The sequence below is a fragment of the Microtus pennsylvanicus genome, chromosome 1 (genome assembly GCF_037038515.1).
Source record: "Microtus pennsylvanicus isolate mMicPen1 chromosome 1, mMicPen1.hap1, whole genome shotgun sequence".
NCBI lineage: Eukaryota > Metazoa > Chordata > Mammalia > Rodentia > Cricetidae > Microtus > Microtus pennsylvanicus.
The window spans coordinates 18,059,034-18,203,212 of NC_134579.1; the positions used below are offsets into that span (position 1 = coordinate 18,059,034).

General features: G+C 37.4%; 1 protein-coding gene across 1 annotated transcript; it reads right to left on the bottom strand.

Moving 5' to 3' along the window:
- Positions 1 to 104,704: 104,704 nt before the first annotated feature.
- On the bottom strand, positions 104,705 to 106,392 carry LOC142841598 (perilipin-2). The gene has a single exon (XM_075958539.1). The coding sequence runs from the start codon at positions 106,345 to 106,347 to the stop codon at positions 105,070 to 105,072; it is 1,278 nt and encodes a 425-aa protein (XP_075814654.1). The 5' UTR covers positions 106,348 to 106,392; the 3' UTR covers positions 104,705 to 105,069.
- Between the last annotated feature and the right edge of the window lie 37,787 nt (positions 106,393 to 144,179).

A 144,179-nucleotide genomic window follows, 5' to 3' on the forward strand; every position in this document is an offset into this window, starting at 1 on the left:
GAAAATATAGCCGCAAACAAGGTGAATCAATTCCCAATAAACTAACATTGTAGAGGTGAGCTACTAATAGACCTGTAAATACATCACAGACCAAACTCAAATGATTGCTATGCAGAAACCTAAATGAGGGAAAGAATAAGGGAGTCTAGAAGACGGGGCACTGCTATGTAATGGTAGGGATTAGAAAAGGCTGGAATGAGGATGTATGTCAGTGGGGACGTGATAAAGCTTGAGGGAGAACCAAGCAGAAAGATTGTGAAGAAGAAAGCCCCACATACAGGAAACACAAAGCACATGAACTGTAAGGCATTGACCTACATTAGAAGTGAGGGAAGTGGGGATGAGGCAACAGTAGCAGATGGTGTAGGGTTCACTTACAGAGAGTTTGGAAGCAGCTGTGTGATTCTGTGCAGGAGTGTGATAGGCCCTTTTATTTTAAAAGGATCACCATTACTGAGAGACTATGGATATACCACATAGAAAAACAGATGGATAGAGTTGGTGGTTAAGAAGAGGGATGGCAAAGTGATGGAGTAGATTGGTAGCAACAGGAGGAAGTAAGAAGCAGTCACTATTTGCATGCATTAGAAAAGTAAAGCCTGAAAGAATTTGATAACATTGTTTTATTGTGTAAGATGGAGAGAAAAACGAATGCTTTTGACTTTGTATTAAATACAGAAAAACATGGGCACCTTTCTTCGGACTGGAGAAATTATAAAAGGAAGTAGATTTTCAACATGAAAAGAAAAATAGTTTCCCAAACAGGAGCTTCCCCATGGATGTACAGAGGCAGTCTAGCCAAAGGCAAGGCAATGAGGAGAATCATAACTGATGATACCCATGAGAAAGAATGGGTCTTCTTTTCTCCCACCCTCCACTCTTAATACAAGTAGATATACTGGCTGAAATGAGGTAAAAGGCAGAATGAAGGAAGAGGGAAGGAAGGAGGGAAGGAAGGAGGGAAGGAAGGAGGGAAGGAAGGAGGGAATCTCTTCTTTCAGCCTTCTCTTAGCTGTGCTAGTGACTGATAGTCCTTCCAATTGGACCTTGTTGCCTTATTAACAAGCTGATTTATTTTCTTTTCACATAGGATCCTGCACTGACCCATCCATACTCTGAAGGAAAGACAATAAATCATATTACCAAGGATTTATAAACTGAAAGTCAGAACTAATCTAGTCTAAAATAGGGCTGTTTGGAATGAGTTCAGATGTCGGTCGGTAAGCCTTGTTAAACATATTCCACTTATGGGAAACTAGACCATAAAAATAAAATCACACTAAGAGCATGTATATTTGATTTTGACTACATGGTTAATCACAAAACTAGAAGAGGGTCCTGATACATGTGAAGAACCACGTGCTAACTACCTACACTGAGACGCTGTATGCAGCCAGTGGGAGAAGTGACTTATTTAAACTGTTTATCTTTAATAAGTTCCATGAAATATATGTTCATGGAGATTTGAAAAGTTTATGTAAATTGTTGTTTTGTAAATATGTCACTATATAAGATATACATTTTAGCAGAAAATATTATATATATATATATATACATATATATATGGTTTTGTGAAAGAGAAAAAACAACGTTGGAGTCACAGTTTGGGGAGTTAACTTTTTCCCACCATCCATTACAATAAATTGTAGATGAACCAGTACACACCCTCACACAAACACCAGCATTATTGCTCTTCCTGTGTGCCCTGCAAATTGAGTCTTTCCCTTCTTTTCTGCCTCACCTTCCTTCCCTCTTTGGTTTTTTCTTTCTCTCCCCTGCATTGTTGTTAATCATTTTTTTTCTGTTGTTCTATCTGGACCTATGATTGTCTAAAATCCTGTCCAATACCAATTACTTATATCACAATCTACAGGCTGATTGATGTTTATGATTTTAAAACCACTTTTTGAAGTTACCCCTCATCCAACCCTATCTCCTATTTTTTGGTCATTAGGTACTTTCTTGTTTTCTTCCAGTACCATCTAACATCATCTTTTTCTCACTCTATTAATATCAGTGTGTTAACTTGGGGCTAGATATCAGCATATAACATGGCCTTTTACTACAGGCTCAAAATCACTATAACTTCGGAAGTCACTAGAACATAGTACTTCACCTTCACAGTAAAAGTAGTGCAGATATGGGAGGGAATAAGCTATTTGCATTTCCAGTTGCTAAATTCTTTCAAATGTAGAGCAAGGTACACTCTTGAATCTTCAAGCTTTCTTTTTCTGAGGAATAGGCAAAACAGAACCATCTAGGATATAATTTTTAACAGACCTTAGTAGACCATGTGTAGTGACCCCTGCCTATTGTAAGGAGGCTGCTTGTTTGTTTCCCCACCACCCAGACTCCCAAAATAATCACCAGAAACCATATTATTTAAATCACTGCTTGGCTCTTTAGCTCTAACTTCTTATTTACCAGCTTTTACATCTTAATTTAACATATATCCATTAATCTGTGTATTGCCATGAGGCTGTGGCTTACCAGGTAAATTTCCATCCAGCATCTATCTCTGGCAGGGAGGGCTACATTGCTTCTCTTCTGACTCTGCTCTCTTTCTCCCAGCATTCAGCCTAGCTTTCCCTGCCTAAGTTCTACCTTGCTATAGGTCAAACCAATTCATTAACCAATAAAAGACATAGACAAAAGGAGCTCCCACACCACCTGCCTGTAACCCTTCCTTTAGGGGGTAGAGGCAGGAGCATTTTGAGTCAAGTCCATCCTGGGCTATGTAGTGAGAACCTGGGTAGAGGGAGGGAGAGAAGGAGCAGGGTAGTCAGGACGTTAGGATGCACACATATGAAAGATCTATCACAGAGTATCTAATGGCTTAGCAGCTTTCAGATTTTCTGACATACAAAGAAGAAAGTTTCTACTACCTTAAACTAACTTCGAATTTTATCTTAATTTCATAATCCGAGTTGGCTGCCCACTGACTTTAATGCTCATCTGTGAGAGTTAATTTAGAGTTGTCAGTAGCCCATCCAGTAACTTGCCGGCCTGTCCTGGGTGTTCTTCCATTTACAGTGTGAATGGACTGTCTTCTGGGAATGCAATAGTCTTAAACTGTCACCAGGAAAGCAAAGTTCAGTCAGACTAAGTACATTTTCTTCTGGTTCCTGTAATTTTTGATGATGGGAATGTTAGGAAAGCATTACAAAACTCTAAAACGCTCTTTAGATTTTATTTCTTGTATTTTGTTACACTAAGTTTTATATCCTTGGTGTTTAAAAATGTCTTTGTGAGAAAATGTGGGACTCTTTTCCCCTTGCATTAAGTAACCTACAATGAGTGTTGACTGATGTCATCACCGTAAATGCCCTTGAGTGTAAATCACACAGGATATGTAGGGCAAAGTGGGTCTCTTTGTAGATACTACCATTGTCAGAAAGCTAGGCTTAGCAAAACTTCTACAATGCCATACATATAACCAATCAAGGAATGTTGTTTCCTGGAAGAAGCTTACAAATCAAAAGGGCTAAAAAGGAGGGACAATGTATGTAGTGTCTGCATTCTTATCATCCCATGAAGATGGTATCATGGCTTGATAGAAAAAATAGAAGCAAAATAAGTTTATATTTGTGTGGAGGGTCTTTATTTTCTTTTTATCATGCTTTTTGTGGGGAGATATGAGAACAACATTGTCTGAGCATGCAACAGTCCCAAGGCAGTCTGGATTTAGAACACAGCTATTTGTATGAATTATCTGGGTCAAAGTGGCAAGTATCTCAAAAGTCATATACTTCATGTGATCAATAGAAGGTTCAGACCAAAGGTGAATGTATCGTTGGCTATATGAAGAAAGAGAGAGCCTCTGCTGGCTCACAACTAAGAGACCTGACAGCTGTGTCACTGTTGGTATCCCCAGACAGAAAGCTGCACACACAATGTTAGTCATTTGTTCCTCCACTCTGAGTAACATGGCTGGGGGAAAGTTTAATTTGTTATTTCAGGGAGAGGTCATGGTCGTGGTGCAATACTTCATGTGTACTTCTGCACATCCTTCTGCGTCTCCTCCTGCTCTTACCTCCACAAACGGACCCATTCTCCGCTTCTTTCCTTTCACATTCTGCCATGCATAAAACTCTAAGATGACAGCCTTTTTTCTTTCAATATTTTACTGATAGTCTACTTGTTTTTATTTTGTTGAGAAATATACTTTCATTCTTATATTTAGTTCCTTTTATGTAATACATTTTTATATGATGTTGAAATTTCTGCTTTATATTGTGTTTTTGCATAACTTGACTTTGATCTGTTTAGATGCAGCTTTCCTGATATTTGTGTGCTGTATGGCAGGGTCTTGCTGTGAAGTTCTGGCTGGCTGTGAGCTCAGTTCTCCTGCTTCAGCTTTTCATGTGTGGAGACTGCAATGCAGAGTCACCAAGGCTAAGGGATTTTTTTTAATGTTATTTGTGTGTGTGTGTGCATTTGTGGTTTGTTGAGATTTTGACATCCATGACTTGATAGTATTCCTCAATTTGCAAAAGTTTTGGACACTGTTCTCCACTTTTCCTCTTCCTCCTTCTACTCATCTTTTTGGACTTCGGTTACATACACATTAGCCTTCTTGAAGTTATCCTACACATTAATAATGGTGCAATCTTTTCTCTTGTGAGTTTTACTTGTTATTTATTTAACTTTTTCGAGAGTTTCTGATAGTATATCTTCATGCTTGCTAATGTTTCTACTCTAGTACTTAAAATGATATTAGTTTTATTCATTTTTGTTTCTTATTAAAATTTTATCCAGATAGTTAGTTTGATGTGTGTGTGTGTGTGTGTGTGTGTGTGTGTGTTTGGGTGTAAAAATATACATCTTTGAGTACAAATGGAGGCCAGAGACAATGATGAACACTGTTCCTCAGGTGGTATTTGTTTGGTTCATTTTTAGATATGGTCTCTCAGTAGGACTTGGGGCTCACCAATTTTAGCCAGCAGGTCTTTAGTTTCCCCCCTATTTTTACTTTGCTTCAGTGCTGGAATTATAAACGTGGACCCCAGCACCTTGTCTTATCTGAGTTCTGGAGGTAAAACTTCGGTATTTATGCTTGCAAGATAAGCAGTCTACCAAGTGAAGTGTCTCCTCAACCTTTTCTACTCCATCACTCCTTCTGTTTTTGTCCTTTTAATTTTCATATTTTTCATGGAATATTCTTTATTGTACTTTGTTGGCTATCTGGAATAAGAATATGTACATATGTACATTTTTTAATTTATTCATCTGCAAATTATATCTTCTCCAATCTGTTTCTATTGATTGATAGAGTTATTGCAATTAATATTTTCTTCCTTCTCTAATAATGATTATTGATTAGTTGGCACGCTTAATATATTTTATCTTATTCATTATTGTTTTCATATTACAATAAATATTCTTGAATTTTGTTTTGTGATAGCATCAAGTCATTTGAGAACTAATATTTGCTTTTAGGTTTTGTTGGATGGGATCAGAATTGAGGTCACTTTGACCTGTTATCAAGGCTGTGTCTTTGCAAATACTTTACCTGATGGCTTGAATATTGTGCAGCTTTCCAGACTTCCTGGTGGGAACCCATAATCAGTCTGGCCATGTGAGCTTTAGAGAACAATCTCTTGAATCCTGTGTTTGTCTTCTTTAATTTGTATCCCCACTGGATTTTCGTAGTTTCCTTACACAATGCAGAAATCAACACCGAGAGAAACCCTTTGCTTATTTTGGGGGCTCTCTGTTGAGTTTTCTGCTTTTTGTGGCATGCTTGTTCTCTGGCATCCTGTCCTGTAAACTTAGCCACCTTTGCCTTTTAGGACTCCTGAGTTTGTTGACTCAGTAAGAACCTTGAGTTTTGCCCATGTTTCTCTTCTCTGCACCATGGCCTGACATCTCTGTCTCAGAAATAAATGGGACAACCAGAAACCTAATCTTGGTAATTTTCCCATTTTCAAAATCACATTATTTTTTTCATCTTTACTAGAAATAAAAGTTCAGTTAATTACAATTGTGAATAAAAGTTCATGATAAGGCGATGCTGAATAACTTGTCATGCATGTTTAACACTTGAGTTCATAAATGTTTTTTTCTCCACCTTGCAATTTTTTTTATTGGCAAGAGTTAAAATGACTAATCAAAATTTTCCTAATAAATTTCTCATTGTCATGATTTTACTGAATGTGGTAGCATGAATCATATTACCTTAGCATCCCATCAATGCCAATAATATTTTGTTTATGGAAAAATTCCATGGTTTCTGCAAATTAATGGAAAATTTCAGAAGACTGACATACTCAAGAAAGCTCAGTACTTTCAACAATGATGAAAGCAATATCGGTAGCATTTCCCTCTGGAGAGTATGTATTTCACATATAAAACTTATTTTTCAGGTTAGGAAATACAGAGATGAAAAGACTAAATATGATAGACCTATATCAAATTAAACTTGCAAGATACTTTGTAAACCATTTTATTTCTTGTTAAATGACTTGAATTTTTAGTAAAAAGAAAAAGGTGTAAGTAAAGCTGGCATGTTCTGACTTTAATAAAATTCCACATAATGCAAATTTAGTATTTTATCAGAAGTAATAGACACAATAAATGGGAAACCACTGTGGGTTAATGCTTTTGTACACTGTAAAAATTTGTCATGCATATTGATTTAATAAGACTCTGATTGGCTAGTAGCCAGGCAGGAAGTGTATGCAGGATGACTAGACTAGACTAGAAGAATTCTGGGAAGGCTCAGACTGCAGTCGTCATCCAGACAAAGAGGAAGCAAGATGAGAATGCCTCACTGCATAAGGTACTAAGCCATGTGGCTAAACATAGATAAGAATTATGGGTTGATTTAAGTTGTAAGCGCTAGTTAATAATAAGCCTGAGTGATGGGGGAAGCTCTGTTAACCAATCACCTTTAAGAAGTAGAGCCTAGTTAAGGAGTGGCTACCTGGAACCCAGGAAGAAACCTGGGATGGACCAGGTGTGTACTCTCTCTGGGTGATTCCTGTGAAACTCAGACTTCCCATTCTTGTGGCATGAGTTTCCCCTTATAACAATTAAAAATATAATTGTTTATCCTTAAGATGGCCTTGTTATTTCCCAAATCGAACAAAGAGCTTCACCTGAGCTAATAGGCCAACCAGTTTATAATTAATATAAGCCTCTGTGTTTTTCTTTGGGACTGAATGGCTATAGGACCTGGCAGGACAACAACTACAAAAAATATATATTAGACCTCAAGTCTAACTCCACCAGTGCAGTGGTGACACACATACTTTGACCAACAGCTCTCTAATTGGGTGTAAGATTCACTCAACAAAAGAGAAACCATGGCTGTCATAGGAAACCTAGCCAAGTACTCAGTGAAATTGAGGTCATGCATATTGAAGAACTACAACCATTTTTACTAAGTCATCACAACCTATAACAACAATTTACAAACAATTGTCTTTATATGTACTACTGAGTGTAGTCTTCAACACTCATAAGAAAACTTTTCTTTGCAACAGATGGAGACCACTTCAGGAAACCACCATCACTAAGAATCCAGAGTTGTAAAGCCCAGTCAGATGGCCACATCTACAAAACTCTCTCACCTAAGGCTAAGGGAACATTGCAAAAGAGGGAGTGAAAAGATTATAAAAGTCTGTTCAGGGAGTTTTTTGTGAGATTGAGTCTCCTAGGAATGTCAGAAGCTAACCCTAAATTCTCACCAACATGTTTGCCCAAACATGAGCTGATCAATGACAGCATCAATAGACAAGTCAAAGCAGACAAGGAAAACCCACAAGGCCTCAACTTTACACAAAGAACTGCATACTACTTAGGAATACTGAGAGTGGGAGAAATAGTCTTCCCCAGAAAAGAGCACACCAAATGGTCAGCCCCGAAAACACACATATAAGTAACAGTATGCAGACTGAGCAGGTTATACTTAGGAATATTTATGTACATACATACATATTCATATACACACACATAAACACACCCATGTATATTTTATATATGTATATAGGCCATGATTTTGAAAGGCAAGTCAGAGCATATGGTATATGGAAGGAATCAGAGGGAGGAAAAGGAAGGGAGAAATAATTGTAATTATAATTTCAAAAATAAAAATTTGGAGAGCCTAACAAATGATACAATAATCAATATTAACGTTAAACCACGTCTTAATATTATCTTACAGTATGATATTTGAAAATTCTACTAAGGCCTTTATAATTTTGGATTGAAATATCATACTAAATATGTAAGCAAATATGCCTGAGTAAAAGCGTTGTAAGAAGCTACCTATTTCAATTCCCTTAGACTCTAGGTCCTAGAGTCACCAGTGACTTTCACTTTGTAAATCTAATGTCCAAACTGAGATTTTCGGTTGCATTCTATTCCATTTTTGGGATGGAAAGTACTTAGCATCGTGATACCTCTGAATGGAGGCAGGATATCTAGTGACCAGGATTCATGCTACCTCAGCGTTAAGGTCGTAATAAATAACTACTTTGTGTTACTACACTGTAAGTGATTCCGTGAGATTTACAGCTGCTATTTATTATCTCTTGGCTATTTAATAAGATTGCTATCCTTCCACCGTTTTAAGAAAAGATTTATTTTGATTTTACACGAGGAAGCCAAGTTTATGATTTTAGAAGTTTGGACTAGGGATATTTGTAGGGATATAGTGTTAGCATTACAAAATCTCATAACAATGATGGGGTCCCAAGAACTTATGAATCCAAACACTATGTATAAAATCTCCTAGCATATTCTAATGTCTCTATATTGGGCCTATGAATATTGATCCTTAACTTGTCATAGACTGTGTGACATATAGTGTCTACTTTATGCTTAGGCTTAAATTAAATTATCACATTTAATTTAAATCTAGAAATAGTAGCCAAGTTTTCATTCCGCATCCTCAGGGCTCTATGACTATGAACTTTGTTTAGCCAGTGTGGTTTCTAGTTCTAATAAATAATTCACCATCCCATTACATACAACAGAAACTCAAACTCAAATCCTCATTTATGTCATCTACAAGAACCTCAGTTCTGATCCCAAGTCACTAAAAACAAATAATTAATAAGTTGAAAGAACAATTAAAGGGCTTATTGGTTATTCACAAAGAGACTTACGGATTGTTATTCTTCTTCCCAAGGAAGGCGTTTGACATTTATATGGCTATCAGGTTCTATTTAACATATGCTGAGACTTAAATGATCTTTATTGGTTCTCAACAAGCCTCCAACGTTGAACTAAGGTCATGGACTGTCATTAGTCCACACATGTTGCATCATGTAAATAGGAATAGGACTTTACTCAGAACATTTTTTTAAAGAAATAAATAGACTCTTTAATCATTCCAACTACTTAAAACACTAAATAATTTATTTGTTAAGAAGCCTGATTTCATTTGTTCATGAAAGAAAATATTTGAAAAAAATAAAAACTTAAAAAGAAATACGTTTTGCTAGCTTTCGCTAAAGACCCAGAGTACTGTGTATTCCCGATTCTTCTTGCTGGGCATCTGGACTCCTGTACCCACATCTCACATCCTTTCACACTTTATTATCTTTACAAACGGAAGGAGACAACATACAAATTAATTTAAGTAAAGGTCTGCATTGCAACTGAAAGCCATTAACTGGCAGCCGTTTACCAAAGCACAGGCAAAAATCAATTTTAATTAGTATTTTTGGCTTTAATGAAAAGTGATTACAAAATTGGCATTTAGCTAATACCGTTGAGATTTATGGTGAGCGGATACTAATTAATTTTCTGTTGAAAGACTGTGAGCCTTGAGTATCTGCAATAAAATGCTATACTTGCTGATATAAGGGCTGTATCTGCATTTTAGAGTTCTATTACAAAAGACCTTCCAATGCTTTGTAGGTATCTTCTGCACTATTGCTCCTAGGCTGGAGCAGTATTATTATTTTTTCCATAAGAGACTGTTATGGGCAATCAAATTTCATACCATTTTATAAATTAGGGCCATTTTATTTTAATGTGTCTTGAATGCAAGCCAAAGAACCTTTTATTTCAAATGCAGCCTTCTTTTGTCTAGTTACATGTGGGGAAAGGGGGCCTAGGATACTTAATTGCAGAGCATTTAGTAAATTATTTCCCTTTACTCCCCAATTTTTCATTTTTCTTGGTTATATTGATGATAAGTTGGATTCTATGCCTGGCTACGTGTTTTAGATACAGTTGGACAGAGGAACTCAGAAAGAATGAAGCTTTATGATAATCCACTCTTGTATGATTCAAGTTCTTTAGCCAGCTTTCTTTGGAATTATTATCATTGTTTTAAAAATAAAATATTCCAAAGGCTCTGGAAGCTATGTAACATTTTCCAACAGACTGAATATCTTAATTTTTACATTGTTTTCGACCTGTGTTTGGAAAGTCATTTGTTCAATGTTTGTTGCTAGCTATCACTGAAAGACTAACCAATGGTTCTCAACCTTCCTAGTGCTGCAATCCTTTAATGCAGTTCCTCATAAAAAATAAAATTATTTTTGTTGCTACTCCATAACTAAAATTTTGCTACTGTTATGAATCCTAATGTAAATATCTGATATTCAGAATATCTGATATGTGACCCCCGTGAAAGACTTCGGCCTCCCAACGGAGTCGTTACCCCAGGTTGAGAAGCTCTTCCTAGACTCAGTTAAAAGGACGGTCTGGTGGGAGGAACTGTGAAGGAATCCTGGTTCTGTCTCCATGTCTATGGACCTCTGTTGGGTTGTTGCGACACTTTAGCCACCATTATTTGTAAATATGACAGAATAACTATGGTCATGTCACAATATTTTGGGTGTAAAGTGTGGAAATGGTTTAATATAAAGTATTTAATTTAAAAAAATCACCAGTATTATTTCAGGGAAAAAACATTCTGTTGGTTAAAGTATTGTTTCATTACCTACTGTAAACCTACAAATAGGCACACGCGCGCACACACACACACACACATGCACACATGCACATGTACACACACAGAGGCATATATACACATATGCACGTGCATAGCACACATATACATATGAACACATACATGCATGTGTACACATGCAGACACACACAAACATATGTGTGAACACACATTTTTGGATGGTAATATTTTATTTAGATTATAAGTATTGATCATGCACATAATCACAAAATTAGTTTTGAAGCATAATTTTTAATCATAAAAGCCTAACGTATAGTATAGAATTAATATTAAACAAAAAGGCCTCAAATGATAGAACATCAAAACTAAAACTAAGTTTTTAAAACTTTGGGATAGTCTTAATAAAAGTCCTGCTAGAAGTGAAAAAGTTAAGGCCGGCTTGCTTTAAACGACTTAACTAATGAAGCACAGATGTGTATTCCAAGGGAGGAAATGAGATAATTCCTCCCCACGTGCCTTTAAACAAAGGTAAATTCACCCACTAGAGACTAGCAACGGCTACATAAGGGAAATCTGTCGGCTACAGGACAGCTTGCAGTGATGTAGTATAGGTAGTATAGGAAACAACTTTTTTTTCAATCTATAAGGAGATTTTGGAGAGCCAGAAAAAATATTAATTCTTCTAATTCTTTGCTTCTTGTCTGAAATACTAGAAGGATTAGCACATAAGCATGTGAACAGTGTCATTTGAGTCTTTGGAGAGAGTGTATACTACAAAATCTAATCTAAATTAAAAAAATATATTTATTAGTACCCTAGATGAAGTCCTTCTGGGATCTCTTTAAATACTTAATTTTATATTTTTATCTAGAAGAGGGCTAACTTATTTTCCAGAAGATATTTTTAGAGTATGATGCAGAATTGAATCAGAAGTGTTAAGTTGGTTTTAAACGAACAGTCTTTTCTTCACCTCTCTCAACAAACCAACCAACCAACCCATCTTTCACCATATTTGATCGGAAGGTCCTATCTTGGGGCTCATAAGGCAGCCTTATGCTTAGATCCATGGTAACAAATGCCCATGTCTGGGTTTGGTTTTTAAGTACTAATGCATTGTATAATGACAAATTAGGAAATAAGATCCTAGGAAACTGTCCTTGTTTTGCCGATGAAAAATTTCAAGTGTGGAATAGTTATAACATCTGACATTGTTTCCCAGTTAGTATGAAACAGATATGGGAACTAAAATTCAGTGATGTAAGTCAGTTCAGCAATCCTTCTTTTGTTCTTTGTCTCCAACTGTCTGGTAATAAATTAAACTGTTCATCAAGTGACCGCACATTATCTCATTCTCTATATTATACATGTTTTCATATAAAGCATTTTAAGAAAAAATTATATTTTAATCTCTTTTTGATTTTGTTTCTAGGCTTACTTAAAGCAAAATTCATGATATAACCCCAACTGCCTTAGAACTTTGTATGTCCAAGAGAATGGCTTCAAACTAGCAAGAATCCTCCTGCTTCTGCTCCCCACGTACTAGGATTACAGACAGTTGCCACCACAATGGGCTGAGAAAAATGGTCTCCAGCAGGTGAAATTGTGGAGTCATGTGTCTCTCGAGTGCTAAGGTGTGGAGGGGTTGAGATGAAGGTTGGATGGACTTCAGTCTTCACTCACCTTTTACCACTATATCCACCGTCGTAGACTTCAGCAGTGTGTTCAATAGTCAGGCCCTGACCTCTCTTGTTTTGTTCTTGCTAATCCATTAACAATATCCTTATGTAAATGGACAATATTGAAGATTAGTAAGAAACTTAACATTTTTTAAAAAGATTATGTATGTGTGATCAATGTACATTGTGCATGTGTGTGTGTGTGTGTGTGTGCGCGTGTGTGTATACACACACATTTTTAATTGTATTCACTGTGTTTCATGAATGCAGTTTTATTCCAGAGAGCCCTGGCCTGTGGGAGTTCAAGGAGAGTCAAGGCATGTCAGCAGTGTACTAACAGTTTAAGGGTGTATTTTCCATTCTAAGCAGAACTTCCTTAGACTGGATACTGATGATGAAAGATACTAATGATCGTATGGAAAACACAAATGATCAGGATTCTACTTATACTTTCCTTTGCTTACTTCCTAAGCACTTATTCTGAGAGAGTGATAACATGTGAGGGAAAGGAGAGGAAACCCATACTTCCTTTATATGACTCAAGTAAGTATTGAGTCAGTTTTGTGCTGTTTCCACTTTTCTGGCAAGAATGAAAGGTACCTACATATATACACTATGAAATACAAACTATGTCAGTGATCTAATATACAAATAAGTAAATATATTTGTGTTTGTGTTTAAAACTCACATTATACATTGTAAGACTGAATAATAAAACCCATGTTAGTGATTTAAAATCCCAGTCTTTATTAACTTAGGGAGACATTAAATAGTGAGTCAAAACAGCATGATTTAAAAAGACTGGAAGAAAGGAAGTTTTATTTTTAGGCATTTGAGGAACATTGCTCTTTTGGCAAGTATCCTTGCTTTTTGTTTTCCTATGGATTACCACAAGTTATAGATCTATCTGTGAACTCCGTATGGTCCATAAAAGATGCAATCTATATCCTGCTGGAGTTGTGCCACTATTTTCTCCACTTAAGACCTCGGTTTTCTTGATTTGAAACATTATCTTCTTTTCGTTAATAAAAATGTTTTATTTTCTTCAACTTTATTACAACATAGTTGACCAGATGTTTTATTTCATCAGATGGTAATATGATATGATTGTGTCTATTTGAGGTTAGATTCTGGCCTTCTAGGTTATATTGTAGTTTATTTTTTTAGTTAATCTTCAAGTTTTCCTTTGGGGTAGTTAATTTCAACCTACTTTACAAAGCTGTTGGGAAGAATAAGTTTACATGTGCAGTAATATTTATTCAGCAGCTGATATGTGCTGAGCACTGTCCTAGGGACTCAGTCATAAGAGAGGCTGAGGTCCAAATGCACACTGTGATTCCCATCTGAGACCCAAATGAAGAAGAGGCAACGTTCTGAATTGAGAATGTTGTTGGGACAGTAAGGGAGCTCATGCTTATGAAATGCTAACTCTTCCTCCCTTAGCAGCCCTTATTTGTCTGTGGTTGTCCGTCTAGGGTGTGATCACTGTGGCATTCCGTCTTCCAACTTTAACCTATTGATATTTCCATTATTCTGGTCTTGTTTGTGAAGCCGTTCCTATGGGAGACTACTTCACCGCAGGTTTCCTACGATTCTGGCTCTTATATTCTTTCCAACCCATCTTCTAAGATGTCCTCTGAGCCATAAATAAAGTGTGAGGTAAATGTATCTGTTGAGGTTGGGCGCCCCATGGTCTGTTGATCTCTGCATTGTATTCAGTGGTGCTTTTTTTTGTGATGGTCTCTATTTGCTGCAGAGGGAGGCTCTTTTTTTTAATTTATTTATTTATTAAGGATTTCTGCCTCCTCGAGGGAGGCTCTTTTGATGAGAAATTGTAGCTACGCTTGGCTTTTTATTGATTATCTAGTTCAGAATGGTCAGCCATGAATATGAATATTCATACCATCAATAAAAATTGACTCATTAGGTTGTATTTATATATAACTATATACAATTATATAAAACTGTAATAATTTTCAAAAGAGGTTATCTGAAGGCGTAAGTCACAAACAATCCCACACCAGTTTGGAATTATGACCAATAGAGAAGCTATTTATTTAAAGGGGAAAAACGTACAGATCACTATCCCAGACAACAGCCCTCTGCTCAATCAGGAAGGGAGCCTAGTCGCCAGAAGAGAAGCCAGAAGCCAGAGCATGAGCAGAGGGAAGTGGCCACTTTTTTAAAGGGAGAGAGGCCACGCCCCAGTGGGCTGGTATCTCAGCAGCTATTGGCTGAAGGAGCAGAAGCAGCTCCGGCAACACCGCCTCCTTTTGTTTAAGTAAGAAAGTTCTAAACCTACTATGAAATTATATAAAATAAGTACAAATATCCTATTCTAACTAGCTTAAGTCTTGTATAATAAATAACTTGGCCAAGTTATCAACTCCATCAAAAATATGAGAAGGGAAATAATGTTATACAACAAATCACAGAGATAACTAGCCACCTGGGCAATCCCCCAAGGTCACTTTTGCAGATTTGAAGCAACCAACTTTGGCTAAGGCCTAACATAACTGACATACCATTTTCAAAGGCAAGAAACTTTTCAAAACTATCTTACCCTGTCTTGGCAGGATATGACAGTCCTGTTTTATCCATGTACGGATACTCTGTATCTCTGTCAGTGGTTGAGGCATGGGCATTTCTTTGCCCAAAGGCCAGTTCTGCCAAAAAGAAAGGCTCCAGGTGGAGTGTCTTTGGTGCTCAACATTCTCTCGGGAATAGATCAGTGTTGCCAGGAGCAATTGTGTCTCACTACCACGAAACTCTGAGTTAGATTAAAGGCCATTTTCTGCAGCTTTTTGAAGAGGTTGAAGATTATCTATCTATACTGAATATAATCTCTATGTATTTAAAGAACCTGATTAGTCTAATTATAAATGACAAACTTAGATGGCTATTGATCTATATAATTCTCAATACCTATCTAACTTAAAGACTAAGACAATGAACAACTGTGCAATAAATGAGGACAATATGACCTCCAAATATAAACAATGTATAAATATACAATGCAATATGGTAAATATATATCAATACATAAACAATATATAAGTATCTTAATCAGAGGTAGAAATGTACACTGCAATATGGTAAATTTATACAATATATATATATCAATACATAAAAAATGTTTTAAACAGAGGTAGAAGCATGCATGCGTACAATAGTCAATATAATTTAACTTTGTATCAATATACAAGAATCAATACCAATATATTTGTCTAAAAAGAGTAACTCACAATTACAAATTTATTATCCCATCATCCAATTATCCCTCTTCTTTTTTTTTTAAAAAGATCCCTGAGCTTATAAAATTCCTCCCCCAACCCTCAACCGTATACTAATTATAATCAACCCCTAAATGATGTCCCTAAACCCAAGGACAAACTTTACTGGGAGAGGGGAACACCTGGCACCACCATAAGCCAGGAAGAGGAAAGAATGGTCCCCTGCTCCTTCAGAGGAAGCCCAGTCCTGATCACATGTTAACTGTGAGATTTTTCCTCTCATTGTGCACGACAATATATTTTGTTATTTTTATCCATTCAGTTGGTTGAATGGGACCAGGTGGAGGAGGCAAAGAGGAGATTAGGGAAACAGCAGAGCCAAACACTGACAGGTTCCTGGGGTTTGACTCGAGTAGTCACAGGGAGCCATGGATGGGTCTTGAGGTGCCATTTAGTCTACATCGAACTGCATCGCAGAGAGTGCATGATCAGGACGAGAGTCCGTCTGAAACTAGAGTGGATGACTAAGGGATGAAATTGCATAGGTAGGCTGCTAGTCTCAGAGGTAGATTTTGAGGTGGAAGTGACAGAACTCGGTAAGGAACTAGCTGTGAGAGGACTCAAAGATGTGCTTTGAGGTTCAGAGCAAATGGGCAACAAGAATATCATTTATCAAAATAGCAACAGCTAGGAGAAGATAGATACCCATCGTTGAGAGTGGGAGTAAGGAGTTTTGTCAGAGCACGAAGGGATTAGGAATCTGAATGCACAGGCAACTTATGGATGCCCAGAGAGGAAGAATCAGACTTCTCCACAGATGTACTCCTTGATGTGTTATTCAATCCCAAATGGTCAGCTTTAAACACATCATGTTCATATATGAATGACACTAATGGACTAAACAGGGTTTTTATTGTGTGCGTGTCTGTGTGTGCATGCATGTAACAATAATAATTTGAGAAAGAGTGGGAGAGGTCACTGGAGGAATGGAAGGTGGGGAAAGAAGAATGGAGATTTAAATATAGTACTCATATATTAAATTCTCAAATATTTAAGTAATAAGGAATCTGATTGCAAATGTCAGATAGATAAAATTAGTTGTGATAATGTATTCTCAAGGCATAATTAATTTCATGAATAGATTGCTCTAAAATGACTGAGTTCCTTGATATTTAATGATGACTTGATTTTTCTTTTAATTTTAGTGGTCACAAAACTACTTTCCTCTTGGTGACTCCCTCTGAGCTGCTAACACTATCTCAATTAGTTATTAGCTTCAGGATTAGAGTAGACTAATGTTATTTGAGGGCAAGTTTCCAAGATACAAGCTAATTTTCATGTTCCCTTTTTATTATTTTTACATGAATCCATAGAACTTAATTGTAAATGTGGGGATAATGTGAATTGAAAATTAACACTGATTCTGTTTAAAGGAAGCCGCTCCCTGAAGTGGGAGTGGAAGGGAGGTGGGAAGGAAGAGTGGGAAGGAAGGAAAGGAGGGAGGGAAAGGGGTTAAGATGTTTTCTTGAGTGCTCAATCTACAAACTAGAAAAAATGCAAGAATCAATTTTTTGTCTAAATACTAATTTTGGCTCAAAAAGCCTGAAAATCTGGTCTTAGGGATGCTCTTTCTAACCCTTTTACATTTAATCAATAATGACTTTGGCAGAAAGAGAAAGCATATCTTTTTCCCTAACACAGACAATTGAATATTGCCTAATTAAATTAATGGCATTACTTTGATGCCATAGAGACTGGTGATATATAAGAGGCCTGGCAATAATTATTGTGTAAGAAATTAGTTAATATAGAATGAAAGGTATTGGACCTAGAGGTTGTAGTTTTAATGTAGACTTGAATACAGTCTCCTATTTTTCTTTTGAAGTTTAGGTCTATATTTTTATTTAAAAAAGTGAAATCTTTTGAACTATCAAAATATGTTCAACATTTTATGATTTCTACCTTTATCTACCTTATATTTAATTACTTTAGATGCTAGAATGATTTCTGGTTGGCTCTGAGTCATTGTCTTATTTCCTTTCTAATCAACAGAGGGAAGACTGTACCACTGGCCACCTCCACATTAATCTTCACATTGCAGTAAATGTAAAACAAATACTGAAGAAGACCAGTGCACCACATACAGTTATCAGTCTAGGCTCATTTTCATTTGATGCCGGTACAACAATCAGTGTTCTATATGTTTGTGGTAGCTGTCATGAGAAATACACTTGATATAGAGACGACTTGGAGAAAAGCGACTGCCTTAGGTGTAATGTACTCTTGGCTGACATAGAATGCTTTGATGGAAGATGACAATAGCAAAACCACATGAAGACTTACGGTTTGAATAGTGAAGACAGGAGGTCTTCCACCCCAAAAGGATGAGACAAATTCTTTGAGGCAAGTGGGCATAAAGAATAGTTTATGAATATAGGACTCTGCTTGGCTAGGGGTATACACATGCCTCTCTCCAAACATGCACCTGTTAGCAATCTAGGGCCCCTATCTGTACTGAATGCACATATGCCTGCTTTAAGAAATGGCAATAAATCATACTCTGCTCCCCTTAGTGATGCTTCAGTAACACTGTTTCTATTCAAGCACATCCTGGAACACAGTCTGATTGACTGTAGGCAATATATGCACAATAGGGCAAAACTCTGCCTTTAAGTGAGGCTTTTATACATGTATTCAATGAAATTTAGTCATGGCTACCCTTCATTTTCTCCCTCGATCTCACCCTCCCTTATTCTAAATCAGCACTCATGTGAACTTCATGTGTTATTTCTATTTTGATAACCCACTAAGTCCAGCCAGTACTGTCCTTATCTACATGTATATGGGAATATCCATTAGAACATGGGAAACCTACCAGTGGCCACATCTTGAAAAAGAAAAGAAAGAGCCCTCCCCAACCCCCAGCAACTATTCGCTTCCATTAGCTCCTCAGTAAGGGGTGGGGCCTAGGGGTCTTATATCTCATCTCTGTTGGAATTTCAGTTGGTTTGATCATGTGTGAGTCTTCAGTAGTTGATGTGGTATCCCTCTCTGTATGCCATGAATCTGTTTTATTATCATTGGTTATTAAAGAAGCTGCTTTGGCCTATGGCAGGGCAGAATATAACAAGGCAGGAAATCTGAACAGAGATATATAGAATGATTAGACAGAGTCAAAGAGACTACTGAAGAAGAGAGACACCGGAACCTTACTGGTAGGCCACAGCCTTGTGGTGATATACAGATTAATAGAAATGGATAAATTTAAGATGTAAGAGCTAGCTAGGAATACACCTGAGTCATAGGCCAAACAGTGTTGTAATTAATATAGTTTCTGTGTGATTATTCAGGTCTGGGAGATGGGAATGAACGTAATAATCATGGCTACTGTTAGCCCACAATTGTGATAGGCATGTCATATCCAGAAGACAACATGTCACAGCACTCCTCTCCATCCTTTGGTACTTAAATTCTTTCCACACCTCTTTCTGTGATAAACCCCAAGCTTTGGCAATGTATGTATGTGTATGTGGGGTTAATGCAGATGTCCTTTTTAGTTACTGGTCTTTATTCTCTTGTGCTTAGCACTTTGATCAGTTATGTCAAGTGTAGAGAATACCCTATTTTCTATCTTGATGTCCATGCATCATTGGGCATACATATCATCAAATTAGATATATGGTGGTAAGGGACATGTGCAGTAGAAAAAGAGATAAAATGAGCTAATATGTTGATCAAAATAAAGAACCATCAGGACTCTTCTCCAAAGTAACTAACCCCTCTTTTCTTGAGACGCCACAGAAAGAAATCAGAGTTCTCTAGTATCTTCACTAGGGTGGTCAGTTATTAATCTTTTAAAATGTTTATTTATTTATTTATTACTCCCCAGCCACAGTTTCCCCTCCCTTCTCTCCACATAATCTCTCCCCCTACTCCTCCTCTGTTTCTGTTTAGAAAAAGGCAGGATTCCCATGGATAGCAACAACACATGGCATATCAAGTTGCAAAAAGAGTAACCACCACTCCTTGTGTTAAGGCTGGACAAGGCAACTCAGGATGATGACTAGGTTCCTAGCTTCTGGTATTCCAGTCAATGTCAGAGGTGGACTCACTCTCCTGGCATGGGTCTCAAGCTGAACCTGTCATTTGTTGGCCACTCCCAGAATTTCTGTGCTACTTACACCCCCAGCACATCCAATAGGCAAATTGTAGGTTGAAGGTTATGTGGCTGGGTAGGTGCCCCTTTTCCTACACTGGACATCTTGCCTGGTCACAGGAGATAGCCAGTTCAGCCTATGTATGCCTTATTGTGTGGGATCTTAGCTGGGGTCACCTTGTAGATTCCTTAGTTTCCCTTTGCACTAGGTTGCTACTTCACCCCGAAATGCACTCTTTTTCAGTTTTCTCTTTCGGTACTCTTCTTTCCCACCCCCAACCTGATCCTCATGTTCCCATACACTCATGAAATCTATTTTATCTCCCCTTCATAGTGAGATTCTTTTGCACTCCCCAGTCCTCCTTTTTACCTAACCCCTCTGGGTCTGGGAATTGTACCATGGATATCCTTTACTTTACAGCTAATATCCACTAATAAGGGAGTATATACCATTTTTGTCTTTTCTGGTTCTGGGTTACCCCACTCAGGATGATTTTTTCCCTAGTTCCATTCATTTGACTGCAAATTTCATGATGTCATTGTTTTTAACAGTTGACATTGTGTAACTATATCACACTTTATTTATCCATTTGTTGGTTGAGGGACATCTAGGTTGTTTCCAGACTCTAGCTATTACAAATAAATCTGCTATGAACGTACTTGAGCAATTGTCCTTCTGATATAATTGAACATTGTTTGAATATATTCCCTGGAGTTGTATAGCTGGATATTGAAGTGGGTTGATTCCCAGTTTCCCGAGAAACTATCATATTTATTTACAAAGTTACTATCCAAGTTTGTGCCCCCACTGGCAATGGGGGCATGTTTTGCTTGCTCCACATCCTCTCCAGCATGAGTTGTCATTTGTGTTTTTGGAATTTAGCTATTCTTATAGGTGTAAGTTGGAATCTCAGAGTTATTTTGATTTGCATTTCCCGTATGGCTAAGGATGTTGGATATTTGTTTAAGTGTTTCTTGGCCTTGTATGGTTCCTCTTTTGGAAATTCTGTTTAGTTCTGTACCCATTATTCAATTGTATTATTTGGTTTTATGATGCCTAGTTTCTTGACTTGTTTATATATTTTAGAAATTAGCCCTTTGTCAGATGTGGGGTTGGTGAAGATCTTTTCCCATTCTGTAGGCTGCTGTTTTGTCTTATTGACAGTCTCTTTTGCCTTATAGAGGCTTTTCAATTAATAATGTTTTTCTAAACAGTACTCTTACTTTACATCAAAGAACTAGAAACATACTATCCAGATTTTGACCACCAGTAACATTTGTACTTTACGACAGCTTAAGTGACTTCTGTGCTATCTTAGGGTCACGCCAAACCCTCAGTGCCAAAGGCATTGTGTTTCCCTCCGTCATTTTCCCTAGACCCCTATCTTGAGCATTGTTTATTAGTCAACAATAGTCCATCTTATGGATAAAGCCTTATGCATTTTATAAAGAGCTTTAGTGCTTTGTTGCACTCTCAGGACTGAGATCATTGTTATCTGAAAATCTTTTTCTCCCTAAAGTTGTGCTATGCTTAAATATGGCAAAAATAAATGACCAAATGTTAGACTTAGGATGTCAGCTGATGTTAGTCTGGGCCCAGCAGTGGCACCTAAAACTCGGGCTGAACCAAATTTTATTCTTGTCCCTTTCCTCCCTGCTGTAAAGCTTGCAGGGACCCTTCACACTTAGAGAAAACTACCCTTCCCACTGCCAATTTTACTCAGTTGCTCAGAGTTCTTTAGGTAGGGAGGCCTCATGGGTTTTTCCTCTCCAGTTTGGCATCTCTGTTGGTGTTGTTCAACTCATGTTTGGGCATTCATGTTGGTGAGACATTATGGGTGTAGCTTCTGATATTGCTAGGACATAATCTCACAGCAAATGTACTGTTCCTATGGTTCTCACAATTTTTCTGCCACTTCTCCTGAAATGTTCCCAGAGTCTTAAGCTTGGGAGTATTTTGTAGATGTACCCACTGAGACTGGGGTTCACAACTCTGCATTTCAATTGCTTTTGTTTTTCTGTAGTGGTCTCTGTCTGTTGCAAAGAGAAGTTTTATTTATTTATTTTTTATTGAAAGAAAAAAAAAGAAATTCTCGCCTCCTCCCAGCCTCCCTTTTCCCTCCCCCTCCTCCCACTCTTCTCCTCCTCCCCCCACTCCTCTCTCCCTCCTTCTTCCAGTCCAAAGAGCAGTGAGCTCCCAAGGTCCCAATGAAGAGCAGAAGGAGGGAGAACATGAGCAAGGAAGTCAGGACCACGAGGGGTGCACCCACCCACCGAGACAGTGGGACTGATCTATTGGGAGCTCACCAAGGCCAGCTGGACTGTGACTGAGAAAGCATGGGATAAAACCGGACTCTCTGAACATGGCGGACAAAGAGGGCTGATGAGAAGCCAAAGACAATGGCACGGGGTTTTGATCCTACTTCATGTTCTGGCTTTGTGGGAGCCTAGCCAGTTTGGATGTTCACCTTCCTAGACCTGGATGGAGGGGGGAGGACCTTGGAATTTCCACAGGGCAGGGAACCCTGACTGCTTTTAGGACAAAAGGGAAGTTTTCTTAATGGAAATTTGTATTCTTCACTTTAACCAGCCATTTTAGAGGGATTGTGTAACACTTTATCTTTTTTTTTTTCCACTTGAGCTGTATGCCCACAGTCTTCAAGAAAGCATTACACCTTTTTATATTACCTATGTGCCTAAGCTCATGGGGAATGTGCAGGTTTGTATTACTTGGTCATGTGATAGTTTGGTATATGGGGGAAGTACAAAATGGTTGGTGAGTTATCAAGTGAGAGAGACAGAAATTAAAATACTATCATCCTGAGCATAAGGTAAATTCATTTGTTTGTCTAATAATGGAGCTTTCTTTTTCACCCTAAAGTTCAAGATATAGGTTCAGAATAAATGTTAAAAAAGAATTTGAAAACCCCTCTTGAAATCTATTGTATTCTTAACTTTGGGGACAGATATTAAGACATTTCGGAGCTCAAATAGCTTTTCCTTTGCAAATTTAGATAACTTATTGGTTGCCAATTTGAATAGAAAGGCAAAAATTACATGCAGCTGAGATAACTTAATACAGAGATATATGGCTTCCTCTGTCCATATGGTGTGAAAATTCCTTGTTGTTGCTGTGTCTCCATGAATTTAGGAAGCCATTGCACTTAGTTGAGAATTGAGAAGTGTGATACCCATTACCACTTACTGGCAAACATAATTGGCAATATATCTGCATATGCATTTAAAATTTATGACAAAATCTATTTGCTACATTTGAACTTCTAAACAAATATCACTGCCAAATGGCTGAGTAATGTTTTAAATTGGTGAGTAGTTATGAGTATTGGAATGTTTTGATGATGGGAGATTAAGAATATTTTCCTGGATCCATTTTAGATTCACAGAAAAGAGAGATGCTCCTTTAATTTTAATGGGGCCATGCCCTAGCTTTAAAGGAGTGTAAACTGAAAATGCATTAGTCCACCTAATGCGCTTTGTATCATAACCTCACAGTACAGCATGTTGCAGAGCATGCATCTTTCCCCTTGTGACTGCATGGGTGGTTGGGAGTTGTGACTTTCTATACTGCCAGGCCTTACCGTCTGCCACTTTCAGAAATCATGAGAGGATCATGTGGCATTTCTACTCGTCTCTTTTTTTTTGACTTTTAAGTGTATTTTGATTTTTAAATTTTTTAATTGATTTTATTTGAGCTATACGTTTTTTCTCAGAGAGAAAAATCTACTCAGCACTTAAGATCAAAATTCAGATTCAAAGATTAGTCTCAGCTGGAAGTATATTTCTTGAACACAACTTGAAAGTTTGTAAGTCAAATCAAAATAACTGTGAACTATCCGTGGGTATTGCAACAACCACTGCATGCAAATTATATTGGATGTCTGTTCTTAGATGGTAAAGATCAGGGATGAGAAATACAACCCAGTCTAACTTTAGACTATTGAGAATTGTTATGATTTCATAACTTCAAGTTTTTGAAAAGATAGAATTTTGGTTTAATAATGATTTGCAGATGAAAATAGGGAGTACTTCAGCTTCTAAATCATTTTAAGTTTGAATATTGAGGCAAATACAATTGTAGAAAAATATAAATATTTTTGTATTCTGCCTTTAAGGACTTAGGTGATGCACATTATTCTTGTACTACCTATGTAATATAGACAGAGCATTGCCAGCTTCAACTTCAGTAAGAGCTGTCAGTGATCCATTTGAATAATCTCACCACTAGTGCATGGATGAAGGTTTTTCAATATTTTGCTGAAACATGCCGTTATTCAATATTGTCATTCAGTGAATCAGAATGAGTAAATCTGAGAAACAGTGACAAATCTATTTGACAATTTTTACAACTTCTCTGTCTCTGTCAGCCAAGTTAATGGTGCAGTGGCCAGACTTAAGTTTACTATGATGAAATTGTGAATTCAAGACCACATATGATCAAATACGTAGTAATATGACTTAAGGAAAGCAGAGGTTTTATTTTTCAATGTACATTTCAATTCTATTTGTGTTAGTTTATTAGAGTTGACAGAAGAAAATATTATCAATTGTGTGGCTTAAATCATGGAAACATATTTTCATAATTCTGATGGTTTGAAGTCTAAGATCAAGGTGTTGACAAACTGGTTTCTTAGGGAGGCTTCTGTTTATGGTGGGTAGATGGCTGCCTTCTTGTCCTACTTTCTCATGTTCATTTCTGCATATTTGTGAATATCCTTAATAGCCCTTTGTATGTCTATGTTTTCAAAAAATGGCACTAGTCAGCTGTGTTGAAAACCAACCCTATTTTAAACTAATAGCATTTCAAGCCAGTGAAGAGGCTCAGTAACAGCTTGGCGCACAAGCCTTGTGACCCAGGTGAGATGCCCAGAATCTGTAAAGGCAGGAGGAGATGTACTATCGAGGGTTGTCTTCTGACCTCAATATACCAGAAGTATATGATGGCCTGCACACACTCACCAATTTTACATGCATACACACATATATGCACTCATGCACACACACACACACACACACACACACACACACACACAGAGAGAGAGAGAGAGAGAGAGAGAAACACAGACAGAGAATAATAAATATATAAAATAAATTCATTAGTTCTTTAAAGACCTTGGTTTGAAATATAGTTACATTTCACAATATAGGTAATGAAGTCCAATTGGAGGATTAGAAGGAACACAAGTCAGTCTTTAACATCAATACACCTACCCGTATTTGTTGTATCTCTTTTAGGTACTTCACTGATCAAGATCAAATGAAGTAGAGGAGATGAGATCTTTTCTCTCTTGGAGTTAATAGTGGAATGGAGGAGAAGATCAATTAAGCTGTAAGGGAGCAAACCACTCTGTGATTACAAATATTGTCAGTTCTTAATAGAGGAATAAAATGAAAGTGTGGTGGAGATCAGAGCAGTGTGAGCAGAGGATGACATAGAGAAAATTACCCCACATAAAGTTACACAGGATCCTTGGGAAACATGCCACAGAACACTTCCTATTAAGTATGAAAAGCCAAAAAGGTAAAGGAGGATGAAGTCAAGAGAGAAACGGGAATTAGATCTACAAGAGATGACCAGTTGTTTGGATTTATAGGTCTTTGTAGGTCATGGAAAGAAATCTGAGCGTTATTGAATTTCAGTGTGAAGTCCTTGAATGTCTTAAGCAAGAATGCTATTACTGTTTTAAAAATCTTATACTGGCTGTCATGCTGCAGGACAGAAGACACATAGTGGACAGAGGGAACCCATTTAAAAATTGTCGTAGTGGCTGACTGTAGTGGCATAAACCTTTAATCCTAGCACTGGGGAGGCAGAGGAAGGCAGATCTCTGAGTTCAAGACCAGCCTGAACTACAAATCGAGTTCCAGGAGAAAGAAGGCTGTTACACAGAGAAAACCTATCTTGAGAAACCACCAAAAATTTGCTGCAATAGTTCATCACAGTGAATATAGTTAATTGGTCTAAAACTATTAGCACGACAGAGGTGTGGGGTATGATGCTTTAGTATCCTTTTCTCAATTAATCAGAAACAAAGTTCGTTCAAAGCACCACAGGGCAGCACAAACTTGTAGCTAGCTGGGACCTCAGTCAGAGTTCAGGCTCTGACACTGTGACACTGAGAGGAGCTCAAGTCTCTTCTTATTTTAAAAATTTATTTAAATAACATTTTTCATTTATTTTCTATACTGACCATGGTTTTCTCTCCCTCCTCTCCTCCTAGTTCCTCCCCAGTTCCCTTCTATTCTCCTTCCACTCCTCTGTCTCCATTCAGAAAGGGGCAGGCCTCCCATGCTTAAACAAAGCTTGGCAATGCTGCAATATTTTGAGAATGGAGAGGACGTGACTTGAAGATAAAGTGGATTACAGAGTAAGAATCAGGGTCTTGGGGAAAGGGGAGGTGATCTGGAGAGGATTGGGAAGAGTAGAGGGAGAGGAAAATGTTTTCAGGATCTAATGCGTGAAAGAAGAATAAAAAAAAACATCAGGAATGGCTTCCAGGTCTAAACTGCACATTGTATGTCAGCAAAATTCACTGTGAAAAAAAAAAGACAAGGGAGGGGACAACTTCCCCTGGGAGAAGGTTGAGGAATGGTGAGATACAGGTTAAGCCTGCCATGTTGATTTTGAGGTGTCATTAGCTTATTCTAGAAGTGATGTAGAGAGATTCAGTTCAGAAGTTATTAAGCAATAAAAAATGCCCTTTTAAGTTGTAATGAAAAAAACTCATTTGCAATTGATCACCAGTGATCCAGAATGTGGGGTTGCATCTTTAAATGTGTTTTTCAATTGTTTTGACTAAATGATAAAGTTTTCTTTTTAGGGTGGGGTATGTGTAGGGCATTGACAGGAGGCATTGTTGATAGGAAGCATGGATTCTAGAGTGAGTTAAATGATTTCATATTTGTGTTATACCAAATTTAATGATGCTTTGATTAAGAATGTGCTGGGGGGGTCAATGTCAATTTAAACTAATGGCCACCATGCTTACTTGTGATGTGTAATGGAATAGTCATTTAGACCCTCCATGACAGAGACAAGCAAAAATGCTTTTAGTGTGACTTTGCAAATTGTAAATCTGGCAGGGATTTTAGAAGTGTTTGGCTCCCGTGGCTCTGGTGATTTAGTAATTTAGTAGAGACTCTGTGTTAACAGTTTCTTAAATATTTAATGCTTTAGGCAGAATGATAGGTTGATAAAATGTTTGCTGTGTCTGAGAAAAGTAAATCATGGAGTTTGACCCCAAACTACTGAAGTCTTAAAAAGAACCTTGTTTTTGATATTAAGAAACATTTTCTTGTTTCTTTTAAATGCCTTATAATTTTGAAAACAATTATTTTTGGAAAGGGTCACAATCTTGTCTCAACACCACAAATGCTGAAATTACAGAGCTGTAGTATTATGCCTGGATTGAAAATAAATTTTAATGAAAAATACTGAGCAGGAAAATGCAAAAGGTGGGAGTTTACCTTTCACTGTGCATCTTAGATTTGATGAGGATTTGACCATGACTTTCAAGTAAGGGAAAAAGAAATTTAACTATGATATCATTATTAGCTTTCCTGAAGTTCTTTTTCCACAGGAGAAGACTACTTTCGGTACTACAGTTGTTCTTAAGGATAAAGTAAGGCTTACCAGGGGACACTCGATGAGCAAAATTCTTGGTGTTTCTGTATATTAAAGGGTAATCCTAACTTACATCAGAAGAGACCCATTCTAATGGTGTTACATGTGGCTACCACCCTAGAACAATTTGTTCCAAAAGATAGGCAGGGAATGAAGACTACCATGGGCAACTAGACATTTGGGAGGAGAAAGATATAATCATGTAAAGTGAAACTTGGCAAAAAAGGGTAAATATTTTTTTGTTCTGCCAAAGAACCATGGGATTCTTACATCATCTACTCTGGCATCATAGACTCCTGGTGCTATTTATTGAAATGCTGGGGCAGCAACTCTCCCCTGACCTCAGAAGACATTCTATTGCTCAGAGAATTGCCAACACCAGAGACAGCCAGGACATCTTTTTGTTGGGTAGCCATTAAGTTGATGACCTAATCTGACACTATTTCTTTTGTGGTGGATAGACAACCAAAATTTTACATTAACTTCACTGTAAATTACAAGAATTTAAGAAACCAAGATCTGTTTTTGTGAACAAACTCAAAGTTGTCTTTTGTGAGACACAGCCTTGGCCTCCTCTGAGCACAGCTGTATATGTTGACCCAGCTTGTGGATGCTGCAGTACCTGGAGATATCAACTCAATGGTGCTGGTCTTTTGTTAACCACAGCTGAATTTTCATTCCCAGATAACCAGAATCAATTATTTCAGTAAATCAAAAGTTTCACTTCCATGATGTTGGTGAAGTAAAAATGATTATCCCCCAAATACCAGAAGCCATGGATTCTTTGATGGCTTCAGTTGAATCTTTACTACCTTATAAAATGTCACAAACTTGGCTTACATCATTTTCACTGCTCTCATCATTGTCTTCCAAGATCCCACAACAGAAGCTCATTAAACACTGGCCATGAATACTTTTTCCAGTCCATTATTCCACTGTTCAAAATGATTGGGTCTTTTGTAGCAATATCCCAGCCCTGGTACTGATTTATGTTTAGTTTGCTTGTAATTGCTGTGATAAACACCACAACCCAAAGTAACTCATGGAGGACAGGGTTTATTTAGCTTACATATCCTGGTCATGGTGTATCACTGAAGGAAACCCCAAACAAGAACTTAAGCAATGACTGACTTGCTCAGACTTGGCTAGCTCAGCTCTTCCTAGACACCCAAGGCCCACTTGCCTAGAGATGGTACAGAGTACGGAATGCTGGCTCCTCCTATATTAATTAGCAATCAGTAAAATGCCCACAGACATATTCATAGGCAAACCTGATGGAGGCAATTCTTTAGTTGAGGCTCCTTCTTCCTGGGTATATTGACAATGAAGGTTAGTCATCCCAAGAGGCAAGAATATCCAGGTTTTCTACTCTCTTTCTAACTTAATCTTTCCTATTTTTCATTCTCACCATTTTTCTTAAATATCTTCTGATAAAGATATCTCAAATCAAATACAAAATTATTTTGAAGGGGCCTCTAATTCTATTTTGTTTAAGTATCTCTACTGCTATCTATTTGCTCCAAGCTTATGGTTTTCATTATTCTCATTTCTGATTTCTTTTTTACCATAATCCTCTCATAACTACTCATGATGCAATTGGTTCTGCTTGTTGGCTTTTCTCTTTTTTTCTATGTACTTCTACAAAGCCCATGATATGAGTATGATTCATGAAATTAGATCCCTGATTTGAAAACTCAGGGATTTGATCATGTAATATGTATTCATATGTATCATATCTCCTCCAAAATCTTACCCTGAATCCTTAATTGTTTATATCTGTATTTGAACATAGATATCTAAGGAAATAATTAAGGTTAGATAAAGGTCCAGACAGCTTGCTATTATTTCCTTGTTTTTAATATTTATCAGAGGTACAGCGAGGAGCACTCCCACTATTAACTCACCATGCTCAGTCATTACTTTGGATTTAGGAATCGTAACTAGAGATTGAGTTTGCCAAATAAATTGGGGGAATAAACCTAGAGGGTAGATGCTAATATGATGTCACAAAGGGGAAAATTAAGTTTCAGAAGCATTTCAAATATTTACATATTTGAAAACCCAGGGTTTACATAGTGAACAAACAAACCAGAGACATAATGTGACTTTCTGCAGTAAAAGAGTCACAGTGGTTTTGACAAAATTCAGAGGAAACACAGCAGCACAAGCCCTGAGAGTCCCGAGGAAAGGAAGTAACACAATATTGAATTTTGATGAAGATGTGGAGTGACTAATTTGCCACATAAATAGGGGTAAATATTGCTCAGAGGGGTCACCATTCACAACTTCTTCATGTAGACTTAAAACCACAACCCCAAAGACAAATAAAATGGAAATATCAAGATTTTGTTAAATCCCTTCAGTGCTGCTCTTGATCTGACAAAGAGATCTTTAGCCTAAATGATTATAGCTGTGTACAAGGATGGGATAGAAACAGAGGCCATAAAAAGAAAAGACTTTCCACATCCGGGCGGCAGCAGTGACATTGGTGAGGATGATGAGTACGAATGCACATGTAGGTGTCTGTGAACATATAACCGCTGACAGATGCGGTTATTGCATGGATAACAGATCTAAGACAGTCTAAAGATGACACAATTGTAAAGGTAATTAATTCCCTTTCACTCGTTCTCACTGGTATTCTTAAATCAGATATCTGAAATAATGAAAAGAATGATGGCACTGTGTTTTGTAGAGCACAGTGATTAACAGAAACAATGGTTTCAAATAATAAAAATATTTATGTAGAAATAAGTGGAATATGGATTCTTGGGACAATATGTCATGTAAAGTACATTGTTTGGCATTGAAATTATCCCTGGAGGGAGGTATGATATAAGAGGAGAAAGAAACCACTGAGCTACATGAGGAAGGAGAAGTGGAAGTAAATGAAAATGAAAAATTACCAGACAGCAACGATGATAAACAATGAGAGTTAGTGGAAAAGATGGCTCAGCAGGTGGACATGGTTGAAGCTTTTGAGAATGAGAAGTAACTGGAGTATCCCTGAGAGGCCAGGTGGGGACATTGATTTTGTAGGCAAAATACATTTGAGAAGAAAAATTCATGCCTAGAATTTAAAAAAAGACCTACCCCTCAAATTACCCTCCAAATGGAGTCTTCATAGAGAACTATAAATCCTCAATCCTTAAATAAAAGATGTGGGAAATTCCCATTAAACCTATAGGAAAAAAGGAGAAAAAAATAATATTAGCCATTACCAAGCATTTCAAATGTTATGGCGGGACTCTAGTATAATTTAAAAAACTACCACGTTTCTCAAAAAAATGTCTACAAGAAAAACAGCAGAAGCACTTATATTATTGGATATTTTCTTACATTCCTAAGTTGTTCCTATGGTTGCTGGACCTTTGAGGAGCAAAGGAAAGGAATAAATACAGAATAACAGAGTTCTTAAGTCTCTGAGTTCATAAAGATGAACTTAGGAAAGATGAGAGGAAAGGATGGAAGGATGTGTCAGCAGGAGAACAAACTGTTAAGATACAGTAAGCTGACTGCCAAACTTTACTCACTTTTTAAATTTATTAGTGAGGATACTTTGAAGATGAATGGCATGGCATTAATTAATTTAAAGTGGCTATCACTGTTCATACACAGTTTCTCCATGCTCTGAGGAAAAATTGATTTAAGAGGAAATCAATCATTTACTCTTGGGGTAAAAATATGTGTGTTTGCAAGAATTGCACCCGGGTCATACATCTTGGGTGCCTGTTGATGCAAACTCAAACCCTCATGCATGTTCATCAGGTACTATTTTCCAATAATTCATCTTCTATATCAAATAATCATTTGTTTCAGTGTTTCAATTTTTAAAATATCTTTTTTCTTCCCATCTCCAGGAAGACTAGAACTAAAATCTATAATTTATTTTCAACTGTATTACTTCTCAGTTTATTTTCAGTGCCTGATATAAAGGTAAACACAAAGTGCAACAAAGAATTTTTGGTAAAATGATTAAAAACATTAAGTTCAAAATGAACTTGTTTTGTAGCTACATATGACGGTTCATGGCCAAGCAAAAATATTTTCCCTTTGAATGGCATGAACCAGGACATTGACTTTTCCTAAATTCAATTTTGAAAAGTTTTTGTGTTTGAACTAAAACATCCACTCATTTGGATTTTGCAGTTGCCAGAATGAAAATGAAACCATCATTTCTTCTTCTCAGTCACTTGCACTTGACCCGAACTGCAAGTTCTATTAACTATTAACATTCGTGAATTCTCAGTTTGACATCTGTGGATCTTGTGATATTCAGCTCTGTAATCATTTGAGCCATTTCCTTGTAACACATAACTTTGTGTATGTGTGTGTTTCTGCCTGTCTGTCTGTCTAATATATCATCAACATTTGTTTTAGGAAAACAACAGAATCATGCATTCACAAATGCACACACACACACACACACATACACACATTCTCTTTTTGTAGTCAATCATAAAGATTTTTGAATTCAAACTAGAACTGAGAGTCCTGCATCATGATGGACATTTCTAAGTGCTGTAAGTCCTGTGAATATAGATCATATCTTTTTAAGTTTGTCCTTTTATTTCTCCATAAACATTTTTGATGACATTCTACATTAGGACCTATCTTAGTCTTTGAGATCACAAAACATAGCAAGGAATGATCTCTGTTTATGAATTTATAACAGACTTTAGTGCTTCTCAAATCTGTCTGCTCATCAATGGTAAGTTTCTTTGCATTTTAGTTACTTTATTTTATCGAAAATTTGTTCTTTTCTCATCCAATGCACCCTGACCATACTTTTCCCTCCCCCCGCTCCTCCTAGGTCTCCCCTCCCTTCTCACCTTCCACGTCTCCTCTGTTTCCCTTCAGAAAAGAGCAGGCCTTTAAGAGACAACAACCATCTGCTCCTGATTTGGACCTTGAGATTTCTGTCCTGTGCTCCAATGTGGGTCTCCGTGTCTGTCTCCTTTCATCGCCTGATGAAGGTTAATATTCAGGAGGAAGCCTATATGTTTTTCTTTGGGTTCTCCTTCTTATTTAGCTTCTCTAGGATCACTAATTATAGGCTGGATGTCCTTTATTTATGGCTAGAAACAAAATATGAGTGAGTAAATCCCATGTTCTTCTTTTTGGGTCTGGCTTATCACACTCAGGATAGTGTTTTCTATTTCCATCCATTTGCGTGCAAAATTCATGAAGTCCTTGTTTTTTACTGCTGAGTAGTACTCTAATATGTATATATTCCATACTTTCTTCATCCATTCTTCCATTGAAGGGCATCTAGGTCGTTTCCAGGTTCTGGCTATTACAAACACTACTGCTATGAACATAGTTGAGCATACTCTTTTGTTGTATGATTGGGCATCTCTTGGGTTTATAGGAGAGAGAGCACAAGCAAGGAACTCAGGACCGCGAGGGGTGCACCCACACACTGAGACAATGGGGATGTTCTACTGGGAACTCACCAAGGCCAGCTGGCCTGGGTCTGAAAAAGCCTGGGATAAAACCGGACTCCCTGAACATAGCGGACAATGAGGACTACTGAGAACTCAAGAACAATGGCAATGGGTCTTTGATCCTATTGCACGTACTGGCTTTTGTGGGAGCCTAGATAGTTTGGATGCTCACCTTACTAGACCTGGATGGAGGTGGGTGGTCCTTGGACTTCCCACAGGGCAGGGAACCCTGATTGCTCTTCGAGCTGACCAGGGAGGGGGACTTTATTGGGGGAGGGAAATGGAAAGCGGTGGTGGGGAAGAGACAGAAATCTTTAATGAATGAATGAATGAATGAATAAATAAATAATTTTTTTAAAAAAAGAGAGACAACAACCAAACAAAACAAGACAAGATGCAATAAGACAAGTTGAAAGCCCTCAAATGGAGGCTAGACAAGGCCACCCAATAGGAGCCAAAGAGTCTCAGGAGCAGTCCAAAGAGTTTAATTTAAATATTCTGCTTTGTCCACCAAAAATCCTAAAATATTGTATGGCAAAGGTGTGAAATTAATGTATAAATAGGTACATAGATATCATTGTTTTCTATTATAATACACATAGTTCAGTAAAATACATAAAAATAAATCCAGAGATGCATGTATTTGGATATTTAACATTTTGTGCTAATGGTAAGACTTCTTGCATAGTAGGATAATGAGCAGAGTGTTATTTAATAAGTGAAGAATTCTAACTAAAGCATTGAACCCCTGGAGGTTGCAATCAAGATGCTGATACAGCCCGAGAGAACCACAAAGACTGTGGTTACATGCTGTTGTTACATTTAACTGTTTGAGGACACTTAGAAGGACACCAGTGTTTTGGTGAATGGTCATTTATCATTCAGAGGTACTTATGAGATATAGGACTCTAGACAAGTTTTATAGAATATAAGAGGCCATGACACTTTCGGTTTTCTTGGCAGAGAAAGTTCAAAAGGAGTTCTGGTTAATTGTCTGAGGGTATTAAGAAATGCATTAAAACTTTGAACTCGAGTGCTGCGATGGCACATTGGAGGGAGGAAGCCCGTGCCGGATAGTAATGCATTGCTGTTTAGCATAAGCAACAAATCCAATTTAGCTGCTTCATCAGCAAATTTAGAAGACAAATATTCCTTCAGTTTCAGTGCCCACCTCTTCTATAAAGCTATAACAAATTTTGATAGAGAATTTATAAAGAGTTTTCATATTGATTGCTGATTCTAAGTCTGGGCCAAAGGTAAATTTATTTGGAAACTTATACTTTCTTTTTTTCAGGCTCTCAAATTATAATTCAGGCTATTCAGTTATATTTTCTGTGAAATATTAGGTTATACATTTCACTTGTGCTTTTAAAAAACTGAGAAATTATGCACTTGATTTCCAATGTTATTTCATAAATATTCAATGTTTATTTTCCTGTAAACTGATATTTTCAGGTTGGAAGTTACTCAATCCTAAGAAGACTCTTCAGTAACTTTATATCTTTTAATCACATACATAATTTTCTATTGAATTTATACACTACAACATGAGAAAAGCTCTTGATCTAATTTATATCTGATATTTTAATTATCACTGTTGTTTGTTTTTTTATGGGAAGTTGTAGGTGTGTATATGAGAGATAGACATGTGTGCTTATGTGTGTGCATGTGCATATGTGTGAATGCAGATGCACGTGTGTACTGTAGTACATGCTGAGGCTGGAGAACAATCTTGGGTGTCCATGTTAACCTTTCACCTTGTCTGTGATGAGGTCTCTTTGTTGTTCAACAGTTCATGTTCTGGTCTAGATGGCTCACGAGTTTCTGGAGATCTTGTCTCAACTTCTCATCTCACTAGAATTGTTAGGTTTATAGACATATGCTTTATGTGGATTCTGGAGATAGAAAACTCAGTTTTTCATTCTTGTTTGGCAAGTACTTTACCCATGGAGCCATCTTCATAACATCTTGTGTTAGGGGTAGTAATCCTGGTAAGGCTTTGTCTAACAGGGAGAAAACAATACCCAGACAGGAAAATACAATATCCATCTTATCTGAGGAGAGAGCTACTGTCTGTTTACTCTGAGATGGGCTGAAATTTAATCTTTGGGATCTTTATTTTACTTCACCTGACAATAAACACATGTCCGTGTGTTAGTACTATTTAATACCCAAATGAAGTTTTACCTTTACATATTTGCATGCTAAATAGTTCACAATGCTCTCTAAATACCTGATTACTTTTGTTTTAAGGCTTCCTTATACTTTGTTTGCACTGGTAAGAACTTTGTTAAGAATTATAATGTGATTATATATATATATATATATATATATATATATATATATATATATATATATTGGACTAAGAATTTTTAATACAGCTGGGTGGTGGTGGCGTATACCTTTAATCCCAGCACTCGGGAGGCAGAGGCAGGCGGATCTCTGTGAGTTCGAGGCCAGCCTGGTCTACAAGAGCTAGTTCCAGGACAGGAATCAAAAGCTATGGAGAAACCCTGTCTCGAAAATCCAAAAAAAAAAAAGAAAGAAAGAAAGAAAGAAAAGGAATTTTTAATACAATCTTTTCTCATTTCACATAGCTACCCCATTTCCCCTCCCTCTCCTTCTGCTACTTCCCCCTCCCCACTCCTCAGAGAGGGTGAGGCTTCTCATGGGGAGTCAACAACGTCTGACACCTCACTTAGAGGCAGGAACAAGATCCTCCCCCCTATCTTTAGGTTGAATAAAGTATCTCTCCAAAGAAAATGTGCTCCTAGTCGCCAGTACAAGCACTAGGGACAAATCCTGGTCCCACTGTTAGTGGCCCCACAGACTGCCCACGCCTCACAACTGTCCCCTGTATTCAATGGGCCTAATTTGGTCGTATGTAGGTTTCCCCACTATCAGTTGAGAGTCAGTGAGCTCTCACTAGCTCAGGTCAGCTGTTTCTGTGGGTATCACCATCATGGTCTTGACTCCTTTGCTTCTCCCTCTCTTGGGCTGGTCTCTGGTAGCTTGACTCCGTGGTTCACTGTAGATCTCTGTATTTGCTTCCATCAATTGCTGGATGAAGGTTCTATGATGACAATTAAGGTAGTCATCAGTCTGATTACAGTGCAAGGTCAGTTTAGGAGTCCTCTCCACTGTTGCTTAGAGTCTTAACCGGGGTCATTCTTATAAATTCCTGGGAATTCCCCTAGTGCCATGTGTCTAGCTAGTCCTTTAATGGTTCGCTCAATCAAGATTTCTTTTATTTCTCTTCTTCACTGTCCGTACCCCTTCTTGAGCATCCTGTTTCCTAGTGTTCTCCTGCTCCTGTCCCTTCTTTTCTCCCTTTCTCCTTTCACCCTCTCTTTTCTGCCCCCTCCTAATTTTCTCAGGAGGTCTTGTCTGTTTCTCCATCCCAGGGAAATCCTTGTATGTTTCTCTTAGGATTCTCCTTGCTACCTAACTTACCTGAGATTGTGGACTATAGGCTTTTAGTCCTTTGCTTTGTGTCCACTTATGAGCGAGTACATACCATGTTTGTCTATCTGGGTCTGGAGTACCTTTCTCAGGATGTTTTTTTTCTAATTCCATCCATTTGTATGCAAATTTCAAGATGTTATTATTTTTAACCACTGAGTGGTACTCCATTATATAAATGTATCAAATTTTCTTTATCCATTCTTCAGTGGAGGGGCATCTAGGTTGTTTCCAGGTTCTGGCTATTACAAATAATGCTATTATGATCATAGTTGAGAACATGTCCTTGTGGTATGAGTATGCATTCTTTGGGTAGTATCCATGAGTAGTATTGCTGGGCCCTTAGGTAGATTGATTCCCAATTTTCTGAGAAACTGCCACACTGATTTCTAAAATGAATGTACAAGTTTGCACTTGCACCAGCAACGGATGAGTTTTCCCCTTACTCCACATCCTCTCCAGCATAAGCGATCATTGGTGGTTTTTATCTTAGCCATTCTGACCATGTAAGATGGTACATTAGAGTCATTTTAATTTGCATTTCCCTGGTGGCAAAGGATGCTGAGCAGTTCCTTAAGTGTCTTTCAACCATTTGCAATTCCTCTGTTGAGATTTCTGTTTAGATCCGTACTCAATTTTTTTATTGTATTATTTGGTAATTTGATGCCTAGTTTCTTAGTTCATTATATATTTGGAGATCAGTCCTCTGTCCTATGTGGGATTAGTGAAGATCTTTTCCCATTAACTGGACTTCTGTTTTGTCTTACTGACTGTATCTTTTGCCTTACAGAAGCTCCTCAGTTTCAGGAGGTCCTGTTTATTAATTGTTGCTCTCAGTGTCTGTGCTACTGGTGCTGTATTTAAGAAGTGGTCTCCTGTGCCCTTATGATCAAGGCTACTTAGCACTTTCTCTTAAATAAGGTTCAGTGTGGCTGGATTTATGTTGAGGTCTTTGATACATTTGGACTTCAGTTCTGTGCATTGGCATAGATATGGATCTATTTGCGTTTTTTACATGTTGACATCCAATTATGATAACACAATTTGTTGAATATGCTTTCTATTTTCCATTGTATAATTTTAACTGCTTTGTTAAATATCAGGTGTTCATAGGTGTGTGGATAAATATCAGGGTCTTCAATTTCATTTCATTGGTCCACCTGTCTGTTTTGATGCCAATACCAAGTTGTTTTCACTACTGTGGTTCTATAATAGAGCTTGATGTCAGGTAATGTGATGCCTCTGTAAGTGCCTTTATTGAAGAGAATTGTTTAGGCTATTCTGGGTTTTTGTTTTTCCATATGAATTTGAGTATTGTTCCTTGGAGGTATGAGAAGAATTGTGCTGGTATTTTGATGGGGATTACATTGAATCTGTAGATTGCATTTGGTAGGATTGCCATTTTTATTATGTTGATCCCACCTATTCAATAGCATGGGAGATCTTTCCATATTCTGATACCTTCTGCAATTTCTTTCTTTAAAGACTTAAAGTTCTTGTTGTATAGGTCTTTCCCTTCTTTGGTTAGTGTTACCCCAAGATATTTTATGTTATTTGTGGCTATTGTAAATGGTGATGTTTCTCTGATTTCTTTCTCAGTCCCTTTATCATTTGTATTTAGGAGGGCTACTGATTTTTTTTTTTGAGTTGATCTTGTGTCCTGCCACATTACTAAAACTGTTTATAACCTGTAGGTGTTCCCTAGTCAATTTTTGGGGGTTGCTTACATATACTGTCATATAATCTTCAAATTGCGAAAGTTTCACTTCTTCCTTTCCAGTTTGTATCCCCTGATTTCCTTTTGTTGTCTTATTGCTCTATCAGAATTTCGAGTACTATGTTGGATAGGTATGGAAAACAGCCTTTCTTATTCCTGATTTTACTGGAATTGCTTTGAATTTCTCTCCATTTAATTCGATGTTTGCTGTCGGCTTGTTGTATATTGCCTTTATTATGCTTAGATACTTTTCATCTGTTCTCGACTTAATTTTGATATGTGGTATCTATCCAGAAAATTACTCATTTCCTTTAAATTTTCCAATTTTGTGGAGTACTGATTTTTGAAGTACAACCTGATCATTCTCTGGATTTCCTCTGTGTCTGTTGTTATGTCCCCTTTTCATTTCTGATTTTATTAATTTGCATATTCCCTTTCTACCTTCTGGTTAGTTTGGATAAGAGTTTGTTTATCTTGTTGAGTTATTTTTCTCAAAAAACCAACTCTTTGCCTCATTGATTCTTTGTAGTGCTTTCTTTGTTTCTATTTTATATATTTTAGCCCTTAATTTGATTATTTCCTGACATCCAGTCCTCCTGGGTGAGTTTGTTTTTGTTTTAGAGCTTTCAGGTTTGCTGTTAAGTCAGTCACTTGTGTGAGATTTCTTCAGGTTCTTTATCTAGTCACTTAGTGCTATGAAATTTCCAGTAGCACTGCTTTCAAAGTGTTCCATAAGTTTGGGTATGTTGTGCATTCATTTTCATTGAATTCTAGAAAATTTTTACTCTCTTTCTTTATCTCTTCCTTGACACAAGAGTGATTCAGTTGTGCACTGTTCAATTTCAATGAGTTTGTAGGTTTTCTATTAGTGTTGTTTTTGTATTCTAACTTTAAGTCATGGTGATCGAATAAGATACAGAAGGATGGATTCTGTTTTTGTATTCATTCTGTTAATCTGTGTCTTTTTATAGATGAATTGAGCCCATTGATATTAGAAGATAATAGTTACCAGTTATTGTTTATTCCTGTTATTTTTTGATGATAGTTTGTGTGTTTCCCTTCTTTGGGGTTTGTTAATGTGAGGTGTGGTTACTTGTTGCCTGCATTTTTGTAGGTGCAGCTAACTTCCTTTCTGTAGGGCTGGCTTTGTGGGTGGGTTTTGTATAAATCTGATTTTGCCATAGAATATCTTGGTTACTCCATCGATGATGATTGAAGCTTTACTGGGTATAGTAGTCTGGGTTTATATCTGTAATCTCTTAGTGTCTGCAGCATATCTGACCAGGACCTTCTGGCTTTCAGAGGTTTTAGGTTTAGTCTTTTCATGGTGTCCCAGATTTCTTGAATGTTTTGTGTTAAGAATTTGTTGGGTTTAACATTTTCTTTGACTCATGAATCTAATTCCTCTATCATATCTTCAACTCCTAAGATTCTCTCTTCTACTTTTGTGGTCTATTGGTTATGCCTACACTGTAGTTCCTGTTTGTTTACCCAGATTTCCCATTTCCAGAATTCCCTCTACTTGTGTTTTCTTTATTGCCTCTATTTCAGTTTACAAGTCTTGAACTTTTTGAGCTGTTTGCTGCACTTGTTTGTTTTTTCTTGGGTTTCTTAAAGAGATTTACTGATTTCTTCCAGTTTTTGTTTGTCTTTTCCTCCGTTTCTTTAAGGGAAGTTTCCATTTTCTTTTTAAGGATATCTATGATCTTCATAAAGTTATATCGTAGGTCGTTTTCTTCTGTTTCTTCTGGGTTAGGATGTTTAGGTCTTGCTGCTGTAGGCCTGCTAGGTTCTGGTGGTGCCATATTAATCCTTATGTTGTTAGATGTGTTCTTACTCTTCCATCTGCCCATCTCTTCCGTCAGTGTTGTAGGTGGAGCCTGTTGCTTAGGTGGTAGCTCATCCTCTGGGTGCAGGCAAGTTCGTGCCTCTAGAGGATGCTGATAAGGTTCTGGGCTTCCTCTCCATCAGCAGTCTGGGTGAAGCCTGTGGTGGTCACAGATGTGGTGGAGGATGGTAGCATGTGTGTGGAGGCTGCTCGGCGTCTCCAGGAGTTGGCGGGTGGGGATGGGGGAGTGGGATGACCCTCCCCAGGCAAGGGCATAGAGATCTGAGACCTCTAAGCAGAAACCCAGACACTTCTCCAAGAGCAGTCTGGGTCCAGGCTTCAGAGGTGACAAATGTGGTGGAGGATGATAGTGGAGTGTGGATCCTGCTAGGTGTCTCTAGGGGTTGGTGGGTGGGGGTGGGAGAATGGGATATTCCTCCTTGAGCAACGGCCTGTAGAACTGAGCCCTCTACGGAACCCAGATGCTTACCTCTTCAGGGGCAGTCTGAGCCTTGGTCACAGATGTGTCAAGACATGCTTTTTTTTTATAAATTTATTTATTTATTAAGGATTTCTGCCTCCTCCCCGCCACCGCCTCCCATTTCCCTCCCCCTCCCCCGAGCAAGTCCCCCTCCCTCATTAGCTCGAAGAGCAGTCAGGGTTCCCTGACCTGTGGGAAGTCCAAGGACCACCCACCTCCATCCAGGTCTAGTAAGGTGAACATACAAACTGCCTAGGCTCCCCCAAAGCCAGTACGTGCAGTAGGATCAAAAACATGTTTTTCAGTCAGTTGAACTGGGCTCTACAACTCTGTTGCTGAGTGTTCAGCTGGTAGTGGACATTAAAGTACTTAGTCTTGTTGGTTCAAATTGACAACCAGAGAGCCTGCATGGGGGATGACCTAGACCCTGTGCAGATGTGTGACAGTTGTATAGGTTGGTGTATTTGTCAGATACCTAACTGTTGGGAGCAGTGAGACCCCAGATCCTGAATTTCTTGTAATCCCCTGATCTGAGTGCCTACAGCTGCTCTGAGCAGGAGACCTTCAGGAGTTCCTGATGGCAGGAGAGTGGTTTCTGGTGGGTTTGGTTGGGGCGTGGCTATCTCTATATAATCTGCCCCTGAACACAATAAAGGGGGCATTCTTGGGGAATTCAAGGATGACCTGTGTCGCTGTCTCTCTGTCTCTCTGTGTGTGTTTGTGTATTTTAACCTCCAGCTCCCTTGCTGCGGCACCTGACAGTGGGAGTAGGGGCTGTGCCTAACACATTAGCTGGCTTTGAGAACCTATTACTCATACTGGGTTGCCTTGCCCAGCCTTAATACAAGGGGAAGAGCTTAGTCCTACAACTTGAGATGACATGCTTTGTTGATAACCATGGGAGGCCTGCCCCTTTCTGAACAAAGACAGAGGAAGAGTGGATGGAGGGGCATAGAGGAGGTGGGGGAAGAAAATGGGAGGAGAAGAGGGAAGTGAAACTGGTTGGAATGTAAAAATCAATCAATAAATTTAAGTAATAGAAAATAAATCATGAAATGCTTAGATAAGCCTCCAGCTCAAATACATGAAAATAAAAATAGCCTAAATGAAAAAATTTTAGCCTTTAAAATATTCTCAATATTAAACACAGTTTTATAAATTATAAGTCTAATTGAAAAGCAATTTTGAAGACATCTGGTTAGTTAGAAGTATTCCTTTAGATGTGACAGTGATTTCTGTCACATTGCTTTTAGTGAGCAACAGTAAAGGAACCACTTTTACTTTGCAGTTTGAAATTACAGTTGGAAATACTTTGGGGCAGCATTGCCAGTAACATGGATGCAGCCCCCTTTTTGAAGGAATTGGAAATGTTAAATACAAAGATTTTTTTTTTTCAACTTGAGTCATAATAGAAATGGGACCTAGCAGAAGTGTTTGAAAATATTTTAGAAGTTATGCTGTATTTCAGGACATTTCAATAACAACCTTTTGACAGCTATTATAAATTTCAGTCATGTAAAATTAACTATAAACTGCCTTCAGAATCATGTGTATATCTACTAATGATTGTTCAATCAATTTCTTTCAACTTTCCTTTTTATTAAAAGAAAAACTGAATCAATAAAAAGAAAAGAAAAATTAGGCTGACAAGATGTCTCAGCTCCTAAGGGCACTTGCCACCAATCCTCACAGTTAGAATTTAATCTTCAGAATACACATGATGAAAAAAGAAAGCCTACTTCTGCAAGTTCTCCACTAATACCTACTCTTATGCCATTGTGTACACATGCAGCCCGCTACACCCACAAATAAATAAAACTTTAGTTCTACATTTGCTTAAAACACCTGCTTAAAACAACACATACAACACACACACACAACATATGAGGTATTAGATACCATTATGGCCTTTTCCAAGAAAATGTGTTTAGTTTTCCTTGACTTTTATTTTATTTTATTTATTTTATCCTTTTTTTATCCCCCACAATGACCTTTTTTTCCATGGATATTTAGTTTTGTTCCATTTCCTAGCTAGTGTTAATAGAAGAACAGCAAAAAATATAGATAAATAAGTATCTCTATGGAAGGAAATGGTTTGGAATATCTAGGTTAGATGATAGTTCTGTTTTTAATTCTTCGAGAAATCTCTTAACTGACTCCAAAATGATTATACTATTTCATACTTTCACCAGCAATTATTAAGGTTTCTCCATACTCTAATCCTTTCCATCAATGGTACATTAGTGTCATATTTCTTGATGATAACCATGTTGATTAATTATTTTTAATTTTTTTTGTTTGTGTACATGTATGCCTGAGGTACTGAATCTCTCTAGAGCTGAAATTATGTGGGACTGTGAGCATTCTGACATGGGGACTGGAAGTAAAACTCAGGTCCTCTGAAAGGACATACATATAACCAATGTGCCTTTCTGTGGCCCATGTTTAACATTTTTAAAATTGGTATTGACCATCTGTGTTTCTTCTTTTCGGAACTGTCTATTTATTTCATTAACTTATTTTTTGATTGGCAGTTTTTTTATTTTAAATTTGCAATTTAAAAAATTAAATTATGGTCCGGGCAGTGGTGGCGCACACCTTTAATCCCAGCACTTGGGAAGCAGAGGTAGGCGGATCTCTGCGAGTTTGAGGCCAGCCTGGTCTACAAGAGCTATTTCGAGGACAGGCTCCAAAGCTACAGAGAAACCCTGTCCCCCCCCCCCCCGAAACTAAATTATGTATATTACGCCCTGTCTAAAGAATAAAGGTAACAAAGACTTTTTCCATCTTTTGGGCTGCCTGTTTGCCCTGTCCTGCTGATAGTTTTTCTTGATGTGCAGAGACATTTTAATTTAATGATGTCCTATCTGTTGGTTCTTAGAGCCAGATCCTGGAATGTTGATATCTATGCAGAAAGTTCTTGACTATACTCTGTTGATGCTCATTGCCTATGTTTTCGTCTAGAAGTTTCAGCATTTCAGGTTAAGGACTTGGATCCATTTTGAGTTGATTGATTGCAGTGCTTCTTCTTCTTCTTTATTTATTTATTTATTTATATTAATTTTTATTGAGTTCTACATTTTTCTCTGCTCCCCTCCCTGTCTCTCCCCTCCCCTTCAACCCTCTTCCAAGGTCCCCATGCTCCCAATTACTCAGGAGATCTTGTCTTTTTCTACTTTCCATGTAGATTAGATCTATGTATATCTCTTAAGGTCGTCATTATTGTCTAGATTCTCTGGTATTGTAATTTGCGGGCTAGTTTTCTTTGCTTTATGTTTAAAAACCACTTACGAGTAAGTACATCTGATAACTATCTTTCTGAGTCTTAAGAAATGCATTAGCCACTGTCTGAAGGGGCATCTTTAGTCATCATCACCAGCTGTCTTTTCATAAATAAAAATTATGGCACGGCATGGAACCCTTTTGTACTTCCAATGATTGTAGGAAGTTGACACAAACTTTCAGTAAGATTCTATGTGTTTTTTCCCCTCCATTTGACTATTGCCATACACTAGGAACAAAACCCCATTTCCGTTTTCTTCTTACTCTGTGAGTTCTGATGACTGACCACTCAGCACTACCCTAAATAATAAATTGAATTATACATGTTGGCATTCCAGTTCATATCTACACTTTAAGTAGAAAACAATAGCTCAGCTATAGAATGGCTTCAACGGAGAGTGTTGTCCCGAACTCGGACTCTTCAAAGAAGATATTATCATTATTAATGATTTATTATTTATAATTGATCATTCAAATCATTTATATAACATATCACATATGTTTGTGTTAGGTTATGTGTAGGTTATTATATATAATTTATTAAAATAGATTTTTTAAGAACAAAAAATGAAAAATAAATCTTAGAAGGTTTAGTTTGGAATAACAGATTGTTTTATTTCCTTTGGTAGAAATTTTAATTGATATATCTTATAGATGAAGATAGATTGACGTATGTTGGAAAAAAATCTTTTGAGCATTTTTACTTGTAAGACAGTAAATCTGATTAATGCTGAATGAGCTTTGAGATACTGTCCATCCTAATGTCTGAGAGAATTGATTACGTAGAAAATAACCACTCCTTTTCTAATGATTGGGTAAGGGGAAGCTGTCATTATCTTGAAAGAAGTCTTAACAGTCTATGGAAACAGCTCTTAGGATAATGAGAAATCATTGCTAAGTAGCTTCTGACTTAGATATGGTTACTTGCCACATAAGACAAACTTAACAGAAATGAGCCTGTCACTCCAGGCACCCCCATCCTGTCCATCCATAACTATCTATTCTATTTTCCTTTACTTGAGTGATGTCTCCCTGACTTCTTCCAGCCTCTTGCTCTGCATCTAACCTCTGGTCTGTCGTTATATGGAATGTAGCCCATTCATCAAAGACTTAGCAGCTAACATTCACATATAATTGAATACATATCACATTTGTCTTTTTGGGTCTGTTCTGGGTTTTCTCACTCAAATGATTTTCTTCTAGCTCAATCTATTTACCTGTGTATTTCATGATTTCAGTTTTTTTCTTTGTTTTTTTTTTGACATAATTTGTATACTTGGCCATTTTATTAACCTGATAATTTAAAGACTCTACTTATTTTTATCATTTTTCTTTTTATTATTATTATTACTTAAAAATACCAATCCAAATTACCACTCCCTCTTCTACTCCCAGTCCCCTCCCTTCCCTCCATAGACCTTCCCACCCCAGCCCTCTAACCCTAAGGGAAGGGACCATGCACCCTACCCTGTGGAAAGTCCAAGGCCCTCCCTACTACATCTATGTTGAGCAAGGTTTACATCCAAAGAGAATAGAATCCCATGAAGCCAGTGTATGTAGCACAGACACATCCCAGTGTCACTATCAGTGGCCCCTCAGTCTGCCCCAGCTGTCAACCTCCTTGAGAGGGGCTTTGTTGTTCTCATGCTCATTCACTCCCAGTCCAGTTGGAGTTGGTGAGCTACCATTAGCTAAAGCAAACTGTCTCAGTGGATGACCCCCTCATGGTCCTGAATTCCTTGCTCATACTTTCACTTCATCCACTCTTCAACTGGATCTTGGGAGCTCAGTTCAGTGCTCCAATGTGGTTCATTGCCTCTGTTCCCATCTGTTGTTGGACAAAGGTTCTATGGTGATATTTAAGATAATCATCAGTCTAACTATAGCATAAGGTCAGTTCAGTTTTTTAAAAGGTGAGTAATATTCCATTATGTAAACATATTACATTCTCTTTATCCATTTGTCCTTTGATGGATATCTACACTGCTTTCAATTCCTACCTGTTATGAATAGAGCAGCAATAAACATGTTTGAGCAAGAGTTTCTGTAGTAGAATGCAGAGTCCTTTGTATGTATGTCCAAGAGTGGTATTGCTGGATCTTGAGGTAGATACATTGTCAGCTTTTTGAAGGATAGCTATACTGATTTCCAGTGTGGCTATAAAAGTTTGCACTCCCACCAGTGTTGACTGGGATTTTCTGTCCTGCTCTGATCCCACAGTTGTTAAGTTCCAAAGAAATACAGAGGTCTATGTTAATCATAAACTGATTGGACTATTAACTCAGGCTTCTTATTAACTCTTATAATTTATATTAGCCCACAATTCTTATCTTTTAGTCACATGGCTTGGTACCTTTTTTGGTAAGTCAATCACATCTTGCTTGCACTATGTCTGGCTTCCTCTGTGTCTGGGTGATGACTACATACAGACTTTTTCCTCTTCCCAGAATTCTCCTGTTCTCACCTCACCTATACCTCCTGCCTGGTTGCCCCACCAATACTTCCTGCCTGGCTACTGGCCAATCAGCATTTTATTAAAATACAATTGACAGGGTACAGACCATTGTCCCACAGCACACCAGCAATCGATGACTGTTTCACTTATTGCACATCCTTGCCAGCATGAGCTGTCTTTTGTTTCATGGATCTTAGTCATTTTGACTAGTGTAAGAAGAATTCCCAAAGTAGTTTTGACTTGCATTTCCCTGAAGTCTAAGGATGGTGACTATTTAAGTGTTTCTGAACTATTTATGTTTCATCTTTTGAGAATTGTGTTTATATATGTCCCAATTTTAAATTGTGTTATTTGTTATTTGATGTTTAGTTTTTTGAGTTCTTTCTATATTTTGAATATAAGCCCTCTGTTGGATGTTGAGTTGGTGAAAATCTTTTCCCTTTCCGTAGCTGCTGTTTTCCGAATGATGGTGCCCTTTGCCAGAAGCAGGTTTTCAGTTTCATGAGGTCTCATGATTTAATTGGTGAAAATTGTCATTATTCTATATCCTCTTTTTGGCTGGATGGTTGTTTTCACTGTATTAATCCGACCAATCTATAAGCATGGGGATTTTTCTATTATTTGATATTTTCTTAAGTTTTTTTATTTCATGTCTTATACTTCCTTTGTTAGGGTTACCCCAGCTATTATTTTGAGGCCACTATGAAATGCACCACTGTTTCTTTGGTTTCTTTCTCAGTCCATTTGCCATTATTAGATAGGAATTATACTGATATGGTAAGCAATAATAGATAATCTAGAAATGAATAAATGTACTGTATTTCCTCATGCTTTCTAATATAGTCACTTGAATTCATTTTAACATTTGAGAAAGAAAAGGAGATTTATAACTTGTGATGTAGTATTATTTTGGATAATATTATCCAAAAATTTCCCTGAAATTTCATTTTTCTTATATATTTTACTATCAGGATTTTTATTTTCTGCTTAAAAATGAAAATATACAGAGTAAGATTAATAACTTTTATGCAAAGATGGAATAGAAAAGTTACACAAGTTCCAGAGAATTTCTTTTTTCTTTTTTTTTTGTTTTTTTTTTTTTTTTTGTTTTGTTTTTTGAGACAGGGTTTTTTTTTTTGTAGGTTTGGAGCTTGTGTAGGAACTAGCTCTTGTAGACCAGGCTGACCTCGAACTCACAGAGATCCACCTGCCTCTGCCTCCTGAGTGCTAGGATTAAAGTTGTGCGCCACCACTGCCCAGCCGAGAATTTCTTTTAAAAGTCTAGATCTTTTGGTTCAGGTTCTCTAAATTCCAAAGGCTAGCTTGTGGGATTAAGAAGAGGAGACTTAAGGAAGTTTACAAAAAGAGGAAAGTTGGAGAGTCTTTAGATCTCAGCACTGAGGAATAGAAGTGAAGGTGTGTCTGTGCAGAGCCCTTGGTGCTTCAACAGAGAGGTGGCTACTCTTAGGATGCTCCCCACCTACCTCCTTCAACAGAGAGGTGGCTCCTCTTAGGATGCTCCCCATCTACTTCCTTGAACAGAGAGGTGGCTACTCTTAGGATGCTCCCCACCTACCTCCTTCAACAGAGAGGTGGATCCTCTTAGGATGCTCCCCATCTACCTCCTTCAACAGAGAGGTGGCCACTCTTAGGATGCTCCCCATCTACCTCCTTCAACAGAGAGGTGGATCCTCTTAGGATGCTCCCCATCTACCTCCTTCCACAGAGAGTTAGCTACTCTTAGGATGCTCCCCATCTACCTCCTTAAGTTAAATGTGACACAAAGAAAGGGGGTTGATTGTTTATGCTTGGAAAATTGTGATGTTTTCTTGCACATGTGAGCTGTGAGGTGATACTCAGAGTTTCTTCTGATTCAAAATGACAAACAAAGAAGGCAGAGAGTTTTCCTTCCCACATATTACAAGTGCTATAGATGTGGCCTCATTCAGTTCTCAAAGATCCTTGTGAGGTAGGCAGTATTTTCCACAGCTCCGGGAGGAATTCTAGCTCTCTGACATGTTACTGTGCTGAAAGCCATGTAGTGGCCATGGAGCTGGCAAAGGTGTGCTCTCAGGAAGCACGGATCAAAGCCTATGCTTCTGATCACTTTCCCACATGATTTCTACTTGTTCTTAAAGAAGGACAAAGGTGCAATTATTTTATAGAATTTTCTGACTAATGTGTCATATGAGCTGTCTTACAACCATCACTATTTCCCTTTTATCTTCTTACATCACTTTTGCTTAAATTGCTGGCTAACTATTTTCCAATGATGATGAGAAATTTTATTCACACATTGTATTGAATAGCTCTGAACATATGAGTTCAGGGCTGCTATATGTAAGGCTATAATACATACATTCATACATATATATGTATATACACACATATACCTATATACATGCATACATATATATGCTGTTTTTATCTATATAGGTATAATAAGCATTCATATTAATTCTTTCTCTGATCTGTTCTGTATCAGGAGCTATAGATATGTAGGGACTTTACTACCTAGCATCCCTTATTGGCACAGTTAAGATTTCAGGTATAACAGTGAAAGTACTTGTGTGAGAATAGGAAGGTTTAAGTGGAGATAAAGCTGTGTCTCTACTCCCTTGTGTGCAGTATGTTGATCTGTGAGCTTTCACAGGGAAAAAGGCTTTCTGGTGGCTTCTGGAAGTTCCATTGTTAGGCAACCTCCTTGTTGTAATCATCAGGAATAAACATTAGGCCCTGTGAAAGCTGATAATCACCTTTCAGGTCATTCTTTCTCAGCGTCAGCTCTGTAGCCATTACATGAATTTTATAAATAATTTATTTTATTAGGGTTCCTTCTTGATTGAGGTACCATCCATGTCTTCTATTTCCTGTTTTTGATTATATACCCCAAAGAAATCTCCTTTTTTTAGAATTTATTCTTCTCTCATACAATAGATCTTCATCTCAGTTTCTTGATCCTCTGCTCCTCCCTATTCCCCACCTGTGTTCTTCCCCAGACCCACTCTTCCTCTGTTTCCATTCAGAAAAAAAAAACAGGACTCCCAGGGACATCAACTGAACATTGCACAGCAAGTTACAATAAGACAAGGCACTAACCCGCGTTTTAAGATTGGACTAAGCATCCCAATGTTGAGCCCTGCATAGTTGATTCTGTGGGCCATGTTCTCCTGGTGTCCTTGACCCCTACCTCTGGCTCCTACAATTCTTCCCCCACATCTAAAGAAATCTTTACACATCAGATTACTACTCAGTGGTAAAAAACAATGACATTTTGAGTTTTGAATGCAAATGGATGGAACTAGAAAACACCATCCTGACCGAGGTAAGCCAGACCCAAAAAGATGAATATGCTATGTATTCACTCATAAGTGGATACTAGCCATAAACAAAGGATATTGTGCATATAATTCACGATCCTAGAGAAGCTAAATAACAAGGTGAACCCTAAGAAACATATATATATATATAAATTCACTTGGAAAGTTGTAATAGACAAGATCAGCTGACAAAATTGGCAATATAGGGTTAGGGGAGAAGAGAGGATGAAAGGGGAAGAAGAAGGGAAAGAGAAAGGATGAGGAGAACTTGAGGGAATGGGATAGTAGAGATGGAGGAAGAACAGAAATGAGAGCAAGGAAAGAGATATCTTGATTGAGGGAGTCATTGTGGGGTTGGCAACAAACCTGACAAAGAGAAATTTCTAGGAATCCACAAGGATGACCCTAACTAAGACCCTGAGCAATAGAGAAGAGGGTACCTGAACTGACCTTACCCTTATGGTGATATCTTAAATATCACCATAGAACATTCATCCGGCAACTGATGGAGACAGAGGTACAGATCTGCATCAGAGCACTGGACTGAGCTCCCAAAGTCCAGTTGAAGAGTGGGAGGAATGAGAATATGAGCAAAGAGGTCAAGATTATGATGAGTACACCCAATGAAATAGTGTGCCTGAGCTAATGGGAGTTCAAAAACACCAGCCAGACTGGGAAAGAACAATCATAGTAACAAAGTAGTCCCTCTGAATGTGGTTCACAGTTGCATGGCTGGGACAGACTGAGGGGCCACTGGAAGTGGCACCAAAATTTATCCCTACTGCTTGGACTGGCTTTTTGGGAACCTATTCTCTTTGGATGGATGTCTTACTCAGCCTAGACATAGTAGGGATGGTCTTGGACCTTTCCCAAAGCAATGTGCCTTGCCCTCTGAGAAGAGTAGATGGGGGAGGAGTAGAGGGTAGATGGAGGGAATGGGAGGAAGGAAGGGAGTAAAAACTTGGATTAGTATGTATAATGAAAAAAGATAGTTTTTTTTTAAAAAAATTAAATAAAAAAGTGTAGTAATGGGAGCAGTGGGGCTGTGTCCCCAGCGCCCCGGCCGCCTGGCTAGCTTATACCCCGAAATAATTACACACAAATTGTATTCTTTTAAACACTGCTTGGCCCATTTCTATCTAGCCTCTTCTAGGCTAATTCTCACATATTAATTTAGCCCATTTCTAATCATCTGTGTAGCCCACGAGGTGGCTTACTAGGGAGATTCTAGCCTATATCCATCCTGGATCGGAGCTTCATCATGTGTCTGCCCAGGAAAGGGGAGCATGGCGTCTCTCTGAGGCGTCTGCTCCCGAGAGGAGAGCTGTCGAATCTGAGCTCATTTCCTCTTCCTCCCAGCATTCTGTTCTGTTTACTCCTCCCACCTATGTTTTAACCTATGAGGCCAAGCAGTTTCTTTATTATAATTAACCAATGACCTTCCTCTATCATTTCCCCTTTTTTCTGTTTAAACAAAAAAAAAAAAGGGAAGGCTTTAACTTAACATAGCAAAATTACATATAACAAAACAGTTATCAAGTAAAAATTACAATCTTTATCATAACTAAGGAAAACTATAACTAACTATTCTTTAACTCCATTAAAGACTCCAGAAAGATACAATATTACCTAAGCAAACAAGAAGAAAGCAACTTTCAAACTCTAGAAATGACAGAGACATCTCGCTGCCTGGACAGTCATCCAAAGTTTCTCTGTACCATTGGGGCATCCATCTTCGTCCTACAGGCCCATAGTATCCAGAGACATTTCCATGAAGCAGGAAATTTCAAAGTCAGTTCAGCCACTATCTGATGTGTCCTGCAGAATGTCTCACAGACTCCTTTATGAATCAAGAACCCGAAAGATCATCTCACCTTTAGGCAAGTTCAGTAGTCCTCTCTCTGCAGGTTCTCTGATTTCAGTTTATGCAATAGTCCAGGCAAGAGCAGTTTCTTGCCCAAATGGCTATCAAACTCCATAAGGATCCTCTTCGATGCCCATCTTCTTCTTGAAGTAGATTGGTGCTGCCAGGAGCATAGTGTCTCATTGTCATGAAGAACCCTAAGTTATTAAAACATTTAAAATGCCATATTCTGCAGTCTTTGAAAGATATGAAGAATGTCTATCTAACTGAAATGTATCTCTATATATCTAGAAAATCTAACTAATATGACTACAAGCTTGACTATTACTGATTATCCATTAACCTACATTTCTTAATTATACATTACATTTTAATGAACTACACAATCACAATATCTTAATCAATAGCAGAAATATGCATATACATATAACAAAATTGACCTTAAATCTCTATCAATAAAGCAAAATCTATACTAATACAAATTATTCATATCTATATCATATCCCCCTTTAAATGTAAAAGAACATTTATAAACCATATTTGGGAACATGGGTGCAGTTTTTTCTCTCCAAACTGCTTCCTGCTGAATGGGGGCATCATTAATTAGGTCTTTCATGGTATAACCTGTGTGCTAGTTTCATCTCAGTTGGCAGTTGAGCGAAGCAATTTTCTGAAGATGTTCACAGCAACCCTTCAGGAGGGTGTGGTCCATCATACCATATTGGAATAGAAGAAATTAACAGGGTCTCATCCTCTGTGAAAACAAAATAAGAAACTCCTTTCCAAAGCATCATGTCCTTAGATCCAAATTTCAAAGTCAAGGCATTTTCAAAATATCTATGTTAGATTAGTTCAGCAGCATTTATAAATAAATATCTTTTAGCAGCTGTTGTTCCTTCCTCAGCATTCAAACAATTCAAATAGAGCATAATAGCATACAGTATCAAGATTCTCTGTGTATTTTCCATCTTTGTGCGTTTTATTTTAACCTCTATTTTGTTTATTTTTTGCTTTTTGAGACAGGTTCTCTGTATCTTTGACCTGGAATAACTCTGTAGACCAGGCTGTCCTTGAACTCTCAGAGATCCATCTGTCTCTGCCTCCCAGGCATTGGGATTAAAGGTGTAGGCTATTACACCTTGAAGTCACAGAGGTCAATCTCCCTCTGCCTCCTAAGTGTTGGGATTAAAGGTGTGTACTACCACACCCAACTACTCTCTTTCTTCCTTATTTTTTTGTTTTTTACTTTAAGAACTTTAATGTTTAGCATGCATATATATTTAACACACTGTAAACCATTTAAACATTTTCTTTGACTTTGAATCTTTCTTTTACTGTATATGTCTCTTTTTTGACCACATGAGTCCTTAATTTAGCAAGCAATATCAGTAGGATTAAAGCTGTGGCTTTGCCAGCTAGATCCAATCCATTCCTTAGCTTTCCAGCCTCATGGCTGAGGTACTGGCTGTAGCCATGTTTACTGCCACAACTCTATGGCATTTCAAGGTCCCTGCCAGCAAGTACGTTGCAGCATTATGTCCACAGACAACACACAAGTCCTCTCTCTGTAGTTGGCCCTCCTGCCTCAAACAGTCAGAGTTTGCCCTGGCAGGATGACCCAGAAAGCTGGCATTTTAAAACAACACAGGTTTTTTTCCTTTTGCTGAGTCAGGAAAATTTCAAAATGGAGGACGTACCATTTTGTGCTAGCTCTGGGGCCGCCAGGTAGGAGCGGCACTCAGCACTTTAATTCTGAGACTGAGCGTGCAGCACAGAAATTCTTTTCATCCAAGTTATGTCCAAATCTGACACACACAGCACTGCACAGTCTAAAAACACATTTCTGTATGGCAGCAGGAATCTGCCATGCTCTTCCGCCTGCCTAAGCCTGATTCGGCCGGCTGCCCAGGTGCAGGCGGGGAACGCTGAGCCATCGGCATGGTCTCAGAGCACTCTCCTTCCAAGCCCAAGCGGGAACAGAAACATCCAGTCCCATAAAATCCATTGGAATGCTTTAACGCCAGAGTTCACGCTGGCAGCACAGTCCCAAGAAGCTGTGCTTTAAATTGACACAGCGTTTTTTTCTGCTGCTGTTGCCTAATCAGGAAATCTGTCTACAGTACGCCACCAACAAACAGCAAAAATCTATGTTAAACACTCTCTCCCTTATTTTTAAGCCTTCTCAGGTTTTTTAAGTGGGTTTAGTCCATCATGTCAGGCACCATTTGTAGTAATAGGAGCGGTGGGGCTGCGTCCCCAGCGCCCTGGCTGCCTGGCTAGCTTATACCCCGAAATAATTACACACAAATTGTATTCTTTTAAACACTGCTTGGCCCATTTCTATCTAGCCTCTTCTAGGCTAATTTTCAAATATTAATTTACCTCATTTCTAATCATCTGTGTAGCCCATGAGGTGGCTTACTAGGGAGATTCTAGCCTACATCCATCCTGGGTTGTTGCTTCATCATGTGTCTGCCCAGGAGAGGGGAGCATGGCGTCTCTCTGAGGCATCTGCTCCCGAGAGGAGAGCTGTCGAGTCTGAGCTCATTTCCTCTTCCTCCCAGCATTCTGTTCTGTTTACTCCTCCCACCTATGTTTTAACCTATGAGGCCAAGCAATTTCTTTATTATAATTAACCAATGACCTTCCTCCATCAAAAAAGAAATCTTTATATGCACAAAACCTATATGTGAAATAGGTGGTTAAATACAGGCCTTTACTAATACATCTAAAAATGATCAAATATATTTATGTTAAAATGCTATCTTTTGTATTTATGTGTACATGTTCATGTGCATATGTGTGTTCAAGAAGTTATATCTGGGGATCAGAGACCGACACTGGATGTCTTATTTAATCCCTCTCCAAGTTTATTTTCAGACAGGATATCTCAATTGATATGGTGCTTATCAATTCAGGCAGACAGTCTGGCTAGTAAGCACCAGGGGTCTTTCTGTCTCCATCCTCCCAGCTGTGGACTTGCATGTGCATTCTGCTACATCCAACTTCTTAAGTGGGTGCTATGGATATGAGCTTCAGTTTTCATGCTTACAAGGCAGGAACTTTGCTCACAGAGTCAGCTACACAGCACCTCTTTTATTAAGTAGCGTTTTCTAATTATCTTATCAATTGTACCTATTTATGGGAGTACTATGGTATTTGAAATGCATTGCCTGATATCAGAGTAGTCATGTTTATCTCCACAGACGCTTATCACATCTTTCTGGTGGAAACAGTCAGAAGCTTTTCCTCTTGTCTTTTGAAATACAGTGAATATTACCATGGAAGGTTACCCCACTGTGTAATAGGACAACCGAACTTGCTTCTAGTATCTAACTGTAACTTAATACCTATTTACCCAACCCCTCCTTACTTATATGCACCTCAGCCTCAGGAAACCTTTATTTCATTAACTTCTTTTAGATTAACTCCACATTCTACATGTCAGTGTTTGTATTTATGCCTTATTTCATTCCATGTAATGATCTTTATTCAGCAAAAATTGTTGCAAATCAAGATTTCATCCTTATTCTGAATGACCAGATAATATTCCAATATGCATGTCTTTATTCCTGTGGTTTCACGACAGTACAGCTTGATCAAGGCAGCCTTTCCCAATGTACCCTGAGGGTTGAGCCATCCTCATCTCACCATCCCCTTCTGAAGTCTGGGCTCCAGCTCAAGGATATGATACAGACTTTTACTTCTGTTCTTCACCATGCTTATCTTGTTATCCATTTCTTCTTCCTAGATATCCTCAATTCTCTTCCTTTTTCTCTTCCATTTCTTCTAAAATTTAAAAATATATATGCTGCTATTTCATAATGTTGTACCACCTGTGACTTTTAAAAATATTATTTAAAATCCAGTTTCTCTTCTGTTTATAAGTTTTCAATGAGTAGAAGCAGTTTACTTACATTTTATGGTTAAATCATGTTAGTCATATAGTGATTTATATCATAAACTCACTAACCCATTTTGTTGGTTATAGCCGCTAAAATATGAAAAGCAATACGCAGCATCCCATAGTGTTTTTCCTCTTTTAAATGAATTCATGAATACATTATATTTTTAAAACCTGTCTTACATTATTTCTACCAAACTACAATTTATTCTAGGATATTGAATAAATTGTAGTTTTAGTTTCAAGAGTACAGATTGAGCTATGTAGTGCATATATTTTCTTTCCAAAACATCGTAAAAATGACAATAAAGAAATAAAAAGCTTTTAATCTTATAGCAAAGAAAAGAGGATGAGGGTGGCTATCTGAACACAAGATAGCTCAACACATTTATTGCAAACGGAAATCAGATGGATGATTTTATCCTGATGAGCCAAAGTAAAGGAAGCTTCCAACGTTAATATTTATGAAAATTTTTAAGTGGAAGAGAGTTGTAGAGTAAGAGATTGCAAGATAAATGAATGTCAGCAGTGAAAAATGAATCCACAGTCAATGTCATTAGAGAAAATACTTAACAATTGATCCCAAAGAATGTTGACCACTCAGAATGAACATTGAAAGTAAACATTGACCAATAACCTTGTCAGTGCATACTGTTTAGCTATAACTCATATATCCTTTAAATGTAACAGTGCACTTACAGTACACTTGAGCTCAGAATGGGTAGAAGCTAGAAGCGTGATGTTATATGTACCAGACCAATGCAGGTCTCTTCTCTAAAGAAACAGAGTAAAATGTACAGTGCTAGAAAAGGAAGACAAATGTGTCCTCCTAGGGGATACTCTGTATGCCAAGGATTCCTATTTACACTGTAGCAGAGAGGCTGCTAGTGAACAAAGTCTATAAGAAAGCTGAAAGATTAGACACTTGAGAAAGACCCAACACACACACACACACACACACACACACACACACACACACACACACACACACACAAACTCTCTCTCTCTCTCTCTCTCTCTCTCTCTCTTCTCCAACAAATAAATGACTTTGTAGATATGTATTTTAATGATGCTTAAAACAGTGGTTCTTTTTTCAGCTTTATGAGATTTTTCTTTCTTTTCTTCCCCCACCTTCCTCTCTCTTTTTTGTTGTTTTTGTCCTAGAGATTGAACACAAGACCGCCCATGCACTAGATAAGAGCTCAGTAACTGAGCTACACGCCATCCTGCTCTTACTTAGAAGTCCTAGTGTTTTACTGTGCCTTACTGATATGGGGCTTGCTTATATAGTCCACCTGTTTTCTTATTCCCTTTAGTCAGTTTTAGAAGAATTTTAGATTTAAATGTATAAAAATTTTCTTCCTAATTAGAAGATTGGTAAATATATTTGACACAGTCATTAAAAATGCCTGACTTTCATTTAAATATAACCTTGTAATATATTGGAAGATATAATACTAAAAAAAGAAGATAAGAAATGAAGCCAAAAGATATTTTCAATATTATAGTATATTTCCAGCTACCACATTTTTTTGCTGATGTTTATGCTTAAAACTATATTAAAAAATTTCTTATCATGAATAAAGAGCATTACTGAAATTACTGTATGCCACTCTGAAAAATGAGAGGAATCCATATTTAGTTTCCATAATGAAATCCATAGTTGCTTGGTTATGATCCAAATTGGTTTTGAAAAGTATATATTTAATTGAGGCAGATGAAGTGGTCCAAAATTTAATAAGGATAAAAAGAAAGGAAAATTTAAAGAGAAAACTATCCAATTAAAGATGAGTAACTGATGATTGTTCAGCTCCAAGAATTAATATTGATTAATGTCCTCTAATTTAGTGGGTCTTGCCAGGATAGAGATGCAAGAGTGTAAACCAGCACCATATCAAGCAGTTATGCTGTAACTTGCATCTTTCCAGATATTGCAAAGTTGGGATCAAGTTCTTGGGACCGTTTGATAAGTTGGGACTCAGTTGAAGCAACATTACCACTTTAGGGGAATTAGTCCTTACAGCTTCTGGGTTATTATTGTCATTTTCCTAGGAAATGGCCCAAACATTCTTCTACCATTATAAGAATCTGTTTTCTGTTCCTTTACCTGAATATTTTCTAGATATGCTATTCATAGTAAGTCACTACTGTAAACTGTATATTAAATGCTGGTAGGTTTGGGATGTCTTTTAATTATACAAAGTGGTGAAACACATTTGATATTTGCTACATCTTTGTCCTAGTCAGTGTTCTATTGCTATGAAGATACCACGCCCACAGTAACTCTTATAAAAGAGAGCATTTGATAGGGGCTTGCTTACACTTTCAGAGGTGTAGTCCATTATCATCATAGCACAGAGTATGCCTGGAGAGGTAGCTAAGAATTCTACATATGGATACACAGGGAACAGGAAGAGAGTGATTGGGCCTGGCATGGGCTTTTAAAACCTCAAAGTCAACCCCTATTGACAGATTTCTGCTACAAGGCCACACTTACTCCAAAAAGGCCACAACTCAGGTTCCTTCTCAAACAGAGCCATTCCCCGGTGAGTAAGCATTCAAAGATATGAGCAGAAGGGGTCCATTATTATTCAAACCACCACAATCATGAAGTGAGACCTGAAAGATGAGCAGGCATTAACTGGGCAGTTTATCATCTATAGAAAATATGTAAAGAGTAGAATTCTTCTATCGTGGTTTATCTGCATTTTTCTTTGACTCGTGTTTGGGATAGCTATAAAGCCATTAGCAATAGCTCTAAAGGGAGTGCTTCTCCGATGCGTTTGTGCTGGTGTCATCACATTCCAGACAGAAAGATCCCTTTTGTCCCACAGTTCCAGAGCTCTCAGTGGTGGGGAGGGCATGTGGGGGTTCATGTTCACATCCTGGCAGGACAGGAAGCTGAGACACGCTGCAACATTCAATAGCCCCACCCTAGTCATCTACTTCAAACAGTGTGACTCTGCTTCTTCACACCTGCAACACTCCCACTTCCCAGACAGGGCTCAAAGCATGAGCCCATGAGGGATATCTCACTATTCAAATTATAGCACGCCATTAAACAGTGACCAAGAAGTGTCCATAATGATAATTTCTAAAGAAATGCCTTTTTTTTTGTTCTGCACGTCGTACATTGGTTTCACAGTTTGAGGTAAGTGATACCAACCACAATGAATGTTGGAGGAGCATAGTGAACACTTTGATGATAGACAGGCTTTCAGATTGTCTGTGCTGAGCAGCAAGATAGCAGACTCTTAGTATATTTGAGGGACAACTTCAGATAACTGGAATGTTATAAAAATGAAAGTAAGAATTGGAACTAAAAGCAATAGCATTAACTTCTTTGGCATAAGTTTCTGCTTTTTCATCCTGAAATTTTATTTTGGCACAGAGATAGCAATAACACTAAGCCCTCTACTGGAATCCAAGCAGAAGATAGATTATTTTCCTTTAAAATTTCATTACAACGGACTAACTGTGGAGCAGATGAAAAGCATTTTAATTTAATGGGAAGAGCATCGACACCCGAGGAGGGTAGCCTGTATTTAAGATGCAACTTTACTTATTTGTCACCTCTTCTTTAAAAAAATAGAAATAATAAGATTTTAGTTAAATAAATCATAAGAATGAGAACAACAAAAAATTAAAAATACTTTGAGTTATACATTCTTATAAAAATATGAAAATTTAGAATAGCAAAATTTGACATTTCTTCTGTTTAAAAGAGTAGGTTTGAAGCTTATACACCCTATCCTTTCATTTTAGGGATATTATATGAAGAAATTACAGACCACATGGATGTGGGAGCACAGAGCCTGACTTAGAATCAGAATCTAAGTTAGTTATAGGAAACAGCCAATGTATTGCTGTCTTTTAAGTAGAAAGATTATTCATAATCACAGTGTTCTTGTAGCTCATGATTTTGTGGTCATGTACTCAAAATGGATATAGATTAGGATTCCTGATCAGTGTTTATTTAAGTGGATGCACTTTGGGATTCAAACTTTATCTATATGGTTTCAGGGATGACCTTTTTGATAATCAATTGATGAGTTCTTCCCTAGGGAAGACTATTTTTCCTGCTCCTGTTCTCAGGATTCCTTAGCTGCTTTTAGGTAGTTCTGTTACTAGGGTTGATCCCTCCTGAGCTTTCACCAACCATGTTAGCATGACTTTTGATGTTGTCTTTGTTCAGTTCATGTTTAGACATCCATGTTGGTAAAACTTCATGGGTGTAATTTTTGATACTACAACCACACAACAGATTCCATGATCTTCTTATAACCTCCCTTTCCACAGTGTTATCTGAGAATTAGTTGCAGGAGTATTTTGTAGATGTATCCACCAGGACTTGGTTACACACCTCTCATTTTGATTCGTGATTGTGTGTGTGATTTTAGTAAAGTGTTGGTTGTAGGTTATCCTTCAAGCTCCGTGGCTTCAATAATTCTGTGTCACTCTCTAGGTTTCCATCACCAGACATAATTTCTATCTTATTGAACAGGTCTTTAGTCCAATTGAAATTCTACTGGATACTTCTAAGGTGTGAATGCCACTATTGTACTCTTAGGGTAATTGGGCCAAAATGGTCATTGTTGTGGTTCATAGACATCATAGCTGGATTGGACTTTGGGTTGCATCTTTCCTTCATTTGGAAGTTTGCGTAACACTTTCTGGTACTAAGAAAGATAGTAGCCACAGAGAAAGCTTGCAGGCCCAGTTCCAGCTCAGAGAACTCTTCCTGTGACTGAAGTGCATGGTGCCTTTAGCAACAGAGATTTATCTTCCAACTATGGGAGAGAGCAAGGGAAATAGCAATAGAATATAATGTTCTAGGAGTCTCTGGACCAACTACTCAAAAGGAAGCTGCCCACGACTTGTATTATGAATTTTTTAGGGTATCTATATCTATTATATCTATAGATATAATAGCTATTTTTAGGTAGGTAGTTGATGGTGTGATTCTTTATGACTTTCACAAACATATTTACTGCTCCTTTACTCTTCTCTACTCTTCTATCCTTCCCTTCCCTTAATCAGAATTTCTCTTATTTTTTCATCCCCCTGTTTAGATTACTTGTACCATGATATTCTCTTGTCTATTGCTCCCCAACTTCTTCACCCCACAATGGTCACTTTTTACTCTTCTGGTCAATCTAGAATAGTGGCAGAGACCTAATTTTATTTGTAGATATGTTTTTGTAAATTTTGAATATGAGTTAGACCAAGAGCATCTTCTAAAAAGAAGCTGAAAATCAGATATTTCTTCTCCCTCTTGGCAACTAGAATAAGCCCAGAATATAGGCTTAAGTAATCACAATGATTCTATACAAGTCATTACTGATGTGGGATTTCCCTCTGAATGCTGTGATTACCATTGGTTAATAAAGGAACTACTTTAGACCTATAGAAGAGCTATAGGGAACAGAGTTAGGTGGAGAAAACTAAACTGAATGCTGGGAAAAAGAAGAGTGAAGTCAGAGAGCAGCCATGTAGCCCCACCAGAGACAGACACCAGTTGGAATTTTGCCCATAAGCAAAAAGACATGGGGCAATACACAGATTACTAGAGATGGGTAAAATAATTCCAGTGCATTTTACCAGGATGAGCATTCACTTAGCAGAACTCCCAAACAGGCTAAGGCATGTAAGATTTAATAAAATTTTGTAGAACCTCTATGATTTCCTTTCCTTGTCCCACATATCAGTCCATCTTAATTGTCTGGTGAATTCTTAATTTGAAAACTGACACACAGTCAAATGCACCAAGTCTGTCTTTAATGTAACTTTTATCTCTCAATATTTAAAGTTTGCATTGCTATTCTTCTGATCAGACATTCTATTCTGTACACCACTGACGCATGCTCTAGGTAAAGTTAATGTTTCTGTTTCTTTGTTGAATGTTTCTTCTATGTTATCAAACTTAGGGACAATTTTGCTGTGAGATCAATGATTTTCTGCAGGCCTCTCTAGATTAGCATGTTTTATCTTTGATACTGCATTAGCTGTAGGCATCAAAGTTTCTTTCTTCCCTCTATGGGCTGTTGAAAGGGAATTGATGACATGCTGAATGATTGTACACACAGGATACATTTGGTGGCATTGGATGGTCTTGACCAGTCTTCAAAATATTCTTTAATATTTATCTTACTTTTCTTTTTAAAAATACTGGAACCCAGCCAGGCTGTGGTGTTGACTTTAATCCCAGCCCTCCAGAAGCAGAGGCAGGCAGATCTTTGTGAGTTTCAGGCCATCCAGGTATACAAGAGCTAGTTCCAGGACAGGCTCCAAAGCTACAGAGAGACCATGTCTGGAAAAACCACACGCAAAACAAACAAACAAACAAATATTGGAACACATTCTCTTTGAAATGATAATTTAGTCAACCTAGATATAGTGGGGAGGGCCATGGTCCTACCTCAAAGCAATGTGGTAGATTTTGTTGACTCCCCAGGAGAAGCCTTAACCTCTCAGAGCAGTGTATGGGATGTGGGTATGGGAGGAGGGGAGGTGTAGTAGGGAGGTCTCTTGTTCGTTTACTGGCTGCCCAGACTCCTGAATAACCACACAGAAACTGTATTAATTAAATCACCGGTTGACCTCTTAGCTCTAACTTCTTTTTGGCTAGCTTTTACATCTTAATTTAACCCATTTCCATTATTTTATATTTTACCACAAGGGTCGTGGCCTACCACCAAGTTTTCAGTCTGTCTGTCTTCACTGGCAGTTTTATGGCTTTTCCCGGGGAGTCAACTTCTCCTGGGGAGTCTGCTCTTCTTTCTCCCAGCATTCAGTTTAGTTTTCTCAGCCTAGCTCTGTGCTACCCTATCAGGCCAAGCCAATTTCTTTATTAACCAATGGTATTCACAGCATAAATAGGGGAATCCCACATCAGGCAGAGAGTGGGAACTGGGATTGTTATGTAAAATGAGAAAAGATAGGTTTTTTAAAAAATAAGTAATTAAAAAGAATAGTTTATATATTCATTATTCCCTGCCCGTTCTTCAAACTTTACCCTTTCAAGGAATGCAGAATTTTTTTTTTTTACTTTTTATATAATTTGTAAAGCTTCTTGGGTGATCAAAAGTTGTCATGCCTTCAGTTAAAAACTGTATATCAATGGCTTTTTTTAAAAAAATTACTGCTGGTATCTGTGATGGCAATTGTTAGTTTTCAACTTAACTACAGCTGGAATTAACAAAAATCCTAAAAGAAAGGATACACCTCTGAATGATTTTTACTGTTTTTTTTATTGTATCAAACTTAGGGACAATTCTGCTATGAAATCAAAGTAGGAAGATCTACATCTAATACAGATCTTTGAGGTAAGAAGTCACACCTTTGATCCATATCTTTAATTCAGATTCAATTTGGAACATGTCTTTCACTGGGAGTCTATATAAGGAACTGAAAGAAGGAAGCATTTGCTCTTTTCCTCCTTGCACTCACCTTGTAATAAGTCCATTTCTTCACTGTCATTAGAGTCAAATTCTTCAGGATTCTAGAATATACTAAAAACCAGCTGAAACATCCAGCCCTGGGGACTGAGAAACTATGGGATTCTTGGACTTTCCATTCATTCTGGCCATTGTTGGATTAGCTGGACTACAGCCTGTAAATCATTCTTATAGATCTCATTAAATTTTATCTATGTATCTATGAATGTATGTATATATATATATATATATATATATATATATATATATATGTCTGTCTGTCTGTCTATACAAAGAGAAAGAGATTGATTTTATAAGTTATGTTACTCTAGAGAATCATGAGTAATACAGTATCTGATTCATTTCATACCCATGTATTCATATTTCAGGTTTAAGTGAAGTCAAATCTCCTTTGAAGACATATTTTTTCTCTTTATTTTTCATTGCACCCTTTTTTAAATTGACATTACCAAAATTTTTCACAATGTTACACAACCAAGTTGAGTGAATGTGCAAGGATGCCAACAGAAGATGAAAAGCTGATGGAATCCAGAGTGGACTGGTCCATTGAGGGCATCTTTTTTAGATGTCCAGATCTTCAGCAAGAAGTGGCCTTGCTGTGCTTTACTGAAGGGTTCATCCAGATGGCACCAGTTGCCAGTGCCGGAGGAACCTTGTCAGGCTGTCACAGTGTTCCATTATCAAGAGCAGAGCAGTGGTGTAGTAGGTGATGCATCTGTGACCAATACGAGCTGCCATAACAGAAGAAGCTGTGAACGAGAGCTTCCCAGCCTGGAGCAAATGTTTACTGATGGGTTATTGGTCCCCTTAGTCCAGAAGATGGCTGGGCAGAGACTTGGACAGCTGGAGCCCCCAGGACAGTTGTGTTGGATCATTTATTCTAACATTGTAAACAGTATAATTTTCCATGGTGCTATGATGAGATAAATATTGGGAAGTGTTGTGATTTAAGGAACCACCAACCATCTGCTAGATGCATTGCCAATTCCAGCCCTCTAATGTTACATACTGAGTGATGCCTCATGTGGTCTGAAGCTCACAGCTCAGAGGCTGTCTCTGCCTCCTGGTTTCCTGACCAAGAATGTAAAATAGAGTACATTGTGTTTGCTTCTGTTTAATTCTGTTTATACAAGTATTTAAGAATAAGTCCTTCCCTGGGAAGTAGATTGATAGCCAAACTCATGAATTTTGTACTGTGATGTAGCTTATAACTTAGTGTGGGGGGGTGGAATTATAAACAGATGCATTGTAAGTTTGACATTAATCAAGAATTCCATTATACAGTTAGATAGACATTTTAAAATGAAGATGATTACATGATACAAATACTTTTGAATTATGGATTTAATGATTGTTTAATGAGTATACTTAAATTGGCTTTAAGCAAAATTCCTTTTTAAACCATAAAAAATTGTGGAGTCATGGAGATAGCTTGGTTGGTAAAGTTTTGCCTTGTGAACGTGAAACTTTGAGTGAGTTCAGTTTGAAGAATCTAAGAACATTAAAACAGGGATACAGTCCATTTGCAATCTCATCACTGGGGAGGATGTCTAGAGCTTGATGGTCTTCTGGCTTTGCCCAGTCAATCAGTAAGTCTCAGGCCAGTTAGAGACCCTATCTCAGAAAACAAAGTGAACACCACTTGAAAAACAATGTTTGAGGTTGACTTCAGGCTACCACATGATTGTGCATGTTTACACCTGTACATTCATGAACACACAGGTAAACATACACACACAGATACACCACAAAAATTTAAATATCTTCTGTGTTTTTCTTATTGCACAGCAATATTTAACTTTTAATTCCACTTTAAGGAAATGGGAAATTTTGGAATGTACATGCAATTGTTTAAGCATAGCTAGGTTTCAAGTGAACTTGGGTATTGATGTGGATGGACACCCTCTCCTTCAGCACAATCACTCAAGTACACAAATACCCTATTTTAATCATTTTTAGCCTTGACTGAGTTTGAGACTACATAAATTAATTTAGACAAGAGAACTTGTGTCCCAATTCACTTAATAAATGTTTATAGGACATCAACTCCATAAAGAATCTAGGATAGCCTGAAAGATGCGAAAATGAAGAAAAACTCTTTCTTAGTGGATTAGTTTGATTTGTACTAATGAAAATATCTAAGAGGTGGTGGATAGTAGAATAGATGATTTCTTCTAATCATGTGTCCTTTAAAATTTCAATTTACATTCTTAGACATTTCTCAAAAGTCTTACCTTGGAAATGCTTCTTTTAAAGTTATAATCTCCTTTCTGTTATTTGACTGAGCTTTATTCAGCTCATCATTACATTATTATCATGTAATAGTTACATTATTGCCATGTAATCAGAAACCTTTCTTCCAGTAACGGTACGAAGCGGAGTCCAATACTGGAATACTTCAAAGATGTTAACAAATGCAACTTAAATAGGTCCTATATTTCTTATAATTTATATGGCATTGTTCTTGTATTGGACCAATAATTCTTTTTTAAATAATTAACCCAGTAAGTAATGGAACAGTCTCTTTAATACTCAAATGCAGAACAATTGACTCTAAATTCTTCTAGCACTTGTCTGTACCCACTCTCTTCTCTATTACTTCTTTTCATTAATCATATGCTTTCTTCCATAGCTGTTTGAGAGTCAGTTGCTATAGTTTAACTACAGTTGTGCATTCTGCATCTAGCAGCACAAGACTCAGTCTCTGCTCCAGAGAACTCTTTTAGGTTTTGCAATTTCCTACACATTTCTTTCAGGTTGATGGTCTGCAAGTGTGATAAAAGAGATAACCTAGTCTTTCTACCCCTTTATTTTATATTGTAGAGGCTTCGTTTTTAATTCTATGAGTTAAAATCATATAATGAACCATGTATGTTTAGTGCATACTATTCAGAACTACACTAGTGAAAAATTACTATCATTACTCTTAGAAACAAGTGGTTTTTCAATAATTCCTCATGACTTTTTAATGTTTTCTTCTGAATAACCTATGCTCCCCCAGTCTTCATCAGTTGATGACCTATTCTGTTTCAGATCTTGAAGTTTGGGTGAAATAAAGCAGAAAAGGAATCATGAGCTAAGTACAGAAAGACATTTTATTGTACAGGCTGCTAAGATAACCGAAATATATATTTTAAAGGAATCTTGACTTCAAAATTTGTTTCTAAGAATATGTTGCTTTGGAAAAGAGATTCTGTTTTTGTTTCCACAGAAGGTGAGGACCTGTGGGTTCCTTTCAGGTTAATGTGGTTTGAGGGATGAAGACCCCCTGAAAGTTTTCCATGAACCCCAAAATTACTTCATCCCCCCAAAAGCAAGGAGCAGTTTCAAGAGAACTATACCCAAATTCTTAAAACATTGTCTACAAATGTTTGTTTACATTTAAAGGGGGATATGTTATAGTCATGAATACTTTGCATTGGTATGAATCTTGGTTTACTGATACAAATTCAAGGTCAATTTTATTATATGTATATTTCTACTCTTGATTAAAGTATTATGTTTGTGTAGCTCATTAAAAATGTAATGTATAATTAAGAAATGCAGATTAATAGATAGTCATTTATAATAGGCAAACTTATGGCCATGTTAGTTAGGTTTTCTACATGTACAAAGATATATTTCAGATGGCTAGGCATTCTTCAAACCTTTCAAAGGCCAACAGAATATGGCATTTAAAATGTTTTATGAACACAGGACTTTTCATGGCAATGAGATGCATCTGTTTCTAGCAGCACCAATATACTTCAAGAGAATAATGGACATTGAAGAGACTCATTATGGGGTTTGTTAGCCATTTGGGAAAGAAACTGCTCTTGCCTGAACTGGTTGATGTTATACTGTATGAAATGGACATGTAGGGACCCACAGAAAAATGACTGCTGAAGTTGCGTAAAGAAAGTAAGAAAGTTCTTCAAAGTTCCTGCTTCATGAAAGAAACTACCAAACATTCAGCAGGACACAGAAGAAAGTGACTGATAAACTGCCAATAGAGGCAAAAAAGTCTTTCAAATTTTTTTTGTAGTTAATTCTTTTTTTTTATTGAGAAAAGGAAAAAAAAGTTTCCCCCTCCTCCCATTCCCCTCCCCCTCCTCCCACCCATCTCCCCCTCCCCCCACTCCTCTCCCCCTCCCTCTCCAGTCCAAAGGGCAGTCAGGGTCCCCTGCCCTGTGGAAAGTCTAAGGTCCTCCCCCCTCCGTCCATGTCTAGGAAGGTGAACATCCAACCTGGCTAGGCTCCCACAAAGCCAGAACATGAAGTAGGATCAAAACCCAGTGCCATTGTCCTTGGCTTCTCATCAGTCCTCATTGTTCGCCATGTTCAGTGAGTCCGGTTTTATCCCATGCTTTTTCAGTCATAGTCCAGCTAGCCTTGGTGAGCTCCCAATAAATTAGCCCCACTGTCTCGGTGGGTGGGTGCACCCCTCGTGGTCCTGACTTCCTTGCTCATGTTCTCCCTCCTTCTGCTCCTCATTGGGACCTTGGGAGCTCAGTCCAGTGCTCCAGTGTGGGTCTCTGTCTCTATCTCCATCCATCACCAGATGAAGGTTCTATGGTGATATGCAAGATATTTGTCAGTATTGCTATAGGATAGGGTCGTTTCAGGTTCCCTATCCTCATCTGCCCAAGGAACTAACTGGGGACATCGCCTTGGGCTCCTGGGAGCCACTCTAGGTTCAAGTCTCTTGCCAGCCCTAAGGTGGCTCCCTTAACTAAGAATTGTGCTTCCGTGCTTCCCTATCCAGCCTTCCTTTAACCCAATCATCTTGTGGAATATATACACAGTAGAGTACTATGCTGTGGTAAAAAACAATGACTTCTCGAATTTTGCATGCAAATGGAAATAGAAAACACTATCCTGAGTGAGGTAACCCAGACCCAAAAAGATGAACACGGGATGTACTCACTCATAATTGGTTTCTAGCCATAAATAAGGGTCAAGGAGTCTACAATTGGTGAATCCAAAGAAGCTAAATAAGAAGGTGAACCCAAGGAAAAACATAGAGTTATCCTCTTGGCTATGGGACGTAGACAAAATTGCCGGGGAGAAAAGTGGGATCTTGGGGGTGGGGTGGGTTGAGGGTAAGGGGAGATGGGGAGAGAAAAGTGAGAAGGGGAGGATGGAGGGAACTTGGGAAGTCTTTCAAATTTTTTGCTTCATGGAAAAGTCTTCCAGATACTATGGGCCTCTAGGCTAAAGACAGATACCTCAACTTTACAGAAGAACTTTGGATGACTTTCCAGGCAGTGAGATGTCTCATCTATTCTAGTGTTTTGGAAGTTGCTTACAATGCAGTTCCTGTTTACTTAGGTAATATTGTATGATGTGGGATTCCCCTCTGTATGCTGTGAATTCCATTGGTTAATAAAGAAAATGTCTCGGGCCTGCTCAGGGAATAGAGGTAGGCAGGGAAATGCTGGGAGGAAGAAGGCGAAGTGAGAGAAAAGCCATGTATCCCTGCCAGAGACATATAGAACTTTAGCTGGTAATCCACAGTCACATGGAGATACACAGATTACTAGAAATGGGTTAAATTAATATGTAAGAGTCAGCCAATAAGAAGCTAGAGCTAATGGGACAAGCAATGATTTAAATAGTACATTTTCTATGTGATTATTTTGGGGCTAAGTGGCCAGGAACTTACTAGCAGCCCCCTTCAATGATTATATCCTCTTGGGGTCTTTGATGGAGTTGAAGATTAGATAGTTATAATTATAGTTTTCCTTAGTTATGATAAAAGATAAGGTAGATATATATGTTGTAATTATAATTCTTGCTTGATAGCTGTTTTTTATGTGTAATTTTAATATGTTAAAATTAAAACCTTTTTATTTGAGCAAAAAAGGGGAAATTATGTGGGACGTCCTTCTGTATATGTGTTGCTTTTATTCTTTAATGAATAAATCTGTTTCAGCCAGTGGCTTAGCAGAATAAAGCAAGATGAGAATTCCAAGCAGATAGAGAGGGAAAAAGGCAGCGTCAGAGAGATGCCATATAGCCACTGGAGGAGAAAGATGCCCATGCACTGGTACCAGTAAATGATGAGCCTTGTGGTAAAATATAAAATAATAGAAATGGATTAAGTTAAAATGTAAGAGCTAACTAGAAATATGCTTAAGCTATTGGTTAAACAATATTGCAATTAATATAGTTTCTGTGTGATTATTTTGAGTCTGGGTGGTTGGGAAATAAATGAGCAGCCTTCCGTTACAATGATAGGGCTTAGTAAATGCTGCATGTATATACTTATTCATCTACATTAAATAAATGTATTCTGTGTTACCCCAAATGGATTATCCTTACCAAAGAGCTATCATCTTACCTTTGTTAAAAACTATCGTTTTGCTTTAGCCTTCATTCCTGAAGATATTTTGTGATAAATAACTCTTGCAGTTAGAGTTCTTAAACTATTTTAATTTAAATGATGTTTCCCCTTTTTATTGTTTCATTTTGGTAACGTCAAAAAAACTAATATATATATATATGATGGACTAGATTCAACACTACTACCAGGTATGCACTCTTTTTAACTTAAGATATTTTATTATTATATACTTCCTTTCAGTCACTGGATAAGGTCCATATGTTGCATTATATTTTTATAAAATATGGATATTCTGCTGCAACACAGTAATTAATTTGTATGGTTTAAATGTAAAGTTAACATACTGCCGCACCATTTTTTGGAAGAAAGCCCTTGTGCGTTAGAATGGCTAATTAAAAGGCTGTGCCAAAGTCTAACAACTCAAAAGCTACAAAGATTCCCTAAACACATTTCTTTTGCACACTTGGTATAGTAATGGGCCTCTTAATACCAAAGAGGTCTATCACTTCAAGGTGGCTATAGAAATAACATCAGCAAAGGCTAGAGCGGGTCTGAAATTGCTTAGAAATGAGGGAGGCTGACGAAGGAGACTACACATGTAGATCAGAAATGAAACACCACTACAGCTAATGGTGGGTTATTTAGAAATTCCATTCATCACATCAATGTTCATTTCCTGTCATCCTGAACGGTGATGCTTCCATTAGAGGCTTATTCGTTTACAAGTTTAAGCTGTCCATCAATTTAAAGTGCTTTCATTAATCTTTCCATGTTTATTGTTTGACAGAAAGCAGCATAGACTTTCCTATAGCCACATGTTCATTTTATTATTAATCTGTGTATGTGCAAGTTTACAGTTATATTTGGATGATTACTTTGGTTTCTCTATGGTATCACTGAGATAAGTGGTGGACTTTTCTTGTTAAACACATTGAACTTGACATCTAAAGCACCTAACTGAGAAACACAGTGAGAAGCCCCGAATCTTTTCACTGCTAGGCTGCTTATTGAAGCACATCCCAGGAGCACGGATTCATGCAATGCAAGGAGTAATGGTCTGTTTAAGTTATTTTTTTTTTTATTTCAAGTGTCAGCTACACTGGATTTTGTAATGCAAACCTAAAAGTTACAATAAAATATTAAGTGCTTCTTTGTCATTTGGTGAAACCAGGTGGGCTCCCTTTGATCCTCACACAAGTTCACTTTTCTCTTACAATACAGCAGTAAAGACATCCAGCCCAAATCTTCCCCCCTTCTGACAGGAACCCAATGCTATTTCTTCTTTTTTATAAGTAGGACACTTTTATTGCACGGTAGACCATGGAACTATTCAAATAGTCCCTTTACCCATCTTCCATTGAATACAACAATTTACCTCACCCTTCCCACAGCTTCAGGCTGTCCACTCTTCTCCAGTGTGCAGCTTTGTGAGGTTTTGCACAGGTAACAAGTTCTATCCTTAGAGAGTATGCTAAAGTGATATGTAGCAATTGCTACTAATATTGTAGTTGCCTGAAAAGAAATACCAAATAGGGCCAAGATGAAACTAATTGAAAATAAGTAAAGGAAAAACCAGGAAGTGGGCTGTCCTTAGGTGGCTAATAAGGTCAGACATGTTCTGAGGGTCTGGACGTCCACATGCATTTGTGATGTAGTGTGTTTGTTCAGGAAGTTTTGACATATCAGCCAAAACTTCTCTTAGTTAAAGATAAATTTTTGAAATATTGAGAAATTATTTGAATGCTTAAAAATTAAGACAAATTTATTACTAATTTTTTCCAAAAGTATAAAAAGATAAGGTAATTCTTATCTCATTCCGTGTGGGTAATATTGTAATAAGACTAACCCTAGAATAAGACAGCATAGCAAAACTATGTATTGATGTCCCACATGAGTATTTACATAAAAACAAAAAAATAGCACTCTGAGAATTCTAGAAATATATTAAATAAATTATAAATTGTGACCCAGTATTGTGTACCAAAGGAATTTTTTAAAAAGCCTCAGCAGTTAAAAGAACTTCAGAATATCCTATTTCTAAAAGAATAAAATAACAAAATTATGTCTTTAACTACAGAGAAACTGATAAAATCCAATGTTTTTTCATAATAAAAACACTCCTAAGTATAGAGGGAACCTGCTCAACTCGCTGAAGAGCATATCTGTGAGACACTCCCAACTTTCAGGTCAGTGTTAAAAGCAAACACTGGAAGTTTTCCTCTAAGGTCATTACTAAGACGAAAAAGTCTACCCTTGCCTTCTAGTCCATAGCTTTCTGTGGGCTTTGAAAGTTCAGTCTGGAAGAAATTAATCAGAGCATTTTTTTAAAATTTATTTATTTATTAAAGATTTCTGCCTTCTCCGCGCCACCGCCTCCCATTTCCCTCCCCCTCCCCCGATCAAGTCCCCCTTCCTCATCTGCTCAGAGCAATCAGGGTTCCCTGACCTGTGGGAAGTCCAAGGACCACGCAGAGCATTTTTTAAAAATGATTTTATTCTTCATTGCATTGCTTTTTGAGAGGTCTTATTAAATCCAGACTAGCCCTGAACTTTTTTCTGCTGCAGTCTCACAAGTCCTGGGATTGTGTGTACCAATACACAAAGTTCTCACATAAAACTTAAAAGCAATAAATAAAAGAACCCTTTTTCACAGTCATTATAAATTTATTCATAGAAGATAGGAAAGCTATTACAAATATTTGTATGTCTTAATAAGCTCTTAAGATATAAACTATACAAGATGTAAAAGGCATAAAATACACAAGATAGAAAACACATAAAATCAATTTATTGCAATGTACTGACAATAAACAATATGAAAATGTGGTTAATTCTTTTTATTGTAATAAAATAATGAAACATTTATAAATAAGTTAACAAAATAAATATAAACATTTTCTAAAAGCAATTGCAAACTATTGATGAAAGAAATTTAAAAGGAAAAATAAATATAATGATTTATCTTGATGAATAATAAGACATAATTGAAGTGGAAATATTCTGCACTCTGTCTTACAGACTCAGTAGAATTCCTACCAAAATTATTTGTTTTGCAGAGTGGGATTAACTAAAGAACACATATATGAATAATTACAGATAATATATATATATATATATATAGGTATATATATATATTAATTTATGACTAATCAGTAATTTTACAGGAGTGCTAAGACAATGCAAAAGGGTAATGAGTTTTCTTTAACTAAACAATGCCAAAACAATAAAAGAATCTGTGCCATAAATGAGATTCGAGTGCTGTGTCAAGCTGATGTACAACTCATAGTTTGTAACTGAACTTACTAAAAGCAATAATTAAATTTCAGTGTGATTAACAAAATGAATTTGAAACTGGCATGACTATTCATGCCTTGAATCCTTGGGAAGCTGAGTCAGCAGGGTTGTTTTGTGCTGAATTTGAGAACCTATACAATGACTTTCCCATGTATAGAAGGTAGAAGAGATTGTATAATACCTTGTTGGAAGGGCCAGAGCTTCTCAGAAAAATGTTTAGAATCAGAAGATTTATAGACTGCTACTGGCTTTGTGTCTGCCTTCAGCCTGTGACTAAACACACACTTCATTCCCTGTTAAGTGAGGTGATGGATCAGTCACTTGCCCCTCCAGGGTCTGGTCCTGAACTAGAAGCCAATAAATATTATAAAAGACTAATCAGTTTTTCCCAGGATCCTGGGCTTATGTTCTGCCACAATCACCATCCTTGCCTTTTATACATAGTAGCTTTCAAGAGGAATTTTGTAGTGCGTGTGTGTGTGTGTGTGTGTGTGTGTGTGTGTGTGTGTGTGTATGTGTGTATGTGTGTATGTGTGTGTGTGTGTGTGTGTGTGTGTGTGTGTGTTACACAGATTGTTCACCTGTGCATAGAACAGATGTTGATGTAAGGATTGCATACTCAATATTTCCTCACTATTTTTTTTTTCTGGTGCAGGGTCTCTGCCTCTTAACCTGAAACGTAGCATTTGGGCTCAATTAGTTGTTCAGCAAGTTCCTGTAATCTGCCTGTCTTCATCTGCTTAGCACTGTGGCTCCAAATGTGTGCCAGAGGGCCAAGCCATTTACATGGTTACTTTGGTTCTAAACTCAGATTCTCATACTTACATAGCGAGGACTTTATCCACGAAAACATCTCCCCAACCTCAGATTTTAAATTTTTTACATTCCTGTATAAAACTAAATGCTTAATATTTATACTAATATTTTTCCTTCCTTCCCTCATAGTGACAATAACTCAAGGTCATTATCACAGAGACTGTTATGTTTATCTTTTATTATTGATGGTGATATTGTATTTGAATCTTGATTCAAACAAAAGATTATTTAAAATAGTATTATAAGATGTGAATTTATATTAATTGTATTATCATAAATTTTATTTAGGTAGCTATCATTAAAATGACTATTTTTTACATAAATTCTATTTACAGAGATAAACAATGGTGTGTACAGGCAATATAAAATGTTTTACAGTATTAATTACTTGAACTGTACTATTGAAAAGTATATACAATATATACATAAAAAGATAGCCACAAGTTTATAATTTTTAAATTTGGGAACTGAGTACTTGGTTTATATAGTATTTTAACTGCCTCAGTATGTTCACAATTTCAAATAATAAGGTTTTGGGTTTTTTTAAGACCATTACATCTTTATAAGTCATATATACTATCAAGAAAGAAAAAGTCAATAAACAGCATTGCGGGCATATGTCATAAAGTAGATGTCTGTTTCTCTCATATGCTGAAAATGTAGCCCTGTAAGTGGTGGGGTGATGTGGGAGTCCCCTCTGCATGCTGTGAATATCATTAATGAATAAAGAAACTGCCTTGGCCTATTGATAGGGCAGAACTTAGGTAGGCGCAGGGGGGGGGGACTAAACAGAATGCTGGGAGAAGGAAGGTGAAAAAGGATGCACCATGAAGCAGCTGCCGGAACTGAAACTTTAGCCAGTAAGCCACAACCATGTGGCCATACATAGACTAATAGAAATGGATTGAATTCAGATATAAGAGTTAGCCAATAGGAAACTAGAGCTAATGGACCAAGCAGTGATTTAATTAATACAGTTTCTGGATGATTATTTTGGAGCCTAACAAGCGGCCTTCTTCCTACATTTAGGTCCTGAAGATGAGTGTGGATAAGTTTAGTCAATTCATAAGACAAGACATAATAGTTTCCTGTCTCCTCTTAGCCTTTATGAGAAGACCCCATGAAAAGCTGGCCATCTGCAAATAAGGAAAGAGGACTTTGACCAGACACAGGACTGGCTGGGAACTTGACTTTGCACTTAGGTAACCTAAGTGACAGCATAAAGAGGGTAGATGTTGGATTCAACAGCAGTCTCAGCAAGACATGAATTGCTATATGGAAATATACCATCATACATCACTTCATAGGTACATTTCCATTAATTTATTACCTACGTACTCATGGAAATAATTGATGTAAAATTATTTTGATATTTTATCCGTGCTAATAATACTTTTAAAGAATTTGTTGTAGATTTATTAGGCTGAATCACTCTTCACATCCATTAAAATCAAATTGCAGTACATTTGTTATCTACATAGCTGGGATCCACTCCAGTTCACTGTTCAACAGAACCAAGTTTGGCCAGATGATACATATACATACACACACAAATATATATATATATATATTTGAGTACATTTAACAAACAAGTCTGTTTTATTTCTTGTTGGAGTTTGTCCAGTGTTATTGGGTACATGTCAATAACAACAGTGTCTACTAAGTTTATTTAACTATAAAAATAAAATGATTATGGTTTTATTTTAATATAATTCTGCAGTATAGAACATATTAAGAAATAAAAATTTTATTGTAATAATAGTTGATCTCTTTAATGCTCACCAAATTCTGACAAAAGATTTTATAAATCATGTGCCATTACTTTATGGAATTGCCTTCAGTCTATTGTCTTGTGACTGCAGTTGGAACCTGACATTTTCCATGACAAACCTTATTAATTTACAGGAATTTTATTCCTTTGGGTAACATCTGTTCTAAACGCATTGCAGTAGAATGGCCAAAAGGCTGGAAGAAAGTATAGAAGTGAATAGTTTAATGTATTTAAAAAGAGAAAGTGATGCTGCAGAACCACAGAAAATTCCGTGAATTTGAATAATAGATGGCAAGAATTCTGGAGTTCTTTAGAATGCTACTATCTCCTTAATAGGACTGGACACCTGGAAGAGACCCCCACAGATATCTTGTACTACCTTACCTTCAACAGAACCTCAACAGAAACAGTTTAGACAGGAGAAGAAACCCATTAAAATCTCTCTGCAAGAAGACATTTATTAAACTCTCCCAATGGGCCACTTAACCTTGGGAAAATTATATTCAGCTAAGTTTCGGATAATGCAGAAATGGTGTGATCTTCCTGGAATGTGGCTGATGAATGCCTGGCAGTTTCATTGGGGAGGTGTGTGTGTGTGTGTGTGTGTGTGTGTGTGTGTGTGTGTGTGTAAAATGTTGTCCTAGTAATTTCTTCTCCCTGCATTCTCATGGCTGTGTCTCTCTGTAAGTATGTGTAAGAGTAATCCTAATAGAAAACCTCTCTCTCTCTCTCTCTCTCTCTCTCTCTCTCTCTCTCTCTCTCTCTCTCTCTCTCTCTCTCTCTCTCTCTCTCTGTTGATTGATTCTCATCTATTCATGGAAACCAGACTAATTGGCCCACAAGTTCCTGGTGATTGCTCTGTCCTGACCTCACTTTTATCTACAGAACTGTCTCTCCAGCCCTACCATTCATGCTTTAAAAGAAAACGCGTTTAGGAAGGCCCTCAAAAGAAATAGCTCTACAATTTTACTACAGCAAAGTGAAAGATCAGAGAGAAAATCCTATCTCTGTGTATTAATCATCACCCTATCCCCATCTTAGTTTCTTTTTTAAGAGTTTAAATCTGTGGAAGGTGAAAATACAAGTATTTACCTAACGCCTGTCAATTTCAGTCTTCCTGTTTGGAAAATGGTAATGCTATCCCTCTTAGAAGGTTTTTTTAGGGCTGAATTATTTTTTGTACCATGTTAGGAACATAGTAGACATGTTTATTAAATATTGTCTTTCTCTTTTTTCTCGTCTCTGGAACTCTTCCTCCGCGTACTGGTGGCTGGTATGGCTGACTCCAGTTGTCATTGTCTTTGTGTATGGCTAGAACAGCTCTTGACAATGCAGCAGCCTGAAACACTTTGCTTTTCAAATAGCAGACATAGTGGATCTGCATAGATAAAATGCAGCTTGAGAAAGTCAGTATGTCCATGAGGCTGATTCTGGGAACTATCAGCACACCCTTAAAATGGCACTGAGATCAGCCAGTGGGGCACATTGCAAGTGTCCTAATGGATTGGCCATAGTGACAGGTGGTGGCCAGTCTGTCTGAAAAGAATCTGTTTCTCAAATTAGTTAAAGAGAACACAAAGTCAGTTTTTAAAAAGACACATGGTATTGCTCCCAGACTCCAGCTAGGCACAGGCTTGTACATTATTTGAGTTACACGGGTGTATCTTGCTTCCCAGAGAACGTTGTTATTTATAATACTTTTTTTCATGTTATGATAGTGTAGTTTTAATTGACACATACTTTTTGTATATATTTGTGGACTATATAACAGTTTAGAGCAGTGTGATGCATGCCTATGATGTTCTATGTGTGTGTGTATGATTTGTGTATGAATGTGGGAATGTGCATGCTTGACACAAGAATGAGGTCAAAGGACCATTTCTGCCATCTGTCTCCTCTTTCCCTTATGTTTGAGTCAGAGTATTTCTATATACACCTTCCTTGATGACCCATAAGTCTCCAGGGAATTTCCTTTCTCTGTTTCCCATCTTGGTGGAGGAGTACAGAGATTACATATGTACACTGCCACAGCTGGCCTCGTGCAGGTTCCGAGGGTTAGAATCTAAGACCTTTAGCTTGTGCAGAGAATACTTTACCCACCAATCCATCTCCTCAGCCCTGCCTTAATATTGTATATGCTTAATATTTCTTCTAAGTATTAAGAAAGGTTGAGGTGGATTTGTCATGTGCTGTATTTATACTACCTCACTGCTCACACTGCTTCAAAGAGCATCATAGACTGGGTGACTTCACCAGTGGATATTTATTTTCTGACAGCTTTAGAAGCAAGGATTTTGAGACCAGGGAGTCTGGGTGTCTGGTTGTTAGTGAGAGTACTCTTTTTGGCTTGCAGATATCCATCATCTTTCTGTTTCCTACAAGTTGGAAAAGAGAGAGAAAGGTTGTTTGATGGTATCTCTTCCTATATGAACACCAATACTACCCTAAGGGGCCCTTACTTCATGACATAAGTGCTTTCAAGAGCACTGCCTTCTACTGTGGGAGAATAGGCTTCAAGATAGGCATATGGGGGAAGAGAGCCACATACATTAATCTGACACAATCTCTCTAAGTAATAAGATAGAACAAAATGTTTCATAGGCAGTGTCACAAATTATTTGAAGCATTGCAGTATAAAGCTATTCCCTAAGCTCTGGTTTGCATTGTGATTCATAACCCTTTTATTTGATATATCAGTGATATTGAATCATATTGGTATGGGAAAAGAGTTGAATTTGCACTCAGGAAAAATTACGTTGGAATCCATTTTTTCCAGTTGTTTCCATCATATAATTCCAGTATATAATATTTGGTCTTTTGTTGTCTTTAAGATATTTTTGGGTAATTTTAATAATGATGAACAGAATAGGACTTCAGACCCTGTAACATGAAGAGAGATTGCTGCCAAGAAATTTCTTATTATATATTTGTGGTAGACATGGCAGCAGGGTTTGTTTGTTTGTTTGTTTTCGAGACAGGGTTTCTCTGTAGTTTTGGAGCCTGCTGGAACTTGCCCTTGTAGATCAGGTTGGCCCCGAACTCATAAAGATCTGCCTACTTCTGCTTTCCAAGTGCTGGGATTAAAGTTGTGTGCCACCACTGCCAGCGGAGAAGGAGCTTTGCAGTGGTTTCTCTGCTTCCAGCCCTTCATTGGCATCACTGACACCGTCCTTCTTTTTCTTTCCTTTCTTTTATATTTTTTCTCTTTCAGTATTTAAAAATTTGAAGTAAAATTACTTTTTCTCCTTTAGAAGTTTTATTGTCAAGACAGAGAACAGCATTAATATAAGAGTTCAAAAATAAATAGAAGGATAATTGACAAATGCTATCATACCAGAACATCAGTTTTCCATTGGAACTCATGACTTTTTTAGCTTTCTTTTGAGGCTAAGCACTCATGTGGACACATATTTTTATGTGTGCACTTCAAAATGATTTTCTTTTACTATGTTTTGCTGTGTGCAAATCATCCTAAAGGAAACTGAGATATGACCCCCTTAAAAGTATATCATCATGCATCACTGAATATACACAGTGATAGGAAGAGACCAGAAATAAAGCAGATAAAGTAGTTGGTTTTGATTATGTGTACAGAGGAGTCTGGCTGTGAGGTGCATACAAAGAGCCTCCATGTTTTGTCTTTTCTATATTGTTTTTCTCCTACACAGTTAGAATAAATGTATCAATTACTTAGCTATGTACCAGAAAAATTCTCTCAAGATGCTGCGGCGATATGAAGAACCCCAACACACTGACATATAACAACAGAATAATAATAATACCTCAACCAGCTGCATATCCTTTTAGCAGAAAAGACATGAGGTTGCTTTGCAGTATAAGGTTAATAGCTCCTATAAGATAAAGATTAGGAGGTGGGCTTGCAGCCGCCTTTATTTGTAGAAATTGGGGATTTCTAGGGCTCCTCAACTGCAAGACAAACTGACTTCATGTGTAGCAAGCATCTAGGTATCACACCTGAGGACTTAGGAGAAGTATTATACTATATCAAGGTAACACTTCTAGCATTTTTTTGCATCATTAATAATACATTTCTGCATGTCACATATAGAAGTCTCATACCTTCTGCCATTATTTAAGAAAGTCTGCAAGTGAGTTAAAATTCCAGACTTTTCCTAGTTCTTTCATGTATCTGTATCTACTTAATATATCATATATGAAAATATCTATCATCTTTCTATTAATGTATTAATCTTCACCTGTATATATTCTATCTACCTATGTACCATCTAATTATCCATGGTTAGAAATATCTCTCACAACTTTGTCACTGAGAATAATCTTTCTAGGTAAAATGTAAAATTCATGCAATGCTGAACACTCTCTGTACACTATACTCTACACCTTTGACCTCTGAGACATTTCCTTTCAAGGTACTTCATCTCTCATAAAGAATGAGGAGGTGCTACGCCAAGTCTTTTAAATTTTGATAATACTTTACTATTCGGTCAGTTCTTCATAGCTCTTGTTATTCAGGATTTAGGAAGGAAGTGCTACTTATTTTGGTTCTGATCCCCTGGAAGGAGAACTGTTTAGTTTGAAAAGCACCAAGGTTAAAAATTGTAAGAAAAAAATTGAGGAAAAAGGAAAATTTTCTGTTAGCCTGATTAATAGACACATCTCCCACTGTCAGAAAGTAGATTTTTTATTGTTATTGAGAATAGAAAATCTACTCTTTTATGAGATACCCAAGTCATGCATGGATTGTGGGAAAATCCACACTTAGTAGGAGCAAGAGGCTCTTTCTCATTTAGTTTTATTGGGAAATGGTGTTGTCAGATTTGATCAGGGTCTCTCATCATTATGTCAAAGGGATGTTTCATTTCCCCCCTCTTACACCAGGTTTAATCAAGTTTACAATTTGCCCTTTGTCAATCTTGTTAACTTAATTTTCTGCCATTTTCACACATGGCCTCCCAGTTGGAGTAGAGCTTGTTCTAATTCCTTAGAGTGTCTTATAGCTTCTTGTCCATTTTGATTTTCACAAAACTTCATTAAAATAAATTTTTAGGGGGAACTCAGAATATAAAACAGATGAACACTGGGTGTTTGTGGAAGCAGGCTGTGAAGCAAACTTCTCTCAGCTGTCTTCTTCTAGCCGTGATTCACAGACTATTGTGTTTCTAGTGGATTCTATCTTTTTACCCTTTTCTTTATCTGGTCCATTTTTCTTATATCAACATTCTTCTCCCGTAAAGTCTTTTTAACTTTTCCTGATCACTGAGCTAACAGTGGTTTAGTCCCGTACATTTACTACAGCATGATATTGTGTTAGAGCATATGGCTCACTAAAGCAGACTTAGAGACCAGTTGAGAGAAAAAACAAAAAAACAAAACAAAAACATCTTCTATTTTATGTCCCCTGTGACTAGTGTGGTTACAAGTCATGAATGAATAAGTGTTTCTGACGGAAGCCATGTGATGGGAGCCTTCTTCAATGAACAATGCATGAGAATAGCATGAACGAGTTCTCCTTTTGGCAAGACCTGGGAGAATTTAACCCATTTCTGACAAGGCTGATAGATAGTTTGCTGTATAATTCTGGGCGTGACTCCAGGATCACGTGTGCTACCTGCTCTCTGCACTTCCCTCACACACATTATTGCTGGCTGCCTCTGGTTTCATTTTCTTAGAGCCATACATGAAATGGCTATTCTATTAAGAAAAATTTCCCTTGATTATTCTCCTCTGGATGAGCAGTATACAGTAATATACAGTAGTTCTGATTCACCCCCTAAAGCCTATGATGTTTCAAGTGTGACCATGAATTCAGGATCCTCAAGAACATGATGCTGCCTTTTCAACGCACCTTGTGATTAGTTTGGAAGAGTCACAGTAGTTCAGGACATTACATATTTGCATAATTGTCCTGGAGAGAATGATTCTAATCACAGGACTCTAAGAGTAATGCAAATGAATGGATGATATCAAGAATTAATGGGAATAGTCTAAGATCAGGGAGTAAAGTGGAATCAGAAACTCGCAAAGCCCTTATTTCTATAGCTGTACCAATACTGTAGGAAGCTGGGAGGAAGGGGGTGTGAGAAATAGGAATAAGCAGTGCCAATTATTAATAATAAGCCTTTTAGTTATGTGTTTTACAGAATGCTAGGAAGAAACCTGCTATATCCCCTGTAAGAGATAGGGTAGCATAAGATAGAGAATGTAATGATATAGCCTTGGCTGATGAGTTGATTGTGAGAGTTTAGATGGAATTAGAGGTAAACATTAACCATTAGAGGCAAATCTTTCTTTCACTGTGCTTGATGCTATAACCACAAATGTTGCCAACTGAGCACACTGTTTGACCTGTTGGTGTGCCTAGTTAGAAAACTTCCTTTGTCACTTGCTATACTGTTTATGCTTCTAATATCAAGGCTACAAATCAAATAGGTATTGATTACTGGCGAGGAAGCAGAGGGACTAAAATGGAAGGAGATAAAAAACAAACTAGCAATTATTGTAATTGTTATTAGAGACTTAAGGAAACAAACATGATTGTAAAACTGTTCATGCAAACTATTGAAACAAATAAAAACAGCTCAGGCTCTCTGGGGCCACTAGCTTGAAACAGGTGGTCAGACTTTTCTTCATTACGCCACCTTCACACATATGTCCCAGTTTATCAGACCCATTAAGAACAAGGCTCCCAGCAAGTTCCTATGATACCATGTCTATTTTCATGTGCATCTCGATCATATGTTAGCTTTAGTTAAAATCAGGTAGCTTAGATTCTCTAGAATTCATGAAATAAGTGGAACTGGGTTTGGGATTTGGGTTCATTTTCATTCTTTTTGTAAGTATGTATTTTTTTGGGGGGGAGAGGGAGGAAAGAGAGGGAGAGACAGGAGAGAATATTTTTATGTCTATATGTATTCACATGTGTGAGTGGGGGCATGCACATACCATGGTCTGTGTATGGAGTCAGGGGACAACTTTGGTTGTTGGTCCCAGCTTTCTACTTTGAGATGGGTTCTCATGTTTTGTTGCTGTGATCTCTAGGCTAAGAATTTCAAAAGCTTCTGGGGGTTCTCCTGTCTCTCTCATTTTGGAATAGGATGGCCAGGGTTAAAAACACTATCAAGCCCAGCTTTGTGGGGGTTCCGGGGATTTGAACTCGGGTCCTCATACTTACATGACCAACATTTTTATCCACTAAGTGATGGAGGAGGGTCATTTGTTTATGTATTACTTTCATTGGTTAATAAAGAAACTGCCTTGGCTTTTGATAGGATAGCAACTTAGATAAGCAGAGTAGATAGGACAGAATGCTGAGAGAAAGAAGCAGATTCAGGCAGTCACCATGATTCTCTGACCTGAGACAGACATAGACTAGAACCCTTCCCGGTAAGCCACCACCTCGTGGTGCTACACAGATTAATAGAAATGGGTTAATCAAGATGTGAGAATTAGCCGGTAAGAGGTGAGAACTAATGGGCCAGACTGTGTTTAAAAGAATACAGTTTCTGTGTAATTATTTCAGGTCAAGCTAGCCGGGTGGCAGGACACAGCCCGTTCCTCATCACAACAACTAAGTTATTTCCACAGTCCTTGGTTCACTTTTCATTTCTAATGGATAGTGTTATTTTTATTTTTATAAAGCTCTGCTTAAAATAGTTGGTCCCAATGGTCAACTTACCAGTTGCAACAGTGCTCAATTTTACTGTTTATATTTTCTTTAAAATGACTTCTGGTATCATGAGTTTTAGAAACCCAGGACTCCATCTCTTAGGCGAATGGTAATTGCTATTCTAATGTGAGTTACCTCAAGAATTCCACTAGAATGTGACAGACAAAAAAGTATTAATCACTGTTGGGAGACATTCAAACAAACTGTGATCCCAGAGTTTGCATTTGTATTAATTAAATAAAATTAACCCTGGGTCAGGAGGCTGAGGTAGCAACTAGTTGATAAAAAGTAATCATAGAGAGTCAGAGGGCATTTGGAATAGAGAGAGAGACACACACACAACGGAAGTAGTAGGGCAGAGGGCAGAATTTTGAGTGGGGCAGCTTTTTGTTTATTTGTTTGGAGGAACAGATGGATATGTGCTCTTGGGGAGACACCAGCAAGGGGAGAAGTTTAGCTAGCTGTTATTCAAACTCTCTGAGCTAGCAGATTTTTACCCTAGGTTGTGGGAAGAGCCTCCTGACTGGCGGGGACACTGTAGGAGAAACAGGTTGGTAACTGCAGAGTCACAGTTTTGCTAGCTGAAACAGCAGTAGATTTAGGTGCAGTAGCTGTGCCGAAGACAAAATTACATATCACAAGTTGCGCTTTAACTTAATAGTAAATCTCTCTCTCTTTCCTTTTCTCTGTCTCTGCTTGTGCACATTTAGACAATTTGAAGGTTAAGTTGACAGAAAAATAAAATTTCTTCAGCCAACAATTAGAGCATATTATACATAAATTCACATATATATGATATACACAGATTGCTATTCATTTCACAATACATTAGCCACATGTTTTAGGTATTATATTATTATTGTTATAATTATTAAATATACTTAATTTGAAACATAAATACCATTATAATTTAAGAGACAGAAAAAAATTCTCTTCTGCTCATCTTATCCCAAACTTATCACACCTAATCATCAGTATTGATCCTTCTTATATTGCCAAGAATGGCTGGTGGATGCTTTGACTTTCTGAGTAGTCTACCCCTTTTCCCAGGACTCAACTGCCGCATATGCTCTGCCTATTTAGAGTATGAAACTAGCATTTTATTTATTAAACACTTAAAGGAGTTCCTACAGAAAGATGCCTCTCATTCTGCATTGTGTGTCCTACTGAGTTCTTATTTCTTCACTTTCTCATTGTCACTCCTGTGATGGCTGTGGCCTCTGCACTAATTTCTCCATGTGTGTATCAGCGTTACCCCTCATGCCTCGATTCCACAGAAACTGCTTGAAACGATCTCCCATGATTAGTATGTTTGAACCAAATGATGAAGGAAAACGGGTAGAATGATAATATGGCTAGCACTGTGCACTGTTCACTTGTCTATGAAGTGCCCTTCCCCCATCACCTCCTCTGGCAGCATTCCCGCCTGCTGCTTTGCCCTGATGATTCAGCTGAACAACCAACATTTTCCTGACTTCTCTTCTGTCCAGTGTGTCAGGCTCCAAATCTGCTGTTCTGTAGGGTAGTTTTATTCTCAGCCTTTCCCCTCCAGGAGGCACTGAACAAAATCTGCAAATCTAAAAGTGCCATTAACAACCGTCTTATATAAAATTGTCATTCACCTTTGAAATGTCTTCGCATTTCACTGAAGCAAATGGCAGCCGCTGTGTCTACATGCGTGTATGTTTGTGCTCTTGTGTATATCCGCAGGTGTTGGCTTTCCTGGAATAAATGGTTCAATCAGGAGTCAATTGTTTACTAGCACAATGGATTCTGGGTAGGAACCTGATCCTTATACATATGTGTGCAGGATACTGTGTAGTTTTAGGTTTACACACGATGAATAATTTCATTCAGAATAAAACTTTAATATCTTAATTTATCAGTGGAAATTCACCCACAAAAATCATAAAAAATATTTTTTTGTAAAATTTCATAGATTGATATATATATTTCATTATATATTTCACTAGGCTGTATTTTGTCTTTCCATAAAAAAACTTTTTTACTATGTAGGTTAATAATTAGAACAAGATTATCTTCTTACACACCTAAAAATTTATATTTAGAATTATATTTTACTATCATAGTCCCAAAATTATAGGCATGATAATAAATGAAGCTTATATTCTGCTTTATAGTGTAGAAATTCTCCTTATTCTATTTATCTCATATTTTTTACATTTAAAACTTGATTATGTTTAAGCCAAAATTAGGAAAAATTTGCTCCATCTTTAGCTGGAATAAGTCACCTGAAATAGGTATAAGTAATATTCCATTAATTAAATAACCAAGTTTATTATTTTTGTGTCATTTACAAGATTTCTTTGAAGCAAAATTGTATTACCTTAGTAGAATTACCTCCCTTACATGTTCTTTGGTTTAAATAACTAGCAATTAAAATATGACAAGGTTTTCTGTTATCATATTTATAGTCATATTGATGGAGATGCATTTCATTTACAGAATTATATTGATCCTGTGAGTTCCTAAAAGGCACTTGGAAAGAACAGTAATGGAATGGAAGGGTGTGTCGCCTTGCAGATCAATCAGCGAGAATTTCAGGGATTGTAAAGTGAGGGTAAATTTACTGAGGTCAGCATTTTGTTCCTGCTGCTTTTTCTGGAATTGTAGCCAGTGCTTATTAGGACTGGCTGCAGACTTTCTGGAACAGGGTGAATATGGACACAATACAGAGGAGTTTCTTGGCAGGGCACTGCATTCCTTTAACGGCTTTAATTCCTCTGATTTCATTAGATGCAGTGCATCTCTGATGAAATGCTCTCAGCCAAGACCTGAGAATATATCAAATATGAGCCGGTGCCTCATCTCTGAGTAGGGCACTCCACTGCAGATGTGGGCATGGAAAACCTTATGTCTAGTTGCAGGAGAACTGAAAAAGCTAACCAATAGTTTCAGTAATATTTTATTTTTTTCCCTAAAATGTAGTTGGATGAAAGACAATAATGTTAGAACTTGACATGTGTGTGGGGGTATGTTTGTCTCTGTGTGTGTGTGTGTGCATGTATGTATGCCTCTGTATATGTGTTTGTCTCTCTGTGTACGGGGAGAGGTGTGTAAGTGTAAAAGTCTCTGATTAACTATGTGACTTACTGTATATATACTGTATACCCCAAAGAAACTTCATATCTGTTGGTTCATACACAGTTATTCCTATACAGTTTTTGTTGATTGTCATCACTAAAAGTATACACAATGACCTTTACACTCTACTGAAATTACAAGTATATTAAGTGTTACTATTTGAATGAGAATGGACCCCATAAGTTCATATATTTGAAAATGTGGCCAATTTGAGGAAGATTAGGAAGTGTGGCCATATTGGAGGAGGTGTGTCATTGAGGGCCGCCTTTCTATCTGAGGTTACCATTCCTGGTTAGCTCTCCATGCCTCCTGCTTATGGATTAAGATATAAGCTCTCAGGTCCTGCTCCAGAGCCATGCCCACCTGCCTGTTGCCATGCTTCCTGCCATGATGATCAAGGACCCACCCTCTGAAACTGTAATCTCTAAATCAACTCTTATTTTCCCCCTGAAAGTTGCTTTGGTCATGGTGTTTTATCACAACAATAAAGTAAGTAAAACATTAATGATGAGCTATACAAAAGTTCAATAATATAAGAATGAACAGGGATAACCTGGAAATTTTCAGTACAGTATGCATAAAACATAATGCAACAATTGTTTTCCACATAAAAGGATGAACAGGGAGAAAGGACACCCACTGCACAACCCACTAAAGACAAAATTGATGCAATAGACCGAAACAAGCAGTCTAATGAGAAAACAAATGCCAGTCATCAATGGAAGTAGAGTAATTCCGTCCACTGGAATAATGTTATAGAGTCCTTTGGTTATAAAATTTATTATTTGTACTTGAGGTGTTATATTTACACTTCAGGTAGCCTGGAAGCAGAAATCTGTGCTAAAGGAAAGTCAACAAAACAGAAATTGGCTCACCCAAAATATAGCTGATAATATGCATATTGTACCCTGCATGCAATCTTCTTCATGTTCCTGAGGATCCTGTGGAATTTAGGCACCTAAGTGGCTCCATTCAACAAAATCATTAAACCTTCAATAGCTTCAGATTCTTGCATCGAGGTTTGTAGCTAAAATCACCTAAGGATTTTTAATGTCTCTTCTAGACAACAGAGGTCTTTAGAATGTATTGTGTGGTGTTTTCTATTAATGTTATTTCTTGGTTAATTTTTAAAAAGGAGTACTATGCTTAAATATCCAGAATCAATGGGAGCAATGATGGGTATGGAACTGGAAAACTCTACCAGTATTTTATGAGCATATATCCAGTAGTTAGAATGACTGAGGAAATATCACATGGACTATGGCGCTAAAAGGGTTCTTATCTAATTAAATTAATTATTTCTTGATCTTTACTTCATTGTTCTGTTCCATCCCATCAGTTAAATCCACAGAAAGCAAATGCTGTCTTTACTTTTCTTGCCTCAGCAGACTAATTTAATAAAATTGTCTCCATTTCTAGGAAGAGGGCAGTTTTCTGTAGTCTGCTCTTGGGGCACTGTCCAAAGGTCTGAAGGTAAATGGAAAAATGGAAAAGAAATTGAAGACCACGAAGACAGACCATCCTCTCTCCAACCTTTGTGCAATCTAGTTAACCTCATTAGACCACAATGCTTTCTTAAATAAAATGGGAAGGTAAACTGTGATCTCTGAAAGGCTTTAAATACTATGTAGCAATACAGTGGTAAACTTGGGACCATTTTACTTTCTAAATGCTAATAAAGTTATAATTTTAATATCTAATATCTAGTTTAATATCTAATATCTAATTTAATATCTAAATTCAGGTACGAGTGTAAGACTTCTAGTGAGCCATTATTGGGTTCATAAATGCCTTGCCACTATTTCTCCCTTCCCGTTGCTCAACTAGTGTGAAGAGCCACTATGGACTCAATGGACCCCAGAGGAGGAAAGAGCTATGAATCACAGAAGCTGGATGTACATTTGAAGTTGTTTTTACAGGGACCACTACCTAGTCTTGTGCTGAAAATTTTCAGGTACAAGAAAAACTGTACAAACTGATTCATCAAATGAGACAAGGGATGCTGTTTGAGCAGTACAAATAATTCACATGATTTGTGTCTTAAATGGTAATGGTAGTAGTTTGGGTGATAAGGGCTTGACAGTTCTGAGCACTTGAATGTGAGGTAATTAAATTTACATTTCCAGCAGTTGGATAACATTACTGTATGTGGTTCTCTTGTCTCTCTTAAAAATGTGAGGTTAAGGATGGGCAGTGGTGGCACATGCCTTTAATCCCAGCACTTGGGAGGCAGAGGTAGGTGGATCTCTGTGAGTTCGAGGCCAGCCTGGTCTACAAGAGATAGTTCCAAGACAGGCTCCAAAGCTACAGAGAAACCCTGTCTCGAAAGAAAAAGCGTGAGGTTAGATTAAAAAGATTTATGGATTTGTTGATATTTTTTCACACCGTGTTTTAGACTAGATGTTTTGAATTTGCACTAGACTTTACAGTATGAGAGTCCCTTTTTAATTGGGACTTACTGAGTGAGACCAACCTGAGATTGGGGAGACTTCACTGGGTTCCGTACTTAAGAGGATTTGACTTACCAATATTTTGTCACCTTGCTGTGAAAGCACATTCATTGTTCTTCACTTCTGGTACTGTTGTAATGAGAAGTGGCAGGCTGCATACCGCCATCCAGCTAGCTTATACCCCGAAATAACAACACACAAATTGGATTCATTTAAACACTGCCTGACCCATTAGTTCCAACTTCTTATTGGCTAGCTCTTACATATTGATTCAACCCATTTCTAATAATCTGTTTCACCACTTGACTGTGGCTTACCGGAATGAGTCTAACCGGCATCCGTCTAGGAGAGGAGAGCCATGGCAGCTGCCTGATTCTGTTTTTTTCTCCCAGCATTCTGTTCTGTCTACTCTGCCTACCTAATTTTCTGCTCTATCAAAAAGCCAAGGCAGTTTTTTTTTATTTAACCAATGAAATCAACACAAGACAGATGACCCTCCTACATCATGGTACAGTCCTCAACAAGTTACATGCCACACTCAGTGCTGTATTATAAAATATATTATAAAATAAAGACATCTCCATAGAGACTGGGGCTAAGAATGCTGGCTGTTCTTTCAGAGGACAGGGTTGGATTCCCAAGATCCTATTCAGGTGGCTTGCAACCATCTGTAGCTATAGCTGTAGGGAATCCCATATCTTCTTCATCAACACTGAACACACACACACAGTACACAGACATATGTGCAATCAATAAACCCATATATGTAAAATAGAAACAAATCATAAAAAAGAATAAAAATGTGCTTCATGTTAGATGGTTTTGCCCATCTCTATACTAGTGTTGGTGTATTGAGTGCATTTAAGGTAGTGTTACTTAATTAAAACATTGCACCTGGAAGGAGATGAGAAACCAGTAAGATTCTGAAAGAAAATGAAACAAACAAGGCTGAGGGCTCAAAGGATACTAGAAGACTAAGGAAGCTGCTGAAAGTAACAAGATTCATAAGGTCCCACACTAAGGACACACACAGTAGCAATTGCTTAGGAGAGGAGATTTTCCTTTGCAGTGAGTTGCTTGCAAATTGTGTAAGGAAATTTAGAGATGCAGTTCTATGAGTGTAGGTGAAGACTGCTTGTTCATTCCCAGCTGCCTAGACCAGAAAATAATCACACAGAAGCTAATATTAATTAAAACACTGCTTGCCTAACACTTAAGCATATAGCTAGCTAGCTCTTATATCTTAAATTAACCCATTTACATTATTTTGTGTATTATCATGAGGTTCATGGATTACTGGTAAGGTTTCCAGGTGTTTATTTTGGCAGCTACATCACATCTCTTTGACTCTGCCTTCTGTCATTTCTCTCAAACTGTGTTTCAAATATATTTTTGAAGTTATGAGTGTGTGACTCCTGAAGCAAGATGGCCTGCAATTTAATTTCAGCTTCAGAGCTGATGAATGGCTCAGCAGGTAGAGGCACTTGCTACCAAGCTTTCCTCCTCTATCTGCTTGGAATTCCTGTCTTGCCTATTCTGCCCTGCCAGAGGCCCAAATCAGATTCTTTATTAACCAATGGTAACAAAGGGTACTTGACTTATGAGCAGAAGTATTTCTAGAAACTTCATAGGGGTATTTAATACATGAGTCAGTCCTTGGTATTAAATTCTGTGTCATTCATCAACCAATTGATCTAATTACCGACTATAAATATTGGAAATTGTATAATTATCCAAACATTATATTACACTCTGTCTTATTGTTGAGTATTTCATTGACTCCTGTGTCGTTTATCTGAAGGCAGTGTTAAACCTCAGTTTTTGACTTTGCAAGAACAGAGATCAGACTCCAAATAATGGTCCTTACACATAGATCATATCATTCTGGAAAGCTACTTCATTTGGAAGTTGTATTTAATGTACCTCCCTCCCTCTTTCTCCCTCCCTCCCTTGATTTCTAGCATCTTTTTAAGGTGTAGCACTATGGATCAAACTTGTGCTAAGCAATTACTCTTCCACTAATCTATATCAAAGGTCCACTCCCCCTTTTCATCATTCTACCATCAGTTTTCTATTCCAAGAATCTTTAATCTGGAATTCCCCAGTGATCAAATGTTCTTTTCCTATTAAATGTGTAGTCAGATCTGCCAGGACAGTAATCAGGCCCACTGTAGCTGGCTCCATGCCTAGAGAAATGTGTAGTAAACTGAGTGGAGTGACTGGGGTCTATTTGCATTTGGTGGCTGCAGAATGCTTAAGTGGTGTTATGTTCATTTCTATTCTCAGGCTGCTCAGATATAGATATGGGTTAGATATCCAGTATAAACAAATGTCCAAATGAGACAAACATTGCTACCCTCTAGTCAAGATTCAACTAAAACGGAAGGAATCTGCACTTCTGGTAGCCCAATTAAATCACCCATCTCCCCTTCTGTGTTGTGTCCTCTTTTAGTGGATAGAATTGATTGACTTTTAGGAATCCCTAGAGGAAAACACTTTATAAATGAACCGAATGAGTTGCATAAATTTTCTATTTGTCAAGGCACTAAGTGCTGGAAGTTCAACTTCCAGGTTAAGCACCATAGCTATGAATACATTCTGTTGAAGTGTGTGTGTCAATTAATACAACTTACTTGCACTCAATATGAAAAATAGTTATTCGTCTGTCTAAGGTGTTCAACATTACAAAAAGTTGAAAAGTTACGATGAAAACATTCTGTGTACATCATTATTTTTGTATATAGGAATGAATTTGTCATTTCTCTCAAACTGTGTTTCAAATACATTTTTATGAGTGAGTGACTCCTGAAGCAAGATGGTCTGCAGTTTAATTTCAGCTTCAGAGCTGATGAATGGGTCAGCAGGTAGAGGCACTTGTTACCAAGTTTTACGGACTGCATTCCATCACTAGAGATCACACGACAGGAAAGACTCCTGCATCTCGTACTCAGACCTACACACATACACAGAAAAAAAAAAACTTAAGGAAATAAATCCAGGGTTTCTTATAGACTAGTTGCAATATTTTGGAAAATTTATTAAGTTCAGTCTGCTCAACTCTCAGACAAGTGTATAATAGGCTGCAGGTGTAGTTCAATGGTAGAGTGATTTTCTAAAGGGCCTAGGTTTGTGCTCTTGTACATAAACAACAGGATAGTTCTTATCTTTTAGTTCTACTTAGATAATAAAAATGGTTTAAAATATATAAATTATTTGGTATAGTCTCCATAATTTGTTTAATGTTATAGAATGGTTTGTCATTATTATTATTATGATGAATGTCTTTATTCATATATTCAGACAACTTACAAATACTTTTTCAGAGTAATAATAACCTAGCTTATGAAAAATTGCTTCCTGCAGGTGGTTATTAATTTAGGCATACTTTTACAGTATTACATATTTGGCATTTATTCCATATAATCGAACATTTTCTCTCCTTTAATTTTTGGATCTTATATTTCCTTTAACTTATTTAACAACACCCAGATAAGTATATAGAGGCAACACCATATCCTAGATTGAAAATTTGTTTTAATAATTAGTACTTAGCTACATTCATCTGAAATATTTTGTATATTATCTACTAGGATGCTTGAGTTTGGTTAATAATATTATTTCTACTCAATGGAATCTGAGACTGTCTATAGTTTACATATATATTTACATTCAAAGTCATTTAATTTTAAATTTCTGGCATCATTTATTGCAAAGGAAATCATGTCAGCATTAATTGATATTTGAGAAAATAATTATATTTTATAATAGTATTATATTGCACTGTGACATTGCAGTTTTTAGTTACTATATAGCTTAAAGTATCTACTTGTGAGTAATGCATAATAGAAAGAATTTTATTTATCACTAGGAGAACTTGTGTGGCTTGGGTTGCCTCATTTATCAGTCTTATTTTACACATACAGCTTACCTTGAGGCCACGTTTACATGAAACTTGGTTCCCTACATCCCAGGTCCCTGTCACTTGCAATGATTTCTAGGCAATATCACACAAAGCAATTTTAGGTAGTGATTAAGTTAAGGTGATTTGCATCCACACAAAGGCCACTGGGACCCCATTTACAAATCCCAGCACACAACAAGCTCTCACAACTCTGTTTGTTTAGAAATTTCATTTTAAATATTTGCAATACATTTATTGTTTTAAATGCTGAACGTGATTTTCATGACTTCTTTCTCCTAAAAAATAGTGAGGAAAATATAACTATCTCTACCCACAAATTAATATATTTTACTTTTTATTTCTACAAATGTCTGATTTGAGGATATTTGATATTTGAGAATGGAGACAAGTGTTAAGAAAGCAGTAAGTTATTGAAGGAGAAAGATAAAATGTCTCAAAAAAGCATGTTAAATTCAGAATCACATTAGTGAAGTAAAGAATTGAAAAATTATTTAAAATCACTATGGTTCTGAGGATAAATTATACAAATTATAAGCTACATTATAATGAATTACATTAACAAAGTTCATTTTTTTTCTGTGAAGGAACAAAACCATAGAAGAGTAATATTTGTCTTGTTGACCATTTAATTTAAAGCATGGGGTGTGCTCAGTGGTAGACCACTTCCCTGGTATAGATGAGGTCATGGGTTCAATATCTACCTATACAAACAAGAATGCTTTTATTTTCTATGAATACTTTGTACCTTAGGAAGAACAGTTGCATGGCTGAAGTAGAACATGCCCATGTTTGTAGCAAATGTCACCCTATGATTTTTGTCGATATGAGTCTTGCTGTATACCAAAGAAACATTCTCTGAGCATCAGAAAAGAGTTTAAAAATGGAGATGAAGGACATAACTATTTTGCTTGACAGATACTCATCACTTTTTTTTAAAAAAAGAAAACAGTTATTCTGAGGCTCTTACTTCCTGATGGATCCAAATTATAAAGAAGAAAGCTTGAAATCTACTTTTTCTTTATTTGTCTCCAAATAAAGATATTTCCAGCTTGTTGGCACTGTAGTTTCTGATTAATGTTATTTGACCAAACCTGAAATGTCTACCTTCTCGCTAGCTCGTGTTTCAGGATTTTGAAAGAGACGGAAAGGAACTCACCAGTTTTCCAATCACATTCTCATCTTTTAAGATCCACTTTTTTGTCCTTGTGTACTCTGCTTGACAAAGAGAGAGTAGCCTCGTGTTTTGATTACTGGAAGATAGGAGCAATATGTTGTGTACATATTATGTTGCTCTATGGCCATCCTGCTAGGCAGAGTTTACATTGTCTGCACTCTTCCTCTTATTGCTGTGTTTGAGCTTCTGGGTCATTTATTAGAACAGTACCCTTGGTGAGCAATGTTTTGATTTGGCTGCTTGTACACAGAATAATGGCCTATTACACATGCAGAGAGCCAGGCTCTAGGAAGCTCTTGGCTAGTGTGTAAATAGCTAGCACAAAAGTAGCACTTGGCCTCTCCAAACATTGATGGTCCTTAGTCTGCTTCCTGGGCTGTAATTCTTCTGTACTCCAAACAGATTTCGAAGGCTTACTCTGCTAACAACAAGCTAAATATGTTAGTTAAAACGTAAGACTCTAAAATCAGTGAGTCCTCTATATTAGGCTTCTAGTATTAATCAGAGAGGCATCTCTTAACAGTAATGGTGGTGAAAGTAGAGACTCAAGTTTGTAAAGAATGCTTAGACTAAGTGGCAGATGAATAATTAGCTTTAAAGAATGTTGCGGGAGGTCCTTCCGCTACTCCAGCCTATAGCCACTGAGATACCAGCTCATTGGGGCGTGGTCTCTCTCCCTTTAAAAAAGCGGCTACTTCCCTTCTTGCTCTCTTCACTTCCTGCTCTGTTTCCAGTGACTATACTCCTTCCTGATTGTGCAGAGGGCTGTTGTCTGGGATGGTTATCTGTAAGTTTTTTCCCCTTTAAATAAATATCACGCTATTAATCATAATTCCAAACTGGTGTGGCATTGTTTGTGACTTACCCCTTCACCTGGTGCCCGACGTGGTAGCGGCAATTTCTCGGGTCTGCTCTGCTTGCTAGAAGCAAGCAAGCACTCTCATCTAAGAGAGGCTTCCTGACTCAGCTTCAGCTGAAAAACCCTGCAGCTCTTAAGAGGTCCTGCCACGAAACATTTAAATGGTGTTGATAAAAGCCGACTGAATGCTTGTTTGTTTTCAGCAGTAGCAGGAAAAAACCTGTGTTGTTTTAAAATGCCAGCTTTCTGGGCTGTCCTGCCAGGGCAAACTCTGACTGTTTGAGGCAGGAGGGCCGAGTACAGAGAGAGGACTTGAGTGTTGTCTGTTGCAGCTCACTTGCTGGCAAGGACCTTGAAACGCCATAGAGTTGTGGCTATAAACATGGCTACAGCCACTGGTACCTCCGCCATGAGGCTGAAAGCTAAAGAATGGGCTGGATCCAGCCGTCAAAGCCACAGCTTTAGTCCTACTGAGATTGCTTGGTAAATTAAAGACTTATGTGGTCAGAAAAAGAGAGGGATATACAGTAAAGAGAGATTAAAAAAAACTTTAAATGGTTTACAGTGTGTTAAAAATATATGCAGGCTAAAAGTTAAAGTTCTTAAAGTAAAAAACAAAAAAAAGGAAGAAAGAGAGTAGTTGGGTGTGGTAGTACACACCTTTAATCCCAACACTTGGGAGGCAGAGAGAGATTGACCTCTGTGACTTCTAGGTGTGGTAGCACACGCCTTTAATCCCAATGCCTGGGAGGCAGAGACAGGCAGATCTATGAGAGTTCAAGGACAGCCTGGTCTACAGAATTATTCCAGGTCAAAGATATACAGAGAATATAAAATAAAAGTAAAAATAAATGAAATAGAGGTTAAAACAAAGCTGCACAAAGATGGAAAATACACAGAGAATCTTGATACTGTATGCTATTATGCTCTGTTTGAATTGTTTGAATGCTGAGGAAGGAGCAACAGCTGCTAAAAGATATTTGTTTATAAATGCTGCTGAACTAATCCAACATAGATATTTTGAAAATGCCTTGACTTTGAAATTTGGATTTAAAGACATGATGCTTTGGAAAGGAGTTTCTTAATTTGTTTTTACAGAGGGTGAGAGTCTGTGGATTGCTTCTATCACAATATGGTATGATAGACCACGCCCTTCTGAGGGTTGCCCAAAAAATTACTTCACTCAACTGCCAACTGAGATGACCCTGGCACACAGGTTATACCATGAAAGACCCAATTAACAATGCCCCTATACAGAAGGAAGCAGTTTGGAGAGAAAAAACTGCACCCATGTTCCGAAATATGGTTTATAAATGTTCTTCAACATTTAAAGGGGGATATAATATAGGTAAGAATAATTCGCATTGATATGGATTTTGCTTTAGTTATATAAATTTAAGGTCAATTTTGTTATATGTATATGTATTTCTGCTCTTGATTAAGGCATTGTGATTGTGTAGTTTATGTAAAAATGTAATGTATATAGGTTGTTAATAGATAATCATAATAGTCAAGTTTGTAGTCATGTTAGTTAAGATTTTCTAGATGTACATAGATATATTTTAGATAGGCATTCTTTATATCTTTCAAAGATTATAGAATATGGCATTTTAAATGTTTTAATAACTTAGGGCTTTTCATGACAATGAGACACAACTGCTCCTGGCAGCACCAATCTACTTCAAGAAGAAGATGGGCATCGAAGAGGATCCTTATGGAGTTTGATAGCCATTTGGGCAAGAAACTGCTCTTGTCTGGACTATTGCATAAACTGGACACAGAGAACCTGCAGAGAGAGGACTACTGAACTTGCCTAAAGGTGAGATAATCTCTCGGGGTTTCTGATTCATGAAAGAGTCTGCAAGACATTCTTCAGGACAAGCAGATAGTGACTGCCTTTGAAATTTCCTGCTTCGTGGAAATGTCTGCTGGAAACTATGGGCCTGTAGGCCAAAGATGGATGCCCCAATGGTACAGAGGAACTTTGGGTGACTGTCCAGGCAGCAAGATGTCTCTGTCATTTCTAGAGTTTGAAAGTTGCTTATTTCTTGTTTGCTTAGGTAATATTGTATGTTTCTGGAGTCTTTGATGGAGTTAAGAATAGTTAGTTATAGTTTTCCTTAGTTATGGTAAAGATTATTGTAATTTTTACTTGATAACTGTTTTGTTATATGTAATTTTGTTATGTTAAAGTTAAAGCCTTCCTTTTTTTGTTTAAACAGAAACAGGGGAAATGATGGAGGGCAGTCATTGGTTAATTATAATAAAGAAACTGCTTGGCCCTCATAGGTGAAAACCTAGGTGGGAGGAGTAAACAGAACAGAATGCTGGGAGGAAGAGGAAGTGAGCTCAGAGGCCATGCTCCCCTCCCCAGGGCAGATGCCATGAAGCAAGCTGCCAGGTCAGACATGCTGAATCTTTCCCAGTAAGACTGATGCTACACAGATTATTAGAGATGGTTTGATCGGGATATGAGAATTAATGGACCAAGCAATGTTTAAAAGAATACAGTTTGTGTGTTATTTCTGGTATAAAGCTAGCCATGCAGGAGCCGGGTTGGATGAAAAGCAGGCCCGCAGCTCCTACTACAAAAGAAGATATTTAAGTAATCTCTGAGGTCTAGGGAATGTTGGGGAAGAAAGGAACAAAGAGTTTTAGAGCTGGGCAATAGCACTGAAAACTGTCATCTTCAGGATAAGTCATGGTCATTGAGATCATGAACTCATAGTAGCTGTGGACACCTACAGTTGGACTGAACAACACGCCCGTAGGAGGGGCTAAGGGACCCTTCTACTAAGTGAGATATTGAGTACTTAAAGATTTAGGGAGAAAGGGAGTCATTACCTTTAGTTTTGTACTAATTGGTAATTCTACAAGGCTCCAATGAGCAGTTCAAAAGCTATGGTCAAATAAATGACCATGGTTAAACTAAACAGTCAAAAACCAAAACATCAACCCAAAAAGTCATGAATTTGGGAAATGGACTAGTTGGGAGGAGGTGTGGTTGCTAGAGATAAAAGCTGGTGTGGGGTGAGAAAAACTGGAACACATTGTATATATCTCTGAAATTGTCAAAGAACAAAATTAGTCATACAAAAATTGAGGTGAAGAACAATAGGATACAATATCCAAATTTGACTTTCAGACTACACACACATATACACACACTCACTCACTCACACATACACTCACACACACACTCATACTAACATTAATAACAATAAAATCAATACTACTACTACTACTAAATTTAAAACTTTGACTATATTGGATAAAATTTTATTTAGAGGCTTGTTTCTTTCTCAGTCGTCACAGATTAAAGCTACTGATGCCCGTAAGAGCAAACTCTTCTGTCTCCATGTTTTGTAATTAGTAAATCTATTTGTTCTTTTCCAATATTCTGTTTGAATTTGTTTTTCTGTCCTGTTTAATTTCTTCCTGATTTATAAAAGCAAAATAACCACCAGAGTAGGTTTGAAATTCAGATTTAATAACATTTGAAGAGAAAGCCAGAAAAGGGAAACTGTCCTTCTGAGATGAACTGTTGTCTTCTTGCATGGCTCCTCCATCTGGATATAATTGCTGGGCCTGGCTAATCTCAAAATGAAAGGGGCTCATACTGAAGAGACCATCTGCATATGCCTATCTCCTAGGCTTAAACCACCAGATAAAGGAATGTGCTGGGGAAGCACATGTGTTAGAACAGCTCTTGAGCCACATAGATGCTATAGAATCCTTAGAATCATATCTCACATAATTATAAGAAATATGAGAATCAAGTTTACATATCCACTGTTATGACATTCTTTGAAAAGTCTTGTGCCTGTCTCATGAAAATTAATATCACTGAATGGTTGTCAATGATTTAAGCTTTTGTTTGATAGACAAGCTATTTAGCTTGCTTACTAAAATGAAGCAATGTCTTAGTTCAGTATCTTGAATGGCAGAAACAATAGAAATAATAGAAATTTCTTTTGTCTTGGTTTTGTTTGTACTTTCATTTTTATTCCTATTTTTGTTGTTATGGTTTTTTGACACATGTTTTCATGTAGAAGCAGACTAGCTTGAACTCTTGATACTCTTGTTTTCACTCCACCCTTCATTGGACTACAGACAAAAGTAAATTTATTGTACTTTTAAATTGTAATGTCCTTTTTGTTGTTTTAATTTAAAGATTTTTTTTTTGTTGAGACCTTCATACATGAGTGTTTATTTTAATCATTAACCCCTCTTAAAATGCTACCATGGATGGCCTCTTGGATCCCTCTACAATTTATGAACTCTTCTTTAATTTTTATTGTTGCACACACGTGTACACTCACATATATATATATATACATATATATATATTTGTATATACAAATGTCATCTGAGGAGTCAATTTAGTGTTGCTTATATGCATACATGTTTAGTGCTAATCACTTCTTGGGAGCTTCATCTTCGGAGGACACTGGCCCTCCATCTTCCATCTTTTAACAGTCATTCATTGCATGTAGCTCTTCATCTAGGGGTAGAGCCTCAAGAGATTCACCCAATTATGTTGGCCTGCAAACTGCTGTTTATTTTTCTGGACTTATTTAGATGACCATCTTTTGTGATGTCCTAGCTGTAGCTTTCCTGATGTATATAGAGGACACTATTTTAAATCATATGTCCTGTTCTCTGGCTCTTACAATCTTTTCAGCCCCATTTTGTGATATTACCTGAAATTTAGGTGTAGAAGTTGTGTTGTAGATATATAAATTAGGATTGGACACTGTAAGGTCACTTATTTTTGTTATTGTATGTTGAGTGAAAGTATTTTGTAGTTTCTAAAAGTAGACAAATTCTTTATCTCTCTTTTTTATTTTCAAAACAGAGTGACATAGTGATCATTCTTGTGCTTCAAATGTTTGTAAGATAATATCTCTACTTTAAAGCAAAGGTGATCAGAATATGCCACTTTGACATAAAGACAATTTTGATCTGAAGGGAATTTAAATTCAACAGACATATCTACATTTCAGTTGCCTTGTCTATTTAAAAGTGGAATAAGAAATTTACCCTCAAGGTTGATGTACTCACTACTCTACCAAGGAGAAAAAGCACTCATTACCAAAATGGGGAGCTGATGCCAAAGTGAGTTTTCACAAGGAGTCTTTACTAAAATACTTTTTATGTTCCATTAGAACCAATATTTATGTACTACTCACTTCATAATTTATCATTCATTTAAATATTAATTAAATTGTGTATTTTATTTATTCTGTCCTTTGTTACTTTAATTCATAAGTCCTAAGAGGTTGAACTAAAAGCATAGAGGAACCATTATTCTTCCTCAACAATGTTAGCTGATAAGTAATCTTAACTCAGTCTCCCAAAGCCCTATACAGAGCTATTTACATGAATGTTTGATTGAATAAGGGACCAGAGACTAGAAACACAAGGATTTGCATAATTGTGCCTATCATAATATTTATACCTTAAATATAATAAACATTTATAGTATGACTTTTATGGTTTAATATTCTTTTTCAAATATTGTTGTATAATTTCGGGAAGACACAAGGAGAAATAAATAGAAATCTCATCCCAGAGAGAGCACCAGAAGACTGAAAAAACATTTCCTTTCAAATCCAGCTTGGCTAAACTTGGAGTTTACTGGGATGACTTATAGAAACATAGTTAACTTATAGACAGGTACACCACCAGGAAGTTCTTTAGATGACTTATGGAAGTCTATAACATTGAGAGGGATCATTTATCCTAGTTGTTTGCCTGTTATACAGTAGTGATTAAGATTCTGGGAGGGGAACAATCCTCATGAACCACATGATCCCCCAAGCACCACAAGTGGATTTAATGGCCTTGATATCTCAAGGGTCCTGTGTGGATGATTTTCTCTACTTCAAGATAACAATGACTATGACAATGGTGGCTATGACAGTGATAGCCATGATCATGAAGAGCGTGACAGTAATGGTCATGCAAAGTCCAGAAGCGGTTTTGCTACAAGTATAAAACATAAAAATGAGAATGTGTTCAATTTGTCTAAATGTTAAGTTTATTGGAGAAAAATCATTGCCAGAAAATGTTCTAAGAAGAAGATATATAGAAACTGACTTAGCAAAGGCATAAGAAGTAGCCTAAGATTAGAAAGCTGTGCAGGGTCACAGTCCACATAGGACAGAACTGGATGTCATATGAAGGAGCAATTTGAATGAGCATTGTGTAATGAAGGAATTGAGACAGTATTCTAGCAAATTTGCTCTATGAATTACCTTGTATCATTTAAGTCAGTCTGCTATTGATTTGTTCTTTTAGCCCCAGACATGATTATATGTATCTTTCTTTTCTATCAGAATTTGACACATAGTGCAACACAGAATGACTATTTAGTTGCAGAATAAAATAACAGTAACAATTGGGCTAGGCACCAATCTATGAGTTCAGCAGAATGTCATTAGTAATGATTTCATTGGTTTTTTTCGTCAGTTGTGTTTGGTTCTGGCCTAGTTCTCTATGGTATTTCTCCTCTGTATCTTAGCCCTCAGGGTGAGCTTCTTCTGAGGATATGGGGCTTCAGCTGTGCCAGTCATTAGTTGGGCATTCCCACAATTTCTGTGCCATCTTTATCCTTGCAGATCTTATAGGCAGAATAAATTGTAGGTCAAAGGGTTTATGGCTGGGTTGGTGTCCCAATCCATAAACTGGAAGTTTTGCCTGGTTACAAATAGGAAGGCAACGAAACGAGAACAGCAGAAGAGTAACACTATCAATTATTATTAATTTTAAATCCAAGAACATGCTAATAAGACAATCTTCCTCAGTGACAGTTCCCAAGGTTGGCTATGCCTCTTGAACTTTGGGATAACTTGCCATTTCTTGTAAGCCCAACATCATAGGAAAATGTGGGTTTTATGTTTCTGTAGATACAAGAAAGAAGGAAGGAAGAACAGAAAGAAGAAGGGAGCAAGAAAAAATGAAAGAAGGGACAGAGGCATGGAGGGAAGGAGGGAGGGAGAGAGAGATGGAGGGAGGGAGGGAGGGAGGGAGGAAAGAAGAGAGTAGGAAGACTCTACAGGCACTGTTCTTGCTTAGCTTCTTCTACTATGAAACATGACTCACGAGGGACTACATGGTACCAACCAACACATTAATGAGAGTAATCTAAAAATATCTTCCAGTAATAATTTGAAAATGGCATAGCAAAGAGATGAACTTTGAGAGTTTTCAGGAAATCATGAGGTATAACCACAACAAGCCATGAGTTTAGGAAAACTTTGTCCCTTACATGTCTTCAAGTATAAGAGGGGTCTTAAAGATTTTTATTAGCACAAGAAAGGCAACCATGGAAACTATGTTCTTTATTGAAATTTGCCTTTTTTTTTCAAATGTAGCCTTTAGACTTCAGTACTCAGTGTGGCAAGGAAGGTACTGATTCAATTCTTGTCTTTTCCAAGGCCAGAAAAAATAGCTAATTAATATAGACAAGGCCTCTTATACTAAGTAGCTTTAAAGCCTCAAGGTCATCAGTCCACTAAAAGGAAATCCCGGAAGCAATGAATTTAAAGGCTCTGTGGGCATAGGGCACTCTTACAATAGATTGCAGGCCAATAGCCATGCTGCTCAGCTTTCTGTGGTGTTAGATACTCACATACGGGGAGAGAAAGTAAATGAGTTATTCTTCCTAGGAAAGCTGATAAGAATGCTGTTCTGTATGAACAAAGACATTATAAAATGCAGCTCATTCTCAATTAATGTTCTGTATGAGTTTTGTATGTGTTTATGTGTATACATATAGTGTTCATGCTTTCAGATGTGTGTGTTTATGAATAAATAGTATGTTGGTTATTGTGTCTGTGTGTGTGTGATTGTGCATATGTGTGAATGTGTCTATGTGTGGAGGTCTGAAGTTGAAATTATGTTGATCTGAATCGCTAGATCACTCTCCCCTTAATTGATGCAGGATCTCTTATTCAACCTAGAGCTTGACAAGTCTGACTAGTCTAGCGTGCCAAGGCACATTTTGTCTCTGATGGGATTACAGGTGAACCACCATACTCTTCTGGCATTTAAGTGTGATCTGGAGATCTGAACTCTGTTCCTCACACTTGGGTAGCTTCTCAAAAGGACATCAAGTTCTTCATCTGTTTGAGACATCTTCCCAGACCCAGTTAATTTGTCTTCAAAAGAAAAAAAGAATCTTTTAAATCAAACTGACATTTACCCAAACTCCGGAATTCATCAGCTTTGTTGTTTATTAAAAACAACTTTAATTGAGAAATCACCTCATTCATTGGCAAAGCAAAATCTGTAAGGACCCGGTTTTCAATTTTACTTTCCAGATCATAGATTGCTAAATAAGTTCATTGGACCCATGGTTTGTTGTTCTTGTTAAATCACCATAAATATAATACTGAAGTATGTTTGCTTATGACTTGTTCATTTGCTCCAATGGCTATTGTCATGAAACAAATCTGTCCAAATTTGCCTGAATAAAAAGCAGTGTTCATGGTTTCTGTGAGTCAGGAATTTCTGAAGAGCAAAACAGATATAAGCTTTGTCTGTTCTAAAATATCAAGGGGACTTAGGTGAAAGAGGTTTAACAGTGAAGTCTGGAATGACAGTTGTTACTAAAATTATTTCCCTACCTACAAAAACACCTGAGTGTGACCACCAGAATCCACAGGAAATATTTCCTGTGGCTGCCTATTGTGTTCAACCCAGAACTAGGGAGGCAGAGATAAAGATCCCCAGGAAGGAAACACTGACCAGTTCACCTGGCAGAATTTGTGAGTCCCAGGACATCTGAGAGGTCCTGTTTCAAACACCAAGCAGATGGCTCCTGAGGAAAAACATCTTAGTCTTACCTTTGACTCCATACAAAAAGATGCATTCACTGCCCACACACATCTGAGTAACCCCAGATAAACAAACACATATACACACAAAACCCCATAGTATTTAGTAATTGTGAAGGGTGTCTAGAGTATAGTGTTTCCTGATTTACAGTTACTACAATAATAATGTCCCTGGACTGGAGATACTCAAAGTCTAAAACTGCCAACAATGTACACATCTCTGTCTTCTCCAAATGGGTGGACTTTCTGCATAGTATGGCAGCTTGCATGCAAGTTGAAGGTTGTAAGAGCAAGTGATGAAGCAGAGAGGATAGAAGCATCATAGGTATCACGTGGTACTACCATCATCACTCTTTTAACTAATGTTGGTCACATATCCACTCACCATGCATTAAAACTGGATATCAGCAGCAACAAATGCTGCTCACATTCAAAGGGAATGTGGACAGGCCCTGCCTCTCACTTGGAGAAGTATTAGGACATGCTGAGGAATCAAGGCTGGGTGAGGATGTGTGAGATGGAAAGGATTGTATGGCTATCTTTAGAAATACGGTTCGCCATGCTGGTTCTAGTTGTGTGCCTTTTTATTATCTGTTTGAGATAATAAATAGACAACTATTTATTAAACCTAAATTTATTGTTTTACCATTTTAAATATTATTATTGCAACAAATGAAAACAATTGTTTCCTCATATAATAGATTAGAAATCTGAAGATAAATCTATTCAAAAAATTTTGAGAGCCAATATGAAGTTGGACAATTGAAGATGCTAATGGAATTTTCCCTGCAGTGTGTCTTGCTTGCCTGCCCTTGTATGTTTGGGGACTATCAGAAAGAAATATTTATTGGTGGGCAAATATGAAATGAAATTGCATCTTCTAATATTTGTGATAAGAAGAACAAGATTTTAAAAGGTGATAATAATTATTAAGCTTACCCCTAACAGGACAGAAACATTTTATTTAAAATTCTACGTAATTTTTCAAGAATAGTTTATCTCTCATTATTCAGGGAGGTTGAGTTAGCCAAAGAGCAGATGGCATGCCCATAATGCCTTTAGGCAGATGTTCTCATTTGGGCCATAACATGTGAATATAAAATGCCCTATTCCAAACTGTCTCATCTTCTGCAGTAATTACTGGAGACTGTCCAATGTGTTCGGAGGCCTTTTATAGCTGTACATTATATTGGCCAGACCTACTGCTGGAGGCTGCATAGTCAGACTGTTTAGTTAAGTTCTGTGTGGATTATTTTACTTTATTCAATTAAGTATTTATAAAATTGTTAAAGTTCATATGTGCTTTACACATAAAATTCAGGGGTAGATTAAGACAACTATTTATTAATCCTAAATTTATTGTTTTACCATTTTAAATATTATTGCAACAAGTGAAAATAATTGTTTCCTCATATAATAGATTAGAAATCTGAAGATAAATCTATTCAAAAAATTTTGAGAGCCAATATGAAGTTGAACAGTTGAAGATGCTAATGGAATTTTATAGTATGCTTTATTTAAGGACAAATTTCAACCACATAAGATTCCAAGAAGATTTTTTGTCATCAAATGTAGGTGTTCATCATTGGTAAAACTACAAATAAACCTTACTGGGTGTTGGGAGTGAACATGAAGCAGAATTATTCGAGTCTAGAAAGAAGGAAGCATTCTGTGCCTGTTGCACAAAAGGCTTTGTGGGGTTGTTTTCCTCTTCTCAATCTTTTTTTTTTTTTTTTTTTGAAGCCACACGGAGGAATCTTTATTCAGTACAGACAGACATTTACAGCCAATAGCACAAAGGCCACAGACAACGTGTAAGTACCCCTGGGCTTTTAAGTTCTGGTAGGCTCTCACGTGCCTAACACGGTCCACTTCCCAGCCAGGGGGGCAAAGGTCACGTGGCAATGCCGCATCTTTAGAGCTCTTAATTCAGCCACTGATGACCACAATGAGGATCTTTGTCTGAACTAGCTCCTTTTCCAATCTAAAGTCATCTATTGGGTTAATTTCCAACTAGCAAAAGGCATCACCCGGCAGACAGCATGCACTGGTGACAAGGACAGGTTTAGTGAGTTTTGAGCTCAGGCTGCTGGACCTTCTGGCCGGTCTTGTCCACCTCTGCATTCTGAGACTCGGTAGACTGGGGATAAAAGGGACCTACCAGCCAGTTGAGAGGCGTGTTGTTAACAAGGTAATCCATCACATCATCTAAGGATTCTTTCATTTTCTGCAGCTGCCCCTTACTGGAAGTGAGGAAGCCGTCAGACACTTCCTTAAAGGAGGCAGCATTGCGAAACACTGAGTAGATGTCGCCTGCCATCACCCCCAAGTGGTTGGCCTGATCTTGGACATTCTGTGGTAACCCTTGGACGTTGGACAGGAGAGTCTGGCACGTAGTTTGGAGCTGCTGAGTCAGGTTGCGGGCGATAGCCAGAGTACGTGACTCGATGTGCTCAGCACAGTGGGACTCGTCAGTGTCATCGTAGCCCATGCTTCTCTTCCACTCCTCCCACGAGACAGAGAGCTTATCCTGAGCACCCTGCATGTTTTTCCTGGCGAATTCAATCAGACGGACAGTGGAATGAAGCTGAGAAATGGTCTCCTGGCTTTTCTGTTTGGCATCTTTAACCCTGCTGAGAGCCTGCTGATAGGCCCGGGAGCGGAGCTTGGTGGACAGGGACCCCAATCTTACATAGTAACTTGGCTTCTGAACCATATCAAATCCTTCCACCTTTTTTGCTTCTGTCTCTAGCTCTTCCTGAGTGAGAGGGAGGTACTGGTCTACCAGGAGCTCCGACTTGGCAAGTGCGTTTTCTACCCCGCTGCTCACGAGCTGCGCCATCCGACTCCCCAAAACCGTGTTGATGCCGCCGTTGACTACGGACTTGGTCCTCTCCACGCTGCCAGTCACTGCTCCTTTGGTCTTGTCCACCACCCCCGTGAGAGGGCTGGCTACAGAATCTTTGGCCCCGGCCACAGTGGTCGTCACTGCATCTTTGGCCCCAGTCACAGCACCTTTGGCGTTGGCAACAATCTCAGCAGTAGGCTGATTCAGAATAGGCAGTCTCTCCTCGATCCTGTCTAGCCCCTTGCAGGCGTAGGTATTGGCAACAGCAATTTGTGGCTCCAGCCTCTGGATGATGGGCAGTGCACTTGTCACAGCCACCGAGGTCACGGTCCTCACGCCCTTCTCCGCCATCTCACACACAGATCTCAAATACGGATGCTGGTCCTTTGTACTGATGTAAGCCGAGGACACCAGGTCATAGGTTGAGCTCACCAAGGGCAAGTTGGCCACCCTGGTCACCACGCTCGGTTGTGGGTCAATTGCAACTGACGCCATTTTTTCCTCCTGGAGAAAAAAAGAAACCTCTGAAACAAAAGCGAGAGCTAGCCCGGGACTGCCCGCGCACAACCGCCACCCGCTGCTGCAGTCCCGAGCCCAGAGCAAACTGAGCAGCGGCCTGGGGGACCTGATGATCTGGTCTCCTCTTCTCAATCTTGAATACAGTCGATCACTCAGACTTTCTTTATAGAACCTCTAGTTATAAGAATTCCAGTGCTTGCCTGGAACTTCAAAACCCATGATGGATGGAACTCTGTAAGAATCTCAAGCTGGCCTCTGATGCTTATTGACACTGAGTTCACAGATAAACAGGAGAAATCAGCACACAGACTCCAAGCACATTATTCCTGCGTTCTTTCTGTATTCTGTTCACATCACCTGCACACCCAGGAGGAACTGCTGAGAAAATGACATTTTTGGGAAAACAAATATATCAGACAAATAAAAACTTCAGAACGTGTATTTTCATCAGTTTACTACTGTATCGGGTATTATACAAACAGAATATTGTATATTTCAAACACAGTTTCATTGTTTCATGAATAGTTCAGCAATGAGTCCTAGCTTTTTTAATGCTATTCTTCAAATATGCATGCATTAACGAGACAGCTTATATATTTTAATTCAGAGCACTGTTTCTCAACTGAAGGCAATTTTGACCCTCAAGGACATGTGGCAGTATCTGAAGACAATTTTGTTTGTCATAATTGAGGGAGAGGAGGTGTTGCTGGCATTTGGAGGGGACAGGTCAGCAAGCCTGCTACATAAATTACAATGCACAGAACAGAGGGAAACCTCCCTCTCCTAATAAGGAATTTGCATGGAATATAATGGCAGTTCTGTAGGGAAAGAAAAATCTTAGTATATATTTAAACACAAATTCGTGGAAGTGAGTTCACTGTTATGTGAAGGTGGAAATGTTAGTAGTGTGGACATTAGTTGGTGCTCTTTCACTTCTGTTTATCAAAAAGTTTTGTCTATCTTGAGATGGTTTTATTGATTGATATTCCGAGAAAGGATTTTGTACAGTAGCCCAGGCTGGTATATAACTTTGTCTGTATCCCAGGTTGGCTTCTAACTTGTAGCAATCCTCCTGTTTGGGCCTCTAAAGTACTGGAATTATAGGCACACACCACCATGCCTTGAGAGTCAGTTTTGAAAAGAATCTGTGCTGAAACATTTCCGTTTCCAATGACACTAGAGTGGATTGTCTATATGAACTCATGACTGAATTGCTCAGATTCTAACACATCAATGCTTATTGCAGGACTATTCACAATAGCTAAGTTACAGAACCAACCTAGGTGTACAACAGCAGAAAAATGGATCGAGAAATGTGGTACTCTCCCCACCTCCAGCTTTAAAGAATGATAGAGTTATGTGGTTTGTAGAAAAATGGAGGCAACTGGAGATAATCACATTAACTGAATTAAGGCAATGTCAGAAAGGCGAATGTATGTTTTCTACTGTTTGTGGTTCTCAGAATTTATGTAGGTATATATAATTCTGAATACACACATATATGATATAAAGGTAGAAATGAGGCTGTCTAGGAGAAAGAGGGCTAGTTGGTGAGTGGATGGCAAGGGTAAGGGGTATTTGTTTAATGTGCATGAAAGTTAAAAACAATAATAAAGAAATTAAAATTAAAATGACAATTTAAGCTTTATGCTCAGGACCATAGTAAGCAGCATACTATCACCCCATGCCTACTTCCTCATCCTGAGTGTCCCAGACTAGTCCTGGGAGTTTTTACATGCTCAGCACCATTCCAGCTGTGACCCTAGCATGGGATGGCTATGGGCTCTAGGAGGTTTGGGTCTAGTTTGATTCCTGGGTGCTGCTGGATTTCAACATGGATGATGTCTCTCATGAGCCAGGAAAATGATATCATCTGGAACAAAGAGTAGGGGAGAAAAGGGAGTCTTCAGAAAGGAACATATCTCTGCTGAAATCTTGATTTTGGTTTAGTGAGAGTCATTAGGGTTTGGAAAGTTGGTTCTAGAATATGTAAAAAGCTGTTTGTGGTAGCAATGTCTGTAATCTTAGTTTCTCAGAAGGCACAGACAGGTTGAGTCAAAGTTCAAGATAGTCTTTAAAAAGCCAGGGATTTGTTTTAGTGGTAGGGTTGTTGCCTAGTGTTTACAAGGCAATGGGTTCGATTTCCAGTAAGAAATGTTCCTTTAACCCATCAAGTTTGTGCCAACCTATCATGATGCGAGAATAATTTAATGAAAGTATGTTTCTATACATGTATGTTACTATATAAGTTTGCATATCTCATTTATTATTTCAAAACCCCAAGGAGAAAGAAAGTGATACAGATGAGATAAGAATGTGTGGAAAGAGAAATCTCTCTTTGTCTTACACTGCTAGTAAGTGACAAGACTGGTCTCAAAGGCAGATGCACTTTAACTGAAAAGTCAGTCATTTTACAAATGTCCCAAAGGAGTGAAAAATACGGGGGTTTTGACCATAGAACATCTGCCAACAAATTCTCCTTTCCTTTACATTTTCACTAAATTTTATTTTGTGTGTGTGCATGGGTATGCCTGCATGTATCCTCTTTTCCTTAATTTTTTTATTAAATTTCATTTCAGTTTTTTGTGTATATATGCCTGCACATATGCACAGCCATGTCTTATACACTCTATTTCTTATTTGTGTAGGGAGTATTTTAAAATTTTGTGGCCTCGTTTATATTGCACAGTTAATACATGAAGAAGAATATGTTTGCGTGCACAGGTCTTCTGTGATACAATTAAAAGAAACACTCTGCCCATAAAAAAGAAATTCTACCTAGAATTGTGATTCATGAAGTAGGGCTAAGCACATGTTGTCATTTCACTGATCACGGGTTGATAAATGTTTAGGAAGGAGGAAGAACCCCATTTCAATGCCCTGTTCAGCTTCCTTCTTAGCAGCGATGGATTAAATGCTTGCAAGAGGAGTTGTTGCTATTGTGTGTCTTGAAAGAATTAAATTTTAATCGCCAAGTGCATTAAACCTGTATATTAATTAAATGGTTTGGACTGCAATGATTCGGGCATCAGCACTTTTTCTGATGTCTCATTTTGCTGACTGCAGTGTGAAGGGAAGCCCAGTTCAGACTGCAGCAAGAGGACAGGGTTGCCAAGCAGCAGTAGGGCCAAGCGCAAGGCCTGCACCCCAATTAAGTTAAAAGTCTCTGAGGTGCTCTTCAATCCCAGATGGCAAGTAAGTTCAAATCTATAGGAGGAACTTTTTTCTTATTAAATTTATTTATTTATTTATTAAAGATTTCTGCCTCCTCCCTGCCATCGCCTCCCATTTCCCTCACCCTTCCCCAATTAAGTCCCCCCCTCCTCAGCCCGAAGAGCAATCAGGGTTCCCTGCCCTGTGGGAAGTCCAAGGACCACCCACCTCCATCCAGGTCTAGTAAGGTGAGCATCCAAACTGCCTAGGCTCCCACAAAGCCAGTACATGCAGTAGTATCAAATCCCAGTGCCATTGTTTTTGAGTTACAGGAGGAATTTTATTAAGATATGTTGATTGCCAGGACTACAGAAAGAAAAAATTCAGTCTCCACCAAGCCCAGGAAAGAATGCACTTGTGCTTAACTACGATTGCAATGTCCGTGTGAGCTAGACCAGCCAGAAGCATAGAACTGGTACCCACGAGTGCCTTCACTGTGGATGTTTTATTGTTTTGACAACTTAGAAGGCTGGAGTTTTGGCTTCAATAATCACTTCAGGCTCTTTATCTTTCTTTTTGTTCTTGAAGGCTAAAAGTAGAGCCTCTTGAATTCTGTGCTTTTTTTTTCAAAGACTATCCTTACCTAGTTGCTTCTGGCTTTTCCCAGATCCTTTATTACTCAACTGTTGGATGAATAAAAGTTTCTTTTTTATAACAAAGCAGTGGGGATTGTAGGAGAGATATCCTAACAGTGCTAAGACGTGTCATCAGCCAAAGTTTTTTGGAAAGTACAGCCTTACCTACCTAGTTGCTTAGTTTTCAGATTTAACTTGGATTGTATCAGGAATCCCCCCAAAATAAAAACAAACAAACAAAAAACCAACCAACCAACCAACCAACCAACCAACCAACCAACCAACAACAACAAAAACCATAAAAAGCTATTGATCATCATAAATGCAAAACTGTTTTTTCCGCATTCGTTATTGTCATTGACAGTCCCAGGTGTCATTCCCTCTCCAGCCTCAGAGCCAGCAATCGTTGTTCCTGACTCTCCATTGTCTCCTGGTGTAGGAGATTCTTCTGTCTATGTGTTGCCTTCATTGGTTGAATAAAGAAACTGCCTTGTCCTTTTGATAGGACAGAACTGAATGCTGGGAAGAAGGGCAGAGGGAGAGCTGCCATGGAGCTGCCAGGTCAGACATGCTGAATCTTTCCCAATAAGCCACGACCTCGTGGTGACATACAGATTATTAGAAATGGGTTAAATCAAGATGTGAGAGTTAGCCAATAAGAGGCTAGAGATAGTGGGCCAGACCTAATTTAATTATTACAGTTTCTGTGTGATTATTTCAGGTGTAATTCCGGGGTAGCCGGAACAAGGGGACCGCTCCCTGTAACAGTCTCCAGCTCAGTCCTATCACCAACTTTTGTCTCTTGCAGCTATTACTTCAGGGGTTGTTATGCCAACAATGTTGGTGTTTAGAAGAAAGATAACACTTTAGTGTGAGAAATGTTCTGTGTATGTTCATCGGTCCATCAGCGTCCCTGCCCAATATAGCACAATTGTGTAGGTTCATGGGTCCATCAGCATCCCTGCCCACTACAGAGCCATTTGTGTGGGTTCATCTGTCCATCAACATCCCTGTTCACTACAGCGCCATTTGTTTAGGTTCATCTGTCCATCAGCATCTCTGTTCACTATAGCACATTTGGTGGGTACATCTTTCCATCAGCATCCCTACCCATTACAGGACCATTTGGTGGGCTCATCTGTCCATTGGCATCCCTGTTCACTACAATACCAGAAGAACAGTTGGGTTCTGAAAAGAAATCCCAGTGGAGAATCATCCATCTCATATGGAATGTCATTACTCCATTTAAATTTGTACTTTATTTTCTTAGTGACTTGTTTTAGATTCAAGGTCTTACACTACACAGCTCAAGCTTACATTGAAATCTTGGGCATCTTGCCTTACTATCCTAGGTGTAACATGCCTGACTCAATTGGTACTTTTTTTTTGAAATTGCACAACCAAGGATTGATTCTATTGTCTTGGACATATCAGGCATGCACACACTCTGTCCATGCCTCAGTTCATCAATACATTTTAATGCACACAATAAGTGTTGTAGAGTTTATCTGAAGTATTTCAATTTTATTTTTGCTGAAAAGATCTGCTTACATTTTTTTCTGTTACATAATCATGTAATTTATCATTTTAATAAAAAATAATTTTGTCTCCTTTCAAATTTCAGTGCATTTTTCCTTGGATTTTATTATTTGTTCCCCCATTGTTGCCACATAAAATAGTCTTAATGGATTTAAAACATTAATAACAGTAATTGTTTTTATCATAATCCTACAATTTGAGCAGCCTACAAATCAGGAAGTACAGCTCTTCTCTGCTCTGTGGCCGGGGGTAGGGAGTAGTTAGTAGTCTTGACATAGGTAACTAGCTTCTAAAGTTACTGTCATGAGTAAAGCCAGGCACAACCACAGCTCCCTCACTAGACCTACGTTTAAATAGTGGTGGTGTCAGCTCTTTAGTCCTCTTGTATAATAAGGGAATCACAGATACTTGCCTCATTGACTAACACCTGTCGCTGAGCTGGAGGAGTGTTCAAAGGAACTGCTTTGACCTGCTTACTATTATAATGTCTACCACTTTACTATTTTAAGATGAATATGAGGTTGGATAGTTTGTTTCGCTCTTTAATGGGATTTAGTGTTTAGTTGTGTGGGCTGAGGAGATGAATCAGCAGTTAGAACACAATTTCAGTTCACAGCCCTTACCTGCTGGCTCACAACTAGTTGTAATCTTAGTTTAGGTACCCTCTATTCTGACCTTGACAGACACCAGGTTTGCATATGATGCATGTATATGCATTCAGTCACTATACTTATGCACAATCATATCATATATAGAATCCACTTTTTATCTTTAGGCTTCCTATAGTTTAAGATAGATGTCATGAATATTTATTTGCTCAATTACTTTGTTATTGATACAACATCAAGTTAATCCTACATTTATGATCCTATTGCTAAAATTAAGTCACTATTGGCTCACAGTAAATAATATCTAAAAGTAGAGTAGATGTAATCTTTTTTTAACTGATAAATGAAGACTGACTAAAGGGTAAAGGTATAAAAATTAAAAAGAAAATGTTATTAAAATTAAAAATGAGCTGGGTGGTGGTGGCGCACGCCTTTAATCCTAGCACTCGGGAGGCAGAGGCAGGCTGATCTCTGTGAGTTCGAGACCAGCCTGGTCTACAAGAGCTAGTTCCAGGACAGGCTCCAAAACCACAGAGAAACCCTGTCTTGAAAAACCAAAATAAATAAATAAATAAATAAATAAATAAATAAATAAATAAAATTAAAAATGAATAAGCCTAAATTTTTTAAAAGAACAAAACTAAAAGTTATTATGAACACGAGATAACAAATGATAGTAAGAGAAACCAGAAAAATTACAATTTCTAAACAAAGTTTACTTGGGAGACTCTGAGGACTGTGATCCTTAGGCTTTGTGGAAAGAGAATAAACACGATTCTGCCATGTATGCTAAGCCTCTCAGAACCCTGTTGCAACTTGTTTCCTTTTATTATGACAGTAGATCGTTTTGAGGAACAACATCAAAAAGCATTGCACCACTGGATTCAAAGATTGTAATTGAAGCTATATGCAAGTAATTATTTTTCATAGTTTTTAATACTAGGTAAAGTGCATTTCTAAGAATTATATTAATTATCTACCAGTATTCTTTGACTCTTAAAACTAAAATTCTGATTACATGAAAAATTTATGGCAGGATTATTCTCACATTCCTGGGTCCATATTAGACTACTGAGCATGGTCATTCAGAGACATTAAGTTCCTGACTTGAGGACAAGTTTATAATCCTCCCTTAACTTGCTATTTTTGAATATATAATAATTTCTAACAGAGTTTAACTAATAGATGGAGGTGTAATTGTATGAAGATATGGTAAGATGATTAAATGTTCATTTGAAATCAGAGACTGATGTCCCAAGAAGTGCCACTTAAATCAGAAGGAAATACATTCTCACATGTTGAGGAGAGAGCGGGCCCTTTGTTCCATCCCGCCTGGCTAGCTTACACCCTAAATAATCACACAAAAACTATATTCATTTAAACACTGCCTGTCCCATTAAATCTAGCCTCTTTTTGGGTAATTCTTACATCTTGCTTCAACCCATTTTTAATAATCTGTGTAGAACCATGAGGTCATGGCTTACAAGGAAAGATTCAGTATGCCTGACTCTGGCGACTTCATGGTGGCTCTCTCTCTCTGCCTGCCTTCTTCCTCCAAGCAGTTTGTTTTGTCTTCCTCGTTTATCTAAGTGCTTGGCCCTATCGAAAGGCCAAGGCAGTTTCTTTATTCAACCAATGAAATCAGCACAAATACAGAACCTCCTACACCACTCACACCCTCCCGCCTTGGAACCTTAGTGTTATGTGGGATCAGGAAGTAGCTCACTTTCTTTGATACTGCATTTAGAGATCTGAGGGTGAATTTGTGCTTGTATTTTCAAATCCAATGTTATTTAAGATGCTAAGAAAGATGCTTAAACAGAGAAGCATTTTCATATACTTTTAGAGTAAATTGTGGTTTGGCGTGAAAACACTACAAGTTTGATAATGTCTCTCCTCAAATGTTGTGATTTGGCTTTTAACTATGTGGATGTTTAGCAAAACATAAACTTCCTCCTCAGTTATTTTATGCATAAAACATACATTGTATGAGTTACTTTTCTCTACACTTGTAGAAAGGATTGGGCAAATACTGAGTAAATATTGCCAGAAGCAGTTATCACCTTTTGTTAAAATGATTTCTATAGTTTGACTTTTCTGGTTTATATATTGGCATTTGTAAACTCTAAGCAAGTACTGTGCAAGTAGTTGGCATGGAAACCCTCATCCATATGGTGTTTTGCATGTTCATTTCATGTCTTTGTTTTTGCATTGTTGAACAAAGGTTTTATAGATATCACTATGTGCTAGATGTTGAGCTAGATGATTAACCTACAAATATATGGACTCTGCCCTTATGGAATTTGCAGTTGATCAAAGAGAAAGAAGTAACCAATACTTGAAATATTTAAAACTTGTAGCAGTTTTAGTGAAAGGGTCTAATAGAGCTGAGACAGTGTTTGGTGGAACCAGCAGAGGTGCTCAGAAGAGCAGTGTAAATGAAGAAAACATTGAAGATGTGGTATCAGCTTCTTTAGGCCCATTGCCAGGGAAGAGGCTAAACCTATTGTGCAGTGTCTTAGTTATATAAATGTAGAAGAGCTTCGGGCTGCATTCCTGCCACCTGGCTCCCGGCCGCCTGGCTTGCTCATGCCCCGAAAAAATTACACGGAAACTGTATTCTTTTAAACACTGCTTGGTCCATCAGTTCTAGCCTCTAAATGGCTAATTCTCACATTTTGCCTAACTCATATTTAGTAATCTGTGTAGCACCAGTCTTACCGGGAAAGATTCAGCATGTCTGACCTGGCGGCTTGCTTTATTGCGTCTGCCCTGGAGAGGAGCGACATGGCGTCTGCCTCACTTTCTCTTCTTCCCAGGGGCCCGAGGTGGGATCCCGAGGCCTTTCCCAGTCCGCCGAGGGCGCACCACCGGCCCGTCTCGCCCGCCTTGCCGGGGAGGTGGAGCACGAGCGCACGCGTTAGGACCCGAAAGATGGTGAACTATGCCTGGGCAGAAGGCAGAATCAGGCTTAGGCAGGCGGAAGAGCATGGCAGATTCCTGCCGCCATACAGAGACGTGTTTTCAGACTGCGCAGTGCTCTGCCTGTCAGATTTGGATGTTACTTGGATGAAAAGAATTTCTGTGCTGCACGCTCAGTCTCAGAATTAAAGTGCTGAGTGCCGCTCCTACCTGGTAGCCCCAGAGCTAGCACAAAATGGTACGTCCTCCATTTTGAAATTTTCCTGACTCAGCTTCAGCTGCAAATCCCTGCAGCTCATTAAGAGGTCCTGCCACGAAACACTTAAATGGTGTTGACGAAAAGCTGAACGCATGCTTTTCAGTTTTCAGCCGTAGCAGGAAAAAGCTGCACCATTTAAAAATGCCGGCTTTCTGGGCCATCCTGCCAGGGCAAACTCTGACTGTTTGAGGTAGGAGGGCCGGCTACCGAGAGAGGACTTGAGTGTCGTCTGTTGTAGCTTGCTGGCTGGCAGGGACCTTGAAATGCTATAATCATGGCTGTAGCCTGTATATCCGCCATGAGGCTGGAAAGCTAAGGAATGGACTGGATCTAGCTGGCAAAGCCACGGCTTTAGTCCTACTGAGATTGCTTGGCAAATTAAAGACTCACGTGGTCAGAAAAAGAGAGATATACAGTAAAGAGAGATTCAAAGACAGAGAAAATTTCTGAATGGTTTAAAGTGTGTTAAAAATATATGCAAGCTGAAAGTTGAAGTTCTTAAAGCAAAAAACAAAAAAAAAAAAGGAAGAGAGTTGTTGTGTGTACACACCTTTAATCCCAACACTTGGGAGGCAGAGGGAGATAGACCTCTGTGACTTCAAGGTGTGGTAGCACACGCCTTTAATCCCAGTGCCTAAAAGGCAGAGACAAACAGACGTCTGTGAGTTCAAGTAGTAGCAAACACCTTTAATCCCAATGCCTGGGAGGCAGAGACAGGCGGATCTCTGAGAGTTCAAAGACAGCCTGGTCTACAGGTCAAAGATATATGCTCAAAAAGCAAAAAGTTAACCTAGAAATGTCACAGCTGAGATTCTTAAGCGCCTAGTGATTTAAAGGCGCAAATCAAAAGTGCTCCTGGATAGTAAAAAATTGCAGATTCACAATAGGACAGATTCAGACCGCTAAACGAGTCACACTGTTGGATGAATGTACGTAGGCTTGGGAGAGAGAAGAAAAAGAATACAGAGAATAAAGTTAATGGTTTAAAAAGAAAAAAGTAAAAGTAAAGTCTTTAAAGAGACAGAGTACAGATAGTTATAGATATAAATAAAAATAAGCCGCATAAAAATGAAAAATTCACAGAGAGTCTGGATTATGTACATTGTGTTTTCTTTAAATTTTTTGACTGTGAAGGAGCTAAGTACAGAGAGATATTTCATTATATGGGCTGCCAAGCTAAACCAGAATGGATATAAGGGTATTACGATTTCGAAATTTGGATCTAAGGACATGATGCTTTGGAAAGGAGTTTCTTGTTTTGTTTTCACAGAGAATGAGACCCTGTTCATTTCTTCAATCCCGATTTGGTATGATGGACCACGTCCTCCTGAAGGGTTGCTGTGAACATCTTCAAAAAATTGCTTTGCTCAACTGCCAACTGAGATGACCCTGGCACACAGGTTATACCATGAAAGACCTAATTAACGACGCCCCCATTCAGCAGGAAGCAGTTTGGAGAGAAATAACTGCGTCCATATTCCCAAAAAATGTTTATAAATGTTCTTTTACATTTAAAGGGGGATATGATATAGGTATGAATAATTTGCATTAGTATAGATTTTGCTTTATTGATAGAGATTTAAGGTCAATTTTGTTATATGTATAAGTGTTTCTGATTTTGATTAAGGTATTGTGATTGTGTAGTTCATTTAAATATGTACTGTATAATTAAGAAATATAGGTTGTTAATGGATAATCATCGATAACAGTAAAGCTTGTAGTCATGTTAGTTAGATTTTCTAGATATATAGAGATATATTTTAGATAGACATTCTTCATGTCTTTCAAAGATTACAGAATAGGGCATTTAATGTTTTAATAACTGAGGACTTTTCATGACAATGAGACACTCTGCTCCTGGCAGCACCAATCTACTTCAAGAGGAAGATGGGCATCGAAGAGGATCCTTATGGAGTTTGATAGCCATTTGGGCAAGAAACTGCTCTTGCCTGGACTATTGCATAAACTGGACACAGAGAACCTGCAGAGAGAGGACTACTGAACTTGCCTAAGGTGAGATGATCTTTCGGGGTTCCTGATTTATGAAAGAGTCTGCGAGACATTCTGCAGGATACAACAGATAGTGACTGAACTGACTTTGAATTTTCCTGCTTTATGGAAATGTCTGCTGGATACCATGGGCCTGAAGGCTGAAGATGGATGCCCCAACAGTACAGAGGAACTTTGGGTGACTGTCCAGGCAGTGAGTTGTCTCTGTCATTTCTAGAGTTTAAAAGTTGCTTTTTTCTTGTTTGTTTATGTAGTATTGTATCTTTCTGGAGTCTTTGATGGAGTTAAGAATAGTTAGTTATAGTTTTCCTTAGTTATGATAAAGATTATTGTAACTTTTACTTGATAACTGTTTCGTTATATGTAATTTTGCTATGTTAAAGTTAAAGCCTTTTTTTTGTTTAAACAGAAAAAGGGGAAGTGATGTGGGAGTGTCATATATCAATCTATTGATTTCATTGGCTAAGCAATAAAGAAACTGCTAGGCCCATTGGATAGGCCCACCCTTAGGTGGGTGGAGAAAACAGAACAGAACGCTGGGAGGAAGAGGAAGTGAGGTCAGACTCGACAGCTCTCCTCTCCAGAGCAGATGCTTCAGAGAGATGCCATGCTACCTGCTCCAGGGAAGACGCACGCTATGAAGCTCCCACCCAGGATGGACTTAGGCTAGAATCTTCCCGGTAAGCGCACCTAGGGGCGCTACACAGATGATTAGAAATGCGCTAAATTAATATGTGAGAATTAGCCTAGAAGAGGCTAGATAGAAATGGGCCAAAGCAGTGTTTAAATGAATACAGTGTCTGTGTAATTATTTTGGGGCATAAGCTAGCCGGGCAGGCGGCTTGGGGTGTTGGGGACGCAGCCCCGCCGCCACAGCTCCATATTACTACACATTGCCAGGGAAGAGGCTAAACCTATTGTGCAGTGTCTTAGTTATATAAATGTAGAAGAGCTTCGGGCTGCATTCCTGCCACCTGGCTCCCAGCCGCCTGGCTTGCTCATGCCCCGAAAAAATTACACGGAAACTGTATTCTTTTAAACACTGCTTGGTCCATCAGTTCTAGCCTCTAAATGGCTAATTCTCACATTTTGCCTAACTCATATTTAGTAATCTGTGTAGCACCAGTCTTACCGGGAAAGATTCAGCATGTCTGACCTGGCGGCTTGCTTCATTGCGTCTGCTCTGGAGAGGAGCGACATGGCGTCTGCCTCACTTTCTCTTCTTCCCAGCATTCTGTTCTGTTTACTCCACCCACCTATGTTCTAACCTATCAGGCCAAGCAGTTTCTGTATTAACCAATGAAATTACTCCTCCATTATATAAACTTCAAAACATCAGAGACCAGAGTTGGTTACAGCAGACATGGGGAATTTCATGGTCATGCACCATATCCTATCAACAGGAGATTAAAAATTAGGAACACATCTTGAAACATTGTTATTTGTTTCTAAAATGATACAAACACAAAGAAACTTCGCTTTCTTTGTACTCAAAGCATAATTCACTTTTCTTTGCTCAGAGGCTTCAAATTTTAAGCTATTTGTTGTCTCAATTAGGGGCTTATTTATAGTTTCAGGGGGTTAGTCTACAATCATCATGGCAGCAAGTGACAAGCGTGGCACTGGAGCAGTGTCTGAAAGTTTTACATTCTGATCCACAGGCAGCAGGAGGGATGTGGAGAGAAGAGACAGGACTTGGTGTTGGCTTTTGAACATCAAAGTCCACCCCTTCCCATACACCAACTACAATAAGGACGTGCCTGCTAATCCTACTCAAACAGTATATAATCTGGGGACCAACATTCAAACATACCAGCCTAGGAGACCATTCTCATCCGAACTACCCCAGTCAACATTCCAAAAAATATTTTTTAAAACAAATATATTGACTGTGTTTCCTTTTTATTGACTGTTTGTTTTCTTTTTATTGTTTTGCTAGGGATTAAGCCTAGGATCTTCTGCATACTAGAGAAGATCTCTGAAGTTTAACTATATCCCTAGACCAGCACATAGATTTTTAAAGCAAAACTAAATATATTAAATTTTATTCTTGGTTGGGAAACAGGTTTTTTTTATTGAAATGGAGAAAAGTTATGATCAAAGTTATGATTCAGTAAATTTATTGTAGAGACAATATGATGTTTAATTATGTCTGTCAATTAACTGAAATGAGGAATCTTACATATTGGCAAATCACAGCTCTAGATATGTCTACAAATAGATCTCCAGCGTTGGTTAGATAAGGTGGGAAAATCTGCCAAGAAGGTTGTTAGCAACATCCCAGAGTTTGAGGTAACAGGTAGGATAAAAGGGACAACTTGCCAGCTGGTGCAGACATTTTCTCTGCCGCTCACCCACTGTGGTATGAGCTGCCTGCCATGCTGTGCTCATATCACCGCAGTGGATGAGACCTCAGAATTGTGACCCCAAATTAATCTTTTTCCATTTTAGTTGACTTACTTGGGTATTTGATCACAGGGATGGATAAATTGATACAGGCAGCATTGAAAGGGTATTAATACAAATGAGATTACAAGTGGGCATGATAACTAAGAGGAAGGTCAAGAGATAAGGGTATGATCCAAAGGCAGCCTCATATGGAACTCAAATGGATGGAAATAGGTGGAGCATTCCTATCTATAGGAAATAAACATAGATTGATTTTAGTTTGAAGTCAAGGTCTAGAAGGTACTAATTATTTCTAGAGATGATAAAACAATGAGATGGCTAATAACTCACAAACACAGTAGGATAAACAGGTTTGAAGAATGGAGTTATAAGGTAAATCCCACCATTAAATAAAGATGGTGTCTTCTGGAACTTCTGGAAGCTATTCATAAAAGAGGACTTTGGATGTCCATCAGGAAGGAGGTCAGTCTGTTCTTACAGTGGGGATGCCCATAGGCAATCCACAGAATGGTAATTATTCTGTTTTGAGAAGAAATATGTATTGTATCCAAGTCCTTTAATGTTTGTTGTTAATGATTTTTTAAATTATTTTTTAAGAATCAGATTTTTTTTGCCCTCCTTCATGATACTTATTCTGATTATAAGCTTCTCTCCCTAATTTATAGTATTACCAGAACAAACACTATTTTACTAATTTCATTTTTATCTGTTACATTCTTCAGTTTTTGTAGAGAGCTGCGTGGAGCCGCACCTTAAAGATGGCGCAGGCTTCCACCCTCCGCAATCCCAAAAGCGAGTGCTTTCTAGGATAAACAACTCCATACATGGCTAAGCCCAGGCTCACGCTATCATCATGCGAGGATCGTAAGCTGCTTGCATATGCGTGAACCTATGGATGATGCCCACATGGCGATCCAGAATTGGCGGCCCAGGCCTTCTTAAGGGCTGGGAGAGGCTTGCCCCGGGAGAGAGATTCCATTGTCAAGAAGGTCCTGAATAAATTGTTTGCAAGAAGAGCTCCGGTGTCGCGTCATCCTTGCTGGTCGAGGCGGTCGCGACAAGTTTTTATCAAAAAACAAGTAACTAATATATTCTCCTGGTATCTCTGATTCTCTATAGCACATGAAATTAACATCTGTATTTCACACTGTACTATAAACCCCGAGAAAACAAACATGTTTCTTTCGTCTCACAAAATCCTATAGCCTCATGTGTTGCTTGGGGCATGCACTCAGGATGATTATTAAGAAAATGAAGGAAAATTAAGACCATATGTATTAATAAATACAAACATGTTTGATATTGAAATAGTGCACAGTGATACTATAAGCAATAAAACTGTGTTGTAAGAAAACTTAAAAAGACTCTAAATATGGAAGCCCATAAAAAGAAGCACAATTGTTAAAAATAGAGTTATAATTGGGAAGAGATTCAATACTTGTTTATGAGAGAGAGTTAAAGAGCTTGCACACTAATAATATATGATGCCATTAAATTAGATTGTAGAAAAGAATTGAAATTAAAGTTGCAACACAATTTCTGACTTATCAAAACAGCTCAAACTGTTACTCAGCAAGCTTAGCAGGAGCAGACATTTCACAGCTTTCATTACGTACCAAGATAAATATCTGTCATCTATGTGTTCATCCAACTATCATCTTTATATGTCTATCTAATCTCTGTCTGTCTGTCTGTCTTTCTGTCTATCTATCTATCTATCTATCTATCTATCTATCTATCTATCTATCTATCTATCTATCTACTATATGTCTATTGCCTATTAATATAGCCATCATTTATCTTCTTGCAACAACTCATAAAAAAACATTACTAAGCCTATTCTTTAGTTTACTGAAGCTAGAAATAATTTTGGATTTTTTTTAAAAATTTAAGTTTCAAAGATGTTGAAGAGATAAGATTTGATTATTTTTTGATATCGGGTTTCATGTACTCTACGAATTTGTAATATAACTGAGGATGACTGTGAACTTCTAAGCTTCCTGGTCTGTCTCCTGATTTCCAAGGTTGTAGGACTGTGCTACCACACTTTATTTATGTGTTGGTGAAAATCAAATCATGGGCTTTGTGCATCCTAGGCAAGCACTCTGCCAACTGAGTTATAGCCCCTGCTCAAAGAGGTGAGATTTAAATAGCTTAATCTCATAACATTCTATGTCTTGTGTAGATATTTATCATTGAATTCTTTCATATTGTTTGTGGCTGTACCTTTGTAAGAACTCCTGATAAGTAGAATTTGTAAACTCATACTTTGTAACTCAGTAAAATATATGAAGATATGACACATTGGACAACCTTTACTGATCAACTATACAGAAGGGACTTTGTTTAACTCACAGTCCCATTTTCCTGATATTTTACAGACCATAAGATAACACCACAAACTTTGGTCATTCATGAATAAATGCTTCCAGTCTCAATAACTCAAGTTTTCCCATGTTAAGCTAATTATAAAATTTTGTTTGCTTCAAAATGTACTTAAAACTGTTACAGTTATCTGGGCTATTAAGAATATTCTGTAGCAAAGGTAATCACTGCAAAGTCTGATGAACCCAGTTCAGTTAGGGGAAGACACATGATGGAAGTAGAAAATTGACTCTAACAACTTATTTTCTGGTTTGAGTATGTACACTGTGCCATGTTCCTGCCTATACTTTCCTTCCCCACACACAATTAAAGAAAACTTTATGAGTTAATATAGTTTATTGGTAATTTACTTAAATATTTTATAGAAAAAGTAGTTGCATTTATTAAGATATATTTAGCATAGCATATCACCAGTCAATTAAGGAGGAATACATTTTCAGGGAAACTTAATTGAACTTACCAAATTGATTTAGATTACCAGTACATAAACAAATGTGCTAATCTTGAAAAGTCTATGAACTTGAGTCCAAGTGAAAATATTTATTTTACATGAGTGCCCTGCAGTGATGTTTCTCAGTATCTCCATTTTCTCTCCAGTTCCAAGAATTACATGTAAACTTAAGAAAGTGGCCTGGGATAAGTCTCAGTTGCAGGTTTATAGCTGGAAATAATTACTATGGATATCTCTTTGCTACACAAAAATAGCCACTCTTTGATAAAACTTAAGAATAATTTAAATTATGCCTTAAAGTACATATTTCATGACTAGATACCAGGTTTTACTTTTTAAGAGGATTCTTGGATAATACATCATAATTGCTGTGAAATTTTTATTAACAATTGTAGTGATTAGTACTAATATTATTTATGACATTTGCATAACATTTATAAAGGGAACTTGTCACCATTTACCTATTCTCTTCCTATTCTGAGGTAAGGAAACAATAAGAAAGTGAAGTGAGGTTTATGCGTAAATTTTGACCTGGAACAAATGTTGAGTTGTTTCACTGCTTTGAGCAATGAAGCTGCTTTGAACATGTGTTGCTGCACTTTTGTAAGGAGATATGTTTTCAGTTCTCCTGGGTATATATCCTAGACTCAGTATTGATGGGTCATATGTTAATTCTGTTTGCAGTTTGAAGATGCTCCAGATGTTTTTCCAGGTTGGATGTTTGATGCCCTCATCATCAGTATACAAACACCATTATCATTCATGGGAGCTCTACTTTGAAAACCACTATTGGAGGTCACTATGAATGAACCACCTTATGCTCTGGTAATTTCAGACAATGATTCATGGATATGTCAAAATAATGAAGGGAATTCACAAGTCACGTTTTGAGCCCAGAACAGGCTGGGTCCAGTGCTTTTGCTTTTGTTCCTCTGGAGTCCCAGCAATGTATTCTGAGAGGACTGAGTATCAGTGAGAATTTGTCAGTCAGGGCTGACTTTTGCTTCCTGTTCATCTATGTTTAGTCATTCTGTAGATTAAAGAGCGTGATGAAAGTCATGTTCATTTTCACCTGTGCCTTTTAATCACATTTATTTTTCTTTCGTGTGTGTTAGTGCTTTGTCTGAATTTGTGTTCACCATGTGTGTGCCTGGTTTCACCAGAGGCAAGAAGATGATGTAAAATGCTCAGGAGCTCGAGTTTAGATGGTTGTGAGCTGCTATTTGAGTGTTGGGAGCTGACTTAGGTACTTGCATGAGTAGTAAAAACTCTTAATTACTCATTTGTCTTCTAAATTTCTTTCACTTTTATGTTCCTTAAATAATGTTCCTTTAACTTTGCACAAAAATGTAAAACATCCATACACACTCAATTGAATGTAAACTGATTTCAAGATGAAAGGGAAGCGAATTAGTAGATCTTGTTCTCTACTTTTTAAAATGTTAAACAAAAATCTTCATTTATGCTTTCTATTCTATTCTACAGACAAGGTATTCTTGTTGCTACTTGCTACACCGACTCTTCCATATTTGCACTACAATATCAGTGCCTCAGAGATGGTAAAGTACTGGCCTCTCAAGCACGAAGACCCCATTTCAACACTAGAGCCCAGATAAAAATGCTGCTTGAAGATATTGGATTTGGTATCCTGCTGCTGAGGGGTGGAGACAGGTGGATCACTGAGACTTGCTGATCAGGCATTCAACATGCATTCCCGAGTCTCAGGCCATTGAGAAAGAGTCTGTCTCAAAGGAAATGGGCCATATTCCTTGTAATAAAAGGTCAATAATACAGAGGACACAATAGATCTATGAGGATTAAATGCAAATGTCATTCTTCAAAAAGTTCATAATTAAAAATGCATCTTAATGTTTTGAAGTAAAAAACATCCTATATTTCCATTATATTGATTCTACAATGTTTAGAGCTTTCATCGCAACTCATCTCTATTCCATATCTATGCTTACATAAATTACCACCATATATTTTGATGGTAAGGACAGTGGATTCAACCTTCCACAACCACAGCCCTTTCTCAGAGCTGATCACACAAAATGCCAGCTGCAATTTGGGAACAATTGAACATGTTATGAATTGTAGTATTGTGATTAAGAAAAGGTATTAGGAAGGAGGAAAAAGAGGAGGAGGAGGAGGAGGAGGAGGAGGAGGAGGAGGAGAGAGAGAGAGAGAGAGAGAGAGAGAGAGAGAGAGAGAGAGAGAGAGAGAGAGAGATTCTTGTTCTCTTGGAGAAACTAAATCTTCATTTATTTGGACATTTTGACCATTATTGTCCCAACCCCTTTGCCACTAGCCCTGGCTGGCAACCATAGAAAATGAATCTTATCCATTTTTAGTACTTTATTATTCAAGCGATGTCTTTGATTTTTATAATAAATTTTTCCCTAATCTTCTTCCTAAGGTAGCTTGAGGAGTTTCTATAACTTGTCCCTAAAATGTATCAAGGACTCTCTAGGTTCATAGAAACTGCAAACAAGTCTTTTTCACTGTTTGCCTTGAAGTTACTGATGAGTTTGTGAAAAGTTTTGTGTTTCTAACATAACAGAGAGAAGTCATTCAGAAAGGATTTGTTTGCCAAAGCATCCGCATCATTGGCTGGCAACCCTATGTTTAACATCTAAAATTGATTAAATACAATTTTGTTTGGGTTAGTAGTGATTAGCCTCATTGAAATGTGAATTTTCTTACCACAACACTCTACATTTTTGGAACCATCATGCTTTTTTTTTCCACAAGAAAACACATTTTTTTTTGTCATGACATGAAAGTATTATTAAAAACATAATACTAAAAGTAACTTTCCCACAGTCCTTGTTTTCATTTTGGACTCAAAATTAGATTTAACCACATGAATTATTCATTATTTGGAATTAGTTTACTGCTTCAAATAACTGACTTTGTAACCATTTACACATTCTTTTAATTTTGAATTACCTTAATTATCATAAAAGGAAACCTCAAAAATCCAGTAACTCAGTAAAATTTTGGAAAAGAAAAGGAATTTGCATAAAATAAAAGTGGTAATAAAAAGGTTGTTCTGTTCAAAGATGACTAGCTTCAATGTTTGAGAAATTCTTTACAAAAATGGACTTTTGGCAATTGTAAAATCTGGGTGACAACTTTTATTTTTGAATCACAGAATATACGTAAACTTTGTTAGTTGAGTCCTACTTGATGAGGGACTCACTGAGAAAAACCAGTCTTGAATGTTTATTGTTATTAAAATATCATTGATAAAGAATTAGAACAAACATGTTCTGTTTCAATTGTACAAAGTCATACCCAGGCAGTGGTTTTAAACTAACATTTGAATGTGAATTTTCTCGATAAACACCAAGTATATAGAAAAGTAAGAAATTGTTCATTGAACCTGGATTTAGTCTGAGTCTTAGTTCAAATTCAGTAGAATTTTCACAGTGCACTCTGTCAATCTTGGGAAGTGAGAAACTTCTTCAGTTTGTGTGATTGTTTGCTATGATTGATGGTTTGCAATGGTTACCAGTTTGACAGAATCTTACCAGAGAAGCTAACCCAGCAGGGATGGGTATCTGGATTAAGCCAGTCTCTGGTCATTCCTGTGAAGGATATTCTAGATTCACCGAGGTGGGAAACCTCAATTCAGCTGTTGGCAGAGCCTTGCTATGGGCGATGTCCTAAGCTGAATGAATGGGAGAAAGACTGCGGAGGCATGCATCACACTTTCCTCCGCCATGGCAGACGTATGACCAGCTGCCGCCATGACCTCCCCACTGCAGATGACTGAAAACAGGGGCGGAGAGAAAACTTTCGTTCCTCAAGTTGTTGTTGTCAGGATGTTATATCATAAAAATGAGACTATTGGCTAGTGCAGTTACGGCTGGATCCAGTGCTCCTTCATTTACAGAGACTTTGAAACCTTTGTTACCAAGTTGTTCTTATTCTTTCATCTCCCTTATCCAGGAAAATCCCAGTGTTGGTTTCTCTCTTTTCTGACTGAATCTCTCCTGCAATCATCCCCTTGCAGTTTCCTTTGGCTGCAGCATACAAAAATGGAGCCAATGAGGGGTAAATGGGTCTGTAATGGTAGCTCTTAAGCATTACATTGGTGTTTCTCAACAGTTTGATGATTGGGAAGACTGAGATCGGGACACTGAATGATGCGCTGCATTCTGAACCATTACCTCATATTATGGAGACCCACTACATAGTCACCAGTTAAAGGGGACACATCTCATTCTCTTGTGTGAGGATGAAACCTTTGTGGGCTAGTCATCTTCCTGAGACCCATCCTTCCTTAAGATAGAGACATTGGTGCTATGTGTGTGTGTGTGTGTGTGTGTGTGTGTGGTTTGTCAATGTAAGACAAGGTCTTATCTAACATGGAAAAAACTTGACCTCTGCACCCTTCTCTCAGCCTCCATGGTGATGAGATTGTATAACTGTATTATACAACTGAATTTTCTATTTGTTTTTTGGTAGTGGGGTCATTTCAAAGCCCCAGGTTCCCCAAATTCCCTATTCTCAAATAGAGGTTAGAATTCCTATAATTAAATATTAGAGTATTTATAGAAAAGCATAAACACTCAGATCAAAGTAATAGACTGAGAACTTCTTAGCTACCACTGACTTCAGTGTTACTACATGCAAAGGTTGAGATGATATCCCTCCATCTCTGCTCTGTGTTCTGATTTTCTCCTTGATAGATTTATTTCCACAGTGTATTACTGCACTGGAGATAAAGCTGGCTTCTAGCAGTCCTTGGATGATTGATTCTTGTCAATTTTATAAGATCTAATCTAATGCTCTGGCTGGTGTGAGTGTAGGCTCATCCTTAAAGTAACTTCTGTGACTAGGGAAGAAAACACCAGGACTTGCCAGGCCAGAAGACACAAAGTAAGCCAAGCTCCATTTGGATTATGTGAATATGGAAGAGGATGGCCCTTTGGAAAGGAAGATGAGAACAGTGGTGGTAAACAATGTGTTCCTCTAGAAATTTATTTCATGGATTCCTTGATTTAAAGAATGCTCTTATTTCCTTTGTATTTTTAGATAATTATGTTAGTTTCTCTTTACCGAGACACAGATCTTAAACCTGGAAGACAGCTGTTGAACTATTTACCAGGATAGGAAGGACAAGAGTAATTTTTGATTTTATATCTTTAATAGCAAAACCAAACTACATACATATATCCCAATTGCTTGCTTGTCTTTTATAATATCTTAAAGTGGGTTGTATACTGTGAGAGTATCAGGGATGGCAAATACCTAAACTATTCTATTTGCTATCATTATGCTTGAGTCATATTAAGCACACAGAATATTACTCTAGAGTTAGTTTAGAATCCTCTCACCAGCACTTATGAATTACTTTCTACCCAGTCACAATTCTTTTGGTTGCTTTCATTTAAAATGCAATCAATGATTGCTGCTGGGCATATCCATATATCTACTGCTATTTGTTTTCAAAATCAAATTTACAATGTCAAATTTATTATTCATTTATTATGTTCTGAGAAAAAAGTGAAAAGCCTGAGGACTAGACTTTGGAGAGCTATCAGTATGTTGAAAATGACAGGCTGGTGATTAGAATCCAAGTAATAAGGTAAAGGTATTTTAACAAAAATAGTGATGCCATGTGAGAACAGAGCAGGGGTTGTCTGAGAATTCTCTTACACTAAAGTGAAATTCGGAATTATTAACTTGGAGTCTTTAGAATTCCTTACCACAGCTCAAGTTTTCCTCTCACAGCTGGGAGGCCTTTCAAGCCCTCGACTATAGTTAGATTGGAACTGGCTGCTGGAATCTGATTCTTTATATTCCAGACTACATATATCTCTTCATTCTGTCCCTGCCCCAGGCTCTTCTTCTCATACCATGATTTTCTCTAAGCGTTCCCTTCATTAATACATAACTAAAGGCTTTTCTTTTCTTGAGGCTCCTTCTCCTTTCTCCTTCTCCCCTACCCTTCCTTAACTTTGAACCCAATGTGTTGCTCTTATGACAACAAATCATCCTGTGTTATCTCTCAAGGCATTTGTCACCATTTTCTCTGGGTTAGAAATGGCACAGATTGTGGTACCCCACTTTCTTAATTTTTACCCACCTACTCCAAACTCCAACTTTGATCCATTCCTTAACTAAAAAAAAAAAAGTGTTTCTGTTTTCTTGCAGAAGCTGGAAAATTCCTCAGAGTTTCCCTGTTCCTACCAATCAGATTCTCCACCTTTCTTCTAGCTTCTACAATGAAGACGTTTGTTCTCTTGTGAATCTCAGTCCTTAATCATCCACCACAGGCTCCAATCATGATGTCATTACTGCTGTCCTTATCTCATCAGCTGTTCCCCTTCTATTTAAGAAAAGAGAGATATTTCTTGAGCATCGGAACATTCCTTGCTAGTCTGTGCATTGTTTTGAAAGGGTGCCATCTCTTTTCTTTGGTTAGCTTTATGAGAAACTTCTCAAAAATGTTTACCATAATCTCCATTCACTTATTATATAGACTCAAACTAGAGCAGTAAAATAAAAAAAAAATAATGATCATTTTTCAAAGTTTGTTTGTTGCTTGGCAATTTCACAGATGTAGAAAGTGTATTCTAACTATTGTGACTCCTCCCACACTGTCTAATCTCCTTCCCATACTTATCAATGCCTCCTGCAATTCCCATTCAAACATTTTTATCTCTTTGCTTTGACATCTTCCATAATCATCTTTGTGACCATGGTTTGAAACTATTCATAGTAGGTACTTCAATGGGCATGCAACTGAAGGCACTGACAGCTCAACCCCAGAATGCATCAGGTATCACCACTTCAGTAGGAAGTAATAGGACCGAAGAGTCCTCCCCAAACAATGAATGACAGTTGACTGACCAAGTGTTGTGCAGCCTATTGTAGGAAACCAGAGCTGTAGTGGCTGAGTTGGTTCTGCAAGCCCAGAGGTCAGCATTTTATAGCTCTTCTCACTATCTTCTGGCTCTTGCATTCTTTCTGTCCACTATTCCTCAATGATCCCTAAACTATACAGGTGGTGGTATAAACGTTCTGCTTAGGACTGATCACTTATTCTTGGCAGCTTGAGGAGCTATGATGGACATTCACTGCTCTTCATACAAAGGGAAGTTTCTCTGCTTAAGGCCAGGTGCAGCATTTATTTACGGCATGAAAACAAATCTTTAGAAGGCAGCTTGATGCTATGACAGTTTAGACAAACAGTAATAGAAAATTCACCAGTAGGGCTTAAGGTTTAATCAGCTAAGTGTTCTGACTGGATTTAGATTCCTGATGTAAATTTCCTCTTGTGAAGTAGGATTCAGGTCCAATCACAGAGCAGTTGGTAATCCCCACAACACTTGTGCCACTGCTGTGCGTGTTGGCATATATTACCTGGTAGATTAGAATCATAGATTTTAGTCTCTGTAGAAGGAGCGGTGGGCTGCGTCCCACCACCCAGCTAGCTTTACACGCGAAATAATTACACGGAAACTGTATTCATTTCAACACTGCCTGGCCCGTTAGTTCTAGCCTCTTATTGGCTAATTCTCACATCTTGATTAACCCATTTCTAATAATCTGTGTAGCACCACGAAGTGGTGGTTTACCGGGAAGATTCTAACCTGCGTCCATCTCGGAGAGGAGAGCTATGGTGTCTGCCTCATTGCCTTCTTCTCAGCATTCTGTTGTCTTCCCCACCTACCTATGTTCTGACCTATCAGGCCAAACAGTTTTTTTTTATTAATTAACCAATGAAAGCAACAGATAGATAGAAGACTCACCTACATCATTTCCCCTTTTTCTGTTTAAACAAAAAAGAAACCTTTTAACTTTAACATAGTGAAATTACATTTAACAAAACAGTTATAAAGCAAGAATTACAGTTACAATATTTATATCTATTTTATCTTTTATCATAACTAAGGAAAACTATAACTATAACTAACCATTAGGACTAACAGCTGGTCCAGATAACTGGTGCCTTGTCTCCCTTTGTACTTCTTTCACAAGACTTTTTTTTTTTTTTTTTGGAGTTTGCTCACTTCCTAACTGGAAGACTGCCTTGCATCTTGATTTCATTTATTTCATCCTTAAAGTACTACAATTCCAAAAGCTTCATTCTTGGACTTTGGAAATTCATGTTATTTAATTCACTTGTGTGCATTTAGAGCCAGATGTCCTGTAATGGTGGAAATATATTCTAAATTGGGTGACTGACTCACAAAAGTGATTTCTCTTTTCAAACATCAATTACAAAGACTAAGTTACAACATTATTGGATTATATAATCTTATGGGGCCTCTTAACATGCCTGTGGTCATTGACTAGGATATTTTATAGGCATCTCTATCATCTATATATCTAGTACTCGTCATTAATCAATCAATCAACAATCATTCAATCATATTCAGAGTATAACTAGAACTCCAGGCTAGCAAACCCAGGTGCTCAGTTGCCATGTCTACATGGATATTTAATAAGCAATTCAAACTTAAGGGAAGCAAAATAAAGCATTTATTTCTGTTTGTCTTATCACCAGTGGCTAAATTGTCAATCTGATATATGCAATATAAGAATCATCCTCAGAAGTAAACATCAAAAATTCAAGTGTCAAAAAGAAATAATTAGTATCAAAAAAATTCCAATATGGTCATTTTACACCATTAGGGAAAGTATTTTGAATCTTTTCTTAAAGCAGGGACATATTTTGACAATTTGGGGAGTGAGTGACTGGAACACTTGCTACCAGAATTAGAGGCCATGTGGAGAAAACCATTTTACTATTGAAATTAAACATTTAGACATGGCCACTTTTATTCTTATGATAGCATATCTACAAAATCAAAATATTTTATGTTTATAAAGCATTTTTCTTTTTGACTGCAAACAATTTAGTAATTATCTTATTAACCAAAGTTTCACAAACCATTAGAGCTGAACAAGAAATTGCATTACAAATGTATTTTGTTGAATTGTGCAAGCATTCATGTTAGTATTCATGTTGATGGTCAAGTTTATGAATGATAAGAGTACTTCATTATCAGAGTATATAGAAGGATCCTTCTTAATTTAATCTTTTCAAAGAGTCTTTGAAACAATGGGAAATCCATTGATAACTGACAAGGGCTGGCTGAGCTATGTGGAGAGGTTGTTGACCTGATGCTGCAAGCCCATCAGTCACAGAGTACTTCCTACAACCTGCCCTGTGTGCTGCAGAAAAGGAGGAGTGAGCAAACACGGGAGAAATGAGGATTTGAAAGAGCGCTCTCATCAAAAGAAGTTTCTGTGTTGTTTTCTGGACGATTGTTTTGTGACTGAGCTGCCTCATTACTGATTGGTGTTAGAAACATTTGCGGATATGAAAATGCACAACTTGGAAATCTTTTATATTGTAGAGACTTTTTATATTTGTCAAATTTTCACCACCATATCATTATGTCATAACTTTTTTCAAGCATGTCTTATAGTCTTTTTAATGTGGTGATTTTAAAAGACATGTGAGCTGGAAAAGGACAATTTGAGGCCTAAATGCACAAGCAGTGCTAAGAATAATTACAGGAGCCAGGATGGCTCAGCGGTAATGGCATCTGAGGCCAAGTCTGATCACTTGTGTTTGATCCTGGAGCTCTTGTGGTGGAAGAGAGAACTGCCTCCTGAAGATCACTGGAACTGAACCTTGGTGCAGGCGCACACACACAGCCATGGGAATAAACACAATTACTTTGCAATTAAAGCTGCTCGCCATTGTTATTTTTACTCATAACTCAAATTATCCTCTGACAATTTGCCTTGCTTACAGAAACTGTTGCGAGGTATGTCAATAATATAATCAAGCTTGAAGACACTTCACCAAGAATCACTCAACACACATATGAAAATTTTCAAGTAGCTATTTGTACTTTCAAAAGGTTAAAAAAAAAAACTTTACTTAATAGAAAAACTTGGAATGTGATAGTTACAACACCAGACTGTAAGCACAATTTATTCTGTTTTGAAACTAGCAAGTCTTATGCATTTTTACAGTCACATAAACAGATTAAGATACCTGTCATTTAGTAGCAGAACTACACACATCTCTCAAAGAAAATCATGTTATCACCAAGAATTTGAACATTTTCAAAATTTATAAAAATATTATAGAAAATTGAGTGCAATAGTTGGAGACTGTTGTATTCTGACTTTGTATGAGTTTTGATTGAAAGGGTTTGGTGTTGCTATTGATCAAAGTATTTCTGGATCAGCCCATTTCTGGGCAAGACTGGTAATATAAATTTTATTGGAGAGCCAAATGATGGATGATAACTGAATGCAACAAATTATCCTCTGGCCTACACACACACACACACACACACACACACACACACACACACACACACACACACAAATAAGTAAATAAATCTAAAAAATATTCATTTTTTGACAAGCAAGATAGTTCAGTGAGTTCAGACAATTTCCAACAAGACCCACCATCTTAATTTGATCCCAGGACCCACATGGTGGAAGGGGAGAACCAGCTGCCACAAATTATCATCTGACTTTAGCACATATCCCTACTCCAGCACACAAGTAAGTAAACCTTTAAAAATCATATTTAGTTTGATAAGGGCATAGATTTCACCAGTTTTTCATATGTGGCATTTGAAAGATTTGTAGTATGATGTGAAATTAAGATTTATTCTCTGAAAAGAGTGGTCTAGGATTAGCTCCATCTAAGGAAGATGTGGTGATCAATCCTGTCTTGAGGGATCCTTGCATGTGCCAACAGTGAAGCTGACTTAACCATGTTGCTCCTTGAAAGACTGATCTTTAGTATAAAAAAAAAAAATCTCAACACAATCTGAGCACCTTACTTTCTTCAGAGAAGATTTTACATGAAAATTATTAGAGATAAAATATAAAAATGTATTCTGAATAATGACAACAACTTGTTAGCTTTATAGTCTTATTAGCATTATTAATTTTTATTAATGTTGTTTTGACTCAATAATAATTTCCAGAAGCATAGAAAAACCCATATTAAGAATACACTGTTATCGTACTAGGGGAGTCTGGCATTTTAGTAGAGGCAGAGCTCTGATGGATCACTTGTAGGAAGACTTTTTTTCTGAAACAGGGTTTTTCTGTGTAATCTTGGCTGTCTTAGAACTCACTTTGTAGACTAGGTTGACCTTGAACTCAGAGATCTGCCTACCTTTGCCTCCTGAGTGCTGTGATTAAAGGCCTATGCCATCACCTGGCAAAAAAAGAACTTTAAAAATATTTTAAGTGTGTGTATGTGGTTTTTATTTTTCAGCTTGTTTATATGGTGGATTATGTTGACAGATTTTCATATGTTGAATCATCCCTGCATCTCTGAGATGAAGCCGACTTGATCATGATGAATGATAGTTAAGATGTGTTCTTGGTTTCAATTTGCCAGTATTTTATTTAGTAAGTTTGCAACAATGTTCATGAGTGAGATTTGTCTGTAATTCTCTTTCTTAGTAATGTCTTTCTGTGGTTTGGGTATCAGAGTAATTGTAGCCTCATAAAAAGAGTTTGGCAATGTTCCTTCTGTTTCTATTGTGTAGAATAATTTGCGGAGTATTGGTATTAGTTCTTCTTTGAAAGTCTTGTAGAATTCTGAGCTGAAACCATCTGGTCCTGGGCTTTTTTTTTTTTTTTTTTGGTTGGGAGACTTTTGATGACTGTTTCTATTTCTTCAACAGTTAGAGTCTGTTTAATTTGCTTATCTGGTCTTGATTTAATTTTGGTAAGTGATATTTATCCAGAAAGTTGTCCATTTCCTTTAAGTCTTCCAATTTTGTGGAGTACAGGTTTTCAAAATATGACCTGATGATTCTCTGTAATTCCTCTGTGTCTGTTATGTCCCCCTTTTTATTTCTGATTTTGTTAATTTGGATATTCTCTCTCTGCCTTTTGGTTAGTTTGGATAAAGGTTTGTCTATTTTGTTGATTTTTCTCGAAGAACCAATTCTTGGTCTCATTGATTCTTTTATTGTTTTCTTTGTTTTTATTTTGTTGATTTCAGCTCTCAATTTGATTATTTCCTGTCGTCTCGTTCTCTTAGGTGAGTTTGCTTCTTTTAGTTCTAAAGTTTTCAAATGTTCTGGTAATTCACTAATATGGGATTTTTCCAGCTTCTTTATGTAGAGGTTTAGTGCTATGAATTTTTCTCTTAACACTGTTTTCATTGTGTCCCATAAATAGGGTATGTAGTGTGGTCATTTTCATTGAATTTTAGGAAGTCTTTAATTTCTCCTTTTTATTTCTTCCTTGATGGTTCAGGTGAGCATTGTTTAATTTCCATGTGTTTGTGTGTTTTCTGGAATTAGTATTGCTGTTGACTTCTAGTTTTAAACCATGGTGATCTGACAAGTTACATTGGTTATTCCATTTTTTTGTTTTGTTGATGTTTGTTTTGTGTTCGAATTTTGAGAAGGTTCCATGAGGTACTGATGGGAATGCAAGCTGGTCCAACCCCTTTGGATATCAGTGTAGCGATTTCTCAGAAATTTCTTCCTCAAGACCCAGTAATACCTCACTTTGGGGTATATATTCAAAGGATGCTCAATCGTGTCACAAGGACATGTGCTCAACTATGTTCATAGCATCTTTGTTTGTCATAGCCAGAACCTGGAAACAACCTAAATGCCCCTTGACCAAAGAATGGATAAGGAAAATATGGTACATTGACACCATGGAGTACTACAAAGCAGAAAAAATTAATGACATCTTGAATTTTGCAGGAAAATGGATGGAGCTAGAAAACATTATTTTGAGTGAGGTAATACAGACACACAAAGACAATTATCACATGTAACTCACTCAGAGGTGGTTTTTAAACATAAAGCAAAGAAAACCAGCCTACAAACCACAATCCCAGAGAACCTAGACAACAATGAGGACACCAAGAGAGACTTACATAGATCAATCTACATGGGAAGTAGAAAAAGACAAGATCTGAGTAAATTGGATGCATGGGGACCTTGGGGGAGGGTTAAAGTGAGGAGGGGAGAAAGGGAGGGGAGCAGAGAAAAATGTAGAGCTCAGTAAAAATCAATAAAAAGAGTGTGTGTGCGCGTATGTTTGTAAAGTGCAGTTATGAGCAACTCAATGACGTTGATGCTGGAAACGAAACGCCAGTTCTCTGGAAGAGCAGAAAATGTTTTTAACTACTGAGTAATTTCCTCAGCCCCATGTAGGAAGACCTTGAAGAGAAAAGTAGGCCAGATTTGCTTAGTCCTTTGAACTTAAAAACCAGGTACAGAAAGCACCTCACTCAGCAAATGCATGCTATGTGAACCAATTTCCAGTTCTCCGCAAGACCCTAGGAAAAAAACAAATATTTGGACTACAAGTGAAATAATTCTTGGATGCAAAGAAACTCTGGCAACTGTCATCCATACAGAAGATTATGTCTAATCATGGTCTCCGTTGTGTCTCTCTTTGATGATTAATGACAGTAATCATCTTTTGGTAGGATTTACTGGTTATTTGTACACTGGTTATTCATTGAAAAAAGGTTAAAGAATTTAGCCCATTTAAAAAAGATTAAAGTTTTAATGATATTTTTCATTTATTTGTATGGTTGTTTTGACTGCATGCATGTCTGTGTACTTCATTAGTACAGTACCTGCAGAGGCAGAAGAAGGCCATGTGTGTGAGTGTTGGGAAGGAAACTGGTTCTCTGAAAGAGCAACCAGTTCTCTTAACCACTGACAGAGTCAGCTCCCAGCCCCAGTCCATTTTTTTTAAGCAACAGGCTACTAGATTTTTGTAATTGAGGTATGTAATTACTACCTAAAATACATGAGCCATAGAAGTACAATTAGGGAGTAGTATTTTGGCAGTAATGAAAGGAGGAAAAGACCTGGAAGTTGTTCTGGGGGGTATTTTATTTTTAAATTGTTTTTATTAAGCTATATATTTTTTTTTCTTGCTTCCCTTCTTTCCTCCCCTTCTATCCTCTCCCATGGTCCCCATGGTCACAATTTACTCAGGAGATCTTGTCTTTTCCACTTCCAATATAGATTAGATCCATGTATGTCTCTCTTAGGGTCCTCTTTGTTGTCTAGGTTCTCAGGGATTATGAATTGTAGGCTGGTTTTTCTTTGCTTTCTGTCTAAAAGCCTCTTACAAATGATTATATGTTATATTTGTCTTTCTGGGTCTGGATTACCACACTCAATATGATGTTTTCTAGATTCATCCATTTGTTCACAAATTTCAAGATTTTTTTTTGTCGTGTATTACAAATAGTGCTGAAATAACTGGATATCAACATGTAGAAGAATGCAAATAGATCCATATATATTGCCTTGCACAAAATGCCAGTCCAAATGAATCAAAGATTTCAATATAAAATCACCTACACTGAACCTCATAGAAGAGAAAGTGATAAGTACACTGAGAGTAACAATTAATAAATAGGACCTCCTGAAACTGAGAAATTTCTGTAAAACCAAGGACATGGTCAACAAGACAAAATGGCAACCTACAAAATGTGAAAAAAAACTTCACCAACCCATCATTGGGGGGTAAGATTTTAAAATGTTTTTGATGGCTAATGCTAGAGATTTTCTGTATAATGTTATGCTTAAAGTTAAAAATACATCCACCACTAAGTTTTTGTTGAGTGTTTAAAAATGAAATCAGTACTTCATGAGAGACATGTAGCAAATAAAAATCTTGGAACATTGCTACTGCGGCTTAAATTTGAAAGGGGAAAGTCAGTGTTTAAGAGAGGCACAGGGTAGTTCACTTTCTTTGCATTGTATTTGTGTTTGATGACGAGTGCTCCCAAGTTCTTGCTGCCTTGCCTGCAACTTGTTTTTATGCTTCCTTGCCATGATTACCTCTTGTCCCTCTGGAGCCATAGACCCAAATAAACACCTTGGTCATGGTACTTTATCACAGTATCAGAAGAATAATTTCTTCACTGACTTTTCTCCTTAGCCTGGAACTGTAACTTTTCGGGAGGAATAAGCCTGAGTATAAATGTAGATAGTTGTCTCTAGACGAATGTGGGCAGCTAAGGCAGCTAACTATCCATTCATTGGAGAGCAATAAGTTCTTTGCCTCAGGTTCCAATTTGTTGCATGGATGAAAATGAGTTTTCTTTTACGAACATTAGCAACACGAAAGGAAATTATCATTTCATATGAGAGTTAAATGTGTGTGCTTATCTTGTCAGTCCCCAATTAAATTATTCAGTAAAAAGTACAGCTTTGACATTCAAAATGTAAGCTTATGTCTTCCTTTTAGTTTAAAGCATAATTTTTTCCAGGTTATATTCTAATTTAATATATAAAGAAACTTGTATATTTTAAAAAGCCCTACTTTTTATTTTAAATATAATCATAGATCATTCAGTAAAAAAATTAGTTTTCCAAGTCTTATAAAAGACACATTAGCCTATAGGTATGTTCATGTTTCTTGCAACCTGGGATTTCGTACTATTTTTCAATGTATTTAGTTAGATTTAGAATTCATGTATTGTTCTTTTTAAAATAATGTTTACTTACTAAAGAAAGAGCATCCCCTTTGATTTAAGTTTGTATGTAGTATTTTCTTATGTGTTTTTTAAATGTATTCAAATAATGAGATTAATTTCAAAAACAACAAAACAAACTCTTACTTAATAGTAGAGGTTAACTTTAAAGCAATGGAAATTGGAAGAAAAATGACTATTGCATTGCATATACTATGCTGTCCACTATGAATTTGTTTAGTAAAATTATTTAATAAGATTTTTTGTTCCATTAAAGTAAAAATGCCATTATAAATTCAATAAAATAATAGGCAAAGTTTTTTTTCTGTCTAAATACTGACCCACTTCAGAGCTAAATCTCTGGATTAAAGAAAAAAGGAATAAGTCAAACAAAACTGATGCATGTGGTATTATTGAATTATTATCCTTATTACAAAACATGTATTACATATCATGGTTAATGTGTAAATTTTTGAAATAATAGTATTTATGTAGGGTTTCTCTGAGATCTGTATTATTATTAATGGTTTCCCCAGAATAAAAGTTTGAGAAATACTAATCCAAGTGGCCAGAATTATAAAATTTAGAACATTTCTTGGAAATCATTATGTAGTGAGTGCTAGAAGACCCTTGTGGTATTTTCCACTAGTCAATTCATCAGTCAGGATTGACAAAGCCCCAAGATCCTTCCATGTTCTGAGATGGGAATTCCAAGTGCAGACCTATAATGATAATTTTCTTATTCTACCTGGAAAGTGGCACCTGAGAGCTTCTGCTCATATCGGATGTCACTATCATTCATCTGCAACTTCCAAGTTGAATAAAAATCTTTGTCTCCCACTCTCCCACACATTACACAGGACAAATCCAATTCCATTTATCTCTACTACCAACCCATAGTCCCCAGAAACTACTCTCTACTGCCATGTTCATCATCCTATGCAACTCAAACCTATATTATTACCTTGATTTTATGAAGGATGCCTGCATTATACTATCTCCCTTGTATCTCCTATTGGTCTTTATAAAGAAACTGAATGTTCTTAAAATTCTCAGATTAGATGCTGTCTTTGATTTCCTAATCCCCCACAGGTCAATACTCGTCCATGGCTTTCCATATTTAAAATAAAATATGAATGCTCTACTCAAACCCTGTCTTATTAACCAACTGCCTGCTTCTGTGACTTCATTTCCTAGGTTATATCTCGCCTTTGGTTCCTACGCTCCAGTGAGCTGTCCTCCTGACTCTGCAAAGAAGGTGAGTTTATTCTTTCTAATTTCTTTATTTCTACATTCTGGCATTTCCAATCTTCTGTGACCACCTACTTCTATCAGGAGTTTCCCCAAGACCCAACTTAAAGTACATACTGAGTAACTGCTTTAAAAGTGAAAGGTATATTTCACTAATAAAATCTGTATGCATTTGTGATGTATGATAGCATGTATTTGATATAGTTATGCATTGTAAAATGGTTAAATCAAGTGTAATAGCATGTTGATCATCTTGCATACTTTTTGGTGTTGGGAGGAATTTTTGAGAACTGTTCTCTTAGCAATTTTCAAGCACAGAATGTATTTTTCTTCTATATTGAAAAAACCTTGGACATATTTACATAACATTTTAAAAAATAGAATGCTATTTATAATGACTAAACAGGTCTAAAGAAGTTATGTACTTTAACATTTAATTTTTTTATTTGAGGATGCATCTACTCTTTGCATTTTTCAAGAATCCTACAGACTGTTTTGAATGAAGTGTGTTATTATTAACTAGCGTCTCTATGAAGTGTAGCAGTTCTTTCAAATGCATCCACACTGTCTGTGAAACCTCCAGCCATTCCACCAACATTGCCTACCCTTTCACCCCATTCATGGCTCCTGAAACTTAGCATTCAATATTCGGTGTCTAGGATTTTGACATTGTACGATTCTGTGTACCAGTGAGATTAGCACTTTCCTCTTTGTACTTTGTCTTACTAGTGTGTCTGACTTCATCCGTGTTGTTACAGATGACAGGATTTCTTTTTCTATTATTCTATTTCAGTTCTCTGTGGGGCGCTTGGTTTAGTGACAATTTCCAAGTTAAATATTATTTGTTTGCTTTTCATTTCCTCTGAATATAAGGTAAACTTAATGAAAGCCGAGAGCTCATGCATTGTTTGTGTGGTTCCTCTCCGCGCTCTTGACTAATGATAGCGCCTAAAACTGGAAGTACTCAAATGATGAATAAACAAGCATTTTAATGGCTATGGTGAAGGAATGTAAACTGAGGAAGGTGACTGGCATTTCATTATCATATGGTTACCCTTCTGAACATGGTAAACATCAAATGACATAGCAAGCTTGAGGTAAGTCCTGTTACTGCAGGCTTTTAATACCTAATATGAGGATTCCAAATTAGAATTATGTTCAAGACCCTTGTTAGCACTCCAAACATACATTATATAGTGAACAGCTGTCAATTTGTTTAGCCTTCCAGTGGCACTAACCCCTGAGCTAAACTATCACAGCAATACTAGCACACATGCAACTAACATGCACACCCTTGATGAATCTGATACTTTCTAACCACACCAAATTGCATTCCCTTATAATATTACTTATTAAAAACATCATAAACACCAGTTGTTAAAATGTTTTGATAGAAACTTTTATCTAGACAAAGAAAAAAAAAACTACCTAAGTTTCAGGACATTTTTCTCCTTTGTTGTTTTGGGGAATGTAAAAAATGCATTTTCTACTTTCTTCTGGAATGCTTATTTGCTTCATTCAAAATTGCTATGTCACAAATAACAGGAAGATGTACCTGGTAGTTATTACAGAGAGAAACACATTATTTTTGTGAGGAGGCATTCATAAGAAATCAATGTGAGTCCATTTGGAAAAGTGGAATTGTTTAGAGAAATATCATCTTCACTCAGTTTTTGTCCATTTTCTGAAGACATAGTATGACAATCAATTTGAGAGGGCAATTTTTTTTCTAAAAATCTGCCATTGTATTATACCAGATAAAATGGCTTTATTACTGTTATTGCAAATTCTTCTGCCATATCCCACTGCTCCAACATTGCCTTGTTATTGACTTTACCCCTGCATTAGCAAGACTTCTTTAAAAGAAATTTGCCAATTTTATATAGGATCTTAAAACTCTTTATTTAACATGTTAACAGTATAATATTAACTATTCTTATAGGTGGAAATAGAAAAAAATTGTGTTGATTAGAATTATTTTTGTACTTTAGAATAAATGTTTGTTTCCTTAGAATAATTAACAATATTCTTCTGTAATAGCTGCTTTATACAAAATTCCCCTCACTCCACTATAACAACAGAAAGTGAAATGCCATCTTGTTTTCCATGAAGACAAAAATTATTCATTTTGTAATAAGCACTGACATCTCTGTATATAAAACTTCTTGCTATTGTTTTTCCAATATTGTTATAACTTCATTTGATTTTATCACTTCTATGTTCACCCACATTTACTTGGTTAAATTTTCCTCTACAATTAAAAGCTTAACTCTGTTTTTCCAGTTCTCTATTGTATATGCCCCTTAAGATGCTCAGTAAGGCTTTAAACTCAATTAATTCTTAAGGTGAAATAGCATGGCTATCCCTGAAATTCTCTTCCAGTGTTAATATTACCACACCTGTTAATCATACATTACACACCCACACCACCCCCTTCACATGAGATACTAGCGTATATAATGTTATATATTCCATATATATTCTATATATATACATATATACACGAGACACTAGCGTATATAATGTTATATATTCCATATATATACATATATACATACATACACACATACATAAATGGCTGAACAATTACTAGATGAACTAAACAATGAATACAACATAGGCAAGATTACTGTAAGCACGACATTATCTGTGGGCATAAAGAAAATAATTTAGAGTGTAGTTAAGGATTGTGCTGATTTAGTAAAGTGGCACTTGTAGGTCCTCTTCCAAAATCCGTGACTTCACTAGTCTTAGGTGGTTGACTAGGTTCCTAGGTATGATTTCTCTCTTCTTTATTGGTTCCTTTATAGACCTCCAAGAGAGCTTTTGGTTGTTATTAAGGTTCACATGCCACTACTGCACACTTAGGCCTATTGTGGCTTGCTAGCTATTGTATTTCATAGGCACAATAGCTGGGCCACACTGTGGGTTGACTCCCTTCTTTGGAACTTGCTTGTCAGCTTCTCAGACCTTGTGGAAAAGTGATGTTTAAGGACTTATTGTTTCCACTATTTCAAATGGGAAGGCATTTTGCACATTACATATTCACCCATACTATAAACAAATTTACAAAAACATAGCCTTAAAATTTGGAATCATGTTCATATGTCAAATGCTTAGAATTCTTTCTGATTTACCACCTAATATTTTAAAGCTGTTTCTATGCATTAACATGTAAAATTTATATATTGAACCACTATCTTTATAGACATATTGTATGGCTTTTAATGTAATTCCAATCAGTAAATCAATTTGTTTTGACAACCAGACAATCTATATAAATAATATATAAATATAAGCCATTGCATCTAATAAATTTTCTCCCGTAAGTGAAATTGAAAACTAAAACTTGAACAAAAATAAAAAGTAAATAAGAAGTTTGATAACATTATTATTATTATTAGGTGATAATTGTGGTGAAAGCAATAAAATCAAACAAAATATCAAATGAAGAAGAACTGAGAGTCTCTGATTTTTAAGTAAACATTTTAGGTGATAATGCAGATTCATATCACGAAGGCTTTCTTACAACTTCAAGAGCTTACCTCCTTAGAAATTTAAACTGGCTAAATATTTCTTCACAGGAAGTCTATTACAACTTGATGAGCACTTGAAAAAAGGAAGGCATCCCATGGTTAATGCCAAAATACAAAATGAATTTCTTCTTCCTTTGAGAAATTGTTTCATGTGTTTATTTGTAAGGAAACAGGAGGCTCATTTAAAAAGAGATTTGAAGGATGTTTATAATGCTGGCTTTTGCATTCACGGAACATCAATTCCTCTTCAGATTCAGATCTCAGACATATTATTGTGCAGATAGGTTGGCATTCTTTTAAAAATAACTTTATATAGTCTGTCTTACTTGTATCTGTGTTGTAATTCTTGATTTTTTCCAACACTTAATTTTGTGATTGATTTTGAAGGTTCAGTTATCAACTTCTATACAAACAATAGTAACTTCACAGATTGTGAGAAAATGTACATCCTCTAGCATTCAGATACTAAAATCCAAGTGTATGAAAAACATTACCCAAAGATATTCTATGTATTGGATATTTATCATTCCCATGTTACTTGATGGTGTTATTGGTGAGTATCAGTCACATATATTATGAGAGAATATGCATAGCTATTTTGAGTAAGTTACTACTTATAGAAGGTATACTTTAAGATTTCAGACTCCATATAAGCATTTGCTATGGTTGCTGAGAGTACCAAATACATTTTGTCTTAATTGTTCATCACTAAGGTGTAAACAATGCGGTAACCACGTCAACAGAGTAAGGGTAATACAAATAGAAACCTTATGAGTACTGAAGCTTGATCTGGAATAAGCATCTTTATATAAAAATTAAATTTACCTGACAAATATATGCTCTTGCTCAGTGATGGCAACAAAGGACTAAATGAGCTTTCTATTTGAAAGCCACTCCCTGGGGAAGACTGCTCCATTTTACAGAATGATTCATGTATTTGGAATATAAAATGTAACTAGGGATAACATAATGGAAGCAGATAAACAACAAAATGACAGCCACTCATGCCTATAAAATTTTGAGAATATCTTCTTATAATTGCCTTGGGGAAGTCAATATACAAATATTAATTGTCTTTGCAAATTAAATTGAGTTAGACACAGGTTTGAAATCCAAGTTGCATTTTAATACTGTGAAGGTAAAATCCAGAGCCATGTCTAGTGTCTTCC

What these genes read in the sequence shown, in the direction of transcription:
- LOC142841598 (XM_075958539.1), bottom strand. Translation starts at nt 106,347, where the DNA reads ATGGCGTCAGTTGCAATTGACCCACAACCGAGCGTGGTGACCAGGGTG.